This window comes from Xiphophorus couchianus, chromosome 6, assembly GCF_001444195.1.
Source record: "Xiphophorus couchianus chromosome 6, X_couchianus-1.0, whole genome shotgun sequence".
Classification (NCBI taxonomy): Eukaryota; Metazoa; Chordata; class Actinopteri; order Cyprinodontiformes; family Poeciliidae; genus Xiphophorus; species Xiphophorus couchianus.
The window spans coordinates 5702855-5847033 of record NC_040233.1 but is presented as its reverse complement, the minus strand read 5'-3'; the positions used below and the strand labels follow the sequence as shown (position 1 = coordinate 5847033).

Here is a 144179-nt window from a genome sequence, read left to right as displayed (position 1 = left end):
CAATGTGTTCTATATAAATAGTAATAGACATGGCAAATAGCAACACCTCAGGAAAGACGAAGTGCCTGGCAGATAACGATACGATACAATGCAATACCTTTGTCACAAAAAACACCTTTCAATTTTTTTTTTAACCTTTTGACTTTTTGAAAACGTTTTTGTAATTTAAATATTTATTGATTTTACACTTTTCAAACTGTTTTGTTCCCCCAAACCTTCTGAGATTAAGCTAAAAATGTCTTTGTTTTTTTTGCCGGAAATCTATTCTTTTTTTTCTTTTCTTTTTATCTACGATAGAATATTCTGCCAAACAGGGAAGTTGAAGATGGATTTATTCACTGCATGATTATGTCGGTATATGGTTGCGATGGAAATGCACATGGAAACATCCCTTTAAACCATTCAGAAAACCCATGATAACAAGTCAAATAGTTTGGATGTATTTTTTTCTCTTTCCTACTTACGGAAAGTTTCCATTCATATCCCTGGTTTGTGGTGCTTTTCTATCCTAAAGAAAAATATATAAAACTTAAGATATTTCACAACAAGGTATTAAGATACACGGAAAAACCTCATGAAAACCTTATATAGTAGTAAAAAGTACGATGGCCACCGTAAGAAAAGCTTACAGTATTCAATTATGCCGCATGAACCGCTCAGTACAGTTTTGCGAGGGAACGCAAAAGGAAAAAAAAATTCCCCATGTCCCGCCGTAGCTCTTTAATTTGGATGAATAGGATGAACATAGTGGCCAACAATCTACCTGTTACATACATGTCATTTTATCTAGAAGCTACAGAGTGACCCAAAATCCTGGCAGGTTTTAAGGCGACGAAACCTTCAACGTTTAAGTAACTGACCGTTGTTGGCCATATTGGTCCACTTTGTCGAAACAACAGAAGCGCCTTTTTTTTTTCTTTTTTACATTTGACCTCAAAGAGTCTCAAGCAAAGATAGAGGATATATATATAAAAAACACTTAAAGCATTAAACCATGCAGTCACCTTCATGTAGGCTCATAAGACCTTAGTTTACTTTTTTCACTAGATAAAATCACATGCTAGCAGCGACTGGATAGCGTATTGCGAGAAAGACTTCACTTTGAAGAGAAATACCTTGACATTTAATAGCATTTCTCCACTGTAGTCGGCTAAGCTCCCCACCTTTCTCAGGGTCAGATGAAAGAGGCTCCAGGTTTGTTTTCACTGGGTGAACTGGTTACAGATAACGGCAAACAATGCTAACGTTACATCACTGCCTCCTGTTTTTGGGCAGAGAATGGAAGGTTTCTGACATCGATGCATATTGCATACGCTTTTGAAACAAGATTTTATTTATTTAATCTGACCTCCTCATCCGACAGCTAAAGGTCTCTGTACAGACACACATTATGGATGGAGCCTGTCTGACGCCTTTCTTTTTTTTTTCAGAGTTAAAACATGCGCATTTGTAATATCCCGACAGACATTCAAATCTGTTTTATTCGCAAATTAACTCAGGTGTCTAAGATTTAAAAATTTTTTAAAAAAAGGAAACGAAGGACTGCGAAACGCACCAATTTGTCAGAGACCCGAGCAGCATTTTCCACCAAAAATAGTGGCCACGTTTACAGGAAGCTGACGTTACAATGCAACCCAAGAACTGATTTGCTATTTATGTGTAAAGGTATTCTGACAGGAATTCACTTTATTGTGTTTGCATTCATTACGATGCAAGATTCCACACAGAAACCCAAACTCTGATATGTTTGAGACCCATTTATCCCTCTGCCATGCAATAGAGACGAAGAAAGAATTTTAAATTTGTAGCCAGAAGGGTTCTGCAATCCTGGGAACTGGTGAGAGTCACAATAACATCAGTAAAAAACCAAAAATATGCTGAGCAGTAACCCCTACTTACTAATATTTAATTATATCACCAAGTGCAGTTCACTACAGTAGACTGAAGCAGCGTACATGACATGCTGATATGCGGCGCCGTTAACACTTCATTACGATGAAGTACTGACTCAAAGGTAATGATTCATAAAGTGAGCTTATATTGCATGTCAGCCACTTTTGGCAAACTCTGTTTTCCGCATTAAATTCATGAGGTTTCTACAACTAATCCACTCCAATACGTCACTTGTTAACAGATTTGCTGGGTTTACTTTCTCTTTTTCAATAATCCCACGCTGCAACTTACAGAACCTCTCAGTGTTTTTTCTTTCTATTTAGTAAAGGCATGATTTATAAAAAGTGACAAAGGGTGAGATTAAATCAAGTTTTTTTGCTTCACTCGGGTCAAATTTATTTAAACAATGTCGTACACATACAGTACGTATTGAGGCTAAAACTGTGTAACCGATGTTTAATCTCTGACATGAATCAATAAGATGAACAACTATTTTATATTCTTGAGATCAGGTTAAATATAACCTGACATCAGGATATATAGCTGATCTCTTGGATCAAATGTAAGTTTTTATAAGAAGTAAGCTCCATGAGTAATGGGAGTTTATGGATTATAATCCTCTCTACCAATCTGTCAAAAAAGTTCAATTTTGGGTACTCATTTTCTCCCCAATATTCCACAAGTTATATATATATATATATATATATATATTTTTTTTTTTTTTTACGATATCTGCCATCTGTACTTGTTACAGTGAATCGGAGTCAGTCTCAACAGCTCGCCAGTGACAGAGCTAGACTTTTAAAGTTGGGGGCCAGGGGTATCTCGAGGGGGGTGCAGGGCATGGCAAAAATGAGAATGAGTGTGTGTGTGTGTATACATCTACAGTATATATAGATCTATCTATTTGATAGATTGATATATGCATGTACACACCAGATACATGTGTGTCTATCTATCTATCTAGATATATAGTATGAGAGAGGTTGCGTTAACGGAATATTTTCCGTATTTGACCGGTGAAGCCCCTCCGTCATTTAACACCCCTGACTGGTGCACATGGGCAGACATTATAGACTTTACTGAAAGATTTCATCGCAGAGGAAACTAAAATCAGTTAATAAAAACAATGCTTTCTGAATATCATCTCATGGACTCTGAACTAAATGTGTCTTTCTGACCGGGAGCCGACAGCGTGACATTTTGGTTTGAGTAGTTTTAGTTTGCTAAAATCAGACAAAACAGCTGTTTGGTCCAACCGGTCTGAGGATTTGTTTGCTTTTCTACTACAGGCGAGGGATATATTTTATAATAGAACGTAACTACAAAGAGTTAAATCTTTATCTTTAGGACGGGGTTTTAAAATTTGTGTCATCTAATTCAAGTGGATGCCAAGTAAGATACAGCTAACATAAGATTAAAAAAAAATATTTCCAGATCTTTTCCCGTATAGCAGCATATTTTTTAATGTCTTTTACAGGTGTAAAAGCTTTATTTAGATTTTTCTCACTCTCAAAAATAATTAACACAATGCTTGGAGTCTTAAAAGGTCAATGAAGTAACCTTTGTAAAAATGACATTTAGGCGGGTTTTTTCCCCCCATTCTCCATCTCAGGCTTGCTGTGCTGACGTGTTGATCCGGTTCACTGTCCTGAATTAAAGTGAGCTGGGCATTGCCTTGAGAATCCTGGGTTTCTTCTGACACGTCGTGAAAGTAGCTTGGCCCCTTGATGGATGACTCTTATTTTCTTGTCAACCCTAGAGTACTTTTATGTTTATCTTGATATCTTCTCGATGGTCTTTCATTTATCCGGCTCGTACCGGGTAGGACAGGACAGAACAGGAAGGAAAGGACAGATCTCCAGAGAAAGAGGGAGTCAATCAGAGAGAAAGAAAGTGGCAGGGAATGGTGTGCCAAGTAAAAAAAGAAAAAAAGAAGGAGAAAAGCGGTGTCCAAAGAGTAACACAGCAATAAGCAACGATTGTTCTGTCAGAGAACGTATGAATTAAGCGCTTCGAAATCGTCAACGTGTTCGCTTTGGCCTTCAGTTTGAGTTCTGACGCCGATCCCCTGACTTTCACTTGGCTCTTGAGCTTCACTTTTACTTTCAGGCAGCAGGTATGAATGCAGCTCAGACTCTCTCCACCGGCGTCTTCGCCGGTAAACGCCGGGCCAGCAATCACAGCTGGAGGAGCCCTCATCTTCTGAGAGTAGCTGCTGGCCGTCTTGTTGCTAGCTAGTTGATGAGCGGCACTCCACCTGTGCTGCCCAGGGGAAATATGCCAAACTCGCACAGCTTTTCAGGGCCCTCCATGAACTGACCTTAAAGATATCCGTGTGTGAGAACTTTTAAAAGGCAGAGTGCCTTTTCATTTACCACCATGGGCTCGGTCAGAGTTTAACCAGCAAAAACACTCTCGCTTAAAAGCTTTGAACTTCGTAGACCTCCATTTATTAGGCAAGATAAGGTCTCTTATTGTACTTTTGAGCATTTTCCCCCCACAGCTGGGTACAAGCTACTCTCACTATCTTTTTTTTTTTTTTGTTAAATGATATTACCATACTGCGACAGACTGGCGACCTGTCCTGGGTGTACCCCGCCTCTCGCCCGGAACGTAGCTGGAGATAAGCACCAGTACCCCTCCCGACCCCATTAGGGACAAGGGTGAACAGAAAATGGATGGATGGATACCATACTCTCTTTCCTGATAGACACTACGACCAGAAACTAAGAGATTTCATCTGGGTTATACAGAGACAGTAACAAGTCTAGAACTTCCATCTGTCGCATCAAACACCTCAACCCCGACTCTTTGGTTTGTGATGTCTTTGCGCTTGTAAAAGTCTGACAGCCGGGCATAGAGGCGTTGGGGGAAATATTTTTGTGCTCCGAGCTTTCCAATTTCATTTGCCAGGGTAGCTCAAATTCTAGAATAGAAAAAGTAAGGACAGTTTTTTTTTAACAAGTTTCTGCAAAGCGCTTCCATCCACAGGTTCTTCTTCTGCCGCAGGAAGCAAATCTCTTGGTGAGTTGTGAAGGTCTGGTAACATTCTCTCTGTTTCTCACAAGAGTAAGAAGATTAGGATAATGTCGGGTAGAGCGACACAGATGTAGTCCGTAAGCAAAAGAAACTATAAAACCTGAAATTAACCTTATTAATCTTCCTGATTCATTATATCTCCTCGGGTAAATAAAGTATTTACATAAATATAAATATAAAATGTGGGATAATAGAATGTTTTCATAGCTCAACTACATCTGGTGCAGCTTGCATAAATTAGAATCTCTGACTCATAAGTGTTGTATGGGCGCCTCACAATAAAGGCAATAAAAATGTTGTGCCGACGCATTAATGGGGGCATCAAAAATGTTGAACTTCAGTACTTTAGCTATGGCAATTATTAATAAAAACTAGGAATTTAGGTTTTAAAATAATAATAAATAGACATAAGTCCAGCACTGGCCTTATCTTGTACAGCAGGATGCCACACCTGTATAGAGTTAACAGTCAACTCCTTGCCAACATACAAGTTTATTAACAAAAGGAAATTAACTTCTGTTAAAAGCATTTGATACAACCAACTCGCTAAGCTAGCAAGACACAACTAAAGCTACTAAGAAAAATATAAATGATGAAACTAGATTTTCTCAAAAACGCAGCATCAGTTTGGCACCACTCCCATACGATTTTAGATGAGGCGTTCAAGATCTCATGTCTGTCACCTATTTGGGGAAATAACAGGTTCAAACCAGGAAGAGCAGACAGAGGGTTTAGAACATGGCAGAAATAAATAAGGCTTAAATAAAATAGGGGACCTTTATAGTGAAGGAGTTTTGATGTACAAGTACAGTCTGCCCCCCAAAACATTTTTCAAATCTACGGCTGAACCTCCACTCTCTACCATAGAGAATATAGCTGTTCACCATAATCAGAGTAGAGGCCTACTTTCCAAATGTTATAATATTTTACTTTTAGCTTTAAAAGAAAATAGTCTCTCATATTTACAAGCATGGAAAATATGCTTGCAAACGGAAATCCCTGAGGGTGAATGGAATAACTCATGTCTATTGACACAAACTATTAACACAACGTTTAGACTATTCCTGATGTTTCTGTGAAGTGTATATGTATAGAGCTTCAAACTTTCTGGAAGGAGGTTGTCATGTTCATCTCTCATTTGATTGAGCAGGATGTTCCAATGGACAATAAACTTTGCTTTAAAATTTTGCCGCACATTTTTCCAGATGGATTTAGAGAAGGAAGCTTGTGAGTTTTTGCCTTTTGCAGGCTAAACATTTGATTGCTCTGAATGAATGGATTAAACTGCTGAGCAACAACCTGGCAATGGAAAAACTGACATATATAATAAAAGGAAAGCTTGAAGACTTTAAAGAAATTTGGTTTCCCTTCCTACATCTTGTCAAACACTGTAACATGCAAAGTATTTTTTTATTTTTCTGTGTGTAGATGGAGTGAGTCCTGGGGTTGTGTGTTTTTTGGGGGTGGGATTGCACTGTATGTTAATTTTTTATCTATTTTGTTTTATTTTTCATGTTTTTGTTGTTTTATTTTTGTATGTTTGTAGCAGAAAATTCTAACAAAATATTTGGGGAAATGATGAAATTAGATGTAAAAATAGTACAAATAAAAATGATGCAGCGATGTCATGAATTGTGACTATTGAGAACACTTATTTCTTGAGGAAGTAGGAAGTCATGTTTTATTAAATTCAGACTGAAACAGAAATATGTAACTCTTCAGAAAATTGATTCTTAACCCATTTATCAGTTCACCCATTGGTGCAGTTCAACATTAGCAGACTATCAGTGATTTAAACACACAGTTTAAACAGTGTGAACTCTGCGGCTGGCTTTGGCTGTAGCATCTGCGGCCTGCTCCGTTTGGATGCCGTTCTAAACGTTAAAAATGCACAAAGCACTAATTTAGTAATAATGAAGAAAAAAAACTTCATTTAACAAGACTTTTGCATTGTTTTATAAATCCTGCCCATCAAAGAATAATTTGTATCTTGCCACAAACTCCCAACTCACTACTAATTTATTTCATTTTAGTGTATTTAAGTGGCACCAATTTGAAATACGTCTTCTTGACATTGTACAAAAAAACCTCAATCTAATCTATCCTAGTTTCCAAACACAGTCCAGTTCAGTTTCTCATTCAAATTGCTTAAAGAAAAAGCTCCCCATCTTAGAAAACCCAGCAGATCTCATTGAGTTGACTTGCAGCATTTCTGCAAAACATAAAACATACTTTACTAAGAAATTTTCACTGTGAAATTATGCTCCTGCAAAGAGGACTTTTAAACTTTTTCACAAATCTTTGTGGCAGATGCTACTTTGTAGGTAGCAAAAAAAGAAAAAAACAAACATCCAACTTAAGATGACCTCAATAAAATAATCACACTAGAGCTTTATGACTGGAATTGGTGGGAGCTACCTCATTTATCGTCAGTCTTTTAGCATTTTCTGTTTCCTTAAAGTCGGTGCACTCCAGTTGACTACTGTAAACTGAAACGTGTTTGTTTGACAGAACGATGTCAGTCAGGCTTCGTGCGTTTGAATAAAGCTGCCGTGAAACGAAGAAAACGTGTTTAACAAAATGCACCTTTGGGAAGAAATTTAAAAAAATGGCAAATTGCGCTATATAGCTGTGATGTTGGGTTTGTGCTGCAGTGGCCGGTACCTGGCAGTGGCCAAATTTAGTTATGATTCAGTGTGAAAGTTTGAATCCTTAATCCACATGGCTGAGGAACCGACCAGGTCTATGATCATTTCGATGCACACAAACTTGATTCGACCCGTTCCAGTTTGCCTACCGCCGAAACCGCTCCACTGAGGACGCCATCTCCTCCACCCTACACCTGAGCCTGGCTCACCTGGAGGAGAAGAACACTCATGTGCGGATGTTGTTCCTGGACTTCAGCTCAGCGTTCAACACAATCATCCCACAGCATCTGGCAGGAAAACTGGGACACCTGGGCTTCAGCACCCCCCTGCGCAACTGGCTGCTAGACTTCCTCACCGACAGACCTCAGTCAGTCCGGATCGGACAACACACCTCCGATGTCATCACCCTCAGCACAGGCTCCCCTCAGGGCTGCGTCCTGAGCCCTCTGCTGTTCACTCTGATGACACACGACTGCGTCCCCAGGTTCGCCACCAACCACATCGTGAAGTTCGCGGACGACACAACGGTGGTGGGCCTCATCAGAGACGACAACGACCTGGACTACAGAGAGTAGGTGGAGCAGCTGGTGGACTGGTGCAGAGACAACAGCCTGATCCTGAACGTTGACAAGACGAAGGAGATGATCGTCGACTTCAGGAAGAACCGGCCCAGCCACGCTCCACTGCTCATCAACAGCTCGGCTGTGGAGGTGGTCAGCAGCACCAAATTCCTGGGGGTGCACATCACTAACGACCTCACCTGGACTGTGAACACCACGTCTCTGGCCAAGAGGGCACAGAAACGTTTGTATTTCCTGCGGAGGATGAGAAGAGCACACCTGCCCCCGCCCATCCTCAGGACGGTCTACAGAAGCACCATAGAGAGCATTCTGACCAGCTGCCTCTCTGTGTGGTGTGGAGGCTGCAGCGCCTCCGACTGGAAGAACGTGAGGAGAGTGGTGCGGACAGCGGAGAGGATCATCGGGGCCCCCCTTCCCTCCATTCAGGACATTTCATCCCAGCGCTGCGTGTCCCGAGGCCGAAACATCGTCAGTGACCCCTCACACCCCCACCATGGACTGTTCTCCCTGCTGCCCTCTGGAAAGAGGTTCTGCAGCGTCCGGTGCAGGTCCACCAGGTTCCGAAACAGCTTTTTCCCACTTGCCATCAGACTGCTGAACTCTTAACTGGACTGCACTTAAAATCTGGTCTCCACTTTATACCTTGCACATGTACAGAGCTAAATAACTTCTATTTTACTGTCAGTCCTGCACTTTATATTTTATATTTAGATTTATATTCATATTTTATACTGTATTTTATTTTATTCTGGAGTAACCTCACAACATTGAAAGCTCAAAACATTGTCCTGAGCCGTATGCAACGAAATTTCGTTCTGTATACACCCTGTGCATGCAAAATGACAATAAAGTCAGTCTAAGTCTAAGTGATTTGGAAGAAAGTAATAATAAAAGCCCATTTCTCACTATTTTGCCATATTGCAAATAATCAAAACTGACCTTAAGCATCAAACATCTGCTTTAATTTTAGTGAGATAAATGCGTATACATAGTGTATGTAAATACCTGGTTTCAGCTGTGCTACTGCAGTTTGGTTATTGTAGGCAAATGAATAAATGTAAAAAAGGATTCCTCAAAAGAAAAAAAAAATTATGTCGTGGTTCATATTCTCTCATTTATTTTCTATGTTCCAATCAAGTCTCCTTTCACGTGTTACAGGTGAGACGAAGCGGCATACTCATTTTCCCTGCCAGTGTTCACAGATCGACCTTCTGTTGCGGGTTAATACAAAAATGCGATTAATGCAATGCATTCTTGTTGTTAGATTAATTTTACATGCAGACACTCGCCTCAGTTTAGAGAAACTGAGGAAGGACAAAAAAAGAAAGAGAGAAAAGCTCGACGGATGTTTTGTTGCTTTATTTATTAAAGCTTGAATTGCCGTCCTGGAGAGACGTGAACGCAAAATCTATTATCTGTGATCAAATGAATGCCATGGAATATTTGCTCATGGCTTTGTGGAGAAAAAGACGAAGAGAAATTTAAACAAAAGTCATGTTTTATTTAGCAGAAGCGGCACAACGGCTTGTGATCGATTCCCCTGCTTGTTCGATGAAAGGATTTCAAACTGTCTCACTCAGGTCTGGGTAGTAAAGAACAAAGAAAAGTTACGATCGTCTTTCACAATAAAGAACAGACATACGCAATAAAGTAAAAAAAAAAAAAAAGAAGTTTATTTTTGCTCCGATTGTATAAAGTGATAAATAGAAACCCCCCTGCAAGCACAACAGGCGAATGGGTTCGCGAAAATCCGCGACGCATCAATCTCTCGTTTACGGCGGTCAGGTGCGTCTAGGTGTTGTCTCGTATAAGTCACGTCTCGACTCGGTGAGAGCGAACAGCTGCGGCCTCTGAAACGAACCCAGCCAGCCGCGGCTAGCCTTCATCTTGCAGGCAGCCGTCATATAAATCCCATAAAAGTGCCTCTGTATGACACCTACGTGCTGATCAGCTGCAGAATCTGAGCTTCACACATCCAGACGGAGGGAGGGGAAAGCGGGCATTGCTAACAAGCAATTTCCCTCGGTACATGCCGGGCCAGGAGGGCGCCGGGTTGATTCAAAGTGCCTCTCTGGTTGCGTCTCTTCGCCTGGTTTGTGACGGTGTTGCTGTGGCGGGGTTTCAGGGATAAGACACTTGTGACAATGGACCTTACCAAGCTCCGCCCACAACTGAAGGAAATCATAAATGGAAGAGAGCATGGAAATTAAATTAGTCAACTCAGAAGACTATTGCAAACATATTTCAAATACACAAAAACAAAATTATTCAACAAAATGTCTCATCATCATAATTTTGAATGGAGAAAGATTTGCATTTATTAATCTCACCAATAAAGATTCAATTGAAAAGCATCTTTTCTTTGACGCCGTTCTGAATCTTTTTTTTTTTTTACATCAGTTTCTATATGTCGTACAAATGTGTTCGGAATATTGCTTGGTAAAAGCTTCTAATGCGCTTTGTACATAAATGTGAAATTATTGTTCTGGATTGGATTTAACTGTGTCCAAACCTGCAGCGAGATGACAACGTTGATCACCTTGTCAACACGCCTGCCCTTTTCTCTCCTTCGTTACGTAGATTTAGTCCACTAAAATAATCTGCACTGTGAACCTACAGTATGCATTCACATCCGATATAAATCTGATTTTCCCTTTAAATTCAAAACCTCGCCTCACATTTTGACATGATTCAAAGTACTATCTGACCTCAAATCTCTCGGCGATCGCTTTGGTAACTTTCTTTATAAGGGGGGGGGAAAGAAGGGGGAAAAAAGACACCATTAATCTCGTGTCTCACCTGTCATACTCGCCGAGAAGTGTTTGTGATGCAGGCTGTATGACTCCTGCAGTCTCCCATTCTCCAAGGACACACATTGTTCCTGCAGCATTCGCTTGTCCCTGCGTATCAGGACAAAAGCTTTCAAATAATGGCTCAACAACTTTTAAACACTGTCGATTACACTCAACTCGCAGCAGCCCAGAGGGCGACCGGCGGTCATTTTCTGTGGGTTTCTAAATGCCACTAAAGGTCCAACACACAAAGCAAAGTTTGGGAACTGAAGTAGCTGTGTCGGCTAAAGTCACAGGGAGTCAAACTAGTTCATCCAGAAACGGCAAGAAGCATCAAGTCTCAGTCATCATCACAACAGGGAACTGAATAATTAAAAGCATGACGAACTTAAGGGAAGTTTGGCTATACTTAAACTAGTCAGTTAACTCCAATATGGAGTCGACAAATTGAAAAAAAAATGGTGGCTTTTCCCAATTCAGTTTGTGAAAGTTAGTTGACTGTTTGTTTCAGAGAAATGAACTGAGGCGAAGATGTGATAGTGTCTTTGATCTTGAAGTGTCACGTTACCACAAATATCCGTATTTCTACGGCAGTTTCAGCAGGCAAAATAGTTCCAGAGAACCAAGAATGTGTTAATTAATTAAAAAAAAGATTTTTATATTTTACAAGTTTTTAGAAACAATGCAGTCTTGAATCTTTTGACACCAAGCCGGTCTTAACCGTAGTATAAAAAAAAAAGAAAAAAGCCATCATAATCTACTTTTACCTGACAGTTTTTAAAGTAATAAAGAGTGGTGTTTCATTTTCATTCAGTTTAATATTTAACTAGCTGAACAGAGAATCCATATCATGCCATCACACATCAATGTAATCGTTTCTCTGCAGCTACAAAAACCTCCCAACTATGGCCTTGAATTGTGAACATGGACCTGAATAGGGCATTGACTCGTAAGTAATCAAATATCTCAAAGTCTTGATGTTGATCAAGGGCATTCTGGGTAAATACGACCAACACAAACACCGGAGTCTACCGCTAGCGGAAGAAATGGCTCGTGGTCTCTTACCAAAGACAAAGGAGAAATCTTTCACCCACTGATCTCTGATGCTGCTCTATTTTTATGTACATTTTGCGAAGACAGATTCTGGTCTCTGGTCTCAATTCTTTGGATGTTTTTGTGTCGTTTCCCTCAGTGGTTCTTGGTGCAGCGCCGCCACAGGTGAGGGTGTAAACAGGTTCTTTGATTCCTGTTTTCACATTTTGCAATAAGTCACACATTGTCAAGTTTTCTGACCTCTACAAATCACCTTAGCTTCTGCCCAAACATGACAAGGGCTTGCTCCCATCAAAGAAATCCAGGACCAACTCTTCTCAGTGTCATCCTTTCATTTTATTTCTCTTTTCTCTTTTTCCTTTAAATCACTGTACTTTCCAATACATGACACCCAAGCAGGTTGAAAACCTACAAACAAATTACAAATTACTTTTTAGTCATCAAAAAAAATAAACAGAATGAACTCCTTTCATAAATCCATTTTTGTTAAGCCAGCTAGGTCCTCCAAATACAGGTTTAAAGTTCAGTTCCTACCAGTGGTGTTTCTGCAGGAGCTTAAAGATGAGGTCTTTGTTTGTAGAGATTATCCCAAACACAGGTGTGCTGGGTTGCCTTATAGGCTCCTGAAGGCCTGAGTGAGAGAGACGGGTGGGCTTGATTTTCTGTGAGCCACGTGCCAGCTGGGTGGAGATGGTATTGCACTCACACAAATACACCATTTGCTGTTTTAACTTGACACACATCTTAGTAGATAAACAGAGTGGGAAATTACTTTTGCTTATTGGTATTGAAAGAAAATCACAGTGCAATCTCAGAAAACAACGCATCTGTTATTGCTGTCACACGTGTTGCCAGGAAAATAAATTTCCGGATGCGTTTTATGACGAACGTTGGAGAGAGGGATGATCTAAAGTTCATGACAAAGACAACTTTAAGCTCCTGAGAATAGATGGATGCTGTAATAGACTGACATTTTTCTCAAAACGATTCATATCCCGTACATATGTATACTTGTGTGTTAAATAAAGTTACCATAAACTCCTCACACACAAATACACACCGTCCTTAGAGAGTCACAGTACTCCAGCTCTGCTTTCTCAGCCTCGAGGCAAAATGACCATTCAGGTGCCATGTGGATGCTCCAAAACAAACTGCACACCAGAGGAGACCCTGGACATGGCAGGACTGAGGAGAGGACGAAGAGAACGTCAACAAAACGCAACAGCTCTTTGGGTTTTGATGAAACCCATTGTTTCCATTAGATAAGTTCGCGTTATAAATTGATTAATATCATGGTAGCAACGGATGTAAACAGTTACATGATATATATTCATAATTCAGCCATGGCGCTTTAATATCATCCAACAGCCAATCAGAGGAGACTCATTCAGGCGTTGGCGCGGCAAGCCTCTAATGTTTGGCAGTGGCTCCGTAAGCGTTTGCGTTTTGGGGAAATTACAATTGGCAGTTTTAGAGAGGGGCTGTGGATTCAACAGGTTGGAATGACACGAAACATTTTATGAACCGTATGATGCTGCGAGCGCTCTGGTGGAGCCGAGTGCACATTGTCCATCCATCCATCCATCCATCCATCTTCTTCCGCTTATCCGAGGTCGGGTCGCGGGGGTAGCAGCTTCAGAAGGGAGGCCCAGACTTCCCTCTCCCCAGCCACTTCTTCCAGCTCCTCCGGGGGAATCCCGAGGCGTTCCCAGGCCAGCCGAGAGACATAGTCCCTCCAGCGTGTCCTGGGTCTTCCCCGGGGCCTCCTCCCGGTGGGACGTGCCCGGAACACCTCACCAGGGAGGCGTCCAGGAGGCATCCTGACCAGATGCCCAAGCCACCTCAACTGGCTCCTCTCGATGTGAAGGAGCAGCGGCTCTACTCTGAGTCCCTCCCGGATGACTGAGCTTCTCACCCTATCTCTAAGGGAGAGCCCAGCCACCCTACGGAGAAAACCCATTTCGGCCGCTTGTATCCGCGATCTCGTTCTTTCGGTCATGGCCCAAAGCTCATGACCATAGATGAGGGTGGGAACGTAGATCGACCGGTAAATCGAGAGCTTCGCTTTTTGGCTCAGCTCTCTCTTCACCACGACGGACCGGTACAGCGCCTGCTTGACAGCAGACGCTGCGCCAATCCGCCTGTCGATCTCCCGCTCCCTTCTTCCCCCATTCGTGAACAAGATCCCGAGATACTTAAACTCCTCCACTTGGGGCAGGACACCCCCCCCTGACCCGGAGAAGGCACTCTACCCTTTTCCGGCTCAAGACCATGGCCTCGGATTTGGAGGCACTGATCCCCATCCCGGCCGCTTCACACTCGGCTGCGAACTGATCCAGCGAGAGCTGCAGATCACGATCTGATGAAGCCAAAAGGACCACATCGTCTGCGAAAAGCAGAGATGAGATCCTGAGGCCACCAAATCGGATCCCCTCAACACCTTGGCTGCGCCTAGAAATTCTGTCCATGAAAGTGATGAACAGAATCGGTGACAAAGGGCAGCCCTGGCGGAGTCCAACTCTCACCGGAAACGAGCCCGACTTACTGCCGGCAATGCGGACCAGACTCTGACACCGGTCATACAGGGACCTGACAGCCCGTATCAAAGGGCCCGGTACCCCATACTCCCGGAGAACCCCCCACAGGGCTCCCCGAGGGACACGGTCGAACGCCTTCTCCAAGTCCACAAAACACATGTAGACTGGTTGGGCGAACTCCCATGCACCCTCCAGGACCCTGCTGAGGGTGTAGAGCTGGTCCAGTGTTCCACGACCAGGACGAAAACCACACTGCTCTTCCTGAATCCGAGGTTCGACTATCCGACGGACCCTCCTCTCCAGGACCCCTGAATAGACCTTGCCAGGGAGGCTTAAGAGTGTGACCCCTCTATAATTGGAGCACACCCTCCGGTCCCCCTTTTTGAACAGGGGGACCACCACCCCAGTCTGCCAATCCAGGGGAACTGCCCCCGATGTCCATGCGATATTGCAGAGTCGCGTCAACCAACACAACCCTACAACATCCAGAGCCTTAAGGAACTCCGGGCGGATCTCATCCACCCCCGGGGCCTTGCCACCGAGGAGCTTTTTAACCACCTCGGCGACCTCGGCCCCAGAGATTGGAGAGCCCAACCCAGAGTCCCCAGGCTCCGCTTCCTCAGTGGAAGGCATGTTGGTGGGATTGAGGAGGTCTTCGAAGTACTCTGCCCACCGGCCCACAACGTCCCGAGTAGAGGTCAGCAGCACACCATCCCCACTATAAACAGTGTTGGTGCTGCACCGCTTCCCCCCCCTGAGACGCCGGATGGTGGACCAGAATCGCCTCGAAGCCGTGCGGAAGTCTTTCTCCATGGCCTCTCCAAACTCCTCCCACACCCGAGTTTTTGCCTCAGCAACCGCCCGAGCCGCATGCCGCTTCGCCCGCCGGTACCCATCAGCTGCTTCCGGAGTCCCACAGGCCAAAAAGGCTCGATAGGACTCCTTCTTCAGCCTGACGGCATCCCTCACCGAAGGTGTCCACCAACGGGTTCGAGGGTTGCCGCCGCGACAGGCACCGACAACCTTGCGGCCACAGCTCCGATCGGCCGCCTCGACAATGGAGGCACGGAACACGGTCCACTCAGACTCCATGTCCCCCACCTCCCCCGGGACGTGTTCGAAGTTTTGCCGGAGATGGGAGTTAAAGCTCCGTCTCACAGGGGATTCCGCCAGACGTTCCCAGCAGACCCTCACAACACGTTTGGGCCTGCCAGGTCTGACCGGCTTTCGCCCCCGCCACCGGAGCCAACTCACCACCAGGTAGTGGTCAGTGGACAGCTCCGCACCTCTCTTCACCCGAGTGTCCAAGACATACGGCCGCAGATCCGATGAAACGATGACAAAGTCGATCATCGAACTGCGGCCTAGGGTGTCCTGGTGCCAAGTGCACATATGGACACCCTTATGCTTGAACATGGTGTTCGTTATGGACAATCCATGGCGAGCACAGAAGTCCAGCAACAGAACACCGCTCGAGTTCAGGTCGGGTGGGCCGTTCTTCCCAACCACGCCCCTCCAGGTCTCACTGTCGTTGCCCACGTGAGCGTTGAAGTCCCCCAGCAGAACAAGGGAGTCCCCAGGAGGAGCACTCTCCAGTACCCCCTCTAAGGACTCCAAAAAGGGTGGGTAATCTGAACTGTCGTTCGGCCCGTAAGCACAAACGACAGTCAGAACCCGTCCCCCCACCCGTAGGCGGAGGGATCCTACCCTCTCGTTCACCGGGGTAAACCCCAACGTACAGGCGCCGAGATGGGGAGCAACAAGTATGCCCACTCCTGCCCGACGTCTCTCTCCCTGGGCAACTCCAGAGTGGAAGTATGTCCAGCCCCTCTCAAGGAGACTGGTTCCAGAACCAGAGCCATGCGTCGAGGTGAGACCGACTATTTCTAGCCGGAACCTCTCGACCTCACGCACTAGCTCCGGCTCCTTCCCCACCAGAGAGGTGACATTCCACGTCCCAAGAGCCAGTTTCTGCAACCGAGGATCGGACCGCCAGGGTCCCCTCCCTTGGCCGCCACCCATCACACAGTGCACCCGACCCCTTTGGCCCCTCCCACGGGTGGTGGGCCCATGGGAGGGGGGGCCCATGTTTCCTCTTCGGGCTGAGCCCGGCCGGGCTCCATGGGTAAAAGCCCGGCCACCAGACGCTCGCCATCGTGCCCCCCCTCCAGGCCTGGCTCCAGAGTGGGGCCCCGGTGACCCGCGTCCGGGCGAGGGAACACCAAGTCCAAGGTTTTCCTTCATCATTGGGGTCTTCGGGCTGCACTTTGTCTGGTCCCTCACCTAGGACCTGTCTGCCTGGGTGACCCTACCAGGGGCATGAAGCCCCAGACAGCATAGCTCCTAGGATCATTGGGGCACTCAAACCCCTCCACCACGATAAGGTGGCAGCCCATGGAGGAGGAGTGCACATTGTCTGAAAAGCAAAACAAAAAAACCATCATCCCACTACTGCTTCCAGTTGTCTTCTTCATGGTTTTTCGCCAGTAGTAACATCCAGCTGACATGAAGAAAAGTGTTTCCGTTGCAGTTTTGTCAAGTACATCTAGTTTTGATTCAGCTGAAGACCTACATCAGGTTCTTGGTGCTAAAACCTTTTATCAAAAAACACGTTTTTTCGAGATCAATACGTTTCCATGACACACGTTTATTTTCATAATTTAAATTTGTGCAAGTTTATGGATAAAAAAACAATTGTGATTACAGCATCCAGAGGGATTTGCAGAAACTAAATACTTTTGGTTATATATTCTGTGTGCTTTGTGTTGCAGAAGCTTACATCCTGTGTTGTCTACTCGCACGGAAGAAACACAGATATCCTCTGTAAAATGTAAAGGCGCTTATGTTTTCATCCAGGCAAGCGATTGGTTGCAATTGCACCTGCAACCTTGACAGCAAATGGGAAAGTAAAAAAGAAAGGGATGACTTTCTTGAGGAAGGCAAATCTTTAAGTGTTTGTTGGAGAGAAATGCAGCAACTATTATCATTAGTAGCTATTATTATTATTCTCGGTTGAAAAAAAATCTCTCTCGAAAAGAAAAGCTTACAAGTAGAAGAAATAGGATGCAGACAAAAACACGTAATTAATGGGGAAGAGTAACATTGGTGAAATCAGCTGTTTGTGATTTACCGTCAGCACAGCGGGTCTGTGCCGCTTGTGGAGGGAAGACGGTTAACTCGAGTAAGATTAGCAGTAAGGCTGTGAAAAGGAAACAAAAATAAAGTAAATTCCCCATAATTAGAAGTTACAGAAAACAGAAACACCACGAGGAAAGCAACTTACTTTTACAGTTCGACTTAAAACCTTTCTTCACATTGAAGATTATGGTCATTTCTGTGCTCAGTGGAGTAATTTAAGGACCTGCGTTTGCTTTTAACTCAGTATATTCTTTGTTCTTCTTTCCTATAAAGGTTAAGTTCTGGTCCAGTTGTTCAGTGGTTCGATTCCTCTGGCAATTATTGGAGAGAGGTCACTTTGACTGCTGTCACGTACCAGATCTGCATTGCCATGAAATGCTAAACTGAATTACATTGTCACCACAAGACATTGAGCTAAATTTAACCGAAAATTGGATTTATTTGCGTCGAACGTTGGCTTATTTGAATTCTCTACGTTTGGATGTTATTTGAATGTTTTTGTCATAAAAAGTGCCTTGAGTTGATGTTTGTTTGCTGACCGCTGCTGCACAAATTGAACTTACGGACAAAGTAGACGGTACATAAACATCAAATCTTTCTCTGATACGTCTTCAGATTTCAAATGAGAATCAAATTTCACACAGACTTGAAGAATCTGCAGCTAAGTAATTACACAGTATAAAGGCTATTTTTGCTTTTTTTTTTTTTGTCAAGTTGAGTGAGTCGCAAAAAACCCAGAATATCCTTTCGTGGTATTTTATTTTGTGTTGTTCAGAGTTGCTTTATACAAAAGATTGATTCTGAACCTAGATCAAAAGCACCCTGGGAAGAAATGAATATATATTTTTTCAGTTGCAAATCCCCATTTTGATTTTCTTTGTAACGTCAAATAAAGGGATTCGTTTCACATGGCTCTCTTTGGATTTGCTGTGCCTTTCAAGTGCCATTGCTTTTCATGGTTATATAACTCCTGGATTTTTTTAATATTTTGTTTTCAAATAGGATTTATTCTGAACTGTTATTGAGTTGTTTCTACCCACTTCTCACCCCAAGGTATGCTGGGTAAAATTTCTATTGTTGCCAAGTGTCTGTGTTGGATCTGTGTAGCCCAAATTTAAAACTGGTGGTACCACTTTCTACTTCGAAAAGAGATTTTATGATTCGCTCTCAAATGACAATAGTTTTAATTATTTAATATTATTAAAGTATTTTGTAGATACCTATAAACTTTGTTGAAATTATGTCCAAATTTTGAACAAAATTATTCAAAGGAAAACACCTTAAAATTATATGTTTGGTGATATATCAAAAAATAACAGCATTGGTATCAATGATACAGGCAGTGTATCGACTTGGTATCGGATAAATACAAAAATATTCAGTTTTTCACAGCTGTGAAGCAGCAAATGGTTTTCAAAGAACCCAAAAAAATTGACCAAAAGTTGCAACTTTTGTGCCTTGTCAAGTGTTCATATTTGATAAGCTTGCATTATTATTATCATTATTATTTTTGGCTATGAATGGATAGATAATGGATGAATTGAATGAATGATTTATTTCCTCTGTGGGGAAAAAAATGCCCACTGCTACTGGAAGGCTTCCTAAAAAGATGTTAGACTGATCTGCTTCCCAGAATAATTACCAAAAAACAAAAAAACTTGCTAAAGTAGAGCTGTAGCGCTCTACTTTAAATCGTTTGTGAAAAATTGCTCTCTAAGCGAAGAGTTTGTGCAAGCAGTGTTTGAGGTCCGTTCTTTCAGCATGTGTTTCCATCCCGAGAGCTTATTATTCATTTTGCTGATTAGGGTTGTGCTGAATGACTACTTTGAGGCACTTACAGTGTATCTCAGGCAGATGCAGCCCAACCGTATAAATTAAAGTTGTCATATTCTGATAAAGTGATTCAGGCAAAGAGAAGTGAACACAGAACGCAGTATAGACATTTTCAGTTTGGGTCTCTGGACACAATTTAGCGGGAAGTGTTGCTGCTTTAAAGGAGAACTGGAAAGGGTTGCCATGTTGGCATCATGGGAAAGAAAACCTTAAGATGTGCTTGTAAAATGATATAAATACTCAGTTATCTTTGACATTTCCCGTGACCACAAACAGCGAGATGTGTCAAGGAGAAGCTCATATCAAAAGAAAATGCGCCACTGAGCACAGGAATAATTCAGTTTCACTTTGGGTGCATGTTTAGCAAACACTTGAGGACAAGGTTGCAGCTTTCACTGTTTATAGTTAAAGCCACAAACAAGGTATCCATACCAGATCTTGGCAGCAGTATGATAATCAGCCTGTGATTATCAAGAAGTAGCCAGAGTTTGACAAGATTGCAATGCAGTCACTTGAAAAATACCAAACCAACCTTTAGGTACCTTGTCCATTGCCTTCCTGCACTAATCCGCTCAATTCACATCTTCTAGTTGCAAGACCTGCTGCCACTGCCGTAGTTTTAGCGATGGCAGCAGAGGAAGTGAACGAAGGCGTTCGCTCGGCATTGGCACACTTATAAATATTAAATTAACATTAATTAACATTTGGATCGGCACTTCTCTCTACGCAGTGGAAGACGGTTGTTTACAGCACACAAGGTTCATAGTGTCAAACTGGCACATTACATACGTCGTGGCTAAACGTTAGAGATTGGGTAACATTTAAAACATCAACAGAGTCCACGCCTCAAGGAAGCAATGGGTTCAGACCCTCAATACGAAGTAAAAGGTTAGTACCAAAACCAACTTTTACTGCTGTCATCATAGTACCAGAAGTTGCACCCACAACCAAAGCTACGCCAGCAAAGCCAGGAATGAGATGAATCGGCTATTTCGTATAAAAATGACATTGGGGAATTGGGGAAAGCGTTGCGATCCTATCTTGGCTTAATGGAATATTGTCAATTTGAAAGAGGTTCACACCAACTGTGTTTAGCTTTAAAAAACTGGTCAAAGTTAGTCAGTATCATTGTTCCCTGTAGGTATTATCAAGTTACCCCATATCTTTAAAGTTCAGAGTGGTCACATAGGTAAAGGTTACTAAATTTTACAGTGAGAAAGCAGAAAATGTAGCAAACTGTGGCATCTTTGTAGAATTTTGTTCCATGAAAGGCAACATAGAATCCAGTTGAATTTCAACCTTAACCACAGTCGTATACTTTACTACTTTCTGTTGAGGTCACCTTGTCCCTGACCAAATGTTTTTACATTATTGATGGGTAAGGTTGCTCAGAATGGCTGTCCAAGGGTTTATGCGAGTTGGTGGTCAATTTCAGGCACATATGCTCGGAGTATTTGGGGGAATGATGCTCTCTGTCTCAAGAAAGCAGTGAAGCGCTGTCAGCAACATGATGGATAGATCGCATGTTGATCCAGCAGCTGGCCGTAACTCATTTCAAGTCCATAGTTGACACTTTGAAGGGGAAGGCAAGGAGGTGCAGGTAGTGAAACTCAAGGTCGTTGCAGAGGTGACAACACTCAATGAATCCATTTGAATAAATGTCTTAAATTGACAAAATTATGTTGTTTATGAAGGTGTGTTGGAAACACCCTAAATACATACGATAAGTCGATACACATGTAGGCCGGTGATTGGTAGATGAATGGTCCAATGAATATACTTGGTGTCACGTTGGATTACAGGAAACTCTGTCAAAAGAACACGTCAATGCATCTAATGTATATTGCTTACAGATATTGTACACCAACTGTTTTTTTTTACAAAATACAAATTTTCTCCTTTAAAAATAAGGTACATCACAGGTTACCAGCCTACCGATGTTAGTTGCCTACCTATTCAATGCTAATGCTAGCCTAACCATGCTAACGGCCAGCAGAGGAAGTAGGCAATCCAGTGGGTTACCAGCCTAGTCATGCTAACGCTAGCCTGTCCATTGCTAATGCCAGCCTAGCCATGCTAATGCTAGCCTGTCTATTGCTAATGCTAGCTGTTCGATGCTGATGACCAACAGAAGAAGTAGGCATCAAGTTATTATCAGTAACAGGAGTTTGAAGGGATTGAGCAAACAGTATTTCAAGTAAAAATCCACACGAACTGACCTGGTCATGTCAGAGCCTGACAACTAAGCTTTTTCTCATTTGAATAACTTTTTTCTTGTAACTTTAAGACATTTTTTTCCTGGTAAAGTTGTGCAGTTTTTCTGCTTATATGACTATATTCTCAAAATTCCACAAAAGCGATACTGTGTCACACAACTCACATCAAGAATGCTTGAAATAAGCCACTTTTCCCAAATATATCTTCTGCAATTTGTAATTTCTTAATTAGAAATGAAAGCAAGCGGGATAAAAAACAACAATTGATTAAAATCGGATCTGCCAAGGAAAAAAATTTTAAAAAATCGAAGATTTGATTTTTAATCCTGCCCTGCGACAGACTGGCGCTCCGTCCAGGGTGAACCCCGCCTCTCGCCCGGAACGTTAGCTGGAGATAGACACCAGCACCTCTCCACTAGGGAGAAGGGTGTTAGAAAATGAATGGATGGATTTTAATCCAACAGTCGCCCAGCTTTATTTCTTTTATTTGTAAAAATTAGAACTAGTTAGGGGGGGGGGAATGAAGATGATCTGTTTTGAAACGAGGTTGTAACAAAATGGAGGGAACCAGGAGAGCTATAAATAAATTCCCGATGGTCTGTATCCGACGTGTTTTCAGTGGTTCGTTAAAGTGGCACCAGCTGGTAGTACCCACACATGGATTTTCAATTACGCCCGTTTTTTATTTTTCCACACTCAGACGACAACCAATACTGTCATGCTGATACATAGAGACATTCTGCATTTAGCATATTCAGCAAATGCTTGTGGCTAATGAATGTATTAAACGAGATGCAGAGTTTTGGTGCTTACAGTCCTTTGCCTTAAGGTGAGGGCTTGTCATACGCACCTCCTCCACGCCACTTTCTGCGCCTCTGTTTTAATCTTTTGTCCACTTCCTTCGCGTGCTGGATGAAAAATGGAAACTAAAAGCAGCGGCTGCAGAGGAGGCAAACGTTGCCCTTCCTCCCCGTATCACTAATGCTTCATTAGATGCTTGGCGGCTCCATTCATCGCTGTTATCGCATGGCCACAAGCCGCCCCTGCCGCCAAATACCTCTCATGCACGCATTGTTGCGCACACATGCGAGAGCAGCCGACGCGATTCCTGTTTTGTATACATCCACCCATCTGAGGCACCATACACAGGCGCACAATTACACCTCGCCTTTGTCATTTGCAGAGCGGCAACGCCGACACTTCCATCTGCCCCATAAATCTTCTGTGGCTAATTTCAAAACGTAAACATTTCTCAGCTACACAAAATGAATAATCACCGAAGGCCGCACATTCACGGGCGAGAGAGCGGCGGAGCAGATGGAGAATCGCGAGTTCTGTCTCGCAAGTTTCTCCGTTTCGGCGAACGCGTGCGAGCAGACACCACCTCTGCCACCGCCTTCGACTTGCTGAAGGTTGAATGGTTGAACTGGAGAGCCTTGTTCCATCAACTAATCCCAGAGTCAAAACACTAAAGGTGCAGTTACTCTGATTAGATCCTTTAATCCCGTTTGAAGTGTAAAATCCAGCTAACTAGCTGAGTGTCCATTAAAAATGTGCGCAAAACCAGTGTGAATGTTGTGCTAAGGTAAAGAAAAAAAGAAATTCACAAGACCAGAGTTTATAAGAAAATAAGAAAAGCAATTGAAATCACACCAGACTTTGATGTTTTGGTTCGCATCAGAGATCCATTTTGCATTCACACCTCTCCAAACAAACCGGACTTTCTAGACAAATGAACCGGAGTTAGATTAAAACGGACTAAACAGGGCTGAAGACTCTTCAAGTTCCCTTCAAAGAGCCATAAGCGCCATCACTGGACTCCACCTTAATGGTTTCTCCTTCCGCCTTCTGTCCAGCCGGCTCACACGACATGACCGCTTTATTCTTTTGGTTTTGTTCAAGGACGACCCAGCGGCAGTCGTCGTAGGAGCCAAACCTCATTGCCCTGGAAAGTGCAGCCAGTTGCCACCTTGCGGGGTGTTAGTGCCAGCACCACAGCGAGACAGGATGTTGAATGTGAGGAGGACGGCGCTGACAGTTACAGCTTATTTGCATTCGGAGAACGGCTTATAATCTGAACTCGCAAACTGTTGAGAGCGCAGGGCGCGTTTTGACGCGGCGCTCCATCCAGTTTAAACAACCGCCGCGTCTATTGCGAGCCCCCCGGCTGATGGAGGGTTTACGTTGTGGCAATTTTATCGTTGTTTGCTTCGTTTCTTTTCTCTCTCTAAAGTGATCAAGGAAGGACTTGAGTGAGGACGCTGACAACCAGCAGCAGGCATAAAGCTGTCTGAACTCGTCCCACCACATCTGCACCAAACTTCCTGGCTGGGTCACAGCGTCCTTCGTCTGCCACTGTGTGCCCGACCATGACAGATCCACATTTCAGCTCCGCAGGCGCTCCAGACTCCTCTCTGCAGGGCTGCACAACAGAATGATGGCATGCAAACATTTTTATTTACTCGCAATTTCTCAGCCACTGACACCAGGCCTGAGATGAGTGCTGAAAAGCACAAAAAGTTACTGTGAAAACAAGGAAAGCCGTTTATCTGCTATGATTGAGAGTGTTTTGTTTATTTATGCCTAGAGCCATGTCTTTTCAGCAAAATAGCTTCATATTAGCAATATAATATCAATTAAAATGTTGCTATGTATTCTCAATTGAATTTATCTGTGCACTTTGACTAGGCCGTTGCAACACATCAATACGGGTTGTTTGTTCTGAACCAATCCGTTGCTCTCTGGCTGTTTAATGTTGTCTCAAGTCTGAAAATATAGCTTCCCCACAACATGATGATGTCACCATCATGTTTTACTGTGGTGTGTTCAGGGGTAATCCGAAAAGTTACCTTCCTGCCACCATAAAGGGTATGGTGGACTTTGCTTGTACTGTATTATAGTGGACTGCATGCAGCCGAATCTGGATCTGTCGAGGCGACTGAATTGTTTTGTGAAGATCTGGATCAATTTAAATAAAGTTTACAAAGAAATTCATCTCTTTGTAAATGGATTTACGGTCATATTCAATAAATTAAGAGATCAGATGAGGTTAGTTTGTCGGATTAAATGCCCCTTTGAGAAAAAAAAAACTGTAAAAATCTTTTGACTTTAAATGCCATATTTTCACAATTTACATATAGAAAATTATCATAATTAACAGAAATAAACACCAATCGGTGTGTAATTAATCTATATAATGTGTTTCACTTGGTGATGAAATAAATTGAATTACAGTAATACATTGAATGGGTTTGTGCGTTGCAAAGCGCATTGAGAGTGCATTTCTAGTAATTGTTTATATCTTACATGTATATATGTAGTCTCCAGGCCCATAGAGCCATTTTGTAGCAAAACAAACTGTCACCTTCAGATGTTTATCAAATATGTAATGTATATCAAATATGACTTAAAAGAAATTTGATTTCATAATTCAATGCCTTCAAATTGGACCTCTGTCTCCTCCGCCTTCAACAACATTTTTACTGAGAAGCAGCCGCTATAATGAGCTCAGCAGATGTTTGCTAATTGCTAGTGGCTAGTCTGAAGGAGCCGAGTGGGAGGGGAGAGCTGCTCTGTGAGGCAAAAGCTCAGTAGCTTGGGAACTACCGCTCTGAGGAGGGACGGTTGCCACGGGAGATTAGAAGATTTCTCAAAACATGCATGAGAGAAAAAAAACTATGCCATAGCACGTAAAGCTCATAAGAAAAATCAACTTTACACAATGCTTCCCCTTTAAGAAAAAACACATGTATAAATGTATACTTTACTTGTATTCTTCATACAGCTTAATGTCTTAGCTTCTTATAGTTTCTCTACTTTTTACAGGTTAAAGCCATTTGAGCAGGTTTCCAGTGAAAACCATGAGCGGCTTCAATGCGAACGGCGTCTTGCATATCTCACCCCGGCTCTCGTTTCCCCTCCTTCAGTCTGGCCCTGCCTCACTCTCTCTGCCCTCGCTGTAAAATCCCACAGCCGCCAGCTTCAGGGAGCAAGGAAAGTAATTAAATGTCTGAAAATGACAAGCTCTCTTTCTCCCACCTTCCAACAGCTGCGGAGCCCCCTCTTCTTCCCCTCAGGACCTCAGGAACGACACATTGATTTCCCCGCAGTCCAGTTCTCGCAGGCTCCTGTCTTCCTTCCTCCGACTCTGCTCCTCTCGGCCTGCGGAGGGGAGGACGGGGCGCCGGAGGGCACAAAGGGCAGCGGGAGGGAGGCAAACTTTCTCAAACTTTGGTTTGCCAAAGTCGCACGTTTTGGTTTTTTTTTTGTTTCCGTCAGCCGTGAATGCTCTTCATTAACTTTCCGTCGCGTTCCCCTGACAACGCCCTCCGCCCCTTGCATTTTGCGGTTCAGAGAGGAAGGCCGCCCGGCCGTCCCGCCGGGACTTCATTAGCCGCACACGGTCAGCAATGACTTGCTGTCCGCTAATGTGCGTGCTTATGTTTAGATTGGGACCAAAAAAAAAAATCTGTTTCTGGTCAAATAGAATAATTATGTAAAACATTCAGATAAATATGAGTATATTTAAATAAAACCAGAGGAAGGTTAAACACTGAAAAAAAAAAAGGAGATCCAACTTGGAAAAAAAAAAGTGCTAATTGGTCACAAGTAACTGAAAAAAGTTTCTCAAACTTACTTGATGTACATTTGTTTAATATGACAACTTAAGAGACTCATTTGCTATTCAGCTTTATTTATATTTATTTGTATAAATAAATATATATTATTTATATTATTCAGCTTTATTTTTAGATTGAAGTAGAATTGAATTTATTTTTCACTACAAAATTTCAACTCTCTCTACCCTCTCCAGATGGCATAAATTACTCAAAGTAAAAATCAATTCATCAAAAAATAAATATAAATGAATAATCTTAAGAAAATTAACTGGGATACACTTTAATCTGATTCCTTGTGGCCCAATAACGCAATATATTTAAGTTGGATCATCTGTTCTCTTTTTACAGTGTAAATATCTATTATTAACCTATAGTCCTAAATTTAAAATCTCTGCCTGGATATTTTTACATATATTGATTGTACGCAGTTCTACAAATGTCCTGTGAGTAAATATATTTGCCCATTTATCCATAACACCTGTAAAAAACTAAACAAGTTATTTTCACAATTTACCGTCTATTGCAAATCAGATTAATAAGGACCAAAATAAAAATAAAATTCAATTCAAGCAATCAGCATAGCCAAGCTATACACAGGGTTTTGTTTGAGTCTTTTAAAAAGTATTAAAATAAGGCGGGAGTGAAATCACCGTAATAACCCGATATTGGCCGGAAAGCGCAACGTCTCCCCTTTCAGAAACCATTTGAATTTCTCAGACAGCGCAAAGTGGGGCAGAATTGCGGTACCGCACCACCGCTCCGTTCGGTCCGATAGGGTTACACGCGGTGGGAAGTGTGATGCACAAAAGCAGTCCAACTTGCAGAACAAGTGAGCAAAGTGAAGCTTTGTCGGTTCGGTCTGACCTTGAAGCGTGTGTGCTGGGCTCTAATGGATGACTCAAAGCAGAGGCACAACGAATTCAAGACGAGCCATGCGTCGCTGCTATGTTTGGTGGAAATATGTTCGATAACTGTGTTGGAATCATAAGAAAGCAACTCTTTCAATATTTGCAGAGTTTTAACCAGGAGCATCAGTAACTTTGGAGTTGTTAACGGTCGCTCCGTGCTCCTTGTAGGCTCATTAACCCCCTACAGCCGTCTGAGGAACAAATGATGCCTTACAGCAATAACTCTGGTAGTGTCACTGTGCTTACATGCAAACAACGCCAGGCAGCGACAAAACAACCTAATCAACTTTTAATAGTTTCTGTCGAGTCCTATATTTCTTTCCTAAATATAGGATATAGTGCGAGATGTTGGGGATTAAAGTAAAGCAAGCCTGGTGGGCAGATGTTTTAGACATTTTGTATATTACAGTGAGAGTCACAAACTCACTAACAGCGGCTGTTTTTATGCAATATGCACAAAGTTAATCTAAGTTATAACTGCATTTCTCTTGATCTGAGTTGATTTGGTTCGACAACAGACATATGAATCACATCAGAGTTCACATCAAACGAATCAAGACTTGGGGTTTTTAGGCGGACCAGAGTTTGCCTTTTTTTGGTACGCAGTAGAGGTCAATTGTGCGTTCACACTTCCTCAAAGGAACCGGACTTTTGTAGGCAACCAAACTAGAGTTCGATGGAAGATGTATTCACACCGGCCCTGTTTAGTTGCTGTAATCAAACTCTAGTTCTTTTGTCTTGAAAGTGAGAGATAGACTAGAGTATAGTCTATACCTTAGATAGACTATAGACTATAGTCACTATAGCAACAAACAGATGCTATAGTCTCTATAGCATCTGTATGTTAAAACGCTAATAGCGCTATCACTACACCACAAAACATCCCACACTGACACTGTAATTTGCTTCTTCATCCCATTCACAGTTCAAAAACAATATTGCTAAATATTATGATATTTATGCCGGCTATTTGCATTTGAAAACCTATGACCAGAACTGTGGGGTTTAGCAGTCATTAGTGAATAAATTCATTTAAAAAACTTGGACATGTTACTCCATGTTCACGGTAGCCCCTTGAACATGGTCTAATAATTGATATTTTAATCCAGTTCAGCTCCTCTTAGCGTTTTTAAAGATCGCACTGAAAACAAAGGGAAGTCGAGTCGGCTTCTGAACAAGCCGTCTGCTTTTTGACAGATGTCAGACCCGCAGTGTTGGTAATTGGTTTGATTTTCTCAGCAGAGAGGAGAAAAGAAAGTCGGTAAACCTCATTGAGCTGACAGGTCGTTCTTCCCCCACGACTGGCCCCTTCTTGGATTCTTGCGATCCGCAACACGGAAGATTTAGCAGATCTGTGACAACTGATGAAAGTTTTATCTGGCTACAGCCGAAGCCTCAAGTGAAATTGACAGAATTAGCAGCTTTGACGAAATGCCGATCGGATGGCGTTATGTTCTCTTAGGGGCAGAAATGACTCGGGTAGCGGCGCTGGCGTTTTTCCTCCTACGGTGAATAATAAGTCGAGAATTTGTTAAATCCAATCCACGACTTCCTGATAAGGTTCCTTTTCATGTAATCCTCTGACATGTTGATGACAGTCTAATAGAGCCATGTGAGACGTGAACATGGAAATACTGAAGCGCTTATTGAAAAATGCTGGCCACTTTATTAGGCACACTTGTTGAACTGCTTGTTAACGAGAGGGAATCGAACAATGACATTGTGGCAACTCAGTGGATTAAGGACTGTAAACCCTGGAGCAAAGCCTGACTTATTAAGGTTCAAACCGGGTTCATGGACCGAGTTTATTGAGAACACGTAAAATATCCAGAGTGGGCAGGTAGGTGACTAAAACTACTTTGTTGATGTCAGCAATTAGAGGACAATGCAGACTGGTTAGACATAAAAACGGCAACAGGGGCTCAAATTACCACTTGTCATCTACCCATATATGTATATCCATCTATAGCTAGCTAGTAATTTAGCTAGCTAGATCTATAGATTGATAGGCAGGTTGCTAGAAGAGAGCTATAGACTTAGACTGACTTTATTGTCATTTTGCATGCACAGGGTGTATAGACATCTATCTATCTATCTATCTATCTATCTATCTATCTATCTATCTATCTATCTATCTAGTTAGCTAAAAATCTATTAATGTGTCTTGCTAGCTATATCTACCTATCTTTCTAGCTATCTAGCTCTGAAGAGTGATATAGCTACCTTCAATCTATAGTACAGACCAAAGGTTTGGACACACCTTTTAATTCAATGAGTTTCCTTTATTTTCATGACTATTGACATTGTAGATTCACACTGAAGGCATCAAAACTATGAATAACACATGTGGAAATATGCACTAAACAAAAAAGTGTAAAACAACTGAAAATAGCCCTTATATTCTAGTTTCTTCACAGTAGCAACCTTTTGCTGTGATTACTGCTTTGCACACACTCTGCATTTTCTTGATGAGCTTCAAGAGGTCGTCACCTGAAATGGTTTTCACTTCATAGGTCAACCTGCCCTGTCAGGTTAATAAGTGGGATTTATTGCCTTATAAATAGTCATGAAAATAAAAGAAAACCCATTGAATTAGAAAGGTGTGTCCAAACTTTTGGTCTGTACTGTATAACAATGCATAGTTAAATGTAGGGACTCAAATAGGGGTCCAGAATATAAAAAAATTAAATATGCTAAAAATCATATGCAAACAAAAGCACAAAAAACAAAAAATGCCTGTGTTAAGCAGACATGCCACTGCGCCTCACGCCTAAAATTAACAGCAGAAAAACACAAAATGTCGACTCGGCAGAAATGAACTTGAAAGGCTTCCACGGCGCAGTGGATTACCATTTGATAACAGAGGATTAGATTTAAAAAAAAACAGTTTCATGTTTGTTGTTTCATTCATTATAAAATATATTATTCTTTGTCTCATCTTGGAGTTTTTGTTTGAGATACTTTGTTTCTTAATATTGCAGCCAAATTGTGCAGATGGGCTGTTTTTGTTGAAGGGTTCGTTTTTGACGTCGCACTGCTGGTACTGCTTGCATCACCATTTGAAGGATATCCTGGGAGATTGCACCTCAACATCTGGATTATGAATGACAACTCGCTCTAGGGCAAACACTATGTAGTTTAATGATAACTAGAAGACACAGTGTGAACTGATGCTAACCCTTCCCCAAAGAGCATTAGCCTCTTGGCCGAGGACCCCGTGACTAAAAACCTACAGACAATGCTAAATACGTACAACATATTTTTTCCCCACCTTTATTCACTATTCAAAAATCATTATATTGTGTAGCACCTTCTGATTTTAGTTGGACACGAGTTCTTAGGTTTTTGTTTGTTTTATTTGCTCTTTGTCAAGAACTTTTCCAATTCGCTGTTGCTATGCTAGCCTGAGGAGCATAGCAGCGGCTACATTTAGAAGATGTTTTGTCTATAGATAACATTGTTAAGATTATAATAATCCTCATAAGTTATTTTAGAACTCGTTATATAATTGTTGGGTTTCTTTTGTGTTGGTTTTACGTGAAAGTAATCGAATCATCACTCTGTGAAAACCTGACACCAGACGACATCTGCTCACAAAGCGCCTCGTGTGAAACAAGCAGACGAAAGACGAGGTCTAACGGCATCAGAAGGGAGCGTTTGATTGGAGGTTTTGTGGAGAAAATTGGGACGGGGGTGTGTGTGTGGGTGTGTGTGTGTGTGTAAACAAGTAAAACTAGGTAGAGAGGTCAGAAAAAGTGCTGCTGATGAAGACGAAAAAAGAAGAGTAGGGGGGAGGAAGGATGATGGAGAAAGACTGTCTGCCTTTCCAATTGAGTCTGGCTGTCACCCTGACTTGTGATTAATGAAGTATGGAATCTCATCTGTCTTCCCAGGGACTTTCACCCCTCCAGACACAGAGATGGTCTCTCGCTATCCTGTGTCTGAATCTTTCCCCGCCCCGAACCTGCTCTGCTTTTCTGCTTACGTTCAGTAATTGGGGACCCAGTTACTGTTGTTGTTGATGTTTGTAGCAGCAAACGTGACACCGAAGTGGAAAGATGGAAAACCGAGGAATAACGGCTGCACTTGGGCAACTGTCGTCTTGCGCTCGGAAGGTTGTAGGTTCGATTCCAGCTTCCTCCTGCCACGATGTGCTTCTGGGCAAGGCACTTAACCCCAAATTGCCTACCGATCGGTGTATAAATGTGTGTGTGTGTTTGTGAGTGCGACTGGGTGAATGTGACTCTAGTGTAAAGCGCTATATAAGTTCAGTCCATTTACTTGATGTCTTGTTATCACAGAAGGTTAAAAGAGGAAAAACTGAGATCGTCATTTATTGCTGCCGTCAACAGAGTGAAAATATTAAAAACTGGTTATTTTTCATAGTAAGGGATATTTGGGGACTTCTTTTGGGATTTTGATTTGGCTTCTTGTTGCTTTCAAAGAAAATCGACTGTATTGTGAAGCCCAGTTTGGATTAAGACAAATATCAACAACAACATTTTTTTTTCTTATACAACGGAGTATTAGGGCCACGCTAAGAGAATAAAAATAATAAAATCACGAGAATAAAGTTAGAATGTTATGGGAGTAAAGTCAGAAGTTGCTCCCAGTTCCCCACTGGGACATTCCCCTTCAGAGTTCGTTCCAATTGAGTCTTTCCGACTTAGAAGTCGGAATTTCCCGCTTTCAAGTACAACTTGAAGGCAGCATTCCATCCAGGTCACTTTGTAACTCCTGAGAGGACATTTAACTATCACAGTTTTATTCATAAATTGTCTATCAGAATCAGTGACGTGCGGTGAGGTTCATATTTGGTGAGGCACTGACTTAATCATAATCATATTTACAAACATAGATCCCCTACATGTTATTGTTTGCATAAGGAAATTCCGCGCATGCGGACAACGCTGGACAGCAAAAAGACAATTCTTTAACACGTCATCATAGCCGCGTTGCAGCCGCAGAATAATTCCGTTAACTCAATCAAACTTGGACATGTCCATATTATTATTAATTTCGTTCTGATCTCCACAGCAAAGGGAAAAATTTTTCAAGTACATCTCGAAACCACTTCTTTCTCGCTCTCTGTATCAGCACAGCTACGAGCAGGCTCGTTGCCATAGCAACTGACACCACCACAAAAAACAAACACTCAAATTTTATTGGCGACGTACAGACAGCAGGAGCATGCTCCCATAGAATGGCAGCCGGCGCAGTTAGCGAGAGGTTGATCAAACCCAGGTGAGGATCAACTCGCTGCTGCCTCACCAGCTGCGCTTCCGAGCATTTGAATGGGAAAATGCGAAACTTCAGCGACTTTAAAGAAAAAAAAGAATCAGAATTGGTTAAGCTAAATGAAAAATAGGTAGTAAAAACACAGGGTGAAAATAGAAATATATATTAGTTTTCCATGATGGCAGGTGAGGCTCTGAGTCACGAGACCCTTCGCTTAATAAAAACAGATTTTTTTCAATTGACACACAAGCTACAACGGTGCCAGAGTTTTGAATCTCTCTTTGTGTCTAGGTCGGGCCAAGTGAGCCACTTCTGCTTCATACTGGTAAAATCAGAGCAGCAGGTCAAGCAAAGGGGGAAATTGGTTTGCAGAGAAGTGAGTTGAGAAGAGGCTGGAGAGGTCTTTGTGTTGGCGGATGAACGAGAACGACGCAACAGCTAATCGGGGCCTTAGAGTGAAAACGTCCGCTTTAAATTAGACATACACAAGAGGCAGCGGGGTCTCCGAGTTAAAAACTCTATTTTTACCCTGGTTTTGTAGACGGTGGCAGCCTAAACATGGAGACTGGTTTGTAGTGATGCGTTAAATAACAGAAATATGTCACCCTGCCAATCAATGCGGTGTTTCTGGTGATCGCCTCTGTTGGGTAATAAAACATGTCTGGCAGGATGACAACATGATGGGTCCATTGATTAGGAGAACAATAACGTCAGCGATTCTGCTACAGCTTCATATTTCAGTCTGTGGGGCTTTTTGAAGTCGACATGTTGGACATCATTCTCCATCATCATTGTCCTGGGAGTACAACATATTACATTGGTTTTTATTATTATAATTATTATTATTGTTGTTATTTACCACCTGTCTACAATGGTCTCCGCTTGGAAAACAACAGACTTTGGGGTGTTTGATGTATTTTATTTTTGATTTTTATTACTTCTATCAAACTTAATTTACATTGGCAAAATGTAAAAAATCCTTTTGACGCAAACATGAAATGGAAATTAACATCTTTTTTTCCAAGCAAAATCAGACTTTTGGAGTGCAGACAGTTCCTTGTTTTTTGGTGGAAATTGACTCCTCCCCTTTTCCCAATCTACAATACACACCATTGTAGTTTGCCTCCACTTTCACACGTTTAACTGCAAGTGATTGTATTGGAGGGGGCGTGGCCAGCAGCAGCCTATTTGCATAAAAGTGACAGATCTCTAGCACAGCGGAATGAAGTACAAAATGGGGAGAACTGAGCTGGTGAAATCTCATTATCTGATAATGGTTTCATGCAAAAAATGTAATGAATATGTTGCACAGATCTATCCCAACTTGTTTAAAAGGAAGCATAATAGGTCACCTTTAAAGAGGACACGACTGTGGATATCTGCAGCTCCTCCAGAGTTACCATGGCAGCTTCTCTGAGTCAGTCCAGTCGAGGTGGACGGCCATGTTTTGGTAGGTTTGTCTTTTTGTGAAAATGTTCAAAATCTGGAATGTTAGTTTTAAAACCCAAAGAGTTGGTCACAATTTTTACTTAAGTAAAATTGGGTTATTGTAATAAATTTGGTTGAATATATCAGAGTTCACCAAACTTTATGGATTGTTGCTTGTAAAATCAAAAAACCTGCAGGTTTTTTTCCTTCCTCTCCCCATGCTGCACTGGTTAAAACAAAGCTGAACAAATTCAAAAGTTTCAACAGGAGTTTTTGTCCAAGTCAATGAAACTCAACAGTGAGAGAAAGCTGAAGATTTGCATTAGCTACAGATTAAGAAACGAGGACCAATAATATGCTAAGTGTTTCTAAATGACTGAAAGGTTTCACTGGGCTCAGTTCATTTAATTGGGCCAAAACCCCCCAATTAAATGAACTTCTTCTTTTGCATTTTGTTCTAAATTATTTTTTGTGCTACGCTGTTTTCACGTTGTCTGCTCCCTGAGTTTATTTTAATAGCCCACTCGAATTACAGTAAGCTCTAATATATTAATCTAATATCTATAATTCCATAAATATTCCATTTTCCCCATCCGTTCCTATTCAGCCGTCCGTACAAACCTTTCTTCACTTCGCCATATATCCAGCTCTCTGAGTCTGGCTGTGTGTGAGCAGTGTCTAATTGGGGCTTATTTCTAGCCGGGGTTTTGTTTTATATCAATGGACTTCTATAATACCAGATGGGACAATTAGCATGGCGTGATAACCTTCCATTTTTGCTGCTTTACCTCCGTAAGGCCCCATTAGTTTCTGTCGCAGTAAATGAACTCGAACCCGAAGCTCGCGGATGATTCCAGGGACGATGCAAGCTCGACATAAATCTCCATGACATTCGTACAAAGGACGAAAGGTAACTCATTTAATCTGCTTTTTTTGGCTCAAATTGATTGCTTTCAGGCTGTTGTGCTGTCTTCATGCAGAAACGGCACCAGTGGAGAGGAGAATGTGTGCACACACTATTTCTGTAAATAAGTGAGAGTACTGTCTCAGTCTGTGTGTTTGTGTTAGCATTGTAATGAATTACAAAAGCTTTTTTTTAAATGTCAACCTAAATATGGAATCTATAGTTGAAAACAGATGTTTACACACACACACACACACACTATAAAAAGACAGATAACCATTTTTCTCACGGTCTGACATGAGGCTTAATGTTTTCCTGTTTCGGTCCATTAGGATGACCAATATTTATTAACCAGTAGTTCCATAATAGCATATTTTTAAAGACTATTAATGTTTCAAATACACAAGTTTATATCCATCCATTTTCTAACACCCTTGTCCCTAGTGGGGTCGGGAGGTGCTGGTGCCGATCTCCAGCTAACGTTCTGGGCGGGAGGCGGGGTCACCCTGGACAGGTTGCCAGTCTGTCGCAGAATAAGTTTATATATACAGTATATATATATATATATATATATATATATATATATATACACATGTGTGCACACAAAGAAATATTCCCTCTCAGTATTTAGGCAGTAGGCCTGTCAGAATAACAACTTTTGCCGAATGATAAATTGTTCCAGTAATTTTCACGGTAAACAATAATATTGTTGTTTTAACTTAATTTAATTGGTTTATTTGGTAGGGACAGACATACAGCGACATAGACAAGCTGAACAAAACAGCAGTCCCATGTTTACGTCATAGTGCAACAGCAACAGCTAATTCACAGCACTTGTCCCTAGATGGGCTTTTTTTAAAAAAAAAAAAAACCTCTAAAGGTTAAAGTAATAATCGAACAAACAGTGAAACATGAAACATCAAAAGTGGGTACAGTTCTGTTTTTGACATAACCAGAGTTTTGTTTGCTTCTTAAACATTCGGAAACTGGTTACAGACTTTAAATCAACAGGAAGTGAGTTCCAAACTGCAGATCCTCTCACGGACAGAGCACTTTGAGCAAAAGTGGTTCTTCGAAAGGGAACCTTACAATTTCCATTTGAAGCTGATCTAGTAGATCTGCTGTTGCCCTGCAGTCTATTTATGCAATCACTTAATGATTTAGGTGCATATCCATTTAAACGCTTAAAAATCAATTTTAAAAGATTATAATTTATAAAATCAGAAAAGTCCAAAATGCCGAATTTAGCCAAAATGTGACAATGATGGAATCTGATTGGCTTTTGATATAAAACTTTCAAAGCCCGATTATGGAGACTTTATTTGAAACCACTTTATCTCGATAATGATCCAATGATGTAAGATCACCCTCTTAAAGACCAAAACTTTCATTTTGTAAGGAACCCAACCAAAACCACAAGAACCAAAAAGAAAATTGAGCTAATTTTAATTTATCAAGCGATTAATTGCTGATTGCGAAAAGCGTATCTGGCATTTGCCAGTCCAAATTATTTGGTTAATTATAACTAAGCTGGAAAAAAAAAAGAGGAAATGTATTAATGTCAATAATGAGAGGGGAAATACATAGAATGCCTTTTTATACAGGCTGTGTAAATATGTGGTTTTAACCGTATATGAAGACTTCACAGACAGCTATGACCCGATCCGAATCCCTCGGCTCTAATTAAAATCTTGTGGCTGGCCCTCAGTGCGCTGCGAGCGGGTTGGACTAATGGGAGCGCACAGTCAAGCTCTAATGATGAAGATTTGACAGTTGGGGAAAGTTTGGCGTTGGCTGAAAGGCCCGCGATGCTCTCCGTCATTCTGTCACACGAGAGAACTAATGGTACAGCGTTTATCATCAACACATCACAATGCAGAGGACTTTCTATTCCACAAGGCGGTCAACAGCCGGAGCGTAACTATGGTCACTAATGAAACGTCGGGTATTATCCTGAAAGTAGTTGATGTTGCTATAAAAAAACTGGACTTACCGTTATTTGTGCTTAGTTTGCGTAGTGGAGCCATGGTTACTGCAGACGGCATAAAATATGGTCCCAAACTATATGTATGTATATATATATAAAAAATCATTGGTTGTTATAAGACATACAGCACCTCCAAAACCGGTGCATCCAATTAGATGCAGTATTGTTTCAACTTTGGGTGCTATTTTTAAGTTTTTTTAACTAGTTGTAGCTGTCAGGTGGAGAGCACCCACAATTTCTCCAATTAAAAAGTTTGTTTGGTTGTATTTTAAAGTGTAGGTTTTGCGACTTACCCATGGTTAGCGGTTGGTGTCCTACCTGCAGCAGGCGAGCGGCGGGCTGAAACGCCGGCTGGTACCGGGGTTCTAATGAGACCAGAGCGGGCTTGCAGTGGATATCTGGTAAAGTGACAGCGCGACCACAGAGCACAACACCGCACCCGAATAAACCCGTTTAATGTTGTGATCCTTGTTTATTTGTGTTTGAAAGGTTCGGCCAAGTACAGTTAATTTCTCTACATTGTTATTAGACAAGTGCTCCCACATAGGCTCAATACGTTGAGCTTTTTTCTTGCATTCTGCTCTCAGTCTGATGTTAGTTTAACCTTCTAAATCAGTGTTAGTCTTCCCTCCCTGGTTTTGTAGCTTCCTGTGTGTTAATCATTCACCTTCCCTCTGTCTCGGCTGTATCTGATTGGCTCCCCTGCATCCAATGTCTTTCTCCATCCTGTCCATATAATCTCTTCTCTTGGGCGCAAATCTCTGTCGCTATTCTGCTACCGTTGGAAAACAGAAAAACTATTTCGCAATTGCGGTGTTTCCATTAAAGAAGAAATTTAAGCTTGTTCACATAATAAGCTCACGGAAGCAGCTGATGTAAACGGTTACATGAGACGTGTTCATAATTCCACCATGATGCTAGCGCTCATCATCTATCAGCCACCAGAGGAGACATCGGCGTCTAATTCAGGCGTTGGAGCAGGAAGCGGCTGTGTGTGCTGCGTTCTGGGTGAATTTGTAGTCGGCAAATTTACAAAAGAGCTATGGATTCAACACAAACGACGCACAACCTTTTAAGGGAGCCAGCTGCACATTCTCTGAAAAAAACAAAAACAAAACAACACCCCTCCCCCCCAAAAAACAAAACATTATGCTCTTACCACTTCCTGTGATCTTCTTTGTCGTTTTCGCCAGGAGTAACATCCAGCTGTTGATCAAGTGACTCCTGATGTGGGGAAAAAAAGTGTTTCCACTGCGGTTTTGCGAAATATATCTATTTCATTAGTGAAACCTAATAAAATAGATATGTCATTAGTGAAGCAGATATATTCAAGTGAAAAACCACCTCTTACTAGCGCAAAATTGTTTATATTTTATTTTATTTTTTTAAATTGCCGTGCTTCTATTAAGCAAATGTATGTTCTTAATTTCAGTTCTTGTATGGTCAATGGAAATGCAGCTGTAGTCCATGGCTGGGCTCTCCTGTTGCTGTTTTTTAAAACTTTTTGTGTCATTACCACTTTTTTTTTTTTGCTTTTGCCTGGTCGTTCATGCTACTAGTTAAACCTGACCACAATCAGACTTCAACCATTTACGTCCACAAAGCGCCCAGCATGCGCAGAAGAACGTCGACGTCGCACAGAATAATGTGTGGGGAAAATTACGGCTCGATTTTTAAAGCTTATTCCGCATTAGGAGTCAACACTTATCATCACAAGATCACAACAAGACGAAGGGTTTTTCATAAAAAGAAAGCACAACTAGCAGCGTCTGGAGAGAAGTTTAAAATTTCATCCAATCGCTGTTTAAAATCTACCAGACTGAATCCAAGTCAAGGGGAAAAAAACCCCCAGACTGAGCTGGAGTAGAACTGAGCGGAATAGCGCAGGAAGGAAATGGCCAGGCTAGTTCTGGGTTTGTTTTCGGATCATCTCTAGGTTTTTGTCTTCTTTCATCTAGTCTGAGTTCTATTGAGTTGTAGACACAACTGGGCTCAGTGCTTCACTTCGCTCTTCGTCGGTGTTTCAGGTTCACAAATGACCGAGGAGTTTAAAGTAGTACAACGAGCTGTGAGAAATGTTCAAACTTACATCCTGGTGCCTCTATTTATATACAGGTTGACTTCTGAAAGCAAGAGCCGCTACATCTGATTTTTATTTCTAAAAATACTTGAAAACCACACGACGTTTTCCTTCCACTACAAGAACCACTTTGTGCTGTTTTGTCTCGCATATACGTAATGAAAATAGATTACCGTAATTTGTTTCAGCATTGTGGCAAAATGTTTACTTCAGGGCAGATGGCCTCTACTTTTTAAGAGCGGAGTCAGTTTTGAAACTGTATCTTTTGGGGGGGGAACAACAGAATATTCTCCAGCACCTTTTTATTTTTCTTCATAGAAAAAAACCTGACATTTTTATCACCTTCCAGCCGAGTTTACAGGCTTGTTGAACAGCCAGGCGGTGCAGGGATGACATCCAAAGAGCGAGGCGCATGAAACGGATTTCTGCTGAGTACAGGTTCGGCATTTCAGGCATGAGGCTTTCAGTGCAACACAAAGCCGCCGGATGCTAAGAATATTTATTTCCAGCACACACTGTATATTTTATATTTTGCAGGATGAAAACCGTCCCACCTTCTAGCTTGGCTGCTGTGGGGAGAATGAAAGTTGAAAATGTTCACTCTAAAATCAAAACTTCGTCTTGGTACTTTTCCTTGTTCTTCTGTATGTTCCTCAGATCAGTCAAGCGATGTTGGAAAGATTAATACCTTCATCAAAAATGTTAAAAGGAAAAATTACCTTGACTATGAAATTGGTTACTGTTGAAGCTATTATTATATTCATTATTTGCAAAGTATTTTACTTGCTTTCATTGTAGTTTTGTTTTTGCGTCATAATTGAAGTGGTTCTTAAATCTTTTTGGCATCAGATGGAATTTGTGGCCAATTTTACATTGAAAGATTTAATAAACATTTTGAGGAAAGTGAAGTCGCTCTCTAGAATCTCGCTGCTGCGTTTCCGTTGATCATAGGATTTGGGCAAATTGGAATTAGGAAACTAAATTCGCTTTATGTAAATCACGTTTTTTACTAAAATGCTTGTGTGGTTTTTTTTTTTTTCGGCTGCAATGAAATTTGTGTATTTTGCAAAACAGCTACGGAAACACTTTTTTCCCCCATCAAGAGTCACATGATCAACAACTGGATGTTACTACTGGTGGAAGTGGTGGAAGGACGATGTCGCTGGATGTTTTTTAATGGCTTAACACGTGAACAAGATGATTCACATGTGATTTAATTTCTTCTAGTTTCTTATTTAAGGGAAACACCACATTGTTTTCTTTTTAAACATTAGCGGAATATGGAAAAAGTTTTGCCCACATTTGTCATGGAAACACGGTGGATTTGGGCTTTGACTAGACTCAGAACTGTCAAGTCTGTAAACGTAGCGAAGATCAAACTTTTAGGGTTTAAAAATGTTCTTTCATAAATATAAGAACACAAATTTTGAGTCTGTGGGATAACGTGCACTTCTTTTGCTCCGACAATGACGCATCTCACTTAAAGTTTAAAATGATTTTTTTTTAAAATACACAGCTAATATCTGAAGTAATTTAAAAAATAACTGTATTTCTGTGTGGCTTCGGGACCACAGGTGGTTTATTTAGCAGAAAACGTCTTGTAAAGACGACTCTGGAATGAAAATGTCGTGTTTTGCATATTTCATTTATTCAGGTGCCTCTTATCTGCGCTCCACCAGGGGCTTTTTTGTAAACAGGGGAGGCTCTGGCCCAAACATTACACAGGAACAATTAGCAGGAGAGTCCTGGAGGAACGCCGGAGCCTGGAAGTGACTTCAAATCAGTTTTAGTGAGCAGAATAACTAAACGCGAGGTATGGAGTCTAAAAAGGCCTTCTGATTCTTTTGGGGCTGTTGTTCCCTGACACACAAAACAAATACGCCTGCCACTTCAGGCCGAAGGGTCAACAGGTTATGGCTCAACACCACGAGCTTCTGCGGTGACAGACGGGAGCAAGAAGCCGAGAGGAAACACTGGTAAAGATGAAGAAGAAAAACAAACTGGATGTAGCAGTGTGAGGCCAGCTGACGGGGAAAAATACTGGGATTTTTATTCTCAGCTAAAGTTAAGGGAAAACAGAAAAAAAAACTTAAAAATTGAGTCTAAATAAATTCATGTCGAGAAGTCATCCTTATCGGCACTTGTTCAGCTCAAGGATAATCAGAGTCGGCTTGTTTGGGTTCATTTAATCTGTTCTGGTCATAAGGAAAATCTGGAAAAAGTCCTGCTCTGGAAGAGAAAAAAAAACATCGGCTTTAACAGTTTCAACACTGAACTCATCATGCTGGCTTCAATAAATACCGGAGCTGCTTTCAATACAAAGAAAAGAACTGAACAAATAATAATAATAATTATAATAATAATCGTACTGAATTTCAAAACTAGCTGCGTTCCTATTAGGATTTTGCAGCAAAACTTTGTTGATATTCCACTAAAGTCAAAAACACACAACTGCAACGTTCCAATAAATAAGAAATGTGATTGATACACACATGAATATGTTCGTGATATCATGTGATAAGCCATTTCAAAACACGCAGTTCCATCATCTTCCTGCCACTTCCTGTCTTCCTCTTCTTCTTTTCAGGCAGGAGTAACATCTGGCTGCTGTCCATGTTTCAATATGGCCGAAAAGCCACCTAATACTAGCATAAAAAATGTTATCGAAGAATTTTTGATTTTTTTTTTTTTTTCCAAAATTGATGTTTCTATTAAGCAGATTTATTTTCTTCAGTCTGATTTGTGCCATTTTTATAATCAGTGAAAACGTAGCTATTTTGTTCGCCTGCTGTAGAGATTTCCAGGACCTTCTGAGACAGAGGTGTGACCAAGTCACTGTGTTGCAAGTCTCAAGTAAGTCTCAAGTCTTTGTCCTCAAGTCCGAGTCAAGTCTCAAGTAAAGACAGGCAAAAGTCGAGTCAAGTCTCAAGTCAGGAACCTTTAATTTCAAGTCATTTCGAGTCGTTTTTATTATTTTTTTATAATTTGCAATTATACATAAAATTCAAATAATAGACCATTTGTTCGTTTTAAAATATGTATTTATCTCAAATGATAGAACATGTGTAGCTGAACACAAAGTATAAAGAACATTTTTAAATTGGACCACTTTATTGCCCAGTTCTGTTAAACTTGATATTCAATAAAAAAAAACGAAAATGCTGACATTTCCACAGCACAATACAAAGAACCATAACAGCAGTTTTTTCCTCTTTTCTCTGACCTGTCAAAACAATATATTGTCAATATAATTTCCCAACGTAGATGTCTTCAAATACACCAACCATCCTTAGATGATACTAGACCCGGCTCATCATCATGATGGGACAGAGAGACTCTGTTCCCTGTGTTCAGGTCCAGAATCTGCTTTCTGTTCCGGAGCCCCGCTCACTATCCACCGGCTTCCTGAGCTAACACGGTGCACATTATTTGTGGAGGCATTTGAAGGACCGGATTTATGGTAAATAATCACCAATTTAACCCGGAGTACACATGCTAACACGAAGTTAGCTAAAGTCAACTATCTTACAGCAAAAGAAAAGCGCCACCTACCGATCTTTGTGAAGCTTCAAATGCCGGACAAAGTTGGACGTCGTGGCATCTCCATCCGATATTCTCTTCTTGCATGTTTTACAAGTTGCAGTTCGTTTTTTAGTCGAAAGTTCATAACCTACGTAGCCAAAAGAAATTACTCGCGGAAGCATATTCGAGCGGTTATTTCGTATTTTGTTCCCTGAGCTCTGTAGCTTTGCCGCGTTTTTTTAAACGTCCAAATCCTGTTAATTTGATTGGTTGTGCTGCAGCTACGTACACATACATACATAAGGAGAGAGGAAAACCATAGTGACGGTCTGCGCATATTGATACGGAATGAGTGACATTAATTAATGACGCCACTTTATAAATAATGTGTTTTAAATTTTAAGACTTTGAGTAAAAAATATCAAGTCTTTTCAAGTAAACAGCTTCAAGTCGAGTCAAGTCCCAAGTCAATGGCATGAAAGTCAAAGTCAAGTCTGAGTCTTTGAGCATTTTTTCAAGTCAAGTCTCAAGTCGTGATTTTAACGACTCGAGTCTGACTCGAGTCCAAGTCATGTGACTCGAGTCCCCACCTCTGTTCTGAGACACTGAATATTCAGGACACGTCATTTTGTTGTATTAACGTCAGAATATTAGTCGCTCTGAAACAAAGACCTTTGTTCATGCCTACAAAACACTTTGGAAATTATATATTACCACTTTGTCACGTCACATTTACAACCTTTTAATTCCTGAATTCACTGAACTCTCCAGTTGCTAAAGAAATTCTGCCGAAAAAAAAAACTTCCCACTGCATCAGATTAACAAAAAAAACCCATAAAACTTTATTGAACATCCTTCTAAAAATACTGAAACGTTCTCTGCTTTGGTATCAACTTATGTACATTAATAATATATAAGTTGGTGCTGAAACTTAAGCACAAGAAATCACAGAGTCTACACCTTACAGCGAGAAATTGCACAACATTTGCAGCTTCTCTAACATTTTCTGAAAAAAGCAACAGAGTGAACAAGATGCATCGCAAACAACATATACAAACCCAAATCATTCCCCGGAAAATAGATATTTAAAAGGTAAAATGTTTCCTTTTTTTAAAAATCACTTTCAATAAAGTTTCATTTTGATTCAGAGATTTTTGTAAAAAATTGCAGAGGTGCTTCTGAACAGGCAAATGCTTTCTAAAGTGTGGACATTATGATTGGACCAACACATTAGTGACTACAGACAATATATTGCTTTATATTGCAACCAGCAGCCGGATAAAATCTTTTTCTCTGAGAGTGTTTGCTCTCAGAGAAAGCAAGTTTTTAAAACCAGTTTTTAAACAAGAGCTTAAAAATCCACCATTCAATATGAGAAGATTTAGTAAATGGGGACATTATTTTAAATGGGTGGTATTATGTGTTTTACAGCACAATCAAGTAACTATAGTACCTTCAGTTGTTATAAAAATGCTGTATATGTCAATTATGACAAAAGAAACTCGAGTTTGTAATTTGACATCTTGAAATTGGGCCTCTGTCTCTTTAAGAAGCTGCTGCTCTTTCTGAAACTCTGCCTTCAGGAAGTCATCACAATGCTTCTGGATATTATCTTTGCCATAATTTACAGTAAGGAAGGTACAAAAAAAAGTAAAGAAGAGCCTTTTGTTGATTGCTCCATACATGCCCAAAGTTTTTTGGGTTAATGAAAACTCACACAGGTCATGTACATTCAAATAAAGTGTGGAAAGACATCAAACAACGTGTCCATAATGTATTTATGAACTACCAGCAACAGTCAAAGCCAAGCCAGAGCATTGTGGTGCACAGCATTTTAAATAAAATGAACAAAATAGCAACAAAGGAATAAAAATACTTGAAGACCATTGCAGTTATTTAAGACCATTTTTTTCTTTTTAAAAAAATGCCTGCGACTACGTAGAATAATTCATTCCGTCAAAGACATCATATAACGCAGACCTTAGGCTATGAAAAATAAAACTAGAGGATAAAACATTCTTTTCATTTGTTAAAATTGCTAACCTCAAGATGAGACAAAGATTGAGGTTTTTAGCAACAAACAGCAGGATTGATGTGAAACCAAAGCGGAACAGCGTGTTATGCTTGCCGTTGAGTATGGCGAAGAATCCACGATGAGGTGAGACCGTTTCTCTGTAAAGCATCCTGGGAAACTTGTTCGCATCAGCATGGTTGTGATTTTGACCTATTGAGTGTTTTATAATGTGACCTTTGCTGTCGTTGTCCATTTTAGAAAAAAAAATAGTTTTATTCTCAGCCAGAAAATTGTTACCAGATCATCAAGTGATAAGATAAATCAACACATGGATAATTTACATAAATTTATTAAGGGGAATGGTCAAAGAACATCCTCTCTCTATGCTCTAACAGGGTGGCATATTAAAGCTACAGTATGTAACTTTTACAAAAATATGGTTTTTACATATTTGTTAAAACTGTCACCATGTTGTGACAGTTTAATGTGAGACAGATGATCTGTGAAAAGATCGATTTCCTCCACCTCTTTCCTGAACTATTGTTGTCGTCAGAAGGAATGCGCCGCTCCTGGTCGGAAACAACCAATCACAACAAGGAGGAGGGTCTTTGCGCACCTTCTGTACGTGCTGCTAAATATGCTAATGGCTGCGAAACAACTTACCTTTTCCAGGAAAACCGTTTGTCTCTTGTTATCATCGGTGGCCATGCTAAGTAGTGTTAGCATTCATGGTGGGCTTTGTTGTGGTGAACCAGCGAGAAAATGTGAGAATGTGCGTGGCGGGTATACAAGCATGATTGGCCGCGCTAAGACCCCCCGCCTCCTCCTGGCTCTGATTGGTTGTTTCTGACAAACAAATACAGCAGCGTATTTGTTAGATTTTATTCAGATTGTCTAATAGCTTGCTTTTATGACAGTGTCAGTTTTAGCAAATGTACAAAAAACATCTAGATTTTCATGAGTTATATACTGCTGCCTTAAAGAACACCCTGCTGGTCAGAGTGCGCCATCAACAAAAGTACGAATGCGTGCGACGCCTCGTTTAAAAACGATCGTCCTACGAATTTGTTTTCCGGACACTGACAAAGTATACTCAAATTAAGAGCTTACTCAAATCAACAGCTTACTTTTTGAAAAAATTATGTGGGAGAGCACGTTGCCGTGATAAAAGAATCATTCGTATTAAGGATTTTTACCAGCGGTGCAAACAAATGTGGCCTGCGCTGTCTGTTCGGGGTCCTCCGACACAATGCTCACCACCTTTTCCCTGCGCTCTCTTTCACACACATGCATAAATATCCTCGCTGTCCCACTTCTCTGTCGCCAGTCCCAAAGAACACACCATCAGTCACAGAGGGACCGCTCAGGCATACGGACCGTCAGCAAGTTTACCGTCTGTTACATTTTTTTCCAGCCCATCGTCTTATGAAGTAATGCACTGGTGTTTTGGTAAAAGGGGTATCAGCCGCTGCTATCTATGTAGCACTGTGCCCGTCTGTTCCTCATCCAGCGCTCATTAGCATGAAGGCTGGAATCCACTTGTCACCTGAGAGCTCATTTATTGTGCTCACATTTTTTTTAAAATAATGATTTATTTATTTTTTTAGTCTCCATCGTGTGCAGGTAAAAAATACATTCACTGCAGCAGACTGAGGAGAATAACAGACTAGGATAATATTAAGTATAAAAGCAGAGAAGATTCATTGCAATAACAATAGTACAATCTGCTGTGGTGGGAAATATATATCTAGATAGACAGCTAGTTTGATGGCTAGATAAATAGACAGCTAGTTAGCTATCTAGTAATATGTATCTAGTTAGCAAGGTAGCTACTTAGTTAGCTAGGTATTATCTAAATCCAGCTGGGTAGCAATTTTCTTGAATTTACCAAAACCATAACCCACCATCAAGCTGCTCTCTACTGATAAGGTTTAATTGTACAAGAAAAGATGGTGAATTTTAAGGAAATAATCTTTTCTGTTTCCCTGTTGTAGGTGATCCTGTTCTTCTGGTAGAGTTTATTTTTTTCTTATTTCTTTGGTGGTGGTTTTCAAAAATAACTGAAGGCGTACATTACTGCCACCAACTGGTATGGAGTGTGAACTGGAGATAATGCTGTTCACTAATAGATTTTATACCTGAAAATGGATTGTCTGGAGAAAACGGCTTCTGTTTTTTTAAAGAACTGAAGAAAACGGATCATATTTAGACAGATGTGGAGCTGAAGACACCTTCCACATTGATTAATGAAGTGTTAAGGATCAGTTATGGATTTGCTGTAGATGCTCTGTCTAGACATAAATGCGTGACATTAGGAGCCATGAACAAATTATTTGCTATTCCTTTGTCAGTATTGAAAGAGATTAAAAGGTGAGGAAATGTAAAGTCTCCTATATTTTTTACAATAATTCTAATAAGAATTTTGCTCAATTTTCTTTTTTTAAAACAAAATCATAACCAATTAAGGCACTTAATAAGGCATACCATGTTAGAAAGATCATGTCCACCACTGGACGTGTTTCATAACACAAGAGTCCTTATAATTATTTTAAGAATGATTAAAAACTGTTTAGGAAAATACACCAAATCTATTTGAAAATGCCATCTGAAGTACAACATTAGCATACATACAGTATGTAACATATATACACATTTAAAATATGCATTTTTTTAAATGCATGCAGTGTACTTTAAAGCGATTATCCAAAGCATAGTTTTAGTAATGTTATATTATTGTATAAAGTGTAGCATAATACATTTTAAAACAACTTGGTGTGTTTCCATCAGAATCCACCAGATGCCCACCTGCACATCTGGTGGATTTAATCCAGATGTGCAGGAGAAAAGGCTTCTGACTCTAAACCCTACTGCTTAGTCTAAACATGTGGACAATACAAGAGATTACACAAGACCAAAGGTCTGTGTTAGAAATTGTTTTGTATCTTTTTCCTGACTGATACCTTTGCACAGTATGCTTCTTTTAATCCCCTGTAACTTTACGAGGTCAATCTAACACACACACACACACACACACAAAACAACTTTTTTGTTGTTTCAGTTGCACCGAGCAGGATGAATGTTATGTTAACTGTGGGAATAATATTATTATTAATAAACAGTTAACATAGGGTTTGTATTATGAAGATAAATAGTGATTTCTACCTGGGGCTTGTGGAAGTAAAAGGTTGTCATGCTGCTGTTCATCCAACCTTATGGATCCAAATGCATTTGAGTTCAAAATGTGTTCCTGTGATCTGCAGTAATACTGTATTTATCTGTACAGTTTGCTCTCAAAAGTCCACTTGCACTCATTCCTATCCAGTACTGCTAATCAGCCAACACTTCAATTAGTCAAGTAAACAAATAGTTCAGACAGCAGATATGTTTACATACCATTCATTGTGTGATTAAATATTTAACAATGTAATTACCTATTCTGTTGAAATCGACACGTTAAAGTCCCTCCATGAATCGAGATCAGGGATTCGCTGGACTGCGGTCCAAATCCGGACCCAGAGGGGGGTTTAGGCCGGACCGCAAAGCATTTTCCTAATTGACTATGTAATTAGATTTAGACATTTTATTCTTGCCGAGAGTGGTGTCCGATTTTTGAACAGGCACGGCGGGCGGCTGTGCAGTCTGGTGGTCCTTTAAAGTAAGTTGCTATGTTACAAGCTTAGAAGCTCACACAGGTAGCTGGCGATATAAAGTGGTGCACAGATGAGTGAGTAGAAGATGATATCAGAGGTCACAGTCAGACAGAAGGGGAAATGTCCTCTGTTCTCTCCTGTTTATCTGAGATTAGATCACATGACTCATTCAAACAATCAATTTGAGAGCCTAACAAATTGTTTTGCTAATCCTAACCCTTATTTATTGATTTTAAAAAGCAAGCTTGGGAATAGATTACTACATGACGCTATTGAGATTCTTCTTGTCATTCCTAAACCTTACTCTACCATTCCTCCTAGTAACAGTGTCCATGCGCAGACGGCACTCAAAGCCATGTCGCACCGGAGGAACTTTAATGTCGTTAGCATGCTACATCAGCAGTGCTACATATAGAGTAAGTCCCTATTTAGAACCAGGTTGTTTGATGCAGGTTGAAGTCCTTCCGTGAAATTGCAGCAAGTTAAAAGCTTTAAATAAATAAAGGTCTAAAATAATTTGTACAGTATTTTTCTTGTGCTCAAACATTTTGTCAAAACTTTACCTCTGAGTAACAAAACTTTAAAATACTTTGGGTCATAAACTGCCCAGGTTCTTCATGTGCTGTTAGTAACAAAATCAATCAAAAAATATACCTCAGTCAATGTTCAGCTTCAAAACACATAAGGCCCTTTGAATGGACCAAATGTATTTTTGTATGTCTCTTTGAAAGAAAAGTTGAAAAGTCAAATGTTCTGCAGATAAACAAAGGCCTCAAAGGTTCTGTGTGTTCACTGCAGTGGGTTTTTGCTCACGTTGTCCAGAGGCATTTCATGGTTTCCATTTGTTACCAGTCTACCACCAGTCAGGCCGAGGCAGAGATGATGTCCGCAGCCCTACAACATTGTTAGTGATTTCCAGGACAGGGATTTGACGTTTTCACGGCAATAGCCAAGTGTCAGCCCTCAGAGTGGGCCACCAGTGAAACCACAACCACAGGTTGGTTGTAAGACGACGGGGCTTTGGTGAAGTCAATGGTCGGTTCACAGGACGGGCCCAGCTGGGGTACAGTGGCAGCCGGTTGGCCCAGAGAGGCGACCATAAACAACAAGTCGTCGGTCCGGCGGGGGCCGGTCACCGCCACTCCCTTCACAGCTTTGGTACCGGCCTTGGAAGAGCTCTTCAAGCTGGAGCCTCTGCGAGGAGCGGCACAGTGCAGCAGGGCTCGGAAACATCTGTAAAACTGGGGCAAGCACACAAACACAAAGTTAGGGCACAACATGAAGCATCTCCAATTTCAGTTGTGTTTCCTTTGGCCATGTAATTACGCAATTTGACTTTTCGAAAATGAATTCTCTTAAGCTTCTCGCGGTTTTAGTTTGACGCTCAGGAGGAGTGCAGCAAATGTCACGATTGGACAGTGAGGAAGTGGGTGTTGTCCCATCAGACCGTCTGTTTCCACACACAAAGAAACAGAAACTCATAAAAGCACATGCGGGGACAGTGCAATCCAGCCAGACATACATCCACACATAGGAAAAAAATCCCGTGGGGTCTAAATGATCCTATCGCCTAAAGCTGTGGGAGTGTTACTGGAAACACTGCAATAAAAAAAAAAAAAGAAAAAAAAAGGTGTTTCTCGATAAAACATTTTGCCGTTTTCTTTGACCATATCGAAATTTGATTAGTTCACAAAACTACAATGGACACACTTTCCCCGCCCCCCCATCACATGGGTCATGTGATCAACAACCGGATGTTACTACTGGTGCAAACAACGAACAAGACGACAGGAAGTGGTAGGAGGATGGCGGGAGCTTTTAATGACCTATTGCGTGAAACCTATTCACGTGTGATTTAAATTGCGTTTCTTATTTATTGGAAAGACCGCGATTGCAAAATTGTATTATTTTTTTAAAATTAGTGGAACGTTGACAAGAGGTTTTGCACGTTTGTAATGGAAACGCAGCTTTCGTCTCAACACACCGAATGAACACGCCAGGTGTGCTTTTGCTCAGTAAAACATTTAGCTCGGATTTGTCCAAAGTAGGTCTCTACAAAAAGAATGTTCAGGTGCATTTTCTGCACACCTCATTGTTCACCCTTTGGGCAAAAAGCAACTAATTATGTCCAACCTCAGCCTTCTGCTTTCTCCCCGTGTTCCACACACTTCATTATAAACTTGCTCATTGGGATAATTGTGTCGCCTGCTTTGTGTTGCGGAACAATACACCAATGGCAACAAATTACTTGCTCCCACATTAATCAGGTAATGGCGTTCGCAATGAGAAGAGAAAAGTCAGCGTGCAAGTGTATGCTTCTTATTAGTGTGGCTGAAAAGAGAAATGCCTTGTTCTCTTCTATTCATGACACCTCCAGCAGCAGAGCGCTAATGTACGTTCAGCATTTTCAGTGGGTGTTCAGATCCATTACAAAGGCTTTTTGATGAGGTGTAAGTTTTACGCCTTGTTTGAAAACCTTTGCTTAAAAGAAATGAGCAAAAAGCTACTGAATGTTAAAACATAAAATAGTATGAGTTTTTGTTAAATGTTACTGATTCTTATCTTAAGACAAATGCTAGCATATGTAAAATCACCGTTTACTCAGGAACAAATGTCATTTTGGAAGGGTTGTCACATCAAATATGACTTACTTATGTAAACTTCTAAAATATACAGAGATCTTCATAAATAGTTTTTGATTACCAACCTAAACTGAAAGTGAAACTTAAGCCATGATTAATACTTACTAGGCCACCTTGGTCAGTTTGAGCTTTTAATACGAGGAAAAAAACAAACCAACCGTGATGTCATTGAGAAATTTTGTATCCATCTTTGAAGCAGAGAAACTCTGTAAACTCCACCGCTGAACTTCAGTAAATCCAGACTTTTCACAATAAGAACTGATTATAAAAAGAAAAAAAGGCAACATATTTTGATTTATGTGTGGAATTAACACTTTATGCATCCAGCTACTGAATTTTTAAATTAATAAAAAGTGCTTCTTTTTCTTTACATATTTGTTAATAGTACAACCATATTGCGACTCTAATATGAGACAGACAATCTGAACAAAGATTGATCTCCTCCATCTTCTCTCTGTGCTGCTATCGCCATGTGAAGAAATGCCGCTCCCAACCAGGGGGAGGGTCTTATCGTTGTCAATCCATCTTGTGTATGAGCTGCGAAACGTGCTAATGGCAAAAATAAAACAGCTGACCACTACAGAAAAACCATTTACAAGCTGTCATCAGTGCCCATGCTAAATAGCCTTATGATTGACATCGCTAAGACCCGCCTCCTGGCTCTGATTGGTTGTTTTCAGTTAGCACCAAGAGAAGGCAGAAACGATTATTTTTGTTTCTTTTAACAGATATTCTGTTTCATACAATGCTGTCAAGACAAAGTGACAGTTTCGACAAATATGTTAAAAAAAGTATTTTTTATAAAAGTTACACACTCCAGCTACAAAGCTGCAAACCCCGATACAATGTGCATAGTGTGTATTATCCATCTGAATGTGTGTGTGTGTGGTCTCATTCAACGTAGTACTAAAACAATTTCTGCCACAAGAAGTGAATTAAACAGGAAGAGGGCACCTTGAAAGTCCTTCATATCCAACCTTCTCTGTTGGGTTTTAACGAAACAAGATTTATTTTATTTTTTTTAAACCAGGTAGGTCTCTCTGAGCGCTGGCCTCTTTTTCTGGTTTCCAGGAGTTTCACACCTGGAAGTTGTCAGAGATGACCCAGACCAGAAGAAGCAGACGGAGGGAGAGAAATGATATTAATAAGTAATTATGTATGGATCGCTTTTAAATATAGTCGCTCTGTTGGCCTCTGGGCTCCTCTGGGGGAAACAACTTAAAGTTAAGGGACCTCATTTTCGCTGGATTTTCTCCCCCAAACTTTCATGAATCATACTCGTGTTTGTGGCCCAGAAACGCAGCGGGGGCGCCGCTAACATCCGCGCTACCAGCGACCCAGAAGACCGTGTGAGACAGGTTAGGCAAGTTTAACCGCCAGTAAGCCTGGGGCTTTCAGACGTCTGTCTCACATATATGTAGAAGATTCATCTAGGTCAGCAGCTCAGAAACTGAATATGGATTCCTCTCAGGAATCAGAGAGGACATTTAAAGGAAGAAAAACCATGAGTTACGGCCGGTTTGAAGAAGATGAATTCAAAACTGGGAAAAATAAACAGACGCTGCCACCATCCTGACCTGGATAATTTATTCATTAGGCGGGCGAGGCCTCCTGGTGATCGGGTGTGAAGCGGCAGCTGCGTTCGTGGCGCTTCGTGCTGCTGTGGAAAAACACGAGAGCTCTTGAGAGATGAGAGGTTGAGAGTCGCGGTGCCCGCGACTCTGTAGCGCCGAAGAGGCTGAATACGATGAGGAGAGCGGGCAAAGCACGGCGCTCCGGTTAGATAACAGCTGCATGGGAAACGTGTGAAAAGTCTGTTACAAACGGATCGATGTGTGGTCTGCCTTACGAGAAAATAGATTGAACCTACAGCGTTTTGTGGGGGAAACAAAAAAAATAAAAAATAAAAATTGAACAAAACCCCAGGAAGGTTTGGGATGACTCAAGTAGAACAACTTGTTCTGAATAATTTGATCTTTTTACTCTCCATACTTCCCTTTTTTGTGTTTCCTTGCTCTCAACACTGAGCTGCTCTTTCCAGTTTTTGTATTTTTTATTATAGAAAACAATTTTGACAGTAGTTAACCAGTTACACTGCAAAAACACAGAAGCTTACCAGGTGTTTTATAGTATCTAGGCTTTACTATGAATATTTTTTACCAAACTTGAAATAAGACTCAAGTAACTTATCAGCAAGATACAGTAGATTGTTTCAAGTAAATAATTCATTAATATTGATGAAAGAAGTACTAATTCCACAGGCGGATTTTACACGTTTGTTATAAGTGAAATAATCTACCAGTGGCAACGGCACTTTTTTCATCAATATAAATTAACTATTCACTTAAAACAAGTTCCTGTGTCTTGCTGAAAAAAGTTAGTTTAGTCTCATTTCACGTGTATTGAGATATTTTCAATAAGAAAATAGACTAAAATACTTGGTGAGACTAAGTTTTTGCATTGTAGTGTTTGGTTTTGCAAAGGAAAAAGAAAGACGCAATCGTAGTTGAATATGTTGCCAAGAGGTCGCAGCGTTGGGAGGTAAACGGGGTGGAAACCACAGCAACATAATTACTTCCTGTGGTCAAGATATGGACCAAAGTTTTGTTAAATTTGTAACTATTAAGATAATTTTAAGAACCCAACTACTGATCTTTTTTCAAAAATAAAAATGAATGTAGTAACTTAGAACCATTTGAGCCCGTGAACTCCAGTGGCACTTGGAACTTAAAAGGATAAAAAGTAAAACATTTTTGTTTTTATATATATATATATATATATATATATATATATATATATATATATATATACACACACACAGGTATGTATTTATTTATTTCCTCTATTGTGGAAAATTGTGTTATACAACACTAGCTTCACCCAGGACTGTCAGGCCTGTACGTCTACAAGGAGACTAAAGGTTCCCGAACAACGCCACACCATGTTGGAATGTAAAAAAACTCAGCAATAGATGAGGAAAAGCTACTGACATCAATCAGTATGAAAAATCATTTCATCATGTAACAATGAGAGCCGTTACTTACAGATGAAGGGAACATGAGGCCGGTCTTCCAAAAATAGTCCAAATCTCATCTCGTTGATTAAAAAAAGGAATCTAGAACCAAATCTAAATTTCGGTAGGCCTCGCTTGTATTAGTTTAAGTCATTAGTCATGATTTGACTACAAGAAATAGTCAAAATTATCATCCGCGGGAGACTAAACCACTCCTAACCACAAACGGCTGTTTTAGATTTGGGAAAAATCAAGGAAAAAACATTTATGATCCCAGAGACCTTTGACAAAGCTTTTTTTTTTTTTAGACATCTGGTATAAAACATTTTATAAAAACATGATAAAGCCAGTCAAACATTTGCTGTTTTACAGACAACAGTACTGTTGACCAAGCTTGTGAAGCTAGCGGAGAATTTAAGACTGGTGTACTGGTCCTGAGTTATCAAATTAATTTGTAAGAGAGTATGTCCGTGTTTATAAAAAAAAAGAAAAAAAGAAATATAAGTCAGTTAGCATCATTTCTGTGTCATATCGGCTGATACCAAACTTCAGATATTGGTATCGGAAGTTAATATGTATTGGTGAGTCGCCACTTTGAACAAATTAAACCATTTAAATCCCAAGTTTTCCCTTAAAAAAGGGGTTTTCCTTCAAAAAAACTTCCCTTAAAAACTTGGGATTTTTTTAGGGAAAGCTAGCTAGTTTAAGCTAGCTTTCAAAACTACCAAAAATTCAGCTCTGAACTGTATTGACCATCAGAGTGGGACAGGAAACGTTCAAGACAGACATGAAGGGCAAAAACATGCAAACACCTTATATCACAATACATTCAACCTCACAGATTTGAAGTTGTGATTTCATGCACATTTTCCTGTTCTACAAGAAACCCCCCCCAGCATAAAACAGAGCCCTGGTGTTCCCCCAGCTAGAACCTGGCCGTAATGATGGACAGATGGGAAGATTGTAAATAAGTGAGGGCCACAGCAACATGTTGAAAGCATAACAATGCTTTCCCACGTTTAAATTCTTGGCACGTCCGTGACAAACCTTCTCAGCACACGGTCAAGGCTGAAGCACGCCTCGCACAATTTATCCGCTCCTCCTGCCAAGATCCTGTAGGTGGAAAAGAAAGCGCTCTCAAGTAAACGTAGTATACTTAGTATACTTTCAGAGATTCACGTATACTCATAGTCTACTACATTTTCTCGCGGGCGCTATGTGTGGTGTAGTACTGAGAAAAGTAAAAAATGTGTCATATTTCTAAGGCGTAATAGTGAGAGTAGAAACCAGATATTAAGCCCTTTTTCCCCAACATTACATTGATTTAAACTTTTTCTGTTTAAGGTCAGTCAATACCACCGAAACCGTTTCTATTTTCGGTTCACCAGAATTGGACATTTTCTAAGAAAATTTGATCTTTTTCAAACTAAAGTTTCACATTCGGTAAGATTTCTACGACACTGAAAAGTTTGGGAAAGCTCAGACGATTATTTTATGTTTCTGTCAGCGTCTGTTGTACATTACTACGTCTTACTTAGATGTAATTTCTAGCAAGAATCTTGTAGATACCCAAAATATCTCAGCTAAGTCTTGCAGTCTGAAGGACATTTCAACTAAATTCAATTTCCGGCAGGTTCTAACTATTTAGAGTGGCTGTAGACACAATCTTCAATCAATAAAATTGATTGAAGAGGGTTTATTAAAAATGTTTCTTAGGCATGTTTACCTCTCGTCTTTAAAAGGGCAGTAGCATCTAAAATGGACTCTTTTTTTAGCTTAATGTCATGTTATGCTATTCCTCTTATCAAATACATACCTGGAATTTTTTCTTACATGTTTTAATCACTGACTTTTTATTGAAGTTTTTCCATTTATTACATACAACCTGTGGATACAAAAAAGTACTTATCTAACACAGGCCATGTAAAGCCATAAGCATGTAAAGGTTTACAGTTTTACAACTTCTGCACTGCTGCCACAAACTTATCTTTTACTCATTACCTTATTGAGAATTAGGAGCTGTTTGACGCAACACCGAGCTTCTCCAGCATTCTGCTTTCTGTCAAGCGTGTTCTGTGTGGGAAGGGATGCACGGCGGGACAGAAAAAGCGAGAAGTGCCCCAGGATCTAACAAAAACATCTCCTCACACCGTCTGCACAAGCAACACGTTCATCCCCGGCGCCCGTCGGCACACAACCAGTAGGTCATCCGAAAAGGAAAGCTTGCGAGAGGAGGTGTAGGGAAAACGAGATGATCGGCACCCACGTGTGCCACAATACGGGCAGGTGGGAAGGACGGAGGGAAGTGTGATGGAGACGACAGGTAAATGGTGGAGGAGGAAGTTAGTTGAGAAGCATTTGTTTGGAGGCGGTGGACACGAAGGTGAAGACTTTGACGGATGACGCGGAGCATGTCAGGGAGACGGATGAAAGATGTGGACTGACAGGAAGTGTTGGACAGAGGGGTTTGTGCTGGAAACAACACATAAGGAAGGGTTGCATCTGAGATTATCCGCATGCAGTTTGTTCATACGGTGTTCTCTAGGATCACAGCTTACTGCAGTGCAGCTAGAGAAAAAGTACAAGGTTAAAATGTCACAAATCGCCTCTCGCCTTTCATGAAAGTGACTCGCCTGTCACGAAGAATGAAGAGTGTTGTTCAATGAGAAGACCATTATTTTACTATATTCCATCAAATGAAAGTTGATTTATTTCAGTAATTCAACATATTTGAAGTGTTTCCAGATTAAGTGTCCAACAAGAAATGAATTAAGATACCGTGTTGGACGTGATCAGCGTCCGGGTCTACCGAGGCGTTGAGGATGTTTCAGTAGTTCCTTTCAGCTGCTGAAACAGAACTGTTGTTCTGCTGTCCCTTGTCTTTCTCGTGGCAGTACTCCTGCAGGAGGAGAATCTGTCCAGTTTGCTGGCCACTAAAGCAGGCATTGATACGTTTTGCTAGAAGATAAAATGGTTTTCCAAATCAATTACCAATGAAAATGCAAAACTCACTCTTTTCTGGAAAGAGGACTTTAAACCACAGAGAAACAGTCTGGTAGTTTTTCTCCTTAGTCCAGGTTAGATGCTTCTAAAGTTTGAACAAAACCAACTTAGCAGAAGAAATGCAGAAGTTGTTCTGGTTTTTTCTCTCCCTAATGCTAAAAAATGAAGATATTATTCTCCAGTCTGAGCCCTCTTCTCGTCACCTCGATCTTTTTCCTACAGTCCTTGTTAAAACCTGTCCCTTCTCTTCTCTGCATCGTCACTGACATCATCCACTCCTCTCCGTCTTCTGGAATCGTCCCTGCAGCATTTCAATCCGCCGCCATTACTCCCACTATCAAGAAACCGGGTCTCGACCCTTTGAACTTCAATACTCTTCGTCCTACATCAGATCTACCCGCCGTTTCCAAAGTTCTCGAAAAAGTTAATCACTTGAATTTAAACCTATCAAATAAAATGAAGAGTTTTAATCTGACTTTCAACTCCTTCATTGCACCGAAATACGTGATAAAAATGACAAAAGACCTTCTTGCTTCTGACTGGTTGCTTATCCATTCTTGTCTCTCTTGATCTGATTGAGGCCTTCGATACCTTCAGTCATCCATCCAAGATTCTTCAATAAACTTTAATTCACATTTATCCTTGTGCATATTTTTCTACTTTTTCCTTCCACTCTATTTTCTCTCAATACCTTTTGATGCAGCATTAAGTGCGTTAGCTTCAGTAGAAGTGACCAATTGAGGCTGGGTATTAATGACCGTCTGCTTCACTGTCTGCCTTTGTTTCCGTGATTGTCCAGGTCATAGCATGACTTGTACTTTAAAACCCCTTAAAAGTTTACTTTTTAATTTTCTGACAAACTGAATTGACAGAAACATATTTTAATTATATACTGACTCGCTGAGGTGAACTTGTATTAGCTGGGAGCAGAAATGATTCTACAAGTTTCTTCATTAAGTTTTTTTGCAGCTGACAGAAACGACAGAAAGACGCCATGATGGGAAGAATTTTAACTTTCTTTAACGGGTTTCAGCAGATGACCCAAAACCTTACCTGAAAATTGTTTTTGACTTAATCTGTTTCTGTAAACTCCCCAGTGTTGTAGCGGTAAAGCCCACGGTCCACCGAGTGCAACGGGAAAAATTAATAGATCCGACAGCTCCGGCACACTGGAACGAGTGAAAAGAATGAATCATCTGACTTCCTCTTGGGATTTCCTGGCACTCTACTCTCGGCTCCAAACATTACTGCCCTGATGATAGCCAGAAATAAGGCATTTTCTCTGACTGAAACAATCCTGGAGTTTTATATTTACCAGAAGTTTTGCTATGCGAACAGAAGATTTGCTTCAATGCTTCCAAGCATATTGATTGGATCTCTCCAACTTTATCTGCTTAGCAAGGCTATTTGTCATTTCTTTTGTCTGTGAGTGCACCACTTCTTTTTTGAGAACCAAAAAGATTTAGTTTTTAAAGTTAAACCCGCTTTTTAAAAAATAAATTATTTAATTAAAAATAAAGTCCTCAAGTTTTACTTTTTAATTTTCCATTACTGGTTTGTGATGAGAGAATCCAGAAACCAAAACCTGCCCGAACTGTGAAAAAAGGACCATCTGTGTGTTCCTCCACTTTGATTTAAGATCAGTCAATAGTATGAGGGATTCCTCTTTCCAGCTGATGAAAATGTGAAAGAAAGATAGGATTAGAAATCAAGTTTCTTTCCCGACTAAGAAAATACGGTATATGAATACTGATGTGCTTTGGTAAGATAAATCATAACATCTCCCAGAGACACAGCAGATGAGCTTCAGAAGGCTCAGGCGTCCTTTTAACTTATCATGAATGAGAATCTCTGGGTAGCAAGTTGTGGAGTTCAATATTTAAGCTGTAATGTCTGACAGAAATCTGACAGAAAATGTCTCCATTCAAACCAAGAGCACAGTGTAAAATTTTAAACATGGGACTAAAACTACTGAACAGTGTGTTCATTCTAATTTGTTAATGCCTTCTACAGAGCCTCCATAAATAGTGTTGGGATTAACATCAGAACAAACTATAAGTTGTATTTTTTTACCCCAACGTCTTTGTTAGTTGTATTTATTGTATCCAAGAAGGAAGCTGGTTGCCACGTGAGACATGCATGAAAGAGTCAACGGTCAGCTATATTTTTGAGGATATATTCATTATATTTATAATGAATAACATTATAATATGACATAAAGCTCAAAAAAGTTGATTTTACATAATACTCCACCTTTAATGTTGGCCTCAGTTAAGAAATATACTCGTCTTTTCCTCGGGCACCCATAAATGTAGCCACCACTGTACCAGTCAAGGAAAACAACAGAAAGTTCTTAAGTCTGTCATTTTCTAGCCTGGTAAAAACCAGCATCTTGTTCTACGCTTTGCTTCGTACAGAGTGTCTGGGCTCTTGGCTATCAGACTTTGTTGAGATTTTAAATTTTACCCAATAGCTAACGTTTATCCCTGCGGTCAGAGTTAGTGTGGTAAAAACCAGCATCTTGTTCCACGCTTCGCTTCGTACAGAGAGTCTGGGCTCTTGGCTATTGACAATTGCTTCCTGAAGTGTGCACTCTGTTGAAGTTTTAAATTTTACCCAAACGCTAACATTTGGCCACGACGTATGTAATATGCCAGTTCGACGCCAAGAAGCTTACCGGAAATTGCCTTCACTGTAAACAACCTCCCTCCACTGCGAAGAGAGAAATGCTAATCCAAACGAAGCGACTGTTAATGCTGATTTAATATTTGGACTTAAAGGCTACATTCCCTTCCTCCGCTGCCAGTGCTAAAACTACAGGCAGACTACAATTCTAAAATGATGCAAAAAATAAATAAAATTATACATACAAATCTACCAAAAGGAATTCAAGTAAACGGGAGAAAGCCCAGACTGTGTTGTGAAGGTAGATTTAAATACAGAGGAATAGCGCAGGAAGCTAAAGGCCAGGCTAGTAATTTCCTAGAAAAATCTCTTTTTCTCTATCAAATTCACTCCTAGAGACCCCTTGTGGTCAGAGTCTACCCCACTGTTATATAGCCAACACATTTGTAGACTGTGAAGGAAAATCAGGCGTTGGTAGGACACAGACAAAAACACTTACACCTTTGTAACAGCACAGCTGACACAGAGGCCACACAGAAGGATTCAGAGAAAACTTACCCTTCATCCCCAGGCCTCTTCGCCGTGACCGCCGCTGACAAACGCAAACCAGCTGCTACTTGTATCTGTACAGCATTTTTAGTCTTCAACTCGCCTCAACTCACAGTTTCCATAGTAACGGGCTGGGAGGAATTGAAGACTGAAAATGACATACAGGACATTCTGTGTTTCCCCCCAGCTCGTTGCCGTCTCTTTCGAGCTGCTTCGAGGTCGATGGCGTTTGGACTCCAATGTCTCTCTGAGGTCAATCAGCAAGTCAGCTGACAAGCTAACATTGTCACCCAAAAAGGAAACAATTACTATGTCTTTTTTCCTTTTTCCAACTTTCCGTCTGTACAATAATGAAACTATTGACTATAACTGAGCAGAAAGTTTACACTTCAAATGGCTTTGGAGATAAGATTTCCTTTTCCAGCACAGAGAACTGCACATTATTTTATTTTTTGGTACAGTATAAATCTGTCTTGACAAGGTCTGAGGGGAATATTTTTCTAAACCTTTTTGAGCTTCACTTGGAAGCGATAATAAAGATTACGTTGAGGAAAATGTTTTATTCGTCTGCTCTGGCGGGACAATCTCAGTTATCTCCCATTATGTTTTCTCACCATGATGAACAATATTTCAGAAGGGGAAGAAAACGTCTTTAATCATGTGTCTAAATGTATTGGTTGGCACAAAGGGATTTGCTTTACAGAGCAACTTGAAAAGGAGGCGTAGAGAGCAAGCGCAGCAGGAATTGAGAGCAGTAAACTTTGGATAAAAAGGCCCATTATAAAATCATTCAAGAAGTCATTAAACAACTTAAAAGAACAGGAAGCCAATAGCTGGATAGTGTGATTCATTTGAGTTTGAATTTTTGCTGTGGTTTTATGTCATCAAGGCTGCTGAATTTTGCTTCATAACATTTTTTTTCGTCTCACTGGCAGAAGTGGTGTTAAGACATCTGGGACGACATAATCTCTAATTAAATGTGCAAAGTCCCTTAGCGAGTTATACAAGTCATCTGTTCTGACGGGATAAGAAAATCTACATTTAATTGTGTAAAATAAATGGCTATAATAACTAACTACAAACTCTTTTGCTGGGATTTTTGAACAGTTCTCTGCACAGAAAGGGTGTGACAATACCTCCAATAACCACATCTGTGTCTGCATTTTTCTGCTGACATTCTCTTTATGCCCCATAAAAAAAAAAGACAGAAAAAGCAGACAATCTGTGAAGCTGTGAACACCCATTCAACCTTTTCACATTTTATCACATCACAAGAAACTTCAGTGTATTTTATTTAGATAGCAAGGGAAAGACCAACAAGTTGTGCATCATTTTTAAAGCTGAGGAATGTGACTTTTATAAAAATGTGTCAAACCTGTCACCATGATGTGTTGGTACAATACTAGAGAGATAATGTGTGATAATATTTTCTCCACCTATAATAATGAACCCTGTGATAAGGCACCTCACTCTTACACATAAACATGGCGCTGTTTCTGCGCATCGTTCAGTGGAAGTGGTACAGCGCTACTGGTCAATCAGTGTTACCAGATGCACATTTTCAGTTTACCGTGTTCATTTCCACGTAGACAGGGCTGAGGTAGGTAACCTTTTGAGCTCACCTATATGTGCCCCATCTATACTTTGTAGGCAACCTTTGGAGATCCAACTCACTCTGGACTGGACTGTATTTTTGCCTAGATTTTGTCCTATGACTGAACACACTTGTGTGTTTAGACCAAAGCTGTCCAGCTCCGGTCTTCCACAGTTAGCCTCCCGCAGCTTTAAGTTGCGTCCTTGTTCCAACTCAGCTGATTTAAAGGGCTAAATTACCTAATCAGCATGTTCTCCAGTTCTGTACCAGGCTGGTAATGAGACAATTACGGTGACATCTAAAACTTATAGGACGCAAACCCTTGAGACCCGACTTTGAACGCCACTGTCTTAAACAACTTCAAAACAGAATCCAGCACAAGAATCCAGAGGAGAAAAAAAAATCAAACAATAAGCAAAACTAAATTGAAGATTACCCAACCAGACCAGAGTGTTGTCATTAGCTCTCTGCAGCATGTGGACTCTGTGCATGAGGTGATAAACAGCAGCTAGCTTGTTGTAATTTAGCTTGTTAATCTAAATTTGAAAACTGCTACACTAACCATTTATTTCTTAAAATGTATTTAATCCCACAAGATTCCCAGAACTCTCAAGGTTCTGACCGTATTCAACTATTCAGGAAATATTTCTACAGCTACACAGCAGGTTAAGAGCTCTTCACGTGAAGGATTTTCTTTTTTTAAAAAAGCCCTGAAATTGAAAACATGTTCTGAAGTCCACTAAGAAAAGCAGCTGGAATAGTTGAAATTACTGAGAGACCCTGGAGAATGGAAAAAAATTATTTATTTGTCCTGTGAGCACAAAGGTGCCACATCAACAATTATCAGTAATAATAATAATAATATATTTTCATGAAGGAACAAGACTGACAAATGAGACCAAATTAAAAGTAACTGGAGTCCTGCTTCAACAATTCCTGCTCACAACTCTTTCTTTTCCCCCCTTTTTCTTTGCGGCTTTGCCGCAGGAGCATTCGTCTAAATAAGTCAACGAGGGTCAGTAAATCCGATTTATATTCAGCACATCTTCTCCTCAAAAAAGATTAATCTAATTTTCAGTAAGGAGATTCTCGGATCTGCCTCGGCCATTGTTTTCTGACCTGCAAACTCCCTTCCTGGGTGAAAAGGAAAACGCTGGATAAGAGAAATCAGGCAGAATTATGGAACAAAAACAGGCTTGTTTTCATTGCTCACTGGATCCAATTAAATAACAAAAAACAAACAAAAAAAAACGAGCAAGAAGTGCATAAAATTATGTGACCATACATGCTTGTATGGTCGGCTGTGATTGAATATTTCTACTCAAAGTCTTTGTGTTTCCCATTCGGTGTGTGCATACAGCTGGTTTCTCATCAGATGTGCCGCCGGAGAAAATATCTGATGTTGGAGTTCGTTTCCCAGCTCTTTCTGTTGTTTTGGCTTTCATCTCGTCACCCTACGGCTCCTCGGTCATGAAACAATAAGGCAGGCCGAGACCGACTTGTTTACAGGAACACAGTAATTTGTGTATTCAATTCAACTTTAAAAAAAAATTGTAGTTTTGCCCTTCGACATGATTATGAACGTCGAAGTTGAAATTGTTTTTTCCTGCATTAGCTTTTTAAGCTAATGTAATCAAGGTACTGCATCCATATATATATATATATATATATATATATATATATATATATATATATATATATATATATATATATATATATATAATAAAAGGTATAGCATCATTTCAGTTGTTTATCTCATAATAATGGTGTACTTTTCATATTTCTAAGTGATAATCACACTTCATTTTTCCCAAAAGTAATGGTTTGCATTATTACAATAGGTATTAATTACATTAATAAAAGTAAACATTATGAAAGTTGATGTGTCTTTACATAATTGTCTGTGGGTTTACATTCAATTTTGGGAAAGTTTGGGAACCCCTGTGATATGGCTGAATGATAGAAAGTTAACTTCCTATTTTAAGAGGACGTCTGACAAGATGAAGCGAGGCAGAGTGTGAATTTAAACGTCAACACTTTGGATGATGAATCCTTTCACGACACGGCGCACAGTCAGAATGTTCTGACGGGAATTTCAAACCATGAATTTGGTGGAATGACAGGAAGGGGGTCCATACTGTCAAGAAAATCCGAGCTCATCCCACTTCCCCATGCTGGAGATTTTAGTTTAACAGTAATAATAAATAAAGTTATCTTTAAAATGAATCACTCAAGTGACATCAAGGCCCAACATTAGACTTAAGTGTCAATAAAATAAATCTAGTTGTGTGTGTTGTTTTTGTCTCATGCAAACTTTGCTTTAATTCTACTTTTTTCTATCTAATCATAAGAAATCATAGTCAGTCAGAGAGAGTCATTAAACAGGAAAAGCAGGTTTCCTGGAAAAAGAGGAAGTAAGTTTCCAGCCTGCAGATTTATAAAAATAGCTGAGACTATTCCTTAGTTTAAAGCATGAAAGTTTTAAAGAATGAAATCTAAACATTATTAGTAATTGGATAAGATTCAAAGTAAAATACTTATATTAATATTGGTTTAATTGTAATAATACTTACACTTATATTTGTGAGAACACTTACAAGAAAAACAAGTAACTGTAACTTTGGTATTATATAATTAGAATCATGTATTATTCTTGGTTTCTTTTCAGAAAAACATCTGTAATAACTCACATTAAGATTATAATAAATATAATTAATAAGTTATAGTTATAAAATTATAAATGAATGCTAAATCAGAGAAGCTAAAGAAAATAAATGTGATATAAATGTGATTTTGACATTGAACTTGAAATGGTGTAAAAGGTTATAAAACTGCAATTAAACATCACTGATATGTTGGAGGTAGATGGTAGGTGAAAGGTGACAGGAAGGGAAAAAGGGGAACTAACAGGAGAGCAGAGATGATCAGCACCTTATATGGAAACAGGAGGTTGAGCAGCCCTGAGACATTGGCACAGACATCATGACATGATGTCTCTTAAGACAGTGACGGATATGAGATCATCTGTCTAAGCAGACAGATGAACCCTATATAAGGTGGGTGCAAAAGAGGAACCTTTTGTTGGATCCTCCGGGCAGCTTCGAGCCAAGATCGAGATGGACAAAGAACTCTGCAGCTGAAGAAGAGCCGGGGCCACGGAGCCGGAGACTGTCCTGCACATGGAGACCAACCCGTCTGGCCCACAATCTGTGGCTTCGAATCGCACTTCTCTCATCGGCTGGGTTCTGACCCCAAAGACAAAGATGAAGACAAAGACAAGGAAGAAGAACTGGTGCCTTTTTTCCTGCCAGCACCAAGTCCTGTGTGACCTCAGCATCCATGCGGAGAGGAGGCTCATCAGACCTGCGGAGATCCTGGCCTTCATCGATCAACATCTTCCTCCTGCTGCCACACCTTCTTCATCATCAAGCCAGGTCTGGGGTTCGAAACGCCAAACTCCGTCCGTCTCTCTCAAAGGTTCCCTTTTTTAGTACTCAGTATCAGCAGTAGGGAAAGATAGACTAGATGATTGATTTTACTTATTTGATTATTTCTGCTACTGAATTAAGCTGTACTGACCCTTGCAAAAATGCCTTACTAATAAAATATTTAGCATAAAGAAAATCTAAAAGATGTTGTGGACATTCAGTTAATGAGTCACCTTAAAGTTCTTTGATGGTTGTAAAATAGCTGTGATGTTTGATTCTGGAGAGGAAGAGGTGGAAAATGTTTTTAGGTTGCTGGTAGCCCATATTTAAAACCTCATCCCTGGGACTCGCCCGAGTCACTAAAACCTACCTGGTTCAATAACAAATGCAAGTTGCAAAATAGAGAACGAGCGACCGTTAACAGGTGTGCTCTGTGAAACTAGTTGGCTGTAGGCTGCTCAGTCTGGCTAATTCACAGGGGGAAGAAGGGTGGGACACCTGGATGTAGGCCGTCAGATAACCAGGCGAATCGTTTCTCGAAACCAGCTTAAACAGAGTTTACTTCAGTTCTGGACAGGGTAAATCCCAGCAGATTTAGGAAACTCAACGGACCCGTTAGACGGAGAGCTGGTAGCACATCTCCCCTCTCAGAAGAGGAAGTACGAGAGTGAGAGAGTAGAGACAGAAAGGAGGGGGGGGGTGTTGCGCAACAACAAGTGGCGCCCAACGTGGGGCCCAGTCCAACGGAGTAGGAGGGCCCTATGGCCAAGTTAGTAAAAACAGATGTGAGGATCTGAATAGCTCACTTGGCTTGTTAACTCTTAAGGAATAGAGTTAATGGTGACTGATAAGGCCGTCAGTCACAACCCTTGCAGTAACTGTATAGCATACAGGTGAGGGAAGGCTTCTACTGAGGATAAATGACCGGATCCAGACAGTGAAGCTAGTAGCCAACATAGTCTAGACCCATCCCTGCTCGAAGGCTAAAGAGAGGCTTTGGGGGATAGACAACTCGAACCGACAGAGAGACGGAGTGATGGATGATCACTTCGAGGAGGAAAATCTGGGGAAGAAACCGGAGGAAGCCGGTCGTCCAGATCGTTTGGAAAAGGAGGAGACCTCAACAGAACTGCATCAGCTTCTACACAGCTACTGTGACTCAGACCTGAAGCAAGTGGGGAAGTTGGTTCCAAGAATGAGGAACTGAAACATCAACCCCTGACAAAGGAAAGCTGGCTCACTCTTGCTGGAGTGGTTCGTGATGTAATGCTGACCAGACCAGCCAGCAACCATGCAGAGGAGACGGAGAAAGGTGTCATCAGCCGACGATGGATGAGGAAGCACACCGCGTCCTCCACTGCAGCCATCGAGAAGACATCCGGCAACAGAGGAACAAACACCAGCAGCTGACATCATCACACAGACGCAGACATGGTTAAAGACATCCTGCTGGACCCGGAGCTTGAAATTGGGCCAGCACAACCCACCAGTAAGAAACGACCGCAAGAGACATCTGAGAAGCCAGAACAACCGGAATGGACAATCTACACCGATGGATCCAGAAAGGGGTCCGACCAGTCGGCATACTGGGGATTTATTCTGAAGCAGGATGGCAGAGAGAAATGCCGTCAGAAAGGAAAAGCTCCCGGTAGTGCTCAAGCCGGAGAAGTAACGGCAGTACTGGAAGGATTGCTGGAGCTGGTGAAAAGGAAAATCAAGAGTGCCAGGTTAGTAACTGACAGTTACTACTGTGCTCAGGCCCTTAGAGAGGACTTGGCCATTTGGGAAGAAAATGGTTTCGAGACTGCAAAGGGCAAGCCCGTGGCACACAAAGATTTGTGGAAAAAGATTGCTGAGCTAAAAATGCAGTTGGAGATAGAAGTTGAGCATCAAAGAGCACACACGCATGAGGGAGCTCATTGGCGTGGGAATGATGAAGTGGACTGTTATGTCCAACAAAGGAAGATCATCTTTGTCGGTACCGAGAAGTGGGACAGTACTCCCAGAGGACGGGAGGTCCCAGAAGAGTACGTGGTCGAGGTCGTGCGGAGCGTGCATGAGGCCCTTGGACATGCAGGCGTGCGACCTACCCGTAAGGAGCTGGAGGAGCAAGATCTTTGGATCCCAGTGAAACAAGTCCAACGCGTGCTGAGGGACTGTGAAGTGTGTGGTCAATACAACGCAGGTCGCCGAGGGCAGCGGATGGAAGGTTTGTTCATCAAGAGCACAGTCCCATGGGGTTCAGTCTGCATGGATGTAGCAGAGCCAATGGGGACAACAGGAAAGAGAGGTGAGAAGTACCTCTTGGTGCTGATGGACACAGTGACAACTGCTAGAAGAGCAGGTCTTCCCCTGCAGAGGAACTCCGTTCACGTCACAGAAAGCAGGGAGGCGAAGACACTTCTCCTTTTTGCTTAGGAAGGAAAAGGGAAGTTGCAGCTTGAAGTGTCACTGAAAACAGGGCAGAGAGTTTGGATTAAAGCTCAAGATCGGCCTGCAGCTACGGGGATCAAGCTGAGATTCAACGCCCAAGATTTTGTAAAGTAAGTACTGAACTTCAACACAGTACTACTGATGAAGAAAGGGGTCCATGAGGAAGCAGTGCTCAAGCCAGTTCTTAGCTACAGCGAACCAGAACATTACGAGAAGATGGCCAGAGAATCAAGCACCATGCCATCCTATATTAGACTGGCCACTATTACGGGAAGGTTGCCGTTCAAAGAACAACTTCAAGGCTTTGGACTGGGAGGGCCGTGAAGAAATTGGACTATGCTAAAGAAGAACTCCTGTCACAACCTGATGGATTAAACTGGAAAAGGGGCTGAAGTCGTGAGGAAGAAGCGGCGTCATAGAAAATCACCAAGATCAATTCTGTAACAAGGCATTGAAGTCAGACCCAACACCTGGAAGGTATGGATGGAAATCTGTTTTTTAAAGAAAAGAAGATGCCACTTGTACACTGTGAAACATTTGAAGGTGGTTTAATTTGAAAATAAGAGTCCACCTGCTGCCTTGAAAATGTAGTTCAAGTCCACAAAATTGTTTTGGTTTTATCTCAGAAGTTAGTTTATGAAGTTGATTTAACAACAAGAGACAAGTTATCTAGAATTTTTTTGTCTTGAATTCTGCGTTTTACTTAATGCCTTAAATTTAAACAAAATAGTTATTTCACAATAGGAGGGAGAAAACTATTGTCACCTAGTAAAGGAGCAGACATTTCTCTGTTAGTTTCATTCACAATATTGAGTTAAAGTAAATGCCTATTTTACTTTAGAATTATTTAGATTTTTGTTTCAAATTGCATTAATAAAATTTCTGATCTGATAAAATTTTTTGTACATCACAATGAATTCTGCTCAGAAACATCTAGTATGAACAGGGTTTTTTTTTTTTTTTTTTGATGACCTAGGAACTCTAGTTTATTCGACTCTTAGAGGATTGCAGAATGAATAAATGCTTAAAACAACTTACGATTAAATTTATCTTTAATGGACTCACACATTTAGATTTAAAATCTAAAACTTGCTGAATCTATTTGACTTAACAAATAGAAGATAGTAGAAACAATTGAAGACAGCTCAAATGTTTTACAGTCTATGTGTGTTATCAAACCAAACGCAAGCTGAATTCACCCCTCAATGCATGGCATCAGAAGCTTATTTTACAAGCCTACAAGCAACCGGAGGACTTAATTGTGTCCCACACGATGGATTGCATCCACAGAAGGAACTGTTTTGTTTTTGTGTTTTTTCCACCTTCATCACACTTCAACCTGGCTGTAAGTTTTGATGAACGGGTCCAAAGACTGCAGTTTTTTAATTGGACAATTCCTGATGCCTCTGACAACTCCAGTACCCCTTAACGACCCCAGCTATGGAATAGGATCATGATTACGGATAAAGCGTCATGATGCTTATGCTTTTTGCTTTGCTCTGCTGAACAGCCAGAATTTTTTTTTTTTTTTGAGGCCTTCTGTCTCAGCCCATCTTCCCTAAAGAACCATTCCACATCCTGAAGAACCGACAGTTCATCCAGCGAAGGTTCCTGTAGAAGAATCAGAGCGATCCAAGTTTTCTTCGACATTCATCACCTCATGGGGGAAATCAAAACTCCAAAGAGGGGGTGTCAAGAGAAGTGGAGTTTTGATGACTACACTGAGCCCTCTGTGAAAACTGAGGATGAAGAATCTGCATCTTCACATCCCAGACGAACATCTTCTCTTTCTAGTGGATGAGGACGGCGAACTGCAGGAGGGTGATGGACTCCCAGCATGTGAAAGGTCTGACCTCGTGGAGGGGGTGTCAAGAAAATCCGAGCTCATCCCACTTCCCCATGCTGGAGATTTTAGTTTAACAGTAATAATAAATAAAGTTATCTTTAAAATGAATCACTCAAGTGACATCAAGGCCCAACATTAGACTTAAGTGTCAATAAAATAAATCTAGTTGTGTGTGTTGTTTTTGTCTCATGCAAACTTTGCTTTAATTCTACTTTTTTCTATCTAATCATAAGAAATCATAGTCAGTCAGAGAGAGTCATTAAACAGGAAAAGCAGGTTTCCTGGAAAAAGAGGAAGTTTCCAGCCTGCAGATTTATAAAGCAAAATCTTTTAAGTAGATTTGTTCAAAGTGACCTGGGATTTATGGAAATGGGAAGATTGTTGTTTGATTAATAGGCATGCACCGATCCACGTTTTTCACATCCGATACCGATACCAATATCTGAGGTTTAGTATTGGCCGATACCGATCCGATACAGGAAAACTGCAGAATTGACTGAAAATGCCCCCCAACAAATGTAATGAATTACAAATTAATTAGATAACTGCACCAGAACAGCACACATAAATGTACCAATAGCTTCACAAGTTTGGTCAAACATGTAAAAACAACTTTAATCTGTTCAGTCAGTGCAATTAGGAGTAGAACAGCCCAGAATTAGACTAATTAGATCTGTCCCGACGGAGCGGATACATCATCATGATACCCAATCTAGATTTTTTTTTCAATATCCAATACAGATATAAATGATGGACATATATAGATTTTATCGCCATCACATTCCAAATTATTGGACTTTGATTCCTCAAAGTTGTGTTTTCAGCACATTTTATTTTAACCAAATAAGAAATAGCAAAACACCAGCTTTTTATCTTATTTGCTCACATGGGAATGTAAATTATTCAGTATGTACATTTGAGACAGATCCTTACAGAAACCCAAAGCAGATGTTAAATCAAAACACCTTGAAAACTTTTGAGAAATCTGCTGTAAGAGTTTCAAACCGAGAATCAAAAACAGCAAAAACAAAAAAAACAGTGACCTCAGCTCGAATCCTCGCTCTCTGCTACCTCTCACCTGTTTATTCATGAAGACGTAGATGACCGGGTTGATGACGGTGCTCGTCTTGGCCAGGACCGAGGGGATGATGCTCGCCTCGGGCGTGACCAGGCCGGGCGGCCCGAAGGTGGCCAACAGTGCCATGATCCCGTACGGCATCCAGCAGAGCAGGTAGCAGATCACCATGATCACCACCATGAGAAGGACGCGCTGCTCGCGCTTCCTGCTCAGCGACGCGTTGATCCCGCTCACCTGCAGGCGGCACAAGAGAGGAGAGGAATCAGAGGCTTAAGGACAGAAGAGACTCCCCTCCCGAGATGACGGGATCTGTTTAGGTTTAGGTTTTTGATGGCTGGATGTCTGCCGCTTGTCAGAGCTGATGGACGAAAGACAAAAGAGCCAATCAGAAACACTGATGTGAGAAGGAACAGGTTTGTGAGGAGGATAAAAGAAGAGAAAAAGGAGAATCCAGAGGAATGAGGTGTTAGCAAAAGCTGAAGAATGACTTGAGAGTTAGAGAAAATACTTTTTACTCTTTTTATTCGAATGTGTCTGACAAAAATAAGATGCTTTCAGAGCTTAGCTAAAAATCAACACTTACTATATAACAAAAACTGAACAGCTTCCTTGTTTTGTTCAGTCGATATTATAACTCGTTTTTTTCCTGCTAGTGTCCTGCTGCCAGCGGACGGAGATGAATCAGAATCAAAAACAAAGCCAAAAAAGAATCAGAAGTTCCATCGTGTTTGTGAGGAACAGACCTGTGAAACAAGGCTTTACTATGAAAAAAAAAAAAGAGCAAAAATGATGATGAATGACCGTCTTTGGAATTTCAGATTTGTGAAAAGTGAGCGCAGTCCTTCACCTCGTTTTAACATGTCCAAATACTGAATGTTCCAGGACAGACTGAATGTGAATTTAGCCTTCCTGTTTTCTGCCCGAGTCTCTCTCTCTCTGTCCTGATTCAATAAAGGAATCAGGGGTATGACTGCCGTCCTGTTTGTATACTGAAACAATTGAGTATGAAACGATGAAAACTAACGATGTACGAGGTCACTCAGGATGGAAAAGGTCAGACAAATTCACACTTTCTGTTGATCTGCCTGTAAGAAACAACTGACATGCCTTCTTATGTGGTACAGTTTTTTTTTTAATAGCTACTCACACTTTGATTCTTCCTCTGTCTTCCTTTGTTAAAATGTAACTGATCACTGAGTTGAGTTTTCTTCACTCAGTAACAACTTCCACACTGAAGAGTGTGTTGGATAGGGAGACCTGGTATCTCTTAGCACTCACTGGCTCATTTTTAAACAATTAAAGCGCATTCATACTGCTTATTAGTAACGTCCTGTGGGCTTGTGGGTATTGTAGTTTATATCTGTTGATGAGACTAATGCTGCGTTTCTGGGAAGTTTATAAAAATTGCACCAATGACGTAGAAGCACAGGCGTTGCTTTATATTAGATGTGCTTTTGATCACCATAAAGTTACTCAAATTGAAATTACAATAATAAATTTGCTTAATGAAAACACCAATTAAAAAAAAACTCTTGTAGTTTGGTAAACAATTCGAGGGTTAGGATGAGGTGGGTTTTTTTGTCGTATCCAAATTGATGCATTTTCCAAAACTTCAACAGAAACACTTTTTTCGCATCATATGAGTTGCTAGATCGACAGGCGGATGTTGCTACTGGTGGAAACAACAAAGAAGACGACAGGAAATAGTGGGAGTATGATGGTTTATTTTTATCTCTTTGACAGCGCCACTCAGTTTTTAATAGTTGTGTGTCATTTAAATGTGTTAACTCTTTGGTAAAATTTGCAACTACATTATCCCTAAAATGTTCCCAAAAATAAATGACTTGTCGCTCCAACGCCTGAACAAGCGTCTCCTCGTCCATCTCCTCTGACGGCTGACAGATAAGTTCTGGCCCCATGACTGAACTAATTGATGTAACTGTTTACATCTGTTGCCGCCACTATTTGTAACGACTCGTCACGTGAGGGAGCTTATTCACGTGTAATTTTAAATTTCATTTCTTATTTAATGATAATGTCACAAATGCTGAATTTTTGACATTAGCAGAATATTGAAGACTTGTGTACATATGTAATCTGGTACATTGAAAGAAACCAGATATGTTTTAATGATAATAATAGTTGCTATATTACATTAGCTCAATAAAGCTGGAGACAAGTTCATTCAGCGTTGTGACTCTGGAACCAATCCCTCTAATAAGCGTGTCCTTCCCCAGAGTCAATCAGGATGAGCTCAGTGCTCGAGCTGTGAAGTCGGATATCGCCACTTCTCACAGGAAGGGATGTGATTTTGCATTAAACAGAATAACTGTGTGTGTGTGTGTGTGTGTGCGCGCTTAGCGGAAACAGAGCATTTAACCTGCTAAGTGAGAGCTCAGGTTTCGCTGGAGGTAAACGATGACGGTGAAATGTTGGACGTTAGAGGAGAAAGGGCTTCACAAATACACCTGGTGAAACATGACTATGAAATGATCAAATGTTTTCAATAAACTCAGCTAGACATTAGCTAGTTTAACTCAATCGCCAGAATTCTTTGACTTGATTTTTTAAACTAGTTCTGTTTTTTTACACGTTTTATTTTTTACTTTTTAAGCTAATTAATTATTTTAACTCATATCTATTGTTATTTTTTTTCTCTCTTTTTAACAACTCCTACCAGTTATTTTGTGCTTGCTGTACAGTCCTTTGGTGCAACCCGATTGTTGTAAATTGCAGGATAAATGAAGTTGGCATTGCTACTTCGAAAAAACAGGGGCACACTTAAATTTTGCTTTGTCAGCAGAGCAGAGCTTTCTAACAGGATTTTGCTAAATGGACATGTAACTGCTTGCTCACATAAAAAGACGGAGTGAGCACTCTTCTGTTCAACAAAGATCCTCTATGCGGGAAAGAAATTAGATTATTTTTGAAAAGCCGATTTATTTTAGAAACTTTATCACTAAGTGAGACATTACATAGATTAATTGCACACAGATGGATACTAGAAAGCCTTTGTTTCTGTCAATTGTGATTTTCCACATAACATTTAAAATGGAAATGTGGGCGTGATGAGAAGTGCTTAATGCTTTAATGGTTGTTATTTTGAAAAGGTTCTTTTAATCTGACAAACAGAACTTATTCAAACTGATTGAATATGAATTTAAGTAAAACGTGACGTGGGAAAGCTGGGAACAAGTCATTAGAGCAGAAATAGAAAAAAAAAACAACTTTAAAAATTCTGAGAAAATTGTAGTTGCTTTTTTTCTTTATTTTGCTAAATGTACTAGTTGAAGTCAGCAGGAAACGGTTTTAAACTGGAGTTTTTCCTCACCAGACAAAAACAGCAGAGGAAGCTGCCAAAAACAAAACCTTACCACATAAACCACGACGTGAAACACTTCCACGCTCAAAAACACTTTCCCTCCGGCACAATTAGAGCTTCTATCCATCAGTGTCACCGACCGATGGCCAGCTCTCTTAGCCAAAATGACAAAGGTCACGACCTCCAAGAAGATCTCCAGCTTTGGCAGCCTTTGTTTTATGGCATTTCACCGACGTTTGCGGCTCTGGTCCTAAGAAACATTCCGACACCCAAAGAGAAACAAAAATACGAATCGCAAGAAAGACACTTGACCGTTACGTGTGAGAAAACAAAGGAATTGAAAGTAAAACCAGTTCCCATTTAAACGAAGAGCCAGTAGCACCATGTGCGGTTTTGGCCGCCTGTAGCTTGTCATTCTTTTAGCATTCATACCCAGAGCTGGGCTTTTCATCAGACAGGTGTGTTTGTACTTGTTGAACAGCGAGTTCCTGCGCAGATAAACGCTCCTCCATTGTGGCAGGCTAATCAAACTTTTCCGGGGACTGACAGCCACTTCACATTTTTCTCATTTACCCCCCCCCCCCCCCAAGAGTCTTCAATAACCCTCTGAAGTGGAGATTTTGTTTTGCTCAGGAAGATATTTGTGCAGAACTTCAAACTCTCGAGTGTTTACTTTCTCTGAAAAGGTTTGTGGAAAGGCTGCTGGATTAGCCGCTTTTACAAACGATGGGTTTACAATGGTCGGCTCTGGGGGACGGGAAGCAAGAAGATTTTGCCGCGACGGTCGGAGTTTACATGCGAACGGTGAGTTTTTGGTAACTTGTTTTTGGTTTAATGTGGAGAAGAAGTCTTAAATATTTAAATGTGGGGCGTGCCGTGGTGGCGTAGCGGTTAGCGCGACCCGTATTTGGAGGCCTTGAGTTCTCGACGCGGCAGTCGCGGGTTCGACTCCCGTACCCGACGACATTTGCAGCATGTCTTCCCCCCTTTCCTTCCCCATTTCCTGTCAGCCTACTATCATATAAGGGACACTAGAGCCCACAAAAAAGACCCCCTGGAGGGGTACAAAAAAAAAATGTAAATGTGGCTATGAACTGTTAACTGCGTTGGGTCCAAAACAGAGAGAAAACTAGAATCCTCACAAAAGTAGGAAATTGTAAAAGTTTTTTCCACATTCACTTCAACATAAAAACTGGTGGGGAAAAAAAATCCAATTATTGTTGCTTTATGAGGAAAGATGTTAGAAAACTGCAAAAGCACAAAATGTTACCAAGCAATTTTGGCCTACTTTCGTGTGTAAACATCTTTGTACACTTGAAATAAGTCAAAACTAACTTACAAGTCACTTTTTAACAAGACATAGGAGCTTGTTTAAAGTCAATAATAATATTGGAGGAACATTTCTAGTTCCACTGGCCGAATATTTCACTTACAACAAGACATTTTACTTATGTTGTCAGAGAAACTAGTACTTTTTGTTCCATTTTCAGCAAGTTCCTATGTCTTGCTGAAAAGTTACATGCAAGTTGGTCTCATCTCATTTCAAGATATTTGCACTAAGAACTAGACCAAAAATACTTTGGTGGGCATTTATCGTATTGTTTATCGTGAAAAATTTCTTATTCATGATAAGAAATTCGATTTATTGTTGTCACTATAAATTTGAAGCAAAAGAATTGACAGTGTTATTGGAAATGTAATTTTTGCCATTTTCTCCGCTGTTTGTTCCATGAGAGCGTCAATAAAATTATTTTTTTTTAAGTATTTGGCGTCCTGATGGAGCCTATTTCAAATGGGAATGTTTTTAAAGAACAATGCTGTGCCGTACAGACACAGCCAAAGAAACAATTACCTTTTTTTTTTTTTTTATCATAATCTATATCAATATCACAGTAAGACCTCAAAATATGATGACAGGATTCCAAGTCCATATTGCCAATTTCCACTCAATGCAGCACTCAAATAGCCAATAAACACATTCTTAGAAGCTCTAGAGAATTAAACAAAGTTCAATGTCAGGTCGAGAATAAAGATTTGTGGATTTGCGGTGCCGTCCAAACTGAGAAAATATGAAATTAGAGCATTATTACTCTATCGTAGATCTGAATGGTGCTGCGCAGCCGAAGGTTTCAGCTGCTGTTTATGGCGGATTATATTCGATGAATGATTCTTTTTCTCTCCATCAGTTTACCTTGAGGATTACACAGGCAAATGGCTGAGCAGAGCAGACATGTCTGAATGCCTGGTGAGGCTCAAGTTGAAAATGATAAAAAAAATTGTACAACTACCTGTTGACGGAAAACAACAGGGAGAAACAAAACGTCTAGACAGCTGAGGCGGCGTTCCTCACAAGGACTGATGCTGCCATCATGGAACCTCAGATCCTTCTTTATTAAATTGTTTATATGGACAGATTTGGCTGTTTTTGGGAACTAAGCTTTAGTCTACTTTGGAAGAAATTTTAACATGTTGTACTTTGTCCCTTTATGTGAAAATTGCTTGTTTTGGGAAAAGAAAAGGAAAAACTGAGTAATGATCGAAGTTCTGTACACCATCTTGCACTAAAATATTAACAATAATAAAAAAAAATGCGGGCACTCACAACATTGGTTAAATTCTCAGTACTGAAATATGTTCTCAGCAGTCAACGCTTACGAAATAATAGAGAATGTAACAAGGCACGTTACATGTTCTCTCTTAGTAACCAACAGTAGCTGCGTTTACTTGTCAATATTCCTCTAATGTTGAAAAAACAAAATTCTGCAATTCCGCGGAGCGACCAGCTCGTACGTCAGAGCCACGTTCAAAGCACAGACAGTGGAAGGTTCCTTGGTTTTTCCATTAACCGAGGAACACAGTTAAAATCACGTGAATAAGTTTGTTCACGCGATAAGTTGAAAAACATGCAATGCCTTCGTCCTCCAACTACTTCCTGTCGTCTTCTTCGATGTTTCTGCCAGTAGCGACATCCGGTTGTTGATCATGTGACTCGTGTGATGTGAAAAAAAAAAAGTGTTTCTTTGCAATTTTGTGAAATAAACTAATTTCCATATGGCCAACCAACCCCCCTTATTGCACTTGATTTTGCTATAAAATGATACTCGGTGGCTGGAAAACACATAACACTGCACCTTTAAAGCAAAAAACAAGAAGAAAACCTAAGTTGTAGCTCAAATTTTGCAATTTACTTTCCTCTCATTTGCCGCAGGAAAAAAACAAACTTCTTAGATTTCACTTTTGATCAGTATGTGCCATAGAACAGAGCAGCAACACCTTCAAAGGTACATTTAAGAGAAAACCTGTTGTTCTTAACAGATTCTTGAATAATAACTGGACTTGTGAAAGTGTGTGGAAGGTGATATGGACAGATGACAGTCTGGCGCCTTATCAGTTCATATTGGCCAGCTGTTCACAATCTCCCTATATATTCTACAGAAATGCGCAGTCTGCTTCTGTGTCCCATCTCGTGTGTGCGGTCACCTGCTCTCCTGAATAAAGAAATAAATAAAAAAGACTATTTCACTTAACAATATATAGTTATGTATTTATATTTGTAGATAATCTCCATCTGTAAATGGCTTACCATGCTTGATTATTTCCTGAGTAGCCACGAAACTGGCACATGTAGTGGAATTTGCGTCTTAATCCACTTCTTGAAGTGACTCCTGCTCGCTTCTACGGAGCCCTCTAGGGGACATGGGGAATTTTTTCTTTTTCGCAAAACCTTTTGCGTTCCCTTGCAATACTCTACTGGTCAGTTATGCAGCATAATTGAATACTGCAAGCCTTTCTTACGGTGGGCGCCGTACTTTCTGCTTTAATATAAGGTTATGTGAGGTTTTTCCTTAAATGTTAGTATCTTTTTGTGAAATATCTGAAATTTTATATCTTTCTTTAGGATAGAAAGGCGCCACAAACCTACGATATAAACAGAAACCTTCCATAAGTAGGAAAGAAATAAAAATACATCCTAATTTGGACTATTTCTGAGTTATTATCATAAATCATCTGACAGTTTTGATTGTGTCTCTGTTGTGTTCGTAGTCTGAATGGTTTAAAGAGCTGCTTTCAGTGCCGCTCCATCTCAGCCTTAACAGACATAAACATGCAGTAAAAAAAAATCGATTTTCAATCAGTGTTTTGCACCAAACAGTTTTTATTATTAACAAGTTTTCATTATTAAAAACACGACAAACTAATGATGGTAAAGGGATTAACTCTGGGTTAACTCGGGGAATCTCATCTGTCCGTGTATCAATCAGCTCCAAACCTTTTCTTTGTTCTGTCACAATTATCGATTTATTCCATTTTGATGATCAGGCTCCAAACTTTGCAAGGACTGACCGCCCCGCTCACCGCTTCCTAAAACACACAAAGCCAGTATCCTTCCCATCCATACCTGGTGACGTCACGCCCACATCGACACACCCACCACACCTAAGTGTCAAAGCCTCCTGCTCCTGTCATATCAATAATTACTTATTTCATTCATAAGGCTCTTACAGAGCCTCAGTGAAAACTTGTTTATTATTATTGCATACTGTACTGCATCACATAACAGTACAGTATTGCGAGGTAACGCAAAGGTTTTGCGAGGGAACGCAAAAGAAAAAAAATCCCCCATGTCCCCTAGGGGGCTCCGTACACTTCAGCCTTTCGCATCAGCTCTGAAACGGCCTTTTTTCTCTCCTCTCCCTCGGGATATTTTTTAGCAAAGACAGAGTGTTTGTTCTCGAAATGTCTTTCAACATTTGACTTCTTGTTGTTTGCCAGTCTTTCGCCACATATTAACCAGCCTGGTGAACCAGTTTCATCAGCGGTGAAAGCAAAATGATCTGTCCACGTAGCATTAAATGTTCTGCCATCTTCACAATGTTTCCTTTTATTGGATTTATTCATGCTGTATCTTCCAGGCAAGGATCAAAACGTCAATAAATCAGTGCGCTAAAAAAATGCGGTCTGCCAGACAGGAATGCCTGTCGCACATCGGCGGACATGACGTATGTTTCTGGTGCTAAAAATGTTCAAAACTTTTTGTTTTAATGTTACAAGTTTACCATAATCTTCAGATTTAGAAATTTATTTTAAAAAATGATTTTAATTTATAATTTTTTAATGATTTAATTTTAATAAAATATTCTATTTCCAAAAGTCACTGGGAGCCACAACAGAAGGATGAAAGAGCCACACGTGGCTCCGGAGCCATTGGTTGCCGACCCCTGGGTTAGGTGAAAGAACCGTGAGCGCAGCGAGTCCCGGCCGGGTTCCTGCGGCGCGGCCTGAGCGACGTGCGACAGGCCGTCCGTCTGAAAAGGCCCCGCATGAAAGCGCTGACGCTGGCAGAGCAGAGACCGTACACACTGCTGAGTATGAAGGAGGAGGGTGTTAAAACGTGTGCCCACGTGACAGCATCGACGGACAAGTTGTCGTCGTTAACGCGAGTCGGACTGGCTAAAAAAAAAGAGATGAGGTGTGGTGTCAGAAACTAAACTTCAGAATGATTTCCTCCGGAAGAGGCGAACATTCTCAGTTCCGAATGGATCAAATACGGACAAATAATGTCGACTTTTTCCAGTAGGAGTGAACGTGACGGACCACTACACAGGAAAAATAGGAGAGTAATTTTTTCGGAGTTAACATCATTTTCATCTAAAAGAGTCCTGTTTATACATTAAAGAGTGAAATCATTTCCATTGGTCAATAGAATCGGAGTAAAAAAATAGAGGAAATTATATCGGAGTAAAACAAGAACACGCCCACTGAAGTTCCTTAAGTTTCGTTTCTTCCACCATCTTGTTATCCTGCAGTGGAAACGGAGGCAACGATTAGCTGTGTGCCAGGTAAGTCCCCAAATGGGTTGTAGATATATTTTACGTGGGGTTTTATGACTTTTTTTATTATTAAGACTAATTATGATGACGTGCTGCTGTATGGTAGTGGGGGAAGGAGGGGTGCAGCGAGGAATTAACATGGTTGGCTAACTAGTTGGCATGTGTGCTTCAGCTAACTTAATTTAGCCGTTTACAACAATGTAAGCAGAAAAAAACATCAGTGTTGTACAATTCTACGTCCATTATTTTATTTTCACAAGTCAAGGCTGCCGCTATTTTTAAGCTGAGAAACGGAGTTTAAAAGAGGAGCGAGCTGTACTATCGGAGCTAGCTCTGCTAGCATGTGGAGTCAGTATTCCGCCCACAAAATGGCGCGGGAGGACTATGCTAGTAACTTTTCTTGAACGTAGAGCAACGATTAAAAAAAAAAGAATTAAAGTTGTGCTTTGTATGCAAACTGTGTAAGTTGTCAGTAAAACATTTTTGATTTACTATTTTGTCTATAAACCCCGTTTATATCGAGTTGTATGGAGCTGATATGTTTTTTTTTTCCGTTTTAGTTGTGGTAATTGGCTAAATTCAAGTAAAGAGCCTAGCCCATTATGGATAGCTGTTAGCCACCTAGTGCTTCTTCCTCATGATGGTTTCAACCTTTTATCTCAATTTTTTATTCACTTTGATAAGTATGTTTATGTGATTATAGAAAAAAATATTATTTTCATGTCATGAAGGATGCAAGCTGTGCGTGTCAAATACAGAGATCGACAGAAATACATCTGTTTTGAAGGCCAACTGACTTACAGTTCGTTTTTGGAATGTGGTGAGTCCTAACAAAACAAGTTTCCAGCATTTTCATATATTGTGTTCCTCAAAAATGTTTTGGGAATGGTGTCATAATGGGTGCTTTATACCAACTTTTCAGATGTATTATTTTGTTTGAGTTAATTTTACTTTTTATGTCTTATTTTAATTTTTATTTACATATGTTCAAATAATAATAAATAAATAATTTGCTATGTTCACAGCTGCAAAAAAGTTCAGCATCCCAACCTTGGACTTAAAAGTCTTTGATGACTCAAAGACTGAAGTGGATGAGGATGTTTTTGAGCTCCTTTTGAAAGGTCCGAACCTTGGTGTGCTAGAGATTTGTGAAGCACAAAATCTCAATTCAGAAGGTAAGTTTTTTTTGAAGTGTCATTTGTTTATTTTTGTGAACTATTTTTGGTCATTCTTATGGGTTTGACTGGATAATAGGGATATAAATTGCTTTCTAGAGCAGTATAGACATGTTGATGTCCATTTGATATCACCAATCTAGGATGAGATCATCAAAGCGTTCATCTTTGTACCATTTCACACATGTGGAAACATCCTAACATCAACAATTTCACCTATTTCTAGTGTTTCAGTGGTTAATTACAATGAACACAGAAAAATGTGTATGAGTTAGCTGTGTTTGTATCATACTATTTCGTGTGAGAAGAGCTCATCAGGTTTCTTGATAGTGTAATTATGTGGTTAGAGAAACAATTTTCTCAATTTTAGTGTGTTGGCTACTGTTAACTCTACCAATAAAATGTTTAGATAATCCTATGGATCAGCTAAGTTGTGCAGCAAGCAGCTCCTTTACCAGTTCCAGTGGAGAAACTGAAGTGGAGTCCGATGACACCATTATATTGCAACACAGTCCTGCAACAAGACAGAGAGCTGAAGACACCTCTCTTGCCCACGTAAGCTATGCAGATTACGGTGCAGACTTCCATAGAGTTTTTACAAATTTGAATATATTATATAAATTACTCTCTTAAAAGGACTTTCTGTGTTTGTTCCGTCTGCATATCTTTACACATTTTAGTCCAGATCCTTACCAAAGAAGGCTCTGGACTTCACCAAAAATTTAAATTCTTGAAGTTTTTATTTGTGCTTTTTAAACATAACTTTCTATTCTACTAATAACTATTATAGCTCTTCTTATACTATCTCTTTTTTGTGAAATAAAATAGGATTTGTAATTGTCTAGTGTAAGGTGTTTTGGAGATGTATTGATTTATATTTTGTTACATTTTTACCATCACTTAGATGATTGAAAATGTTCTAAAGAACAAACCAGGAGGAGACAGGATCATCAATGAATATGCGCGGACAAAAAGCCTAACAGACAGCAGACGGCGTGACATGGTCAAGATATTGGTTGCGCATATGACAAGTGAACATGGGTATGCTGAAATTATTTATTTTTTCTATGCACCTCTCACAATTACCTTTATTAAAGGTGTTCTTTACACCTTTAACAATGCTCATAGTTTTTGCTGTGTCTCTATAGGACAAGTCCTTCCAGATGTGTAAAAGAAGACTATGCAAAGGGTATTATTACCTTGTTCCCTTACTTGGCTGATCCTAAGAGCAGATTTGGCTATGTAAGTTCAAAACAGAAATTCAACCTCTTGGCTATGGTTTGAGTAGAACTGAAAATGTTTCTCTTTTGCATGCCCTGCATCTGTGCCACTTGTTTTTAACTTTCCAATTTTTAAACCTTTGTAGAGTTCATCGTTCCAGTGTTGGGCTACTACAGCTTGAAGCATAAACATTGTGAAGAGATTTTATCTATGTAATTCAAACAATGTGAAATAAAATCTGTAAATCACAGCTACTAGCATTCACGGTTGTCTTTGCTTTCACAGCTTTAAAAACATTTATCATTCACCTACTTTTAGGAGCATTATTATAATGCAGAAGATGGAAGTGGGTATCTGGCTTGGAGACTGAAGTTTGTCCAGAGGGAAGCTTCTAATGGACAAAAGAAGGTCCCCAGACTGTCACGAACCCAAACAGGTATATGTATTTATACTTGTGCACATTTCATCCTGCAACCAAACTGCACAATAAGTTCCCAAGCTTTATTTATTAAATCCTAAGATGGAGTCTCACATTCATATCATTTTTTTAGGGGGACCAACAACTGATAGAGACTATTTGAGAGAAGAAGACTGCCTTATGACAGATAGCTTGTGTTCTGAGGCCATTGCGCTGATGAAGCACACAGCTGATGAAGGAACTGTTATGAGGAAGATGAAACAGACTTTCAACTATCGCCAGAAGATGATTCATGACCCAGTGAAGTCATCTAGTATCTTTTTGGACTTCCCAAGATTCCTGGACGTAGGAGGATTGGTATGTTTATCTTCACTTCAGTTTAACCAACAAAGTTTAAGTTAAGGTGGATGTGAGAAAGTTTAACAAAATGATTTTTAAAACCTTCACTTCATCTAGGTTGAGCAAGATTTTACATTGATGTTTGGGGAAGCCATCTCTGCAAAGTTCCTGGAGAAGTGGCCCACTGTCTACAAGCAGAAAGTCCTCAAACAAAGTCGTGGTCTCACACAGTCTGATGACCTTAAGAACCTTCTTGACAATGCTGAAGGCACAACAGAAGAGGAAAATGGTAAGTTGCAATGACTTATAAAGAAAGTGTTTACTGTAACAGAATTTTATATGAATTGGTTCAATATAAGTGCACCTTCTCCTGCCCTCAGTGTTTGGTAAGCTTACTCTGGAAGTATTAACATCGTTGCAAATAAGAGGTTTTGGTAACTTATGTTTATTTTACTTTTTCTTCTAGGATGGGACATTGACATGTCATCCATTTTGATCCTAGTGCACCTCCTGCCACCGTCACCTCATGGGCGCAAGAGACCAGGAAAACTCTCAGCCAGACAAGCCAGTGAACATCTTGTGAAGTTTGTCAAGGTAAGGTTACAGTAAAGGGAACATTTATGTTGATCAAAATTCTCTATTTTTCCCTTTTTTTATATATATATTTATTTATTTGTATTTCTTGTGAAGTTGGTCTTAAATTTAATTTCAAGTGACATTTAAAAGATGCTGAAATGTAATTTGCCTTATCTATTAGAACCCTGTCTTCTTTGAAACCCAAGACTAATCATGTTTTATTCTGTTTTTGTCACAGACAGGAACCAGCATCCAGGAGCACCTTGATGGCATCGCAGAAAGCCGTCAACCATACCTGCTTGCAGTAGGGACTCAGAGGAGCGTGATTCACAAGTACTTCATTGTGATTGACAAACATGCCATACCTTGTAAATCACAAGGTTCTCTTGCCTGTTTTGATGAGCTTTTTAAAGCTCACTTTGTGTTCGGCACTTCATATGATCATAATCTGGTCAATGTGTACAACTTTCTGCAGACGGCCATTTATGAGATAGATGTTGAGACAACCAAAGTGAATCCTAGGGTTGCAGAGTTGAGGGCTCGGATGCTGCGTTAAATAGTTGTTTTGCTATGATTGTTTCAGTATTGAGTTACAATGTTCTGTTTCATTTGTAAGAAGTACCAGACAAATGCTAATTCTCTGATCAAGCACTTAAAAGTTATCCACGGACTGTTTGTTACATTTGCTCTGCAAACAGTGTGTCTGAATGAGCATTTCAGTGTTTTTCAAGTTTTGTATACAAGAGACGGACCTCATGTTATTTATGTAGAAGAGCTTTACTGTTACAGAGCTTTTGATTTACAGGTGTCATACAGTCATGAAGATGCAAATGTTTATATTGTTCCATACTGTTTCCTGTGAACAATAAAAATGGCTGTTCAAATACTGATTTCTGGTCTTTGCATTGTACTCTTACAAACTCAGCTGTGTATTATAGCTATAAAACAATTGCTTAGTGAGTGAAATAAAGTTAAATTTGGCACTGTTTTAGAATTTAATTAAATGTTTAACTGCACAATATGGAATAAAATTAAATTAAATTAGGAGTAAAATTTTATACTATATGGAATAAAATGTTATTCTATTTTGTGTAAAATTTCTTTTTAGTTAGACTAAAATTTTTCTCAGAATAGAATGCAATTCCCTTTAGAGTAAATTATATTCCACTTGGAGTTAAAATACGGTAGAGTACTTTTTCTTTTAAACAACTTGGAGTAAATTCTCTTGGCATTGATTAAAATTTTTGCACTAAATGGTGTTGATTTTAATCTGTAATTTCAACTCTTCCATGAGAGTAAATTTTACTCTATTTAGACTGGGACCAAATGTTGTCTTTTTTAGAGTAAAATTTTTTTCAAATTGAGTACATTTTAATCTGGAAATTTTACTGTGTAAGGAGAGCGGCGAAACTTTTTTTTTCCTGCCCCGGTGGTTCGGTTTTCTGTTGGAGAGGCGTTTTTCTCTCTCTCTTTCCCTTCCAGACGTCAATGAAGCCGACATTAGCAGCCTGCTCTCAGTACGTGTCAGCCTGGCTGCTCCTCGGCGCAGAAACACGTTTCCCTCTGTGGTCCTGCGCTGTCTGTCTGTCTGTCTGTCAGTCACACGGAGACGCGCAGCAGAAATGTCCCGTCTGTGGGCAAAGCCATCTATTCTAATCACAGCTTGTCACGCGCAGAAAGAAAGAATAATGGCGCGTGAAGTGAGGGAGGCGCGTGACGCCGCGTGGCTCCAGAGCTTCTGACAGCGACGCGACGCTGTGAGGCGTTCAGGCTGTTCACGCCGTAGGTAAAGAAGACACTGCACGTCTGACTGACGTAGAAACACCGCAGGTTTGTCTTTGAGGGAATAACATTACAACATGATGTCAAGCTAAAAAAAAAGGTTGATTTTACACAATACTGGCTCTTTAAACAGTTGCAGATCGGGCTTATTTTCCCCCCCAATAGCACTAACTAATGAAGAACTTGCACACTAAAAACTGCTAGGTTAAAAACAACTCAATTTGTGACCCAGTGGTGGGTCAAATTTGTACCAACGCTGCGTTTTAACTCAACTGGGTTGGGTTGATGGTTTGACCCAGCATACTGGGTTAGGTAAACTACCCAAAGGCTGGGTTAAATGGACGATTAATTAACGTTAAAATTACCCTAAATTTAGGTTGAAACTCATAACCATTCACAAGGGGTTTCGTACCATTATAATTGGGTATAATAAAAAAAAAAGATTTTTATGTATTTTAAAATTCACCATATAAAAACTGGATTAAAAACGATCTGAAAACTACTTTTATTTCCATGCGATACATATACGAAGCCAGCAGAATTCCTTTGCAAAAGTTTCAAAACGTACAACATACGTACTTGCAATTACTAAGTTGTTGTTTTAAATACATAATCAAATCTCTTCAACTTATTATTTGGCTACAACTGCAGACGTACACGACACTACACATTAAGACAACATTTCATGTAAACAGTTTGTTTTACAGCAAGTACAAGTAAAAAAAAAAAAAATCTGCCATTAGACGGAGGAGTAACTTTATCAACACTTTAGCATAATTTCTACCAGCTGCCTGGTAGAGTTTTATTTAAGGGCATCAGAGTAAAGGAGGCTAAATACACTTGTAAATAAATCTAAATAAACACTGCCATTGTTCTTCCACTTCCTAATCATTTGCTAATCTGTGTCAGTGCGTCGCATAGTTTTGTGGTTTGTAAGAAGATAAACTCTGGCAAACTTCAATCATTCTGATAACGAATGCTTTTATGAACGCCTCCTAAGTTCTGCGCATTTAGAAGGCATTCGGCTCACTGGCATGAAGATGTTTACCAAAAACAGAAAGCGGAAGTCTGTTTTTGTTTTTTGGCAGAAAATCAATCGGCAGCGAAACATGCGAAGAGCCTCGTCAGGCAGCAGGTCGCCGCGTTCAAAGCGCAGACGGCGGAAGGTCTGGTATGACCTGCGGCGCCGCGGACCGAGTCCAAAGCGAAGCGGCGAGCGCGGCTTTGTAGCCGGGGTCAGGCCTGGGGCTGATTAAAGTTTCAGTAAAGAGCAGGACGGAACCGGACTGACGGGGCGATGGGATCAGATTTCATATGTTTCACTGAAAGCAAAAAAAAAAAAAAGAAGAAGAAAACACTCCATCCCAAGGTTGTGGATGCTTTGTTTGACATTTCCTTGTCTGAAGGCAAGTCAGAACTCCTGCAGGTTTTGTCAGCGGTGATGGAAAGGTCCAGAGGAGCAGAAAAAAATAAATAAATAAATAAAACATAAAAATGAGGCAGGAGTCCTGACATCCACCTTATCTATTTTTCAGCGTTGCTTCCCAAAGAGAAATTTTTTTTTTTTTTTTTTTTTTTATCGCTTGGTTGTTGGCTGACAAGTATTTCCTCGCCTGCACAGTTTGGGGGAGAAGTTGGATAAAGAGAAATCAAATAATTCTGGGACTCTGGTGTCATTCAGTCACAATGGAGCATCAGGACAATGCTAGGAAAATTAAGAAAATAAAATACCAAAAGTACCCGAATAAAGTGATAAAATTACAAAAATAAGCTTATATTACGAGAAGTCGTACGATAAAGTCGTTAGTATTACAAAAAATAAAGTTACATTACTACGTTATTCTTGTAATATTATGCTAATATTGTATTATTTTGACTTTATTCTTGTACGACTTTATTTTTGTAATATTGTCTTTTTTCTGCGACTTTATTCACATATTATTTTGACTTTATTCTTGTGATATCATGACTTTATTCTTGTAATTTTATGACCATTTTCTAATCTTGGTCCACTCATACTTGGTCATATTCCATAGTTGTTTGCGCTTCTCTCCGTTTTCGCCTTTAAGCTTTACTGTCCTTATTTCCTCTCCTTTCTGGTTTTTTTAATCTGCGAGAAAGGCAGTAGAAAACCTAGACTAATCTTTTTTCTTTTTTTACCTCTAATTTGCCAGATGAACTACATAAATTACAGAACACCAGAGAGGAAGCATGTCACTTGGACTGCTTTACTCACTGTTCTCTCCGGTGTCCCGCAGAGCGACCCATAAAAGGTTGTTTATTGAGACCGGGCGTGAGGGAGCGCCGAGTCGAGAGCAAAAGCTGCCTGGAGGGAAAAACGTTTCCTCGGCTCTGCGCCCTCTACGGTGGCTGCTGATTGCTGGTGGTCTCAGGAACAGAGACAACTTGTACATGTCACACAGTGCAAACTTGATCTTATGAGATCAGAGCAGGAATTTCTTGCTGCAGCAGAATCACGAGATCCACTGTGTGTGTGTGTGTGTGTGTGGGTTTTTTTCTTCTGGAGAATTCCTGACTGTGCTTAATGTTTGGTGTAGGCTGTCTCGTAGGGAGGGAGGGACTGCTGAATGAGCAGTGATTTGTTTTCATTAAAAAGCTCACTGTGTGGACTAGGGTTGATCCATCAGAGCAAATACATTTCTTTAAGAAAGTCATTTGTGTCAAAGCTAATAGAAATACACATCTGCGTTGGCACACAGCTTTGAAACTGTAACAACGAAAGTTTAATGTGTTTTTCAGGCACAACCAAGATAATTATGTTACCTTCGATTCTTATAAAAATGCTGCATATGCCAAATACGACTTGATTGAATTTTGACGCCTTGAAATTGGGCCTCTGTCTCTTTAAGAAGCTCCTACTCTTTCTGACACTCCGCCTTCAGGAAGTCATCACAACAATGCCTTTTCGTTATGTCACTTCCAACCGACGCTCTGTTTCACAAGGTGTTTGATCATTGCTGCTGCCACTAGTCTAGAGGGTCTGTATGGCGAGGGTCTGCAGGAGACTGTAGCTCCAGGGAGGAGCTTTACGTCAACAGGTGGTGCTTTGTGTAACTAGGCGTTTTGGCCGTCCTGAATGGTTGCCACGGGAGATTTAAGGATTCCTCAAACATGCACGAAAGAATCGAGGAATGTTTTTGATCAGGAGATAACATTATAACATGATGTAAAGCTCAAAAACATTGATTTTAATTAAATGTAATTTGGCTTGGCTATTAACATCTATTAATATTTTTTTATTAAAAAATTATTTTTGATTATTAGAAATGTACAACTGCATCACAATGCCATTTTTCCTGTTCTTTGCTAGTTTAAAAAAAACAAACTATATTAGTGGACTCAATCAACTCAGCCAAATTAGCCGCTAAGGCAAATGTATACAATCTGCACGATAAAGCAATGTCAGTTCACATAGCAGCACATAAGTTGTTTGGCTAAAGGCAACGCGGCAGCTAAACGTTTCTGTTGAGAAACTGTGGAAATGCTAATATCGGCTAATATAGCATCATTGTAACCTAAAGTCAGCTAAAAGTTAGCTGTGTGTTCGACTTGTTAGCTTCCACGTCTCTGAGGATTCGTTAACGTTTCCAACAAGCAACATCTTTCCACTACGTATAAGGAAACTGGTGCTGATTACCGTGGTACTTTGTGTTTGTAATATGACAAAATGTGACAAAGTGTGTGAATACTTTTGCGAGGCAATATATTACATAGACGTCGTTTGGACTCATTCCAGCACACATCATTTCATGTATGAGTTTCATGTATGCATTCACTTGGGTTGGCCTGTAATCATCCCGCAAGCATCAAAACCCATCAATGGGATCAGCTGCTTCTTATACTAGTATGGACAAATGGACTATTGGGTTATCCTTACATCAGTAAGTATAATCAAATAGTCTCATCAGTCATATTTAGACAAAAACAGCTGAAAATGGGAAAATATCCCCCTTGATCACTAGTCTCTTGAGGAAGCATCCTGGCATTGGGAAGGAATAATTTAGTAATGGGCCAATTACCGGTATCGATGTATGCCATGGATAAATACTGCAATACAGTTAGACCATGGTATTTTCCCTCCGTTATGCTACAATCAGAATTTTGTACTACAATAAGTCTTTTTACCATTATAACACTCACCAGAAGTTAGATGATAGAGACTTTTCTTATTTCTTACATGGTGCATTCGTCTTTTCTTTAAATTGTATTTTATTTTTTGTAAGAGAATCACAGCATGTCAGTCTGCATTTCTTTAGAAAGAAAACTCACCTTCAGCATGTTACTATCATACAGAAGAACGGGTCTCCAGGTGAGTCTATAGGTCTGGTGTTGTGTTGTAGAAATAAATCAATACATGTCCGTTTCAGAGACAGCTCTGACAAGAACTCCAGTCATTACATGCGGCCTTTGTTTCTAAAGACTTTGCCACACTCTGTGGACGCCTGCTCTTCAATAAGACGCCCCCCCCACATTTGTTTTCCTTCGACCAGCATCACCTATCCCAGGTGAGGGGCCGTGTATAAGAACAATTTAAAAGTCCGTAAAGCAAACAGATTTCTTCTGTTCATAAAGCAGACCACTCAACTTGGGCATGAAAACATTACATATTAAACATCCCTAATATAAACATCAAAACAGAGAATTATTGCACACTTATTTACAAATATATGACTTAATCTTTTGAATTGCTAAATTATTTTTGGTATTACGTAATTAAGACATGTATGAAGCTGCAGGTCTTCTGCCTTCAGCTTAGTGACATTTTTACTGTAATGCCACTAATCTGCTTATTAATAGACTCAACATGTCAGATTGAAAATTTAGTGCCTCACACACAACCTAGGAGTGGTCCAATGGGTTCAACAATTAAGCATTAAACATGCTGAGGTGAGTGCATTTGCATAGCTTAGCATGATATAAAAGCAATACATCAGTGACTGATGCAGTCTTTATTAGCTAACTTTGTCCACACAACAGAGCAACTCAAAAACGTCTTCCTTTCTTACTTCACATTTTGAGTTTCGAAGACAGAAACAACGTGATGTCAAGCCTCAAGCACACACCCAGTCCATATAGTCCATATAAATAACTTTTAACTAATTCATCAGACAAATTCACACGCTGACACATTCAATATTTGTTACAACAGTGACTATGTCGTTACCACATGAGAGAGATAATCTGAAAAGAATAAAAAATGAAGCTCCTTTGATTTTCCCTATTGACTTGCTGTCAACTGAACAAATACACCGCTCCGTCAGAATCAACCAATCAGAACCAGGAGGCGGGTCTTAGCGCTGTCAATCTACGCTACTGCTGGTTCACAACAGCATAGCCTGCCATGAAAGCTAAGGCTAGATGACGGCGGTTAAACTATTTTCCTGGAACTGTTAGTTGTTTCGCCGACATTAGCACAGTTAGCAGCACATACCTGAGCATGACTAACAGCGCTAAGACCCTCTCCCGGGCTTTGATTGGTTGTTTCTGACCGGGAGCTGTACTTTTCTTCAGACAGTAGCAAAAGAAGGAGAGGGAGGAGATCAATCTTTTCACAGATGATCTTCCTCATATTATACTGTTACAACACGGTGACAGTTTTAACAAACGAAAAAATATATTTTTGTAACTTGGACTTACTGACGTCATGAAAAGGAGACTGAACCAGACTGATAAAACCCAAGCATCACTATAGCAGTGGATAGCAAGCACAGATAAAAAATAAAATAAAAGTAACTCAATTACTTATTGGGTCTTAGAATAAAGCCGCCATGTTGGCCGGGTTCTGGTCTGCTGGGCAAACCAGAAACCAGGGAGGTTGAAACTTAAACTACACAGGACGAACAGAGAGAGAAAAGTGAAGATGGAGGCAGTGAGGAAGGGGGAATCAAATTGTGAAATAGGGCAAAGAGAGGAAAATGTGCACAGCGGGAAGGAGAAGGAACAGCGAAGTGGAGAGAAACGAGAGGAGGAGTGATGGAAGAGTGGATTTCCCAGAGGGCGAGAGATGGAGGGGAAACGGCAGGAAGTCCTTGCAGGTGTGTAACCGACTTCTCCTGTGAGTCAAATATTAACATCAAATTAGCATTGAGGTGTCGTGGCAGATAAGCCTCCCCCCCGTTGCCGTCTTCGCGGTTGTCTGGATGGAGCGTTGTTATGAGGGGTCCGGCCCGCGCCGCCACCGGCTGGGTTTGGATTCCAGTGTGAGCAGATTTAGCTGACTGCAGAGAAACGCGCAGCAGTCACGGCCGACTCGCCGGCTATACGGCAGGGCTGTCATGTAGGCTCTCTTCACTACGCAAGCCGCCACAAATAACTGCCTCGTAACCTTCGAGGGAAACGGACCAGAGCCAAGTGATTTGAGGCAATTAGTATCTACCACACCTGGAGAGCTTTCTCTTTTTTTTTTCTTTTGCTGCTGGAATGTGCTGGAAGCGCCGGAACAACCCCTGGGAGAGGTGAAATGGAGCAGGTTGATGTTAGCTCAACTGGAAAGAAAGGAGTAGAAGCAATTTACCGTGTATTCTGTCTACCTCCTGTCTTTACATAAAACTGTTTCCTTTTTTCCCAGCAAGTCTGTCAGCTGATTGTGTCTACCATGCTATGGTAAAACATTGTCACTTACGTTTTTCAGATAATGCAATAAATGTCGAGATCAAGACTAAGTATTGCAGTATTCAAATAAAAATTTCCCATTCATTAAATTTTTGGCTCAATTACATGAATTAAAACAATTTCAGGTCAATAATTGACATAATTAAAACTCGCCTGACAACATGAGGTAGGCCATGAGATCTCAAAAAGCAGCACTTCACGCCCCAATCTAAAGAAATGTAAGACGAGAATCATTAACATCAACATCAGGAAAGGGTTACACGAGTGCTTTCACACCTGACAGTCCGGTAGACTCGGTTCGATTCGGGTCCATAAATTGCCAAAATCACATTTTCAGCTGGTGAGGTTCCCTTTTACACTGCAGTGTGAAATGAACCAAACGCTTCAATAAACCTGTTCCCCTTCTTGCCTGTGGTGGCGCTGCAACAAGAACCACCAAAGGAAAAAAGAAGACAAGAGCGCAACTTCCTTCTTCACAAAATGTAAAGGAAAATGGAGTGGCGTCAGATTTTGGGACTTCTTTTTCGTCTTTGGTAAAAGGCAACAGGGGGCGAGCTGTGGTGGCGCAGGGGGTTAGCACGCCCCACGTTTGGAGGCCTTAGTCCTCAACGCAAACGTCGCGGGTTCGACTCCCGGTCCCGACGACCTTTGCCGCATGTCTTCCCCCCTCTCCTCACCCTTCCTTCCTGTCTGCCTACTGTCAAAAAAACACGAGCCCTCAAAAACTCTTTGGAGAAAAAAAAAAAGGCAACAAGACTAATTCACCCGCTAGCCCTAGACTCGTGTATGTTTTGGTTGTATTTACCCAGAATGCCCTGTGCTACAGTCCGGTTCCTGCTTTTGGAGAGGTCTCCGGTCCCTTTGGCATTCCTCATATGTCCCAAAAAACATTTTGGGAAAATAGTCTTTGGACTAACGAAACAAAGGAGGAAACTTTGGGAAGGTGTGTGTTCTCTTACAGCTAGTGTAAAACTAAACACATTTCAAAAAAGTACTTGTAAGGACAAGTTGCAATGGTGTCAGTTAGATGGTTTGCTGTTTAATAAGTGTGTAAGGGTGACAAAAGGCAAAAACAGGCAAAATCCATAAGGGAGCCAAAACCTTTCCACAGCACTGTAACTGTCATGCTATGATCCAAAGTTTTATTTTAAAAAAGGAGCAAAACACACGTACTTCTGCACTTTGTTCAGTTTTAACTTCACTACTCTTCAGCAACTGTCCCTTTAAAAAAAACATGTTTCCTCATAACTTACGGTCTTTTTTTCCACTATTTTTTCCAATAATTTATTTAACAGAAGCATGTGTCTCTGTCAAAATGCCCCCCCTCACCCCTGGCTTCTGACTGACAGCCGGAGCTTTTTAAGACCCGCAGCACTGGAATCATAAATGTAATGTAACTCATTTTTGTTTCAGGCATCCATATGACAGCTGGAGATTTAAGCTAAAGCTAAAAAAGCACATCTCTGTTGAGGAACTGTATCTGTGTGTGATTAGTTATTCCAGGCCTTTGGCAGGACTTGAGACGGCCGTAACGTCACCGCGACATCAAAGCTAAAGTCGAATGCTGGCAGCCGAACACGAACGCCTCGGAAAGCTACACGCTCGCCAGTCTAATCACACTCTTCACCCTTCCATCAACTTCCTTCCCCACTCTGCCAGAGGGGCGGCGGAGGGGGAAGCGCAGTTGCGGAGATGGGGCATTTCAGCCGACGCAGGGAGTCACATGAAAACCCATTAGTGATTGTGAGGGTGACATTTGTCTGAAATTACTTAGCAGAAGGGAGCTTGATGGGGGAACGTGGCGTTAATCATCTGAACACAACTGCAACAAGATGATGTTTTGTGGACAATTGGTGAAATAATTTGATCTCCTGCGGTATTCTGTGAGTTCGCCAAGTTACAAAAAAACGTTTCTTGTTAGTTTTATGGTTGCCGTGTTACCCATGTGGCACCAAGAGTAAATCAATGGCTGCTACGCCTGATCTCAACTTCCTACAGTACAGTATAGTGTCTTGCCAATTTATTAGTACCCCCTTAACATTTGAACTTCTTTGAATTTTATATGGCAGACTAACTTAAAGCAGTGCATAATTAAGTGACACCTGGCTTTGAAACAGAGGAGTGTAGAGAGGATTTGTATTCAGGCCTGTAGAGTCCAAACTTAGTGGAACAATCTTTTCCTGCAGTTACTCATCAATAGAGTTTTTGTCTCCATTCTTTGCAAAAAAATATTTCTTAGCTCTGTTAGGCTTGCTGGAGAGTATCTATGAACAATTCTCTAAGTCCTCACTTTGATTTATCTCTGAACTTTGACTGGGTGGAACATGGATAGGATTTGATCTAAATCCCGAGTCTTGGAGTTTCTACTGGGATCTGTTCTCTTTCAATGAAGTTCAAAATTTGGGATATTATTTTATGACATAAACCTCTTTTGAACTTCACCACAACCTTATTACTTCCTTGTCTGGTGTGTGGGGATCACCCCCCACCCCCAATGAACTAGGAGGATCTGAAGACCATAGAAATCACAATCAGACAATGGGAGCAAGTGTGTTGGTCAGACAAGACAACAGCCCTTTGTTGGTGGGTCAGTCTGACCCGCCATGTTTGGATTAAGGAAAAGGTTGAGTATGACTCAAGCAACACCATCCATGTAGTCAAGCATAGAGGTGGTAAACTTTGGTATATGCCAGGGGTCGGCAACCAATGGCTCCGGAGCCACGTGTGGCTCTTTCATCCTTCTGTTGTGGCTCCCAATGACTTTTGGAAATAGAATATTTTATTAAAATTAAATCATTAAAAAATTATAAATTAAAATCATTTTAAAATAAATTTCTAAATCTGAAGATTATGGTAAACTTGTAACATTAAAACAAAAAGTTTTGAACATTTTTAGCACCAGAAACATACGTCATGTCCGCCGATGTGCGACAGGCATTCCTGTCTGGCAGACCGCATTTTTTTAGCGCACTGATTTATTGACGTTTTGATCCTTGCCTGGAAGATACAGCATGAATAAATCCAATAAAAGGAAACATTGTGAAGATGGCAGAACATTTAATGCTACGTGGACAGATCATTTTGCTTTCACCGCTGATGAAACTGGTTCACCAGGCTGGTTAATATGTGGCGAAAGACTGGCAAACAACAAGAAGTCAAATGTTGAAAGACATTTCGAGAACAAACACTCTGTCTTTGCTAAAAAATATCCCGAGGGAGAGGAGAGAAAAAAGGCCGTTTCAGAGCTGATGCGAAAGGCTGAAGTGTACGGAGCCCCCTAGGGGACATGGGGGATTTTTTTCTTTTGCGTTCCCTCGCAAAACTTTTGCGTTACCTCGCAATACTGTACTGTTATGTGATGCAGTACAGTATGCAATAATAATAAACAAGTTTTCACTGAGGCTCTGTAAGAGCCTTATGAATGAAATAAGTAATTATTGATATGACAGGAGCAGGAGGCTTTGACACTTAGGTGTGGTGGGTGTGTCGATGTGGGCGTGACGTCACCAGGTATGGATGGGAAGGATACTGGCTTTGTGTGTTTTAGGAAGCGGTGAGCGGGGCGGTCAGTCCTTGCAAAGTTTGGAGCCTGATCATCAAAATGGAATAAATCGATAATTGTGACAGAACAAAGAAAAGGTTTGGAGCTGATTGATACACGGACAGATGAGATTCCCCGAGTTAACCCAGAGTTAATCCCTTTACCATCATTAGTTTGTTGTGTTTTTAATAATAAAAATTTGTTAATAATAAAAACTGTTTGGTGCAAAACACTTATTGAAAATTGAATTTTTTTTTTCCTGCATGTTTATGTCTGTTAAGGCTGAGATGGAGCGGCACTGAAAGCAGCTCTTTAAACCATTCAGACTACGAACACAACAGAGACACAATCAAAACTGTCAGATGATTTATGATAATAACTCAGAAATAGTCCAAATTAGGATGTATTTTTATTTCTTTCCTACTTATGGAAGGTTTCTGTTTATATCGTAGGTTTGTGGTGCCTTTCTATCCTAAAGAAAGATATAAAATTTCAGATATTTCACAAAAAGATACTAAAATTCATGGAAAAACCTCACATGACCTTATATTAAAGCAGAAAGTACGGCGGCCACCGTAAGAAAGGCTTGCAGTGTTCAATTATGCCGCATAACTGACCAGTAGAGTATTGCGAGGGAACGCAAAAGGTTTTGCGAAAAAGAAAAAATTCCCCATGTCCCCTAGAGGGCTCCGTAGAAGCGAGCAGGAGTCACTTCAAGAAGTGGATTAAGACGCAAATTCCACTACATGTGCCAGTTTCGTGGCTACTCAGGAAATAATCAAGCATGGTAAGCCATTTACAGATGGAGATTATCTACAAATATAAATACATAGCTATATATTGTTAAGTGAAATAGTCTTTTTTTTTTTTTTTTATTCAGGAGGACAGGTGACCGCACACACGAGATGGGACACAGAAGCAGACTGCGCATTTTTTGGTTCAGTGCCAGTGGATAATATTTGGATAAGTTTTGATTTTTATCTCCTGAATAAGAGGAGAACAGGTGACTGCATTCTGTTTCTATTTCTCCTTCAGTGCTGTTTGGGTAAGTTTCGATTTTTATTTCTTAAATACAAAGACCCAAGTAGACAGAGGGTATTTTGTTTGAAATTGAGTATCAATAAAGTGTAAAATGCGTTTTGTTACATGCAGAAATAAAATTTTGTGTTCTCTGCAGCAGTTCGTTGATTCCATAAACGCAACATAGTATCGATTTTTGTACATAGCATATAGGTTTTATATATATGATGTCAAAATGAGTTGTGGCTCCAAGTGCTTTGTTTTTATTGGGAGGCGGTCCCAAATGGCTCTTTGAATAGAAAAGGTTGCCGACCCCTGGTATATGCAAAGGATACTGAGGACTTATCCATATTTAGGGGTCAGTTAAGCCCCTAAATGTGGCCAAGGAAAATCTTGCCTTAGAGAGATGAGTTGAACAGCCCAAACACATTGTTCCCTTCCATAAAAGTAAGAACTCCCACATCAGCACCTCTGCTGTGTCTCCAGTAGAGCAATATTATTAAGTAGCTAGAAAGAGGCCATCTGCCATGAAATCTTGGAAAGAACTTCTTTCATCTCAGCCAGAACAAACCAATGCCCAACAACATTCAAGGCACTTTTGGAGTAGTTCAGAAAAAGCACATTAAGGTCATGGGGCAGCCTTGCCAGTCTCCAGATTTCAATAATGTCATGCTAAACATCTACATGGGGAGCTAAAACATTAAGTTGCCAAGGGGCAGCCATGACACCTAAAGGAAACCTGACAACCAGCGTGCAGCAGTGGCACTGGGGCAAAGCAAGCGACCCATGTACAAAGCCTTCTACACGGACGTCACAGGTTGTTCACCGTTGCTGCACGTGTTCCTCCTCCTCTCTCCCAACCCACTTTCCTGTCAATCCACTGTCAAATAAAGGCCACCAGAGTAAAAAAAAATCCTTAAAAAAATTCCACCTGATGATCAACTGCAAAAAAGTCAAAGTTGTCTTTGATCAAAACAGACATGCTCCTGGCTCTAAAAACCAAAACACATATCTCTAACATTCGGATCAGAAATGCAACAAAGGCAATTTGAGAGTAGACAATCTCACAACAAGTAGAAGTTGAAAAGACGTAGATGAAGCACTTTCAACCGTCATGTTTCGCCTGAGCTCTGCGGCTTCTGATTGGGCGTTCTGCCTGCAAAGTCGTCGACTGCTAAATCTGATTGATTGTAGGATGCGCTTCTGCTGAATTTGTCTTCCAACACCGTCAGCCTCGCGTGGCCTGCAAACACCGTGCCTGCCTGTCAGCAATCATGTTTAATCAGGTAAACCACGTTGAGATCTAGATCTCATTTTCAAGAGGGACCTGAGCAAAAAATTTGCAATACATAGCAACCTGGTTACAAGATAAAAACAATTAATACATATGCACAAGTATAAAACAATAAAAACAATTTAAAAACAACGACACTGTTTCATAGAATCTTGTTGCCTATCTTTAAGAACTGCGCGAAATAAGTCCAGTGAAATCATTTCCGACATCTTAAGTTCAGACTGCAGCTGATTCCACGCTGTGGGGGGAAAACACTGAATGCCTGCTTCCCTTTTTCAGTTCGAAAGCGTGGGACATGCAGAAGAATAATGTTATTGGAGCGAAGAGAACGAGAACTGACAGTTCTATGTAGGAGAGTGGATAAATATGCTGGGGTTAGACCGAGTAAAGATTTATACATCAGGATCATTAAATGATTGTTTCTCCGTACACTTAAAGGAGGCCATTCAGCTTTTGCGTACAAATCACAATGATGTGTCAGACGTCTACTACCGGTTATAAATCTTAAAGCGCAATGATACACAGTATTTAATGATTGAAGACATTTGGTCGAAGCATTCATATATAAAACATCTCCATAATCCAAAAGTGGCAGGAATGTCGCTGATGCCTGTGACCCTCGCTCCTCCGCTTGCAAACGCATCATGGAGTCCGTGATTTCAGGGGGAAAAAAAGGAAAGAACAACAAAAAAGAGCAAAGTGATAAAGTTTTATTGAATGAGGGAAAGTTGAGAACTTACATCTGGCAGGCAGAAAGAATGAGCAACACCGTCTCCATTCACAGGCAAACAAGTTGTAAGGGAATGACTCGGGAATGAAATTGATGGTGAGACTGTCTGGCTGCAGGGGACAGGAGGACCAGATGTGCTGAATGAGCACGCTCTGAAGCTGCATGTGTGTGTGTGTGCGCGCGTGTGCCTTCGGTGTGGAGGGGGAGCACGGGTGCATTCATTTTCATTTAGAGTAATAACACTCTGAGGACAGAGGGGAGCGAGGAGCACTGTAAGAGGCGGTGTGGAATTGAGTTGTTCAATTGTTGACCCTTTTTTTTTTCTACCATTAGATTGCTTTTGGTAGCGTCTGGAGATCCTGCCTCCTGTCCTGATTCCTGGATTGCTGACAGGACTGTAGATTGGGGAGCAAAAGAAAAGAAAAAAGGAACAGACTGATGTTCTTTTCAATGTCAGAAGTCTTCATAGGGGTCACAAAGCACTGAGAACAAAATGAATTATGTCCGCCGGCTGCATGAAAGGTGTCAAAGATGAGTTAATTTCAGCGAGCGCACACAACATTTCTGACATTCAGTAAACGCCTCAAACTTAGATCCCAAAATATCCAGGCATTGCCACCAAACTATGCCAGCTTTCCCTTGAAGGTTTTCGTGTAATAAAGAGCCACCTGTTTCTTGGCAGGTAATTTAGCGCACTTGCAGACCAGAGGCGGATGTAGCTGGTTTCATTCGCAAGAGGCTGGCGCATTTAGGACGGCACCACAGGGGACTGTAGAGGCATCGCCAGTCCAGTGATGTTTTTCCAGGATCTGACATTCGATGAAAACAGTAAATGAAGGTCAGCAGAAACAGAGGACGCCTCATAGACAGCATTACATGCGTTTGGCTGTAAGGTTGGGTGATCACTAGGGTGAAAAGTTGGGTACAAAGTACACCGGTTAATACTTCAATGCCATGGTATGCAATTGCATTTGATTTGGGAGGGTCAAAAATGGTTTCAGATTTGTTGAACAAACTTTCTTTTTCCTCTCGAAGGCGTAATGCCTGTTGCGTAAAGCGCCCAAATACTCGGGTGTACTTCACTGCGTGGACGTCGGCTCGTACTCGACTTCGCCAGACACGTCCGCACAAACGTCGATTTGAACGACCGCCTACAGGAAGCTGCTTGGCGGGAAACGGCGTTCACATCGAACCGTTTCGTATGCAACAACGTTGAGCAAAAGCACGAAATGACAGCCTCGCACCTTGTGCAGAAGTCCACAAATAAATCTTTTTTGCTTCACCGTTGTTTTCAGCTTGAACGAATAAACAAAAATAAAACCTTAGAAATCATAAACCATAGTTTGGCGTTGGCCTATAACAATTCACAACAACCTTTCTTCTGCTCTGAGGCGATAAAAGTTTCATCAGAACTATTTTAGATTGCATGCAAAGTACACTGGGGCGCTCATAAATAATCCTCAAAGAGGTTTTTTTTGGTCTGTTGATCTTTCTGAGGTTTTGATGCAGAAATTGATCAATGGCGTCATTGGCGTCTGCCGACAGGATGAATTATATCCGTGGAATCTGCGGGATGCCCCTTTAACGATTTGGCGCAATGAAACCCTTGCTAATTGGGTGTACCGCATGGAGCCGTATCCTGCTCCATCACACATGCTCAAACGGGCCAACTCAAGCCACATGTGCATATAAATACACAAACACAAAAGATAACCGTTATTTCCTTGTGTTTCATCAGTTCACAGCAGGGAGTTTCAGCTCATCACTCAGCGTGTCCTGGAACTGCCTAACACACACACACACACTAAACCAGGAGTTCTGCCCACAACGCCGCTGCAACACCTTTCAGGTTGAGCGTAATTGATTGCCCCTGTTACAGAACTTCTTTAATATCGCAGGGGGACGTTAAGTTGCAAGAAGGAAATCAATCATCTGGAAGAATATTTAGTTTAGAAAAATAGTGGAAATGGTAATTCGGCGACTTTGCTGATGTGACTTCAAGATTTATACGTCTCTGGACTCATCCAGCACATCTGGAGGGGGGGGAACCAGAGGATTAATTTGAAAGTTTAGTCATTTGGAGGTGTTGCTAACGTGGCTGGAAATAGACAAATGGATCTCAGTTGTTAAAAAGAAAAGGTGCAAACTGTTCCAGTGTAGGAACAGACAATTCCTGATTTAACTGAGCTGCACTTCAGAGCGAAGAGAAAGAACGGCTTTCCTGGAGAACAGATTGCAGATTTAAAATGTGATAGCTAGAGACGCCGTTTTGTCAAAGACACCAGCGAGAAACTGCATGCTTTTGTTTTCTAAAAGTAGTTCAAAAACAGGCTCTTGTTGCAACATCGGGAGAAAATGGATTTTACATATTACACGTTTTTCTTGTAGAGTAGATTAAAGTATATTAAAGAAATAATGTGTGTCAATCTTTGAAATAACAGGCGTTTGTGGGTGATGATTTTTCTCCTCCTGTGTTTCATAATCCATCCGGTATCAGAGTTATAAATCATCTTTCATTAGGTTAACAAATGTAATTACGACAAACTATTTGTTCTTGCTGAGGCTGGAATCATCTCTAGCAGAGACAGTCATAATGCAGAGCATCATAGTGCGAAACGTGAAACTATCTGCCTTCAATAAGCCGCCTAAACCTGGAACCTTCACTTTTTCTTCATGCTTTTATTATTCAGAGTTTTATATTTCACAAAGTCAGCCTTGAAGATTACCTAATTGTACACAGTTTCAACTGTACAACTGCATAATAACTACGAGTTATTCGAAGTAATTTAATCTGTTACAGCTCTTAAAAACAGACGAGTCTGGTATCTAAAGGAGTTATTGTACTTAAAGTGTCAGACACACATTTCATATTAAAGCTATTATTTTATAAGTTCCTCTTATAAAATAAAAAAAATAACTTTAAGTTTATTGCATTTCACCAGGGAACCATTTGCACAATATTTATTTATTTAGTGTGATTAATATTTAATTTTGCAGGGGGTTTTGAACAGTTTCTTCTGCTTCAACACGGGTCTAGAAGTTGCATGACTTATCTAATTTAGCATAACACAACACAGCATAGCTGGTATAGCAGAGCCAGCTAGCAATAGTATGCTATTCTAGGATACTAGCTATCTTAGTACAGCTAGCTATGCTAGCTAGATATCTAGCTTGCATAGCTAGGTATACAGGTAAAGCTAGCTAATATAGTATAGCATTTTATACTAATATGCTATACTATACTAGTACATAATAGCTATGCTAGTATGCTATGCTATACTATAATAGCTATACTAGCAAGCTAGTATAGCTTTTCTTTTTAGGGATCCTACATCCATTAAAAAGTTATGTTGAGGTTCTTTAGAGAACAGAGAGAAAAAAAGTCTTTCCTGAACAAAAAACTAGTTCAGACCTTTCAAAATAGTGAAAATAATTTGCAACACAAGTGTGTATGGCTTGACAACAAATCAATGATATATTTTACAATAGAAACGTGATCCATCAATAGATAATACATAATCTGACTCTGAACTCCAATCCAGAACAGCACAGCACTTTGGGAGATGTAGGCAGAGGAATGACCTTAGCTGCTCCACCTCCCACAGCTAGCTAAGCAAGGTTGGTGGCATCAACTAACTCTCTCGCTCTTTGGTTACGTAGCAACAGCAAGTTGAGTAGCTTGCCTAACCCGAACCCTTTCATGCTACGCTGCTGTGCCACATAACTACTTAAAATGAAACAATGTCATGGAGTGAAAACTGTGACTGAAGGAGAAAAGGACATGCCACCAGTTAGGCAGCGTTTAAAATATTTAGAACACAAAAGAACAAATCAATAATTATTGATATAGACTTATGTAAAATGCTCATATTGTGATAAGTTTTTCAGCCGTATAATGCAGCCCCAGCGGTGTGAAACAGAATACCGTACATACATGTGTTAAAGATTATCTGAGAGAAAAAAGTAAGCAACTCAAATCAATGCTAAGACTCCAAAAGACATAATAAACATGCAGCTCTACTTTCCAAATTGAATGTGGCAGGTTTGTAACCTTTGCCAAAAAACAGGCAGCGTGCCTTTCTGTCACAATAGCAGGCAGCCATCCTTAATAAACCTGTGGCCTGTAATATATAGCGATGGGAGTCAGCAATAATTCCAAGGAAGGCTTTGGTGTTCATCTGTTCTGCTCAATAAATGGGTGTGAGGTGTGCGCCTCAGCCAAACATTGCAACGGTGCTATGTCTTACAGACAGATGGCTCCTGAAGTTGGCAGTGCCAGACAAAAGTACTTCCTCATCAACGCATTAATACATTGCGGCCGACTTCCTGGAGAAACGTGGCGTTCCTCAATCCACACCCAAACGGAGAAAAACGACGACCCGAGGCTTCTTATTTATCGCAGGGCGGTAATGAATTTGGTCACATGACAAATACAAGATTTTATTATCTTGACCGAGTTATTTGAATGTTTGTGCATGCGAGTCACTGTTCTGACTGCTTGTGAGCATTTAGGCTAGCATACAAAAGACGAGCATTCCAAAGATGACGTCAAACTGGTGTGTAAGATTTTTAACAACTGTACAACTTCAGGACGTTACGTCTGAAAAAATGTGAAAACTATGTGATCATTCAATAATGCAACTGGAGAGTGTTTTTGTCTTTTTTACTTTTTCCCTATAACTTTAAAGGCAACAACTTCAGCTTCCTTTCTGGGACGCCACATGAAAGCGTGGGCAAAGCTAGAACGGGGTTGATATTTTCAGATTTTCCTGTCCCAGTTTGATGTGAGAACACATGCGATGGGAATTACCAGATGTGCGCTGCCTGCAAACGGCTTTCAAAAAAAAAAAAAAAAAAATACAATTTGAGGCCATCCTGCACATTTTTTAACCTTTGGGCAGAGGGCCTTGGCTTGTGTGTCAATAATTAATGCAGCGTGGTTATAAATAATTACGTTGCTTTTACCCAAGTGGTGAATGTATTTGAGTTCCTGGGTCAATAAATAAATACAGAAAACTTTCCATCTCACTAGGAATGACGCTGACAACCGAGCATGGGAATTCCTAAGCTAAATGCATCTCATTATTTTGAAACTTTTACATCATAGGAAAGTCTAATTAATTTACCCAACAGTCTTTGAGCCAACAAGTGTACTTTTTTGTTTTGTTAATCACATTGAATGTGATTATTATTACTCATGTATATATACTGTATATATATCTCCAGTTGAGACCAATATTTACATACACTGCTAACCCTAGTTACATACAATATACAAGATTAAATAGTTATGCCATGACAAAATTTAAGACCTGTATTTAAGACCAACTTTTAGGTTTTTTTAATGGATTTAATACATTTCAAAGCCTTAGGTTCAGATGAATGAACTTAAGGATGCATTTTTCATTGCTATTATTTTCAAAATACAATAGCTGCCTACTGAAATATAAATAATTTTTGTATCTGAAATTGATCTAAAACTGGTTTTCTGTTTCCTATTCAAACGTAGATTCAGACAGGACAAAGTTTATCAGCATAACATTAGAATTAGCTAAGTAGGAAATGTGTGTGAAATGAGTGTGCTTCTTTGTTGTTGATTTTTTTTACTATGAATGTAATAATTAATTCATAAAAAACTTAAAGGTGTACAAGTGTGTGATCTGTGACAATGTTAGAAGCAGTTACAGTAATTTGTTTTTCTTTTCTTTTTTTGGCCTCTTCATTCAGTATAAAACCAGAATAGTTGGTCAAACAGACTAAAGCTGACCGCCAGTCTCAGAGAGGCCCAGAACGAAGCAGATGTCCATCATCTTAAGACAACTTCAATCATGAAACATCTCAGCGGTTTATGCAAAAGCTGTTTTATCAATCTTTACGCAGCTCTCACATTTGCATTGAGCGGTTATTTAAGCAGAGAGCCATGATTATGCAGTGGAGGAAGGAGGCGGTGCGAAGCAAATACTGAAGAGGGAAGGTGTAAAGCAGAAAGCTTTCTACTTCCTCATTCTGCCTTTATCTGCACAAACCCATCTTTGTTCTGAATCAGCCACAAATCTTTTCACAGTACGACAACGCTTCAGTTTTCATTAAATATCTAATGTTTTCATACCTTGTCATATGGCACTACACTATCTGATGATTTTCGTCAGCAGAGAGATAATTTCTCTTTCCCATATTGCTTGAAACCTGTGGCCTGCTTAATAATGTGGAACATCCTTCTCGAGTAGATTTCCTTTAATTGAGCTCACCAGACAAACTAATCAACCAGCTCTCTGAAATTAGTTATAGTGATTCAAAGAGCCCTGACTCACAATACCATCTATTAATTTAATAGCACAACAAAAAATGTAATCTTTATGACACTTAAATCCAATTTGCATAATAATTTGGAACACGGTGTTTGTGGCTTTAAAACACATAACACTGCCTCTTTAAGCATTCATAACCTTGGGTTTGCATAAACTGGTGTAAAGTTTTGTAGCTTTCTCTGGTTTTAAAACAGTAGAAGTCCACTTTAATCTGTGTCCGTCATGAACTACTTGTTGTCACCAGTCTCTGGCATCAACATCTCATTGAAAATGGACACCAAGAGAGATCCTTGCCACAGGTAGACCATTAATCGCTTTCAACCTTCAAACCAAACCTCACTCCTATAAGTCTAAACAATACCTTTAAGGGCATTAAAAACAAACAGGAACCTGTTTGTTTTTAACTTCCACCATCACTATCAGCTGCATCTCCCCCTCATCACCTGATCTAATATTTCTTAGCGGCACCACAGCTTCTGTGGGATAACCAGGACACCTTGACATGCATGAAGGACACAGCTAGGCTTCAGGGAGATCCAAGTCCAATTAAGCAGTGCAAACCCAATAAAATAAATAAATGAAAAAAAAATCCACAGACCTAACCGGGTTGGAGACTCATTCTACTGACACCCAACTTGGACATATTCTTCAAGGATTTTTTGCTATTAATACACTGGAATGATGAAGGTGATTTTAGGGTAAGAGCTTGTTAACGTGAATAAAACCGTAATTGTCAAATTGCACTGACAGATATAAAAGGTCATCAGTGTATGGAAGGCTTACATGGACTTCGTCAGCCATGTTTGAACAACAGGAGACGGGGCGTTTTGTGCTGTCAGAGAAAGAGAATCTATTCCCTGAATCTACACAGAGAAATATTATCGTACATGTCGCCTACTGAAGTCGTCTTTACTAATAAAAAGCCCTACTTCTAAAGAATTACTAATGTTTGTTTCATGTTAAATGAGTAATCCTCTTAGATTTGAAGTTTTAGTTCTTCACTAAACTTTAAAACTTTTAAAGAAGTTTTAGTTCTTTAAAAGTGAAAACATGCCGTTTTTGTGCTTCAGATAGTAAAGAAGCAAGCAGAGTGTGTCCAACCCTCTGCCAGGTCCTCATCTTGAACTTCTGAAATGCCCTACAATTAGTTTAATCTTGGATTTATGAAATCATTTGTGTCACCATAAAACATTATGTTAAAGTTTTCTAGATTTTTTTTTATTGCATTATTAACGAGCCGCCACAAACGGACGATAATCTACGTCAGATTTAAGGTTTGAGGATGTAGATTTCCCCAGGATGGTGGCTTTTCTGACTGACTGACTGACTGACTGACTGACTGACTGACTGACTGACTGACTGACTGACTGACTGACTGACTGACTGCTGTCATGCCGTTTCTATTCTGGCAACGTCTGCTGGCACATCTAAAAAAAGCTAATGTCATATGGGCCTAAATGTGAGAAAGTTAAGTGAATTGTTAGGAACAGCAAGTCCCATGGCAATGACGCAAGCCCGTCTTGAATAGCGTGAGAGTTTTGTGATGTAAGGTGTAAAATTCACAGTGTGTAATTATATCTGGGTTACACGATGTCACCCTCTCATATTTTGTTCCATATTTAAGGATCAAGTGGACATTTGGAGACAAAAATGTGTTTGGCCCATCTAACGGGATGAACCGAACAAACTGATCAAACTAAATTTGCAAGCATTTACTATGGTGCCAGAAACTTTGCTGACGTCACTGACATATAAAGGCCGACACATAGACAGAAAGTTTGCCTTTCATCCTGGCACCTCGTAAGGACGAAACATCTTGAGCTTCTTGGTTGAATAAAAGACGTTGAACCTTCGAAAAAGAAACTTTGAAACAGAATCCGGAAATCATCCCTTGCAGAAACAGTAACTAGTAGTGTGTGGTCAAAGCCTAACACAATCAGAGGTTGGTTGTTTAGGAGGAGACAAATCTGTCTTTAGTTATGCTGATGATGAAGTTTCTCCCCATTGACAGAGAGAAGAGGGCACCAGGTCCGTAGTTGACAAGCCAACCAGTTGCTGAAACTGCTGCAGCCTCATACAACCTGATTTGGCCCTTTAGGCCTTTGAAACTCTTTGAACTTCCATTGCTGTGATTTGTGTAATGCTGCGTTCGTACTGAACGTGTTCCGCCTCCAACCTCGAGTTGGATACTTGTGAACTTTGAAGTCAAACGCTTGATATCGACCGTTGGGAGGAACTTCTTGGCTTCTTTTCCTCCATCGGTCTCTTTGTACAATGGTGGATGAAATATTGCCGGAGTGTCTTGGCTTTATTTACTGAAAGCGAGAGAATGCTGTCGGGTGTGTTTGAATTCTCCAGATAATTCAGAGGTGTTACGTGTTTCACGACCTACATGCGTGGTGACGAGGGTTGCCTTCAGCGCTACTGTCATCTCACCCGAATCCAGTTTGATTAGTCTTTTTGCTTGGTTGATGCTCCGTGTCCAGTGGCAAAAGTTCAGATTTTCCAACTCTAGCAACAGCCATGTTGGATGTGCTTGACGCACGCTGAATGTTTTTAATGCTTCAAATGTGCAGCGCTAGACGCTCAGGATGTGCCGCGAGACTTCTCGACTCACCCTAGACACGCATCCACAAAGACATTGCTTAAGGACCTTTATGCAAGTGGTTTCCATCATCTAGCAAGGTTTTACAAGCACATCATCACTGACCTCTAGAGCAGTGGAGACAAATTCTCTGGCATGATAAGTTACGCTTCTCAAGAAATCCAGTGGGCATGACTGGGTTTGGCAATTACCAGGATGTCATTTGTCAAGTGTTTCTTCAGATGGAGGGAAGATTTTGTGGTGGGCCTTTTTTTTTTTAGAAGCTTAGGTAAGTCTCTTAATGTTTCAGAATGCCAGGACATTTTGAAAAATTTCATACTCATAACTTTGTAGGAACGATCGTGCGGCTATTTCATGTCTTCACGTGACTTTGCGCCAATACACAAAACAAGGTCAATGATGTTAGGCTTGAGTAAGTTTGGTGTGAAAGTCTCTGCAAACCAGCTTTGACTGAGTCTTAAACAGAACACAATTGCAATCAATTAAAGCAGAAGTTGTGATCCAGACCAACATCAGTGTCTGACCTCAAATACATGCCTCTGGATGAAATCATGTACTTTTATAAGGTTTTATCTAGCCCAGAGAACTCCAAAGCACTTCACACTACACCCAGTCATTCACACACACATACACACACTGATACCCTGGAACTTGCCACTGTCACCCCAACAAAAGGGGTGGATGAAGCACGTTAACACACCTCAACCTTGACAATGTTCACTGAAGTAGTAAAGCTGTTAAAGCTTCACAGTGTGGGGGCAACAACCAGCGGATTGTGTGTCACACTTGCCCTATTTAATTCAAATGCAAAGAAAAAGTAGGAAAGTTTCCTGGACAATCTAATAGACAAAAATCACGTTCAAGAAAGATTACAGCTGCATAGTCGTCCGTGACTTTGGATCTGTCCTCCTTTTGCTGGCTCATCAAACCGTGCCTGGCTCCGGTCATAAAATCCGCTCCAGCTGTTCCCTCAGCGTCCATTTAGCTCAGCGCTCAGACCCCACAGTCTGTCCATGATGCCAGGGATGGCTCTGCTTATGTGTGGCACATCTGCTTTTCCTTCCAACTTAAAAGTCAAAAATCTTTGACCTGATCTTGAACCCATTAGCAGAATCCAACACAAACTAGTTCGTTTTTAAGTAGAGCTGCGTCTGCATGTAGATAAAGATTGTTTTCTTCTTTTTCAGATTAATTTGGATTACGTGGCACCTTTGCGAAATGGCCAAACACAATCTTTCTGAGTGCATCTTATTTCTGTGCAGCGTCCCCAAAGCAACACAGACCACAGAAACTAAACATTAATTCAGTGATATATAATTCAAGATGCAATAACAGTGTCCAGTGAAGCCGGGTTTTGTATAGTGTGTAGTTCACAGCTCTGCCGTTGGAAAACAGCAAATAAATAAAAACTGAACGTTCCTCGAGAAAATGAAAGAAACAGTTGCAATCGATTGCTGATGGATCAGATCAAAGGAAGATCATTTTATTTATGTCATGTTCAGCAAAAACATAAAGAATTGCAGTTAAATCCAGCCTGGATTGAATTTTGAGCGTCTCATTAAAGTTTTTGATCCGACCTTAATATCTAGACCATAGATCAGTGACACTGACTGGGGTCAGAAGTGTGCTCCAAGTTCCTTGTTTGGGTTTTTCACAGTAATTGGCAACATCTCATCATCATCATCATCATCATCATGACGTTACGCAAACATCTTGCAATACTTTTACTATTCTCTCTCCACATGTTGCACAAATTATAAGGCTGTATTCTGCCTCTTTACCTGAAAACTTTGACCCATAAATTCTTATTAAAAACTTATTTATGTACATTACAAACCACTATCACCAATTTCTACACTGTGGTCTTCAGTGTGCTTCATAAGTCAAGTTTTATAAATGAATTTTACTTGCTGAGCGTCATTACTATCTCATTAAAATGTTTTTTTTAATACTTGTAGAAATTGACTTTGATCAGGCAAATTATGGATAAAAAAATGTCAAGAAATTACACATTTTAGGTTCGGATTCTGGAACACTGATTCATTTAACTTTAAAAAGAAATGTGTCAGTGGTCGAAAACAACCAATCAGCGCCAGGAGGAGTGTCTTAGCGCTGTTAATCAGGCTTGTGTATGCGCTAGTTACCGTAGTCATCAGTGACTAGGCTAACTAGCCTTAGCATTCATGACACGCTATGTTGCGCTGAACCAGCTACAGCAAAAGAGAAAGTGAGAAAGTTATATGCAATGAGTACACAAGCATGATTGACAGCACTAAAGCCCTCCTCCTGGCTCTGTTTGGTTGGTTGAGTGATGTATTTCAGCAGTAGATAGGAGCATAGGAAGAAGCCAGAGAAGTTAGATTTTTTTTCACAGGTTATCTCATGTTATACTCTCATGACATAGAGACACATGGTATTGTATACAGCGTTAGTTGTTTTGCTTCCCCTAATGCTTTGCACATCAGCCAAAAAGCTAAGTGATGGTTTTGTGTAAAAGGTTGGAGGAAAACATCAAATTGAACTTCTTTGGCTTTCGACAACAATAGCTCGCTCCTTTCATTTATTCTTTTTCAGTTTTCATCAAAGACCTGATTTGTGTACTGCACAACTAACGGTTATAGATAAACAGTTTGCAGAGACTTTGAGAAATTCAAAGTTCTGCACATCGTTTTGTCACCTAACCTTGTCGACTGGGTCCCTTGGTCTTTACGAATAGGTCAGCCATATTCACAAATTATTATGGTTGACCTTCACAAGCAGTTCACAAGCGCAGCCACTTGTGAAGGCAAGCGATTGAATTCGGAGGAATAACAAGGAAGGAAACGAATGCCACAGCTTTCAGATTCCTTGTTAATAAAACTCTGGAAACCATCTCCCATTTCAGTTTCAAACTGCAAAACCGCTGAAACACTGAGTTCCTTTGAATCAAGACTTAAAAACACACCTGTTCAGAATAATACTAAATGAAACATTGAGCAATGAATTTGACGTGCATTGATGATTTTTGACGATGGCGATTGATAAAATGTAATGTCTGCTACTGGTTTTCACAATTGTTGGCTGTACAATGTGTTTATGTTTTTATATTTCCATGATGTAAAGCCTCATGAACTGCCTTGCTCCTGAAATGTGCTCTGCAAATAAACTTGACTGATTGATCAATTGATACTCTACCATGTGTTGCATAAAATCCCAATAAAACACATTTAAGTTTGTTTTCGTCATGAGATCAAATGCGTCAAAGTTAGAGGGGTGTGAACACCTTTGCACTATTTCTAACCCCAGACGAGAAACTTTTGCCGTCTGGGGTCAACATCTGTGTCGCCTGAACTCAAACCGTGCAATTCGAGTTGCTCCACACAGAGGCAATGAGGGGTGGAGATGGAATGGAAGTAATAATGGCAACCACGACAACCAAGGTGAAGAAGATGGATGATAATGGCACAGAAAGGGGGAGCCCGTGTGAACGGGGGAGGAAAATGTGAGCAAGGGAGCCTCAGGAAGATTGAGAAAAGAAAAAAAAAACAGAGGGAGGAGAGCATGGATTGAAGCTGTCAGCGTATAAAAATGAAGGGAGTTGCTGGTTTATGGCGCGTACGCAGGATTCCCAAAAGGACGGCTTTAACGTGAGCAATCAGGAAGTAGAACTGAGAAAACGCACGCGCAACTGTCGTGCTCTAAAACGTCAAAGGGGTCGAAATGAAATCAGAGTTAGACACTTCGAAAAGAAGATTGAAAAGGAAAAGAAAAAACCCCAAAAACAAACAAGAAACACAAAATCAAGTACCAAGAAGCATCGTCACACAAGCCACTCATGGATCACGGATAAACAGAGCGAGGGATTCATCCCATCGCTCTGAGAACCAATTTCCGCCTGAATTGTTCCGTCTAGCCTCCAACATCCTGCCCCTCGTATCAAGCAGAGTGTTAGCGGTTTTCATTCAGAGCATTTCCCAAGAACCCCCCCCCCGCCCCCCCACACACACACACAGCTGCGTCTCCTCGTGGCTCTCTCGCGTTAACGGGAGGAGCTCCATTACGAGTCGAGGTCCTGTTATAGACGTTGCGGTCAAGAACTTATCACAGACATCAGTGTGTTGTTGATTTTTTTTTTTTCCTTCTAATGTGTGATCAGGGACCCTGGAGTATATTATGGATTCATGATATAGGAAAACAAGACCAGCTGCGTTTCCATCACAAATGTGCACAAAACTTTCATATTGTGCTAATGTCCCAAAAATAAATTATTTCTCAATTGTGAAATGAATAAGAAATGCGATTAAAGTCACATGTGAGTAACTTTCACATAAGTCATTAGATCAGGGGTGGGCAACTCCAGGCCTCGAGGGCCGGACTCCTGCAACTTTTAGATGCATCTCCACTTCAACACACCTGAGTCAAATAATGAGGTCATTAGCAGGACTCTGGAGAACCTGACTGCACTTGGGAGGTGATTCAGCTGCTGGATTCAAGTGTGTTGGACCAGGGAGACTTGCAAGAGTTGCAGGACACCGGCCCTCGAGGACCAGGATTGCCCACCCCTGCATTAGATGTTCTAGTCAGATGGTGTCATTTTATAACACAATCAAGTAACTTTGTTACCTTCAGTTGTTATAAAAATTGCGTGTAAATCAAGCATTTTCAACAAAATTTGACTTCGTAAATCAACTTGAAATTGGGCCTCTGTCTCTTTAAGAAGCTCCTGCTCTTTAAGACATTCTGCTTTCAGCGCGTCATCACACCGCTCCTCTTCCAAGCCATTTTTATTACAAAAAAGCCTTTACATTAGCATTGGTAGCAAATGCCTACAATGTTTTGAAAAAATCCTTTAGCATTGTGGAAAAAGAAGACTAACATTGTCAAAAACACATTTATTGCTAAAAAAGTCTTTAACATTGTTTAAAAAGCCTTTATTAAAAACGAAGGCCTTTAGAATTGTTGAAAAAGGCCTTTAATATTGTAATAATCTAAAAAGCCTTGATTGTTAAAAAGGCCTACAAAATTGCTTAAAAAGTCTTTAACATCATTCTTAGGAGCGCTGACAGAGTAGTAGTAAGTAATGAGCTCAGCAGACATACAGCTCCACCAGGTGTTTGCTAATTGCTGCCGGCTAGTCTGAAGGAGCACCAGATCCACCCAGGCGTTTTGCCCAGCTGAATGGTTGCCATGGGAGATTAAAGGATTTCTCAAACATGCATGAAAGAATCACAACAACACTCCAGGTGTGTTTTTGATGAGGGAATAACATTATAACATGATGCAAAGGTAAATGGTGTCCCTTTAATCCTCTCCGTTTTTGTTAAAGTCGAACCACAGAATGTTGCATTGTGGTCTTTGTCATTGATGTTTCAGTTTGCCGTTTAAAAAAAAAAAAAAGTTGCTCCAATGCAAAAAAAAAAAAAAGTTTTCAGCTGGTCCCAACATTTAGGTCAAACATTGAACCAGAATTTTTATTCTATTAGTTGAAGGTTAATCGGTGGTAAAATAACAGTCACAAAGTGTTACGGCTAATGATTTCTCCTGGCAATACTGATGCATTTGGCTGAATTTATTTTGTGTAGATGTACATGATTAAGAGAATTGCTGAAGGTGTTAAGGATTTGACAATTTAGGAAGTATGCCAACTGTCAATGTATTGGGAGTCCTGAGTTCATTTCTGTGCTTGCTTGATCATTTGTTAAGAAAGACCTTTATAAAACTCATCTGTAACAGCAAATACTTCCAGGTTAATTCAAGAGAAGAAAAAGTCTCGTTATCCATTTTTATAACCTGCCATTTCTGTTTGATTATGAAAAGCTTTTCTCAAATAGTATCCAACAAATGCCTTCGTTTTAGGCCAAGGCTTTGCAGAAATTTCAGATATCTTCCTTTCTTCGCATATATGTAAAACCTGTTTGCTTATTTTTAAGAAAAAGAAAAGATTTCTAAAGGTGTGTGTGGTAATTCCTCAGAACCCAAGGTCTGAAAGTTTCTAGTCCTTTATTTTTTTAAGTGATTTAACCCGATTAGCCAATGCTAATTACTTTTCTCTCATTTGCCTTACTGATCCGTCTGCATTTCCATGGTAACACATTTCGATAAAGCAATAAGCACTGTCAAAGTAATGTCAATATATTGACATGGGAAACGGTGAATGGCTGCTGTTTGTGTAGCTTTTTACCCAACATTCAGTTATTTACCTATTCACACACACAGGCAAGACTGGTGAAGCACCAACAGTTTCTATTTTATGAGGAGTTTGAGGAGGAAAAGGAAAAAAAAGAACATCAGAGGCCTTCTGGTGCAGAAACCTACAATCTTTTCCCTGGCTTCTAAAGACTAAAACGCAGATAAAATGCAGATGTGAATTAGGTTGGGGACGTTTTCCCTGCTGCCATTAGCAAGAAAGAAACGTAGAGAAGCAAGCAATTATTTGAGAGATTTCCTAATCCCAACTGTGGCAATTCATTTACATTGAAATCACCCCAAACACAAGTCAACTCTGGCTGGGATGTTTTGGGTGGGAGGAGAGGGGGAAAAATGACAGCAGGCCATAAAATTATAAGATGGATCGAGACAAAATCCGTTTTCAGCTAAACGTTATTCCCAGTGCTACATCTGATTCAGAGCAGCACTTTCAGAATTTATCTTCTGGATCCTGCGGGGCCAGAACGGTTGGATAAAAGTTGGACTGTTGACGAGCGCTCGTGCAGTTTTTCGGATGTTTGTTTTCGCACAGACCCTTCACGGGTCGAGTTCCTGTGGATTCCCTCACAAGTCCGGAGGAGGAGGAGATAATAATTGACGGGCTGGAAAATTACGTCCGTTTCATGTCATCAAAAGAAAAGAGAGAAAAAAACAAACAAACAAAGGCACCGGTGAGATGTTCCCCCCACTATGTCGGCCCAGAACCGAGCGCGTACTTCCTCACGGCTTCGGTCAATGTGCTCTTCAAAACTATCCATCCTAATCTCTGGCTGGAAAGCCGACATCTGGAAGTCGAGTAGTTGGGGTGTTTTTCACATGAACAAACACAAAAAACTAAATTCAGACCAATTATACAAATGTTAAGCATGGAGACGGGGAGGAAAAGTTTGCCAACGGACTGTGCAGAGCCCTTTAGGATAACCAGTATCAGAACAGATCTTTCTAGAAGGTGTTTGAAGTTTGTTTTTATCAATTTTGTGCATTAAATGTACAACAGTACCTCGTCAGCGTAAGGGATACTAAGACATTTTTACTAATATTATAAAAACTGAAGTCCATGGCAAGTACAATACAGCCAAAGCAGATGGAGAGAATCAACAATAACAATCCATTCTCAAACTATTCTGCTGCTTCGTGTGTTTTTACCAGCTTTGTCATCGTGCTGTAATCAAACATGATCTTCTCTCAAACTCTCCCGATGGGTGTTTCAAGCTTCTTGCTAACAAAATCCCTGGTCTACCGAGCAAACATTGGTTTGTGAAACTTCACCTCAGATTGACGCACCACATCGTTTGACTTGGGAAGCGTATACATTCAGACCCACATACGGATATCTGTACTCAGTGGATCTTGACATTTCAAGTGGGATAGAAATAAATGATCAAGCTTTCACTAGTACATGGATTTCAAGTCAAAGCAGAGTGGGCGACTTGTGAAGAAGCCATGAAATTCCATTTGAGCTACAGCTAATCGATACCAGCACATCTGTCCCACTGAGAGGCTTGGCAACACCAACAAGCAGCAGTAAACTAGTTTAGTAAGATAACCTTCTCATCCTACTGCCTCCTTCGCTCGCTCCTGATGTCTCCATCTTTCTCAATGATGTAAATGTGTCCTCATTTGTCTCGTTTATATTTTGCTTTATAATTTCTGGATTGAAGTGAGTGCCTCGAGTGCCTTTTTTGCTGCTGGTCCGCCTGAATAAATGTCATTTCTATTCTGTCTTCCTACCTGCCAACATGTTTCCACCACATGCAGAACCTGGAAGAAATGTTGCAGCCCTCAGGAGTAAACCCACAGTGACGTACGATTAACACAAATCCAAACCAAGTGTTAAGATGCCAATTCTACAATTAAGTGCTGGTTATCTCACCAAAGACCACTTGATATGTGTGTGTGTGTGCACGCGCGTGTGTGTGTGTGCGTACACTTGTTTAGCTATTCTTCTTTGTACCATTTCTGGTATATTTACTTATGAGGACCATCTGAATGGTTGCCATGGGAGATTAAAGGAATTCCCAAACATGCATGAAAGAATCAGAGCAACAGTCCAGGTTTGTTTTTGGTGATAGAATAAAATAACATGAAGTAAAGCTAAAAAGTCTATTTTTACATGCTATTGTCCCTTTAAGAGTCGGGGGTTACGTTTAGAAATATGGTGTGAATTAAGTTTTGGTTAAGGTCAATAAACTAGTAATAGTTAGGGTCAGGGATAGTGTCTAGGTTAGGCATAAATGCAGTTACTAAAATGAATGAAAGTTCATGAACAGTCTTAATATTGGTAGAAATACGAACTTGCCTGTGTGTGCACGCATGTGTGAGCGCCAACATTATTGGTTCTCTTTTCAGCTTTAATCCATTTTGCCTCCCGTCTTGTGAGTCTGCTTATGCTGTGATTCATGAAAAGCTTTTCATTATCGCTTCGACCGCATCTGAGCGGTTTCCGAAGGTCGGCCCGAATTTAAACAAAACCAAAATTCCTTTTTAAATCGCTCAACATAAATTAAGTAAGTATCTGGGCAAACATCTTTTCCCTGAACCCCTGAGCTTTGCCTAAAGTGCAGAAACAATAGGTCTATTACAAATACTTTGATTAGATCAGGGACGCATTTCTGCTCGGCTCTTGCTGCTGCCATGGGAACGGGTGAAGTGTGAGCGGGCGACGAAGGGCCCCTCATCTGATGACACGACATTTCAACATCGGACCCTGCAGTTTATGGAGGAGAAAAATGTTTGTCTTTTGGACCATCATATATGTTCAACTGATCTAAGCCCAACTGAAAATATGTGAGGCTCAATGGCAAGGGTGAGTTACAAAAACCAAAGTCACTTTCGATGTTCTCCTGCTGTGAACGGTTTACGGAAACTGGAGATTGATGGGGGGAAATTCACAGTGTCCTGTTCCTTCGTGACCGGGTGTGTTACTTTCCACAACATCAGCTTCTTGTTTTATTGTCACCATTTTCAAAATAAGAGGATAAACTAATAATCTGAAAAAGGAATTTCAACATTCCAGAAGTGACACAAAGTAGTCTAATAATTCTCAGAGCAATAATGGTTTCCATCGTCCCACATCCTGCAGGATGGTCTAACAAGGCGTTTTGCACAGCTGAATAGTTGCCGTGGGAGATTAAAGGATTTCTAAAACATGTATGAAAGAATCAAAGCAACAGTCCAGATTTGTTTTTGAGGAGGGAATAATTTAAGAACATAACGCAAAGCAAAAAAAGTCCATTTTTACATGATAGTGTCCCTTTAAGGTTAGGAGTTAGGTATAGAAACCTAACCCCTAACCATGCAGAAGTACCTTACCTCTACATGGGGTGGTGTACGATTTTATAAAGTTAAACGCAAAGGAAGCAAATCAGCAACCATCATTTTCTCACTGCGAAATGCCTTTCAAATCCCTCAAAGCAGCAGTGTGAAAGGGGTATGAGACGTAGACGAGGAAGAAACGAAACAAAACGGAAGTCTGCTGCAACTTTACTGAAGCTAATTAATAGTGATCTGGTTGTGGTGCACAGAGCACACACAATTCCTGCCTCTGTGTTTCAGCGTGTTCCCTTTCCAACCACACAGAGTCACAGCGTTCCTTCGAGAGTGAGCAGAAAACAAAATGTGTCGCCACAGTCCGCAACGCCCTTCCAGTGCTTTGATAAGCTGCAGCCGTTCATAAAGACCAGAGACGAAGAAGAAAAAAAAAAACACACAGTCTCCAGCGGAACCAGCTTCCAATCAAAGATTAAACAACTACTGATGAAATAATCAGCTGCCTCAGTGCAGACCCTGTAATTTGTCTTTCAAAAGTGCTGGCCATCAATTGCTGATGTTGATTCCACTCTGTTTTTTTTTTTAATGTTATTGTTTATGCTCAAAGAAATTGTCCGGATTCCTTCCTTCACACAAGGGATTTCCAGATGCATTAAGATAATATTTTTCAATCCCCCTTTTAAGCCCCAGGCTCATTTCAGAGATATTTATATTGTCTATATGTTAATTTCCTGGTACGATCTTGCTTTGGAGATTGTGAATGCGCAACGCACAATATCTTCCGATCCTAGTCTGCTGCAATAAAGATTTGGTGCTTTATTATTCTCTAAACGAAAGGAGACCGGCTGTCTTGAGGCGTTTAGCTGCATATCTGCCCAGGTTGAAGGGAAATGGAAAATAATGCAATATTTTAAAACTCAGAAAACATGACATAAAACCACAAACTTAAATAAACTATTATGTTAATAAGCAAAAAAATGTCCTAAACATTTCTCTTGTTAAGACTTTAATAGCTCAATATTTGGAAACGTGTCCAACACGGACTGAATGGCTTCCTTCACTTTCTGCTAAAACTATAGGCAGACTATAATTATAAAGCAGCGCAGGAAATCGTTCACAACTTTTACAGTTCACCTATTGTATAGGGGAATTTTTCTGCCATAATCCAAGAGCACACATTTTCATTTTGAAGGCAGGACTTCATGTGTTTCTTCTCAAAACTTGAACGCTTGAACTCAAAACTTCTCCTCGCGCTCACACTTAGTCTCTGCTCGGACTTTCTGCTCGCTTATGAAACATAAAACTGTCTTTTGGCACAGTCGCCTGGCAACCTCTCAGCCAATAGAATGAAAGTGTGGTGCACTGGGTGCATTTGTTTCCTTCTAGCGGTGTGCCTGTGTGGATACTATCAATTGTAGCAACCTGCGCCACCCAGAGGATGTAGGGAGAAACAACAACAATGTCAGCTTTCTGCTTTGTAGAACACAAAACATCCGCCAACAGAGTGCTACTGATCACTAACAGCCTTCTGTTCTTAGGCAGGATTTTGTTCACCCAACCAAAGACAACATAAACAATGTGCCATTATGAACAAATATGCATGCTCTTGTTTACATTTGTCCAGTCAAAACCAACTTTGCCATAGCATCTTAACCAATCAAATATCTTTAATATGAGGCTTATCTGATTATTGGTTGCCACCGTGGATTTTCTAATTCCTCTGATTGTTCTGGTAAAACTGGTAGCCTTGCTGAAACTGGTTCTACAGAAACTGGTCGCTTCACTGTAACTGGTTGTTCTGGTGACATTTTGATGCTGGATCAACTAAAAAATAAATGGGCTGCATTTACTGCCGGCCCTCCATCTGCATTGGGTGACGTCAGTACTACGTCATCTGAAACCCAGCAATAGCAGTGTAACTGTTTTTTTAAAAACCCAATCAGCATCTCAGGTTAGCCTCAAAGAGCCTGCTAGAAGAACCAAAGTGACATAAGTTTTTTTTCTCTCTCTGATCATCTAGTCAGAACCAACGTATAACTCCTATGTTTCGCTAGCGAAGCACATCCTCAGCAATAATTGTTCATTTGTTTTTATTTTATGCCAGGTTTGAATGACACATTGAGGGCAAATCTGACCAATCACGTCAGCATTTTCTGTATCTCCTCCTTTTCTGGCCAATCACTGCAACCCGGTTGAATTTTGACCAATCCCCTCAGCTCCCTTCTAATGCAACTTCTTGTTTCACGATGTCTCTCGAGAGCCGAATCTGGAAAATAAAAGCATGTGTGAGGCTATTTAGAAAAACTATTTTGAGATGTTACCTTATACATCTCAAAATTTATTAGCTCATACATTTCAGCTTATACTGTCATACAGTTCATGGTAACTTGAATAACCAAAATGAAATTCTTCCTTTACACCTTATGATTTCCTCAGGACATGATTTGTATTATGGGTGCTGTTTCAAGAAGGTGCTTGAAAATGTTATTTGCGCTTATATTACATTTATTAAATTTGAACTATGTTAAAATCCTGCCATTTTGGAAAAGTAATGTGCAACAAATTTCAACTTCTTTGTAAGACCATGTTGTGGCAAAAATATAGATTAAATAAAAATGCCCAGCTTCTGGGGGCGGAAAAAATCTGTAATTTTAGGCCACAACAATCATTAAAAAACATCTCAACATTCTGGAGGCACTATTGTTGGCTTGTATAACTTGTAGTGTCATAAGAGGTGGATTAAATCAGTAAACTCCTTCTGAAGTCCCAGGCAGCAAACGCACAGCCTGCCACTGCTGGAATTGCTTTCCGCTCTTATAAAAAGCCTCACTCTCATTATCAGGGAGGAGTGACATAAAGAAAAGAAGAACTCTGACTGTCAGCTGTGAGTAAGCCAGCAGACACTTTTCTGGCTGATTATCGGCGTGTCTCTCCCTTTCTCTTTGTGTACCTGTCCATTTCTTTTCTCCACATTCAGACAGGAAGTGAGAAATTATTTTTATCCGGCCCAGCCGGTGCTAAACCATGTGGCCTGACAGCAGAGCTGGAGCGGTTTCTTTTACTCTCCATTGTGAGAGGACCAGGGAGCTGCATTGCGAGCAATTCAAAAGAGGTGCAAGCAAAGATCGTTCACGTGAGCCTACGCGAAAAAGGAACAAAATGCAAGAAATGCAAGACATAGAAGCTGATGCTGTTACTGTAGATGAGTAAAGGATGGAAAAAAGGGAAGCAAAATCGTAGAAATAGGGTGCGCTTAGAAAGGCAAAATCCTAAGTCCTGAGATGACATGCGAAGAAAAGCAAAGTGAAAGAAAAATTGTTCCCAACTGATTAATGTCTACGTAGCCTGTCAAGGAAGAAAATAAAAACAATAACGTGGCAACGATTTAATAACTTGTGGCTACGACTTAACTTGTGAGAACGAGTTGCTCAATTCGTGGAAATTATTTTAAAATCTTGTAGAAGTGACTTAACTCGTGGCCATGACTTAATTCGTGGGAATGACTTACTCATGGCCATGAATGAATATTTTGTGGGAATGATTTAACTCTTGCCCAAGACTTTGTGGGCATGACATAATATGTCATGCCAATTTCATCGACAGAATAACTTGTGCCCACGACTTAAAATTTCAAGCTCACGAATTGAATTGATTCGTGGGCTTGAAATTTTAATTTGTGGCCACGACTTAATACAAAGGAGCTCAATACGTAGATCTGAAACCAGCACGTCCCCTTCTGACGCACTTATCAATATATTCACCGAGATCCAAAACATTTGTAACGTTATTAAAGTTTTTTTTTTAAATTAACAAAACGTGTTCAAATTAATGACCCATTAGAAATAATGATCTCAATAACTATTGTCTTAACAAGGTGTTGCGCAATTCTGTGCGTTTCGGTTCTATTTTATTGAACTAAAAAAACAGACAAAAAAAAAAAAAGGCGAAACGCAGACCGAGTTTAAATTAGATAATCAACCACCTCGGTGTTCAGGAGAGAACCTATTATTAATCGTAAAATAAATATCAGGCCTGAAAACCTAATATCGTAGCGGACTGAATGTTATGTTTTTAACGTAATCTCTGCTCGGCTTGCGGTTGTGCTTGAATTAACCAAACAGTCATGATTTTAGACTGTAACAGGAAGCCGGAGCGCCCGGAGGGAAACCTGCAAACAGGAACACTGTAAAATCCTTTTGCCCTTTTATCCCATACATTTTATTTTCTCTGGTCGTGAATGAAAACATCATTACACATATTTTCTGTCCCAATCACTTAAACTTCTCCTGCCTCAAAATGGTCGCTTATTTAGTCTTCTGAGATTTTTTTTTTGTCTTCCAAATTAAATATTTTTGGGTCTTCTCCTTTGGGATGAGTCCTGGAGAAACCGTCCTGTTAGGTGTGATTTCCTGTCGAGTATTGTGATGAATCCCCTTTTATAAATGTCTTCACTGCAGTGGCTACCTGCAGTGAAGACATGTTTGTAATGTCTGTTGTCCAATAATTAAATAGTTGTAAAAATGGGCCGGTTCAGAATCACCACAAACCACAGAGTACATGTGGTACCACTCAGTCCCACATTCTCCAGAAACATCAATGGTGGGATTGGGAATCACTTGATTTACATCCCTACACCTGGCCAACCGTTGCAGAAAAAAGACGACCAGATTGTTGTCAGTAAGGCAGTGTTTTTTCTTCAAGGTTGACCTGCAACCTGAACAATAAGTTTTGCCCTTCAAATCCACCCAACTGCTAAAGAAAGAAGCTATGTTGGTGACAGATGTTGCCGATGGAAGGACAACCAGAGGGCTGTTACTCAGGAGCTCTAAGGAATCTGTCTCACGTTTACACTAGGTACAATTTCCTATCTGTGTTGCCACCAAATGAGTCCAGCCAGACTAACTTAATATCTCGTGGGAAAGATTGAGCTCTTGCCCAAGACTTTGTGGGCACAACATAATATCTCATGACAATGGGATATTATGTTTGTACTGAATTAGCTGTTCAGTACAAGAAAGAAAGTTTTTGACCATTTTTGAGAAAAATCTGCAATAAACTCCCTGTTATGTATTAGTGCAAAAAGGTGCAGGTATTTGTTGATTTTATGTGAATTTCCACAATAATTCCCAAGAAACTGGAGGGACTGATTGATATAATTTGGCAATAAACAGAAAAAAACTGCATTGATTTGATTGATAACATAATATTTAAGCACACTTAGTGTTTAGTATAGAAGCTAGTAGTGATGGGATTTTCGGCTCCTTTTCGAGATGCGGCTCTAATGGCTCTTCTTACTGTGGAGAGCCGGCTCTTTCGGCTCCCCATATATATTTTTGACATTATTAATTAATTAATAGCTTAAACCTAATTTTATAATATTTTGTTTCATTATTGACATTGTTAAGCACTTATGATGAGTAAAAATGCCGCATAACAATGCTATAGCAATACCGATGCGTGTGATGTCCACATGTGCAGGTTGTTTGTCGAGCCTGCACGATAGGAAATGCTGACTTTGCACAGTCTGCACTCTGCCCTGGAGCTTGATGTAGCATTAAAATGAGTCCAAATCTTGCTCCGTTTTCTGCCACTCATTTATTTTCACCTATTCAGTTCTCACACTGACTCCCCTTCTTTCTGTGCTTCTTGACCGCTGAGTGAGTGTCTGTACATAAACACCTGCCGACGAACGCTATACAGCTTGGCCAACTGCCTGCCGTTTCCACAAAAAAAGTGGAGATAAACTTTTTTTCCAGTGTTTTCCCGCCACATTATTAATTGAAACTATGTGTGATTGGTCAGATGTGGAGCACACGCTTGACATGAGGGCAGTGGACCGACCGAGGGAAAAAAACCCTCCGCTCTAGCACTGGCAGAAGAGCAAAACGCGCAAGGAGAGGGAGAAGGGGGAGGAGAGACAGCGAGGCACCGCATGACAAAAAAAAACGATGTGGGGAAAAACTATCGGCTCTGGCACTTGCAGAGCACAAGCACAACAACAGGGAGGCGGAGAGACAGCGATATACTGTAGAAAAAAACCCGGCTCCCAAATAGGATCCTAAAACGGCTCCCATTGTGGAGCCGGTTCCAATCGTTCACTTCAAAGAGCCGGCTCTTAGAGCCGGATCGTTCGCGACCGACACATCACTAGAAGCTAGAGGGTCACATAAAAAGCTACGAAGGGCCAGATTTGGCCCATGGGCCTCGAGTTTGACACATGTGGTGTAGAGTGAAATGTCAAGTGTCTGCATTCAAAGTGCGCACACGTCAAACTCAAAGCGTTGGACAAGTTTTTGACATGCATAATGCATTTGGTGTGAATGCACCATAATAACTTGTGCCCACGACTTCATGTCTCATGGGAACGACTCATTTCGTGAGGAAGAGTTCATCAAAAGTCATGTTTGTTCACACATTTTTTTTGTTTATTTGTTTTAATCTTCCATGTCATCAGGCTCTGTAAATTTAATTTATCTCCTTGCCTTATATCTTGACACCAGGCAGCACTGATCATCTGAACCAAAAGAGAACATCATTCCCATGAATCTACCACAGACTCACTTCTCACCGTTTGTCTGGGGAAACGTGATGATCACGCAGCCGGAGCGAGCTGTTGCAATGAATGAAACTGCTCCTCAACCCGCCGTCGGGACGTGTGTGTGTGTGTGTGTGTGTGTGTGTGTGTGTGTGTGTGTGTGTGTGAGTGAGTCAGCGCGGAAACCCAAACACTGGTTTAACTCGTGCTACAGTTTGTAGCCGAGGGGGGAAAAGGTGCAAATCTGGGAAAACATGGTCTGATCCGCTACTCAGAGCGAGGCGACTGCTGCTGAATATTTATGCGACGCATCAGGTCAAATATTCATCATGTGTCTGAGAATCCCTCTGAGGATTTCAAACGGTGGCGTCTCCGAATCGGGAAGCGATAAATACAGTGCTGGCTCTTTTAGCAGCATTATTAATAAGTTAATCATTTATTCCAGTGGCATAACCTTACACTCAAGATGTTTTTTTTTTTTGTTTGTTTTTTTTAAAAACAAACTTTAATCAGGATATATTTATTCAGAGTAAAACAAATTCCATGATAAGAAATAATTGCTTCTAACAAAATCACAAACCGTTAAGTAACCCGGCTTTTCCAGTACACAGCACTTGATCCACAATGTTGGAGCACGCAGAGATAAACCTTTGACTATTCCTCTTAAAAGATCTCTCTAAATCAGTCCCTAGTTTCTATGGAAGAAGTTTGACTTTGTTTTCTCAGACTGGTTTCTTTGATGTTGTTTTAATGATTTAATGATGATTAATTTGAAGGTTTCTGGTGGAGACAAACAAATGTTCCTAGTGTGAAATGTTCTGGTGCTTTACAAGAGTCTTCAGAACAGAAACAAACCCTCAGCATCACTCATCCTTCACCGAGCTCAATTTTACTCTCATCAGACCAAAGTATGCAGTTTCAGTTAAAGTCCTGTTTTTTTTTTTCTTCTTCAAATCCACCTTTACATACGTAGCATGTAACAGAATAAAGTTTTGGGAGAGATTTGTACATGAACAGTGTAATGGTTGTCATAGAGATTCTGTGACTTCAAGATGTCACTCTGCTGCGGTTCACGCTCTGCCCTGTTTATTCCATTTTATTGAACTCTGGTTCGTTTGAAGGTCCGAGGTGTGACAGCACAATCGAACTCTGGTCCGCCTAAAAACGTAGGTCTTGGTTTGGTTGAAGTGAACTCTGGTGCAGTTCGAATTTATATGTGAATGCCAAGCAGACTGGAGAACGCTCCAAAAGCAAGAAGTGAACTTTAGCACAATGGATTCTGGGTAAATACAGCCAAAACAAACAATGAGTCTAGCGCTAGCGGCTGAAACACTTTGTGGTCTTTTACCAAAAGGAAAAAAAAGGGAGAGAAATCCTACACCCACTAAAATATGTCGCACTCCATTTTGTCACATTTTGTGAAGAAGGAGTTTGGGTAAAAGTCTTTTACTGAGGTTTTTGTGTGAAATGGTTCTTGTTGCAGCGCCACCACAGACGAGGAGGGGAACAGGTTTCCCAAAAAGTTTTTTCAATCGTTTGACAGTCAAGTCAAGCTTATGACTACTACAGTACAAACCTTAGTCTATACTGAAGCCGAAGATTGCCCAATAGTTTTTGAAGAAGTAAGCCAGACATTTATTTTTAAAGATGTCTTCCATGAAAATATTGTTGAAGGGAAAACAAATGAATGAAAGGAGTTCAAGACCGAAATAAATGGAATTTAAAGCACTGCTCAGGCAGGGTGGATGTTTCAAAATTGAATTTATGACTTTCTTTGGCCTTTTGTAGACACTGTGAAAACCCCTGGCTGAATCATTGGCTCCTTCACTGAAGCAACCTGTAACATAACAGAACTTTGTCGTCAGGTTTAATCGGCGTCTTTCGACCAGATATGCATCAAGAAGTTGGCGACTGAAACTGGACGATTTAAGCTCTTCTTTGTTTTATAAACTAGAACTTTGGGGGGGGCGACTTTTCTCACACATACAACAAGACTTGCAGTATTTAGATTTCATCTGGTTAATTAAACCAACATCTCTATAAATGTTGCCAGAATTCGAACGTTTATGTCAAAATGACATTAGCCACACTTACCTGATGTACCTTTACGCTTCGGTAACAATTGGTACCAGTGACCTTTATATACTTCCCCAACTGATTCAGGCAACAGCAACACGAGGCAGGACAGAATAGAGGCAACGCAATGATTGAATCATGCTAGGGAACAATCATCAGCTGAATCAAACAGACTGCTCGACTTCCAACCATATTAATCTTCTTTTTCCTTTAAAGGGATTCCAATAAATGTGTGAACCAAATGGTGTGACTGTGACTTTCCATTTAAATCAAAGTTCTAAAAATTCCATTACTCTTTCAGACAAACCTGACTAAATCTGCTGCACAAGCTGCGTCGTCGGCCAACTCTGGGATTTAGTTGATGGGCTGTGGCTTCAAGTGAGAGCTAGCATGGATTTATTTGTTAGAATACATTTGGGAACAAGAAGAGAAGATATCGGAGATTAAGGACAATAACTTGACTGTCACCTCAACGTGAGAGTTCATGAAGTAATGTGCTTCCTCACAATACAGCTCAAACAGAACATGGTGATTTCAGCTGTCTTTTTTTTCACCAAGCGGGATAGCTTCATTTAGCGCATAACAACAGAGGAACAGCTAGTATGTCTTTTTAACGTAACAAACCAGAACACACATCCTGTACTGTTTGGAAAGTCTGAAATATATGTCAAAGTATAGAAAGAATATATACAGTATATCCTTTTTACCGTTACTCGCATAAAATAAGCGTTTAACTTTTCTTTTGAGTAAAGCTTTTAGTTTGAGTAGCTAACACAACTGTAGTTATGTTTGCATAGGCTTAGGCTGCTTGAGGACACACTGACCACTTGACCTCACTCACTACTACTTTCTCTTATTCTGCTCCGATTGTGCATTATCTGCACTATTACTGCCATTAGCTTTGCGTTCTATATGAAAACGTTTTCTCATCATAAAAGTTAACATCTGTTCCAGCATTTATGTTTAGCTGTGAAACCTTCATGGAGGCGGCGGTCGGCTGACTTAATAGGAATAAAAACTTAATGTCTCTTTATGTAGGATGTCATTTGCACTGTCCTTTTGCTGGACAAATCAAGCATTTACTACCAGGGATGAACTGGTACAGATATCTGAGGTTTGGAAAGAGAAAAACAGAGCTGATTTGACCTAATTTTTTGAATAACAAATTTACTTGATAACCCTGCACCAGAAGAGCTCACTCAAAACACACCAACAGCTTCACAAGCTTGGTCAAACATGTAAAAAGTAACTTTCATTTGTTCAGTCAGTGACTGAATAGATCTGCTCTTATTGATTGGGACAGACACCCCATCTAGATTTTTATATACAAATGTGTGCAAAACTTTGTTAATATTCTGCTAATAAGAAACACAATAAAAATAACTTGTGAATAAGTTGGTTTTTTTTTTACCCCTCCAGGGGGTCTTTTTGTGGGCTCTAGTGTCCCTTATATAACAATAGGCTGACAGGAAACGGGGAAGCAGAGGGGGGAAGACATGCGGCAAATATCGTCAGGTCCGGGAGTCGAACCCGCGACGGCCGCGTCGAGGACTCAAGGCCTCCAAATATGGGTCGCGCTAACCACTACGCCACCACGGCACGCCCTGAATAAGTTTGTTTACCCGATGAGTCATTATCACGCCATCATCCTCCAACTACTTTCTGATGTTGTCTTCTTCTTCATGGTTTGCACCAGTGGCAACATCTGGTTGTTGATCACATGACTTGTGTAATACGGGAAAAAAAGGGTTTCCTTTGCAGTTTTGCAATATAAACCAATTTTGATATGGCTGGAAACCACTTTGTCTATTGGCAAAATGTTTTATTAAAAAAACAAGAGTTTTTTTTCTCCCCCAGAGAACATGCTTTATCAAGCCTGGTGGTAGAGATTCTAGGGCAATCCAACAGCAGCTAACCGTGCTTTTCAGCTAAAAGTGTTAAAAGTTACAAAAAATTGTAAATGTAAAGCAGGCATTATAATTAATAGCAGGTGAGGCCAATGGGTAGGTGCAGGGATGGCACAATTGGCCCAGTTCAATACATCAACTGTAGGTTAGACTATAAGTTAGTTGACGCATTTAACTGTCACTGTCTTTACTGTCGCTGGTCTATAAAAAACCCTGTTCAAAATAAACACCTAGCCTGGTAGGGTGGCAAGTAAGGCCTGGGGGTTTATAATACACTGGGAGAAATCCTGTTTGTTGAGCAAATGTATTTTCCAAAATGTCAAACTGGGCAATTAAAACGTCCATATAATTAAGAAAGGTACCCATCGGCTGTCCTGTGTGACTCACCTGTTTGATGGCGTACAACAGTTTCCCGTAGCAGTAGACGATCACCAGGAAAGGTCCGATGAGGCAGAACACAAACAGGCAGATGATGTAAGACATGTTATTCGCCGTCTTTGCTGTCCAGTCGACTGAGCAGGTGGTTCCGGGGCCCTCTGGACCGTAGTGGCTCCAGCCAAAGAGCGGTGGAAGGGTCCATAAGAGAGAGTAGACCCAGGACAAAAGGATGCCCAGGGAGGTCTTGCGGTAGTTAGAGGAGTCGGCCTCGGTCGGGGTTATCATGGTGCTGTAGCGCTCATAGGAGAGGACAGCCAAGGAGATCAGGGACACGATGCCTATAGGACACAGAAAGGTTACATAGTTATTTTAAAATGTAGTCTCACCATCACCAAAACAATAAAATCCAAGTATTTTTGTTAAGTTTCTACTGCAAATATCTTAGGGTGTATTCACGCTAGCCCTATTCAGTCCACTTTAATCAAACTCTACTTCATTTGCCTAGAAAGTTTGATTCGTTTGGGGAGGTGTGAATGTGCAATCGAACTCTGAGACAATCCCCTCCCCCCACTCCCCCAAAAAAGAAGTGCACTGAAGCGAACTACAGCACAGAGCATTCTGGGTAAATACAACTAAAACAAACGTTGGATTGGATCATAGCTTATAGTGCCTAATACTAGCACGAGAAATATCTTGCGTTTTTTTTTTTTTACCAATGACAAAAGAGAAATCCTCCAACCGCTAAAATCTGAGACTACTTCATTTTTGTTTACATTTTGTTAAGAAGGAAGTACTACTCAGTATCTCCTTCTGAGGTTTCAATGTTTCCTTCAGTAGTTTTTGGTTACAGCGCCACCACAGGCGAGGAGGTGAACAGGTTTTTCAAAGGGCTTGGGTCGTTTGTGTGAAACGCAATTTTGGTCCCAAATCTAACCAGACCCCACCAGATTGTCAGATGTGAAAACACCCAGAGTTGAAACCAGATGAAACAAATTCACAAGTAACTTTTCTGTAAGATATAGGAGCTTGTTTTAAGTCAATAATTCCTTAATATTGATGTAAGATTACTAGTTCCACACAAGGGATAAATGCTTTACTCTAAGTTAAATACTCTGCTAATGGAACTAGCACTTTTTCATCAACAATAAGGAATTGTTGACTTAAAATAATTGCCTACATTGTGATGAAATGTAAGTTAGTTTTGTCTTATTTCTAGTGTAATTAGATATTTTCACCAGAAACTAGACTAAAAATATTTGGTAAGACTTTGTGTTTTTGCAGTGAAGATGGTGTGGATTAACTTCAGACAAACGGCGAGTAACGGAAAACAAAACACATGGGCCCGGCAGAAAGTACGGCAGACATGTTTTTGTTCTTCTGTCTGTTCAATTGGATCAGAAACTGGAGACTGAATCGCACTGCATGTCCAAGTGTGTATCCTCCCACTGCCTTGAAAAGATTTCACAGCTCTCTCTGAAATAATAATAATTTAAAAAAAACAAACACGCTGCCAACACGGGATTTATGATGTTTCTTTTAAATTGGGTGTGCGGAACGGTTCAACTGTTTCTAACAGGCCGGCATTTTTCGTTCACTTTCTGCTGTCTGCACCGGATCCCAGTTGTTGTAAATCAAACAATGGCAAAAACCTCAGCTGTCTCTTGTAGGAGCTCGTCAAAAACGACACGTTATAAAGTCTTTAATGTCTTCTTTTGATCGCTCAGTCAACATCTTCATTGTGCCTTTTCTGGCTCTCCCCGCGTCTCTATTGCATTGTGGTTCTGACACTGAAGAGCGAGGGCGTTGAGCTCAGTGTTTACTCCAGTCCTTTGGCCTTTTCATCCTGCCTGCTATTTGTTTTGAAGCTATAATGATCCACGGGGCTGTCAGTAAAGCCCATTGCTTTTCAATGGCAGCGAAGGAGACTTAAAGTGGGAGCACCTGTACGAAAACAGTCTGCTGGCCACTCAGCACAAAAGGGGGAAGAGGAAAATAACAGGAAGTGAGAGCCATTACAATGAGATGGAAACAAATTTTAGCTCACCAGTCAAAGTGGTAACAATCTGCCATCTGATCACATAACACCTTGCAGAAGTTTTCCATATTTTGTCACATTAAGGCCTCAAGTTTAGGGTGTTTTCACGCTTGATAGTCCAGTAACTTCGGTTTGATCACATTCACAACCTTTGCTAAATTTCCACATGGTGTGGTTCCCTTTCACACTGCACTGTCAAACAATCCAAACTAACTGAAAAGCCTATTCACCTCCTCACCTGTGGTGGCGCTGCACCGAGAATCACTGACAGAAGCAACAAAAATAAATAAATTCATAAAAAAACTCATCCTTAGCGCAACTTCCTTCTGCATCAAATTTTAGCGGTTGTAGGATTTCTTTTTTGCCTTCGTCGTTGGCAAGGTGTGGCGGTGGACCCAAACGCAGCAGGCAGTATACGTAGAAATAAGTGGATGTTTTAATGAAGAAAATCAACCAACAAAAAATAAAAAATCCAAGAACAAAACAAACTGGAAACACGAGGGAACAAGTAATCCAGGAAGGGAAACATGGGTAGTGACGAGACAGACTGGCAAGTTGTGACTGGGACAGAGGAGCTTAAATACTGGGAGGGAGTAAATGGAACAATGGCCTAGTTAGATGAGAGGAGTGATTGCAGGTGTGAGTAATTGGCACAGGAGCTGAGGGGCAGGGAGAAGGTGGCACAGGGAAACTAAGGAGATCTGCTGGGAACACAAAAGGGAGGAAACAGGGAACTGAAAAATACTACTAATACAAAAGACACTAAGAGTAAAGAAAACCTGATGAACTAGGAGAGAAAGATATGAGGGAAATCATAATTTAACCTAAATAGAAACAAGGCTGATCTAACAACAATAAGAACTAAGGAACATAGAGCTAGAGAAACTAGAAGATCTAAACAAAGAAATAACCTAACTAGAATTACTAAAGAAAGACGGAACCTAAAGAGACAAAACAAGAACTAGTAACACTATGGGGGGAGCTAGAAGGACATAAGAAATAACCTAACTAGAATTACTAAAGAAATATAGACTAGGACATGGAAGAATAACTGAACCTAGGATGATGAAATTAAGAAATAAACATTACTAGAAACACTGCAGGGAGGTTGAAATAAGAAATAACTAGAAGGATAAAATAGAATTAAACTATAGTCGTGAAAGCATGCTAAGGTAACTAAAGAATAAAACCTAACTAGAAACACTATAAAGGACTGAAAATAAGGAAAGCAATAAGACAATTCTAATTAGACTAAATACCTCAAATAATAATAACAAAAGAACCATGAAGGGCTAAACTAAAGTGAACTAAAACATGAAGCAAAACAAAATGGAAAGCAAAACCAACCCAAAAACCCAGAGTCCTGACAGACTCGCATTAGACTCCGCTGTTTGTTTTGGTTGTATTTACCCAGAATGCCCAGCGTTGTAGTTTGCTTCCTGATTTAAGAGTGGTTTCTGGTCAGCTTTTATTCACATGTGCATTCAAGCCGTAACAGAGTTGACGTCAACCAAACTGAGCTTATAGGCGGACCGGTGTTCGCCGTTTTGGTCCGTGTCAGAATTCGACGGCGCGTTCACACCTCCCCAAAGGAACCGGACTTTCTAGCAATAGATTTTATTTAGGCGTACGGCAGTGACGAGGGATTATGCACACCAAACCTCTCAGAGTTTGAAAAATCTGACTGCAAAAGTACAAAATCATACAAAGTAGTTTTGGTCTACTTTCTAACGCAAGTAGGTTAGTACACTTGAAACAAGACAAAACTAACTTACAAGTAACTTTTCAGCAAAATGTTTCAGCTCTTTTGTGTCAATCATTCCCCAATACTAATGAAAATGTACTAGTTCCTTTATTTAACTTAAATTTATGTATTGTTTTCCTTCCACCAACTATTACAATGCTTTATGTTGGTCGTTCTCACTAAAACCAGGAAGATAGAGCACATAACACCAGTTTTAAAGTCCCTCCACTGGCTCCCTGTAGCTCAAAGAATAGACTTTAAAATACTGTTGTTAGTTTATAAATCACTGAACGGCTCAGCACCACAATACATTAAAGATCTGCTGTTGTTGTATCAACCCTCCAGAACCTCTCAGGTCCTCCGGTTCTGGTTCTGCTCTGCATCCCCAGAACCAAACGAGGAGAAGCAGCTTTCAGCTTCTATGCACCACAAATGTGGAACAAACTTCCAGAAAACTGTAAAACGGCTGAAACACTGACTTCCTTTGAATCTAGACTAAAAACCCACCTGTTTAGGATTGTATTTGAAATGTAATCAATTACAAATTTATTGATGGAACTTGACTTAATGCTGTGTTTTGATTATTGATTCTATGTTGCATTGTGTTTCTGTGTTTGTAATGATGTAAAGCACTTTGAAATGCCTTGCTGCTGAAATGTGCTATACAAATAAAATTTGATTGATTGACATTTGTGTTATAGATGAGACAATTGTGGGGAAAAAAAGGGAACTTGAATATTTTTATTGCATAGTGGGAAAAAAAACGACCAACATGGCAGCGGCACAGTTGCGCTGGTCTGTTTGCTCTCTTGTATTAAACTCGTGTCGTCTTTTCCTCTATTCCTCATGGCTCCTATTAGTTCAGTTTCCGTGGAAGCAAAGAGTCAACACAGCGTCAGAAACAAGCGTCTGTTTGATCTGCCGTGACTCGTTGCGAGCAGCTTGAAAACTGTTTGAGACGTAGTATGTTTTTGACGAAAGACGCCCGGCTCTGCGCTTAGCTTCTCCAGCTCGTCCTCCGCCGCTTCCTCTCCGCACTCAGTCAGGTGTGAAATAAGACAACGGCAGAACTGTCTGCTCGCAGCGCACGGACAAGCTGGTGTCATCCTCAAACCGGAGACTTAGCGGGAGTGTTAACAGCCGAGCGTCATTGCTAATTACAAGAGTACTGCGGACGCAAAAATCACTTGAGTGTTTAGGAGGGTGGAAGCGCTGTTGTGTTATAAAACATTTCTTTGGAGAATAGTCTGGTGGCCCTCGATGTTAGAAAAATCTTCTGTAACTTTTGGGAAAATATGAAAGTTTTTAAATGTGTTCCCTTTAGTCTGACTGATGAATAACGATATCAGATTGGAAGTTTTAGCCCTATAAAAACCAGCCTCTCGTTCTACGCTTCGCTTCGTTCAGAGGGTCTGGACTCTCGGATGTTGAGAAATGATTGCTTCCTCAAGGCTCTGTCGAAAGTTTAAACAATTGTTTATGATTTTCCCTTAATTGCTAACATTTAGCCGTGATGTTTGTAATGCGCCATATCAATCGTAAAAGAAGCTACGCTAAGAAAAGCGTTCCAGAAATTGCCTGGGCCGCAAAACAACCATCTGCGTAGGGAGTAGGGCCACCACATTTTTGCCAGCTATAAAACGTCTTAAATATACCTGAAACAATTGATCGGATTAATCATGAAGAATCGATTATTCACATCATCATGAACTAATTTAGTAATCGCTTAATCGTTACCTGGAGTAAACACTCAAAACAAAATAAACATTTTCTAACAGAACAGTCAAAGCTGTAATTAATCCAAAACTATACAAAATAGTCATTTTGTGTTTAAGATTTAAAACTATTTTGACTGTAAACATGTTCTAACCACAACTCTTCCAGTCGCATAGTTTTTAGCTTCATCCTGGTTTAAATTCAGTAAAATATATATTAAAAAATTATACACCACCTTTTGCTAGCCAATTAGTTGGTTAGTACAAAATAAAATAAACACTTTAGCCCTTCAGTGTAGTGATGCAAAGTCAAGCAGAAACGGCTGAGCTTCCTCAGCGTCCTTTGCTACCAATGACCAAGCGTTTACTAAAGGAATGATAATATGTAATGTTTCCATTTACAAATGGAAGTTAATATTTACTTGCGTCTTTCACTGTATTTCAAATATTGTATAAAAAAGGACTTCAGTTGTTGAGTGAAAAGTCTAAAATGTGATCGTTTTTTTATATGAATAATCAACTAATCGTCAGAAAAATCGATTACTTAAATAATCGTTAGTTGCAGCCCTAGATTAAACCTTCCTCTAGCTCCGAGTTTAACTGCGTGATATTTGGGAGTGCGGCCAACACAGACTGACTTTGTTCACTTCTTCCACTGCCATTGCCAAACGACAACCGCAGACGGACTAGAATGAAGTGATCGTAACAATCACACTCATCCCTGCAGTCCATAAGTGTCAACTTTGAGTGAATGCAAAAATAAACTTCAAATTGAGACTTTCTGCTCCCAGGCTTCATACTGTTGCTAATGGGAACTCCTCAGTTTCTAAAACACTTTTCTCTCAGCTGGTTACGTAGAGTACTTTCACTCTCCAGGATTTCATCATGTGTCTGGTTACGCAGCAGGCTATGTGGGAGACAAAAACACTTTTATCCGAGGGAATGCAATATGGTTGTGATAGGCAACACACTGACTAAATGGGACGCAGCAGTTGATTTGTAGGACGTCTTATTGTTTCACGGCGTGATAATAAAATCAAAACAGCTGACTCTTTCTAGAACTGCCCCAGTCGCCGTGCCTGTGCGTCTTCATGTCAGCCACTTAGAAGTGTTGATCGATCCAAAGACGGTTCGATGGGAAAACACAAGACTGAGGAAAGATGGGATTGTTCTGGAAGTCTCACGCCAGCCTCTTTTCCTGAGTCATCACAGGTACATCCATCAATCTGAAAGCATTTGAACATTTGGAATTGCTTGGCACACAAATTCAGCATTATCATCACTCTTAACACTTTATGTTACAGGTGCAGAAAAAAAGTTTATTCTATAGAAAAGTGAAATTCCTCGTCCTGGGAATTCTGAATCGATTCAAAACATCCCTATGTTCTACGTCACTGCCGCTCCGATTTGAGTGTATGCTGCATTACGCTTCCACTCTGACACTGTAGAAGGCCGTCTCTCCAACTGTATGAATTTTGAATAATTACTATTTTTAACTTAAGAAAAAGCCAGGCAGCTAAGCTAACCTAACACTGGGGATTTAAGACGCAGAATTTGACACTCAAACCTATTTTTGTTTCAGTATACTGGTAAGCTGATGGAATTTGATGCATCATGGAACCTTATGGAAGAGTTTTAAACAAATGTATTTGTTTACACTGACTTTCTCTTGTCAGACACGTCATTTAAACAGAATCTCTAGCAAGTCTAAATAGAAAAACTAGTTTCTGACTCAATGATTGTTTCTGACTCCAAGATTGTTTCTGACTTAAAGATAATTTCTGATGATCCAAATCAAAAATCCTTTCCGGATTAAAAACTGTTTCGAAATCAAACATTTTCTGAATCAAAAATTGTTTCTCAAAAATCACTTCTGAATCAAATAGTGAAAATCACTAACACACTAAAAATCAGAATCAAAGCCGATTTCTGAAAGATTCGCATCTCTACTTTCCTCTCCATTTTTTTTTTCAAAAACATATTTCATTTCCCGTTGCCCAGCTCGTCATTCTGGCTGCTCTGCCAGCGCGCTGCTGTTCTGCTTTTGCTTCTTTGTGCTCCGCACCGCCACAACAAATTAACTTCACTTAGGTCAGGTGCTGCTTCTGCCAACACCATGTACATCTATAATCACTTCCTCTCTTGTTTTGAGCCATTTCTCTTCTCGCCTGCGTGTGTGTGTGTGTGTGTGTGTGTATGTATGCACTGATTCAGTATGCTGCACATTGGCTCAGTGGTGCAAGGTTAATTCACTGGTGGCTTGCAGAGTCCACTTGTGGCAGAAGGCGGCCGGCTGCATGCAGGAACACGCTCGCAGAGACAGAAATGGGAATTCGGAGCCATTCCTCCTCAGAACTGAGGGAGAAAATATTAGCTCAGCCAGACAGGCAGAAGGAGAATACCAAACAGGAGCTGACAAGAGGTGAAGGAGTAAAAAAGAAAAAAAAAAAAGTTACAAAGCGGGGATTATTGCAAAGGAGGAAAAGGTGAATTTCGTTGCAAAATGTCAGTTGCCAGAGAGGAGGATCTCACAAGCAGGAGGAAGAGCAGAAATCTATTTGAACGAGGGCGCATGAACGCACCGTCCTGGCGCCTCGCGACGTCTCTCACGACGGAGGAGCATTGATCACTGGAGGAAGCGTCGTCGATTTTCAGTGAAGATGGACACAGTCGCTTTGTTACAGCATCATTCATCCAAACAATCAGTTTTTCTTCTTCTTCTTTCCTTTCTCAGATCCTCCTTCATTTCTCCCCTTTGCTCCTGTTTCATGAGCCCATTGAGGAATTACTCGCCCCTAACCAATGTCGGCTCTAACCATGTCTGGCAGCTCTCGCCGTCTTTCACATGCTCGGCGTTCCGTCTGTGTTTCGGAAAGGTTTCAGTTTGTTAAAAATTTTAAAAGTTCCAGTGAGCAGATTTCAAGAAATTGGCTCCTTGTGGATGTCGGCCCTCCTTCAGTTACAGACTGTGGACATAGTCAGAGCTCGTGTTTTAACTGACCCGCCGGGCTTCCTTAGATGGAAACTTTTTAAACTACTTTGAATATTTAATTGAGCTTAATGTTGTCTGGTAACCAGGATCAACTGGAATTGACGTGCAATTGAATCGAAATGACTTTTTCATAAAGTGCCTTGAGACGATGTTTATTGTGTCTTAGCGCCAAATGAATGAACGAGTAATCGGACGACTGGGCTTTCTTTCACTGTGACACGACTCACGAAAAGTGTTAAAATTCACAACTTCTTGTTGGAAAAGTGAAAGTGGCAGGAATTAAAAAAGAATTTAAAATATCAGGGTTTAAGTTCATACCGAATGAATATTTTGATATCCTTTACAAAATGCACGGTCAGGTTCGAATTTGTTACGAAACTATGACAATTTAAACATTTTGACAAATCAAAACTTTTATTGCAATTCCATGCGAGACAAATACTTGTTGGCATAGAATTATGAAGTGAAAGAAAAACCAAATCTAGCGTTGAAGGACGATGATCAAAATGAAACGTCATCGTTGAGCAAACGTCCAGATTAAGAGCTCTGCCTGCTGCGCTCCATCAGAGTCCATGTCGGGGAAAAGTTCACCTTCAACATTCAGCTACAGCTGTCACGATAACTTTTGCTAGTCGATAAATTGTCCCAGAGGTTATCGCGATAAATAGCATTTTCATTTTAAGCTCATTTTCAAGTAATATAAAGGCAACGGCATAATAGTACAAGTACGCCCTGTCAAAGGTCGAGAAATTTTCATTTCTAACATTTAGCACATTTTGAACGGGAGATTTAAGGATTCCTCAAACATGCCTTCAAGAATCGAAACACACTCCCGTAGACTGCTGTTTTCAAATTGACTGACCAAAATTGACCCATGAAATTGGGCATGTACAAAGGAAAAAAATCGATTTTCAATCAGTGTTTTGCACCAAACAGTTTTTATTATTAACAAGTTTTCATTATTAAAAACACAACAAACTAATGATGGTAAAGGGATTAACTCTGGGTTAACTCGGGGAATCTCATCTGTCCGTGTATCAATCAGCTCCAAACCTTTTCTTTGTTCTGTCACAATTATCAATTTATTCCATTTTGATGATCAGGCTCCAAACTTTGCAAGGACTGACCGCCCCGCTCACCGCTTCCTAAAACACACAAAGCCAGTATCCTTCCCATTCATACCTGGTGACGTCACGCCCACGTCGACACACCTAAGTGTCAAAGCCTCCTGCTCCTGTCATATCAATAATTACTTATTTCATTTATATGGCTCTTACAGAGCCTCAGTGAAAACTTGTTTATTATTATTAACTGTTTGGTGCAAAACACTGATTGAAAATCGATTTCTTTTTCCTGCATGTTTATGTCTGTTAAGGCTAAGATGGAGCGGCACTGAAAGCAGCTCTTTAAACCATTCAGACTAGAACACAACAGAGACACAATCAAAACTGTCAGATGATTTATTACCGGCGATAATAACTCAGAAATAGTCCAAATAGTTTGGATGTATTTTTATTTCTTTCCTACTTACGGAAGGTTTCTGTTTATATCGTAGGTTTGTGGCGCCTTTCTATCCTAAAGAAAGATATAAAATTTCAGATATTTCACAAAAAGATACTAACATTCATGGAAAAACCTCACATAACCTTATATTAAAGCATAAAGTACGGCGCCCACCGTAAGAAAGGCTTGCAGTGTTCAATTATGCTGCATAACTGACCAGTAGAGTATTGCGAGGGAACGCAAAAGGTTTTGCGAGGGAACGCAAAAGAAAAAAATCCCCCATGTCCCCTAGGGGGCTCCGTACACTTCAGCCTTTCGCATCAGCTCTGAAACGGCCTTTTTTCTCTCCTCTCCCTCGGGATATTTTTTAGCAAAGACAGAGTGTTTGTTCTCGAAATGTCTTTCAACATTTGACTTCTTGTTGTTTGCCAGTCTTTCGCCACATATTAACCAGCCTGGTGAACCAGTTTCATCAGCGGTGAAAGCAAAATGATCTGTCCACGTAGCATTAAATGTTCTGCCATCTTCACAATGTTTCCTTTTATTGGATTTATTCATGCTGTATCTTCCAGGCAAGGATCAAAACGTCAATAAATCAGTGCGCTAAAAAAATGCGGTCTGCCAGACAGGAATGCCTGTCGCACATCGGCGGACATGACGTATGTTTCTGGTGCTAAAAATGTTCAAAACTTTTTGTTTTAATGTTACAAGTTTACCATAATCTTCAGATTTAGGAATTTATTTTAATTTATAATTTTTTAATGATTTAATTTTAATAAAATATTCTATTTCCAAAAGTCACTGGGAGCCACAACAGAAGGATGAAAGAGCCACACGTGGCTCCGGAGCCATTGGTTGCCGACCCCTGTTCTAGGCCTTTCTTTACAAAAAATGTGCAAGATCCTTTTAATATTTTAAATCTATGATTTACAGCTGAGAAAATGTTGGGCGCTTAAGTTAGTGTTGAGCAGACAAAGATAAATTATCTTTGTGTTCATCCACTGGTTTGCTATGTCAGATGCTTGCAAAATCGATCAAGTTTGTGACTGTAACATGTGAAATATTTCAAACGGTTCCAACACACTTGCAAGATGAATCTCTTTCCCACTAGTTAAACAAACATCTAAAATTAGAAAAGATTTAGAAGTTCTGATGTTTAGTTAGTCTGAGTGTTTGACGTTTGGGAGAATAGGCGCTCTGAAAAGCACCGACCTTCAGCCGCTCTCACGTTACCAACAGAGGCTGAGGCTTCAGGAACTCAAAAATATTTGACCAAAAAAATATTTCTCAAACTTGTAAAGAAGAAAAAGAAAAAAAAGATATACATGTTTTCATTTTTGGTCAATGAACGTCAGGATTTCAGAAGAACGTGAGCACAACTGCTGAAAACAAGACCAGAGAAATATTGAATATTGAAAGTCACCTCAGATTCTCCAAAGAAAATTATTTCAGTCTAACTTGCAATATTTTACTAACTTTACTGTAAGGAATATGTTTCATTAGTTAACATTTGCCTATCACTGCCACTTCTGCTACATTGATTTTCTATTTGTTTCTAACATTGTTCTGTATTTATGAAAGAGTAAAGACATGACTTTTGATGCTCTTACAGCTTTTTGTTACTTTGTGAGCATCAACAAGTCTTACCTGTCCGTTTAAGTAAGTTTATACGTCTGGCTACCTACTTTTCAAACAAGTAGTTATCAAATACATTTTCTTACGGTATTTGAAATAAATAAAACTAAAAACTAATATGGCTGTGAAACTCAGGTACACTGAGTTTAGCTAAAATGTGTTTATTTGTGTTCTTATTTTTTTCCCACCAATCTAAACTGTAATTGATGATCAAATTAGAGATGCAGCAATCCGATACGATCTGTATCAGTACCGATATTGAAAAGAAATTCTAGATTGGGTTTTGACGTCAGTCATGGGGGCAGATCTATTTAGTCTAATTCTATGCTTTGTGCTCTGAGTGACATCATGATTTATTATTTACTTTTACATTATATGTGAAACTCCTAATTCCACTTTCAGAACCATTTGAAAGAAATTTTATTGCAGTTTACTTTTTACACGTTTGACCTTTTGTCTTTGTCAGTTTCAGTTTACTTATTTACTTTACATTGTCTGTTTTACTCCTAATTATGCGGACTGAACAAATTAAAGTCGTGTTGTTTTCACATGTTTGACCAAGCTTGTGACGCTGTTGGTGTATGCAAGTGTGCTGCACTAGTTCAGAGGTGTGAGATACGTTTATAATTCAGTATATTTTTGACTGTGTTTCCAAAAAAACCATTATTAGTCAATTCGGATCGGTATCGGACGATTCTAAACCTGAGATATCGGTATCGGAAGTGAAAAAAAGCCAATCGGTGCGTCCCTTTCTGAAACGCCGCCTGATCAAACCTAAAAATAATTATTCAGACTGCGGGATTCCTTTGAAAAACTTTGAGACTAACTAGATGTTTACTCCTTTTGTCGATCATTTTTAGATTGTTTTTTGGAGAACAAAAAGACGGCGCACACGCAGGGCGCCATTCAGCTACAAACTCCTGGTGATCAAATTATCTCAGGTTCTCTTACAATCGAACTTTTGCCTCGTAAAAGTTGCTTTAGGGCTCATTAACGATTCCTGCGCAGGTGTTTTTTCACCTGATCTGCCTTACAACTGGGCAACCGTTGAGCAGACAGAACCGAACGCAGAGGGGAATCAAGTTGATACAAAATTCATCTTCTCCTTCTTGCCCTGCTTTATCCTAAAGCCTTCCAGACTTGTGTACAACCTGTCAAACATCCACTGAAGAGCAGCAAGAGGGGGGGAAAAAAGACTTTGAGAATCTTATAATGTACTAATGTCAGAGAGAGAGAGAGGATAAAACAGAGCTTAAAAATCAATATCACAGACCGCCTGCTCTTCCAAGGTCGTCTCAGTGGAAATCTTTTAAAGAAATCATAAGAAAAAAAAAAACAAGAAAGAAGAAGTGCTTAAAACCTTTAAGTGAAGAAGTGAAAAATAATAGCAAGTTACGTTTTTTAAAAATTAGCAGCAGCACATATATAATTAACTCAAAAAAAAACAACAGATCTTGCTTTGGAAGGTTTATTTTGAGCTGGAGAAAAAAAAATTGAGGAAAAAAAATGCAGGAATAAATAACATCGTGTTATAAATAAATCATGTTACGATCAACTTTGGGGGTTTTTAAAAAAAATTTTATTGTGATTGCCAGAAATGAGCGGAAGTAGCTCAGGTCACAGAAGATAAAACTTTACGGGAGCTGGAGAAAAATGTTTAAACATAGAAAAGCAGGAAAAGTTTTTGGTGTATTATTAAAAAAAAACAACATCTTGGTTGGTTTACACGTAGCTATTTAAAAAAACATGGATTTATAGACTAGACTAGAATATACTTTATTAATCCCACAGGGGTTAATAAAGTATTATTTGTTCACAAGCTACTGCACTGTAACTGCTAAATACAAATATAACCATAAATGATTTTTTTAATTTTTTTTATAAAAATGTTTATATATACATGAATGTAATATTGTAGGTCATTTACAATGCGACCTAAATTTTAAATAAAATAATATACATGTAGATGGAAAAAGGTTTATCTATAAATGAGGCAAGAGAAAACTTCAATTTATATACTCATTTATGATGTTTAATCACCATAAATGATTGTTTATCATCATCATCTGGCCAACCCTTTGAAAACTTTCTGGAGACGCCCCTGAATCAGTATTTACAAAGTCAGTGGGTTTGTTGTTGGTGTGGCAGATTGTAGTAGTGGCCTTTGAACCCCAACGTCTGTCAGGGTGGTCATACTTTTTTCTTTTGCTGTGCTTTAGCATCCGTCTGTTTTACCATGACGTAGCTTAGCATCTCGCACACAAACATGGTGTTTGACCCCCATTTACCTGATGTGGACCCGATCACCGATTCCTCTTAAGCTCCGACAGCATCTCTGATCTACAGCGCAACCCAACGAAGCTCTTTGACGTTTCTCTTCTCCATCTTGACATAGTTTTTGGTAAACAGCCCACAATCCGAGTTTCACCATCATTCAGCACACCTGAGTTATGAGGTAGACTGATGTCATTTTTACAAGCTTCAGAATGCCCTCAGTGGACCTTTATTCAACCGGAGGACCTGTTAACAGGTCATCGCCAGAGCCAGCAGCACACCAGGCATCGTCAGACTAAGTAGCCAAACAACCTGTTTTCCTGACGACGTCTCTGAACGCACTGGTGACTGGAAACGAGTCGACAGTCTGTCCATCGGCCGCATCCGCAGAAGAGGCGCGGCGACAGATTTCTACAATCTCAGTGGCTGCAGCGATTTAATGCATTCAGCTGCCCAACATTTCACACAGCATCCCTAAACGGACCCGTTAAAACGACTCTGCTGGATTAGATTAGGATCAAGTCTGTCACTGAGTCTAAATGTGAAAATATGAGTAGTTTTTATTAAAGGGAACTAAATTAGTTTGAGGTTGATTTGGGCCTGACTGGAATCTTTCGCTTTAGGATCTGAACTGGAACCGTTTCAGGCTTTGACATAAACCCGGTTTTCAACGGAAGCACCATAGTCCTAAAGCTTCATCACGGAAACGTTGGAGATTTTTTGCCAAAGAGTTTCAATTCTGGGAGGTTGATGAAAAGAGGGCTAAAATGATATATAAATAAATAGCAGGATTTTCTAAGTTGTAAAATAACGACTGAAAAAGTTCAAGACGTATTTTAACACACTGATGTCCAGGTCATCACAAGTTTAATCACCAAGCAGAATTGTAAGGATTTAGAGAACTTCCCGTAAATTGTAAAGTTGTTTCTTTTACAGATCCTGCTGGACAGCTTCTGGTTCTGTTTAATGAAATTAGTCAGTGGGGGCGGAGCCAGACCAGGCAACACTTTACACACCAGCGACGCGTCCCAATAGTTCATGTTTCCTAATAATAATAATAACCATTATGTTTTTCTTAAACTCCACCTAACCAGTTAGATTTTTTTATGAAGTATTCCCTGCTACAGATGACAGTATTCATGCACCCGTTAAGCCTCCAACTGCAGAAATTTACCGCTTATGCACCTAATGTTATTTTTATTAAGAGAAGATAATCAGCGCTGGATATGCAACCATAACTTTTTTTTTTTTTTTTTTTCTTTTTAATTAAGCATGTTTTCAGCTTCGTATGCGATCAAATCGACGCCTGAACGTGCCACCTGAACTCGGTAATAATAATATTTTTTTTTAAAAAATGAAATCATCCAATTTGGTCTCTTCCCCCGCCCGGAAGTTTCCCGAGCTGAAAGTGTTTCTTCTAATCGTTTTAACAGTTTACGACCACAAGTCGGTATCGTTGCGAAGACGTTTTGCCCGGAGTGCCCAAACAAATCACATCTAAACCGGAAACAACGCGACACGAAAGGTGGATTTACAACAAAACACAAAGACGCGAAACAAACATTATTCGGTTTTGATACGTGTGGTTTTGTCATTTGTAGGTAAATGTTCCTCAGGTTCTCTCTCTTGGAAAATGAGATTTTCAATCCAAGTGACATAAACCCGGTAAAAAAAAAAAAAAAAAAAAGAAGGCTACAAAACATAACCAAAACAAACCCCGTACATTATGATTTGTTTTCTCTTTGTTTCTCTCCGATATTGCTCATTGCACTCACCGCAGAGGGAGTTGGCGAAGCCGTACCACACGCATCCCTCCGCTCCGATGAGCCAGCGTCCCTGCGTGCTGGCCGCAAAGCTGAACGGAGTCCCGAGCACGCACACCAGCAGGTCGCTGACGGAGATGTTGATCAGCAGCAGGTTGATGGGGGAGCGCAGCATCTTGTAGCGGCAGAACAGGACCAGCACCAGCAGGTTGCTGAGGAGTCCGAACGCTCCGATGAAGCCGAGGCACACGGCCACGACCAGGTGCCCCGTCGGGCTGAGGGTGGTCCGGAGCGAACCGCCCCCCGGCTGCCCTTCCCCGGCTCCGGCGCACAGGGCGCTGTTGAACTCCGCGCAGCCGCCGAGGCTCGCATTGGACGCGAGCATGGCGGTGCGTGTCACTGCGGCGGAAACACACCGGGCGGCCGCGGCGACTAATGAGGCGACGACATTTCTGATTTTTTTTTTTTTTTTTTTAAGTTTGTTTTTGTGGAGAAAGAGATGAACCCACTCGCTTTCCTTTACAAAAGAATAATAATAAAATTTTAAAACGAGTCAAAATCAAGTTGGAGAAACCTGCAGATTTCAGATCATAAGCTGTTCAGGTGGGAAATTTCAAACTTTTTTCTTTTTCTTTTTGGTCGGTTCGTGGGGACGGGAGGAGAAATGGGAGAGGGGGAGTGGAGGAGGGGATCTGGAGAGGTGTTGTAAAAATGTTGCAGGAGAAAAGTTTAGTTAAGCTCTGCTCCACCGTGTGGCAGTCTCTTAACTCTCATCCTTCCCAGAGACGCAGCCGTATCTCATCCAGTCGCCTTCCCTTCTCGGACCGTATTTAAATCACCGCCGCCCCGCTCTGCGGCAGCTGACGTTCCCGGAGTGGAGGGGCGGGGGTGGGGGGAGGACTGGACCGGTTGGGCGGGAAACGGAAATAAAAAAATAAAAAAAAAACCCCAAAACAAATTAACGAAAGAGCCGCTTGGAAATCCAGCTGCGGGACCATCCAGCGCTTCAGGGAGGATTCTGTGCAGACAGCTGATGTGCCGAGGCCTCGATTAACCGAGTCCGCCTTAAAAGTTTCA

At 40.4% G+C, this 144179-nt stretch overlaps 2 protein-coding genes and 1 long non-coding RNA gene across 5 annotated transcripts; 1 reads left to right on the top strand and 2 right to left on the bottom strand.

The window, feature by feature from the left end:
• Positions 1 to 12367: 12367 nt before the first annotated feature.
• LOC114146952 (uncharacterized) lies at positions 12368 to 12759 on the bottom strand. The gene is made up of 2 exons (XR_003595990.1): positions 12544 to 12759; positions 12368 to 12417 (listed from the first exon to the last, which is right to left on the bottom strand). It is a non-coding gene; the product is annotated as an uncharacterized LOC114146952 (long non-coding RNA).
• Positions 12760 to 43531: 30772 nt separating this feature from the next.
• On the bottom strand, positions 43532 to 143953 carry LOC114146943 (vertebrate ancient opsin-like). The gene is made up of 4 exons (XM_028021405.1): positions 143115 to 143953; positions 127451 to 127779; positions 70295 to 70528; positions 43532 to 49324 (listed from the first exon to the last, which is right to left on the bottom strand). The coding sequence occupies exons 1-4, from the start codon at positions 143485 to 143487 to the stop codon at positions 49040 to 49042; spliced, it is 1221 nt and encodes a 406-aa protein (XP_027877206.1). The 5' UTR covers positions 143488 to 143953; the 3' UTR covers positions 43532 to 49039.
• LOC114146942 (uncharacterized) lies at positions 79221 to 83841 on the top strand. 3 transcript variants are annotated; one of them, XM_028021402.1, is made up of 11 exons: positions 79221 to 79456; positions 80179 to 80267; positions 80473 to 80622; positions 81032 to 81177; positions 81527 to 81663; positions 81771 to 81864; positions 82162 to 82279; positions 82395 to 82618; positions 82718 to 82889; positions 83067 to 83194; positions 83415 to 83841. In XM_028021402.1, the coding sequence occupies exons 2-11, from the start codon at positions 80180 to 80182 to the stop codon at positions 83730 to 83732; spliced, it is 1575 nt and encodes a 524-aa protein (XP_027877203.1). In that variant the 5' UTR covers positions 79221 to 79456; position 80179; the 3' UTR covers positions 83733 to 83841. The 3 variants fall into 3 exon arrangements, with proteins under 3 accessions (XP_027877203.1, XP_027877204.1, XP_027877205.1); XM_028021403.1 differs by having other exon boundaries at positions 80151 to 80267; XM_028021404.1 differs by lacking the exon at positions 80179 to 80267 and having other exon boundaries at positions 79222 to 79456.
• Positions 143954 to 144179: the final 226 nt, after the last annotated feature.

Coding starts and splice junctions, on each gene's coding strand:
- LOC114146942 (XM_028021402.1), top strand. CDS start 80,180: ATGCAAGCTGTGCGTGTCAAATACAGAGATCGACAGAAATACATCTGT. Junction 80,268..80,472: donor CAGTTCGTTTTTGGAATGTG/GTGAGTCCTAAC, acceptor CTATGTTCACAG/CTGCAAAAAAGTTCAGCATC. Junction 82,280..82,394: donor ACTGTCACGAACCCAAACAG/GTATATGTATTT, acceptor TCATTTTTTTAG/GGGGACCAACAACTGATAGA.
- LOC114146943 (XM_028021405.1), bottom strand. CDS start 143,487: ATGCTCGCGTCCAATGCGAGCCTCGGCGGCTGCGCGGAGTTCAACAGC. Junction 127,780..143,114: donor CTTCGCCAACTCCCTCTGCG/GTGAGTGCAATG, acceptor TGTGTCCTATAG/GCATCGTGTCCCTGATCTCC. Junction 70,529..127,450: donor TGTTGTACGCCATCAAACAG/GTGAGTCACACA, acceptor TGCCGCCTGCAG/GTGAGCGGGATCAACGCGTC.